This window comes from Xiphophorus hellerii, chromosome 20 (genome assembly GCF_003331165.1).
Source record: "Xiphophorus hellerii strain 12219 chromosome 20, Xiphophorus_hellerii-4.1, whole genome shotgun sequence".
NCBI lineage: Eukaryota > Metazoa > Chordata > Actinopteri > Cyprinodontiformes > Poeciliidae > Xiphophorus > Xiphophorus hellerii.
The window spans coordinates 27061060-27182955 of NC_045691.1; the positions used below are offsets into that span (position 1 = coordinate 27061060).

At 40.8% G+C, this 121896-nt stretch overlaps 4 protein-coding genes and 3 non-coding genes across 10 annotated transcripts; 5 read left to right on the forward strand and 2 right to left on the reverse strand.

Annotated features, from left to right (window-relative positions):
• The first annotated feature begins 14283 nt into the window (after positions 1-14283).
• Positions 14284-20530, forward strand: uba3 (ubiquitin-like modifier activating enzyme 3). 4 transcript variants are annotated; one of them, XM_032548791.1, is made up of 18 exons: positions 14293-14336; positions 14448-14486; positions 15621-15741; positions 15834-15914; positions 15998-16080; positions 16178-16258; positions 16457-16500; positions 17594-17658; positions 17767-17922; positions 18018-18120; positions 18222-18335; positions 18598-18651; positions 19263-19299; positions 19383-19464; positions 19550-19650; positions 19756-19819; positions 19908-19962; positions 20082-20530. In XM_032548791.1, the coding sequence occupies exons 1-18, from the start codon at positions 14317-14319 to the stop codon at positions 20168-20170; spliced, it is 1389 nt and encodes a 462-aa protein (XP_032404682.1). In that variant the 5' UTR covers positions 14293-14316; the 3' UTR covers positions 20171-20530. The 4 variants fall into 4 exon arrangements, with proteins under 4 accessions (XP_032404680.1, XP_032404682.1, XP_032404681.1 ...); XM_032548789.1 differs by lacking the exon at positions 14448-14486 and having other exon boundaries at positions 14284-14336; XM_032548790.1 differs by lacking the exon at positions 14293-14336 and having other exon boundaries at positions 14478-14496.
• Positions 20531-21311: 781 nt separating this feature from the next.
• Positions 21312-32643, forward strand: tmf1 (TATA element modulatory factor 1). Its single transcript, XM_032548763.1, has 17 exons — positions 21312-21892; positions 21976-23330; positions 24698-24801; positions 24928-25054; positions 25149-25254; positions 25484-25626; positions 26666-26832; positions 27532-27688; positions 28854-28946; positions 29058-29214; positions 29317-29509; positions 30767-30836; positions 30914-31006; positions 31092-31214; positions 31322-31474; positions 31719-31844; positions 31960-32643. The coding sequence occupies exons 1-17, from the start codon at positions 21757-21759 to the stop codon at positions 32098-32100; spliced, it is 3444 nt and encodes a 1147-aa protein (XP_032404654.1). The 5' UTR covers positions 21312-21756; the 3' UTR covers positions 32101-32643.
• On the forward strand, positions 30482-30554 carry trnar-acg (transfer RNA arginine (anticodon ACG)). The gene has a single exon. It is a non-coding gene; the product is annotated as a tRNA-Arg (tRNA).
• A 233-nt stretch (positions 32644-32876) lies between the features above and the next one.
• eogt (EGF domain-specific O-linked N-acetylglucosamine (GlcNAc) transferase) lies at positions 32877-51741 on the forward strand. Its single transcript, XM_032548777.1, has 16 exons — positions 32877-32973; positions 34463-34717; positions 35631-35731; positions 35888-35996; positions 36246-36340; positions 36415-36519; positions 40835-40941; positions 41198-41301; positions 41877-41969; positions 42766-42837; positions 43876-43962; positions 46242-46310; positions 46550-46611; positions 47873-47992; positions 48369-48471; positions 49848-51741. The coding sequence occupies exons 2-16, from the start codon at positions 34514-34516 to the stop codon at positions 49992-49994; spliced, it is 1578 nt and encodes a 525-aa protein (XP_032404668.1). The 5' UTR covers positions 32877-32973; positions 34463-34513; the 3' UTR covers positions 49995-51741.
• On the reverse strand, positions 39520-39591 carry trnae-cuc (transfer RNA glutamic acid (anticodon CUC)). Its single transcript has one exon. It is a non-coding gene; the product is annotated as a tRNA-Glu (tRNA).
• trnar-acg (transfer RNA arginine (anticodon ACG)) lies at positions 40097-40169 on the reverse strand. Its single transcript has one exon. It is a non-coding gene; the product is annotated as a tRNA-Arg (tRNA).
• Positions 51742-53007: 1266 nt separating the features above from the next.
• tafa4b (TAFA chemokine like family member 4b) lies at positions 53008-109367 on the forward strand. The gene is made up of 6 exons (XM_032548818.1): positions 53008-56960; positions 72181-72297; positions 73239-73354; positions 85206-85361; positions 100802-100926; positions 105775-109367. The coding sequence occupies exons 3-6, from the start codon at positions 73240-73242 to the stop codon at positions 105784-105786; spliced, it is 408 nt and encodes a 135-aa protein (XP_032404709.1). The 5' UTR covers positions 53008-56960; positions 72181-72297; position 73239; the 3' UTR covers positions 105787-109367.
• The last annotated feature ends 12529 nt before the right edge of the window (positions 109368-121896 follow it).

The window sequence follows — 121896 nt, forward strand, 5'->3', positions numbered from 1 at the left end:
CGGGTTCGTTCCTGCCGTGTGGTGTCCAACAATGGACACAACATAATGGCTACAAGTCCAGTGAACAAATTTTAAAACCAGGCATTAATTAATGCTTTACTACAATCTACCTGCAATGCATGTGGCTAGTGTCAGCGTAAAGTCCTGACTGAATGAAAATCATTAGAACCTATTTACGCCACGTTAACGAAGAACAGCTGAAAAGTTACCGGGTTTATCAACTGCGGTAGCAATTTCGCTCCAACTCCTCCTCTTGTCATTTCTATATTCTTTACATGTTGAATAAACATTAATGTTGTTTCCACATATCATCTCCAATGTCCGCTGGACTTCGGGTTGCGCCGTGTCAGCTGTTTGGGACGTAATTTCCCCTCAGAAAACACGGAGGAGAATCCGCGCTTTCTGATTGGCTGCCTGTCACATTCAACAGGCTGCGTTAAGTTCCCAGTCGGGGAAAATCCCTGATTTAGATCGGAGCGGCAACGAGGATCTACGGTAACACACAACACAATCTTAGAAAGACCAACGTTTTAAGATTGTCGTAAGGGGAAAAATAGGATAAAAAAAACCGTGTAGTGTGAACTATTGCATCAGGTAGTCGATGTGCCCATCTTCTCTATTTAAATCTAATTATTACTGAAGGGCAACATAATATACAGACTTCATAATCTGCACTCTTTTGGTTGAATGCAGTATTTATTTCCACTTTTACTTTATGTTGTTTAGTTTTTTTTTTCCAAGTGAGTTTTTTGTTAATGGAGACTGAGAATCCATTTTATTTTTGTTTTTGGTTGTTTTGTTTATTTTGTTTATCAGTTCAAGTGTTTAGTGTTCTTTTGAAAATAAACTGTATCTATCTTTGGCAGGAAATAGCATGCATTATTACATCATTTTCAGTGTAAAAAGGTCTTCAAACAATATTATCGTTTATCGCAATAATTTTTGAGACAATTAATCGCTCAGCAAAATTTGCTACTGTGACAGGCCTACGCTGAATCTATTTCCAAATGCAGCCTGGACAGCTAATCCTGCATCTTTGGTGATGAAGGCATATGAATCTGTCCATGCAGAATTAAACTCTGTATTTTCTTCTGAGACTTTTCTCTTTTGGGATTTCTTTCATTGTTAGCTTACTGCGGGGGTCAAACCGCATGTAGGTAGGCTAACGGCAAGGGCTATAGACGTAATTATGACGCATATTGTAGTTGACAAATTATAAAAACGTTTTTAAAAGTTCAATGTTAAAGTTTCACCTTGAACTCCCAAGATAACTGTGCAGCATAATAAGAAAACCCAAACAATTTATATAAACAAACAATTAACTGTTATTTATGTTCCTTTTTCTCAAGACCAAAGAGAGCCGGTACAAGAAGGCTGAAGAGCGGCATGTGGCTCCAGAGTTGCGGGTTGCCGACCCCCGAACTAGGAACAACTGAAAACCTTTGCACTCACTTTCGGTTAAGACGATCAAAAACCAGGCAGTGGCCACACGAAGCAGCATTTCCATTCGAAAGGAGACAGAGTTTGATTTAAGTTCTCTTTGCCTGTGTCTCGACCTGCGGAGGACGAAGACTGTCTCACTCTCATCTCAGATGTGCATCTATTACTTTCCACGAAGCAGCAACAAGAGTCGCTGCAAGGGCAGAGCCAAGCACTAACATCATTATGGTAATGATTGCCAGCAGCAGCACCGTGCGCGTGGCTCTGAAAAGGTGATTCCCGACGATTAATCAAAATACACATGCAGGCTTTGTGCCATCGACTTCCACTCCTGGCAGACAAGTGGCTGGTGGATATGGTTGACACCTTTAAAACTATTTAATCACCGTGATTCATGGGTTGGCGTGTCATTAAAATCGGCGCGCCGCAGCTCGCAAACATGCGGTTTACATTGTGTCAGCAGATGTAATTAGTCACAATCACAATTTTTCATGTCTCTTACGCCTTAAATGGCTCACCGCATTCGATTTATTAACGACATCGGAGGCAACCAAACTGTGACGACAAACTGTTGTGATTAAAAGTAAAAGTATTAGAAATGAAGGACTGTATTTGCAGATCAAATTTTCCCTGCAGGCAGATACTGATGACGCATCGGTAGCAACGAAAACTTCCTGTGGAGGGTGGCTCTTTTCAGAACCTGAAAAAGTTGATCGAAAACACACAGCAGTGTCGTGATAAAAAATTGCCTAAATTCAACTTTGAATTAAGGAAGCCATTATTCACGGATAAACTCATTTTGTTTGAAATATTTCATAAACAAGCTCTGTGTTGGAACTGTACAGTGTACATGGGCCTACATGGGATTTTATGGCATTTCTTCTTACTTTGGAGGGTTTGTGAGCTCAGTGGGAAAATGTGGGCTACGTTTTCACTCAAAACATAGGCGAAGCAATAAATATGTTCTGAGGTGTAAGTTACGAAACAAAGAATGCGGTGAATGAAGTTAGAATGCAGAAAAGGAGTCCATGTTGATTTCTGGCCCTGTTTCTGCCTGTGTTTTAATACATGTTTTAAAAATCTTAAATCTGCTCAGCAGCATTTTGGAACCCAGGAGACGACGAGCTGTCAACACCTTAAATAAAGTCAGCAGGAGAACTTCGACACCAGCAAATAAACTTAACGTTGCTGCAAATCCGATCAGTACAGATGCCACCTCTGTTTTTTTTAAAAAAGATATGTGACTTTTATTATTTCTTGTTTTATTAGCAGCTTTCTCTTTTGTTTGTCTTTCCACTACAGTTTTTTTTTTTCCACAGAAAGGGACGTTTGAGCAAAAGATATCTAATAGTGTTGGCGATACACAACGATGTGGAAAAAAAAAAATTGAACACACAATTAAATATTCAATATTTGAATGAAAACAGGTATAACTGCACTCAAACAAGAAAAAAATAACTTAAAACAACAGGGAACAAAAACATGACTTCTAAATCAGGCTACAGGACTGATTTCAGTTGAAAAGTCTGGTTTGTCAACAGAAGTTGGATATTTCTCACATCTAGAAAATGTTCTAAAATGTTTTTTTTGTTGTTGTTGCTGTTGATTATTTATGTTATCTTAAGTTTTTAGTATAGCTAAAATGGATATTAAATACGCATGTTTTCAAATATATTGACATATTTCCTCATTTTTGTACACAACTTTATACATTCGCAATCACCCCGGTGTTGGAAAAACAAACGGCTTGTTTCGTCAAAATGCGTTTCATTTAAAAATGAAATTGCGAACCGGAAGCCTTCCATATAAGACTACATTGTAAGAGTTGGGAAATAAAATTTTAAGTTGAGTATTTGAGCAGGCAGAGCTGCCTTCCCCTTGAAGAATATCTCTTGTTTGTCTCGATGTAAGCATGGAAACTTTCCAGAGATAACTGTGTCAATATAGCTGATTTCTTCTGAATGAGTCTTAAACCCACAGTAGCCTTGCAAACACCCTCAAGTAATGTTTTTATTGCTTTCCCTGATAACACATGGTAGGATTTATGTTTTTTGTCAGGTAACAGTGCTACCATGGGAACAATATATGGCTTTTATGAAACAGTAGGTTGCAGATAACCCTGTCGCCACGGCTCAGATAAAGACCTGCATTATCATGCAGAAATCAAGTTAACCGCGAGACTTGTTCTTCGTTATGCCATCATTTGTGTACAATGAAGCTATTTTCAGTGTTGATGCTGGCTTCAAAGTGATAAAACACAAAATAAATCAAATTTATGGAGATTTCTTTCGTAAGGATGGTTTTCGAGACAAGATGTGTGTGCGTGCTCGCCGAGAACGCAGCATCCGTTTTTTTTTTATTAGCGCAATGAATTTTGGTCAAGTCATGACAAGAATAAAGTGGAAATCTGTTTGCTCTCATTAGGAAGTGAGAGGATTCTTTAGTCCTGATTGACTTGAATTGATTTCCTATCGAAACTAAATCCTCATGTTGACAGCAGTGATTGAACACTTACATATACGGGGCATTTGGCTTATGTTACAGCTTAAAGTGCACACTGATGGCTTTTCTTTCTGTTGGAAGGGGAAAAGATGGAGCTACTCTGTTTCTCCTTGTGGACTTCATTTTTTTTATGATTAATGTTGTATGCTGTACATTTGATACATCAGCTTGTTAAGTTCATGTTCAGTTCCAGTGTACACGCTGTCATCGTGGCCAGGAAGTGATTGAAGATCTTTCAATAAATCATGAGAAACTTTCTCTTCGTGTGGCTGAGCAATAATTTAACATACAACTTCAATGGTCGGAAGATGGATGGGCAAGTTGTTTTTCTAATCCACACAGGGTGTAAAATGTTAATTCAATCAGTTCACAATTCTTCTAATCAAAATGGGCATAGCTCATTTAAGCTGTTTAGGTTTGGTCCTCAAAGATGCGCATTAAGGGAGAAATTTATGTTAAACCAATTGGAACTTCAACTAATCTCAACCGATTAGTTGAGAACACAGTAATGTTACCAAGTCATCGTCAAGGCAACTTTTAAGTTGTCCCCTTGCACTGTGAAGTTGCGAAACATGTATGTACTCTACAACTGAAATATAAATGTGTCCCTATCGAACACAGTTCTTATAATTGCAAAGAAAGAAATTCACAGTCCTGTTCTTTTCTATGTTCGTTCTGAAAGAACTACCCATTACCTGCTTCCAAACACCACTGACTTCATCTGGTGCTCTTCCTGGTTGTTTGATTGCACATCCAATGTCGAATGACAGACACAGACCCAGGCCAGAAAAAGCCCCGTCCGTGTGGATAAAAGAATTTGTGTGAACAATCAACCTGGAAGGATGCTGCTGTGGGTGAACAAACAAATCCGTGTGTCGGAGGAAATGTTGGTATCTGGTGTATAAACATAATATGTTGAATAATGGGACAGATCCAAAACTTCATTTGCGTTGGTGCTTGTTGGATAAGTGAGACCTTGGTAACTGTTGTACCATTTGTGAACGGGACAGTGGCTAAAATCCACTTGTTGCTGTTGTGACGACTACTGAAAAACTAATTATTATTATTATTATTACAGCTTAATAAATAAAGCTACTGTGAAAACTGTAGTATCAGGCTATCGGTATATTTTATTAAATATACATATCGGAGAAGCAGAACAAAAACATGCAAACATTTTTAATTGGGTAAAATTTTAAGCAAAAAATTAGCTAATGTAACCTAACTGAATGTTTTGTAGTTTTTCCTTGCATTAAAAAAAACTACGTGATTAACCGTTAAGCATTCCTGATATAGTAATAATTTTTTAAAAACCTAGTCTAACAATATAATAGACACTTTTTTCTCTGAAAACCATGGCTAAAATGTTTGTCACTAATTGCTTCAGAGTTTCAAATTCTACCTTCCTTAGTGTTAGCACCTGTAGCTAAGCTACACATCCACACAGCTACACATTTTAAGCTGAATACAAGCTTAAAAACAGTGGAGTATTCATGTGGGTCAGGGTCCACAACTGCCTGCAAATTTTATTTTAATAAATTAAACACCAAATATACCTTAATATGCATTAATACAACGGAAACCTTCTTGGCACTACACCAAAAACTAACAGGCCTTCCTTCTCTCTGCTCTTAGTTGCACAGACAAGGAAAATGAATGGTGCTCCTGGATTGGCTGCTTTGCAAACGTCAGCCAATGGGGTGTCATGTAGCGTCACCCAAAGTGTTTCAAATTCCCAAGCTGCGTTTTCTTTTAAAGATGTCAGATATGCCCTACACAAGAAAATAAGTGAATATTCGACAAATAAATTGGAATTTTGTTACACAGAAAAAAACGCAAATAGGTGAATTATTGAATACTGAATGGACCCGATTCCTTAAACAAACAAACTTTCTCAAGCACAAGTATGACGCTTCCTGAACTTTACTAATGTAATGTATTCCGAAATAATATAACTAATGTAAACATATCAGCCTTACGGTTACTCTACACACCATATAACTAACATAATCATTCAGTTAAATTATAATCAAAAGGCTTAGGGGGTATTCGCTACCCAAATTTAGCACCCAGTGTCATTAGATAGAATCTAATCACATTTGAACCTTGAATTTACAAACAAATTAATCCAATTTTTTTTTAAATTATAAAGCTGAAAAGCCCCCTGAAGTCTCTTTGTCACAGTGTAAAAGGGACAGCTAACAGGAACCAGTTCTGCCGTGCCTGCATTTTTGTACAATTGTTAAATGGTTGTTAAAAGCAAAAAAATGTCTTGAACAGAACTTTGGTCTTTAAAATACAGTGTGGCACTAATGGCAGTCGTTTCTCCCCTGCTGGGCCTAAAAATAGCCTAATTCTAGGAGCAGCCATGTTAAGGTCGCCTGTCGGAACGCTGTCATAAAATGCAAATAACATCACCGACTATCCAGCTGAGGCCCCGCCTCAGGCTGTTTGCTAAGTGTCTGCAATGACATTTAACTCAGTATGTATGGGGAAAACGGAATAATTTCATTCTATACACCTGTGTGCACCAGAGCTACGTCTTGAAAGTGGAGTGGGAACTAGCGAGAAGACGTGGATGTTCCAACGAGCTTAAGGGTGTTGGTAGTTTGTTGCCAGCTTCGTTTGCAAGAATTAAACACATATTTACCACCTGAACTCTTTATATGTTTTTAAAAAATATTACTCACGTATTCCTGCGTATTCCTGTCTTGTGTTTACTTGTGATGCTTATTTTTCGTAAGCTCCAAACAAGACGGTAGCTGTTTGAACGAGTGAGCGGTCTCAAGTCCCCGCTGCAGGAATGGTTCCGAAACTTAATTTTAAGTCGAGCATTATGGTAATTTTGTGCCAACATTTATGATCACTAGTAGAACAATTATCCCATTCCACAGAGAGATATGAACTTTATGGCTCAGTGTAATCTAATTTTCTACTTCATTATTAATCAGCTCCTTGGCAGCTGTTACCGCGAAAGGAAATGGATTCAAAATGAACAGCTTTATTTGTTGTGTTCTCACAAATCCTGAGCACAGAAAGGATTTATGACACTTAAAACACTTGCTTTGCGGAAACAATAAAACACCGACGGGCGAAAATGGAGCTATGTGTCTTACAATATCTGCCAGCAGAATGTATCAGGTAGCAGGGAAACTATTTCTTCTTCTTTGTTTGGGTGACTCCGGGTTAAGGGTCACGAACAGAAGTGGACAAAAACTCCCCTCCATCGCTGTTATTTGGAGACGTTTCTTAATGAAGTGACCAATCAATCGACTGACTGCTAACAAGTCACTGCATTGTCACAGCTGACATGTGAGAACTTTGGTCGGGAACGTCTGCATTAAGTTTTGCTATAAAATGAGCGCGCAGTTAGCTTAGACACTAACAAATGCTGCCTTCAGGCGCGTATTGTAACAGGAGGAATTTATCTGGAGAAGATTTAATGGAATCGATGCCGACGAGACAAATAACCAGGCACACTTAACCAGGGGCGAAATGTTTCAGCTTTCAGAAAGAAGAATTCCCCTTTAACTTAACTCCTTAATTTTCATGCCACGACTACAAAATAAATGTATTTTATTTAGATTTTATGGGACAAAGCAATTCAAAGCACAACTGTGAAGAAGAAAATTTCTACAAATAGAAGTCCTAAAAGTGCAACGTTTGTATTTTATCCTCTGATGCAATGCTTTGTACACTCATCTTTCACTGCGATGAGTCTTTTGAAGTAACTTTGCTTAGCCCACTTAAAAAAATCAACATTTTCCCCCCATTTTGCTTTATGAAACAATTGGAAATTTGTCAGGTTGTGTAGAGGAATGTTTTTTTTTTTTTCTTTTCTCCGAAGAGTTTTTGCGGCGCTAGTGGCTCGTATTTTTTTCGACAGTAGGCAGACAGGAAGGAGGGTGAGGAGAGGGGGGAAGACATGCGGCAAAGGTCGTCGGGACCGGGAGTCGAACCCGCGACGTCGAGGACTAAGGCCTCCAAACGTGGGGCATGCTAACCCCCTGCGCCACCACAGCACGCCCCAATGTGTAGAGGAATGTTAATCCCCACAAATTCTCAACTAGATTTAAGCCTCAACTTTGACCGGGCCATTCTAACGTATGGATGCGTTTTTGATCTAGATTATTCCGTTGCAGCTCTGATTGTACAATCAGGGTCGTCGTCCTGCTGGAAGGTGAGACTCCGCCTCGGTCTCAAGTCTTCTGCTGCCTCTAACAAGTTCTTCTGTAATTTCCCAGAATTCAGCTGTGTCCATGTTCCCCTCGCCTCTGACCAGCTCCTGCTGAAGGAAAGCGTCACCATGGCACGATGCTGCCGCCTCCGCTATGTGTAATTACACTTACATTTTCATCCAATATACAGAGTGCCTTCTTCCACATTTTTGCCCCCCACAAAACTTACAGCAAACTGCAGACAGAACATGTTATGGCTTTTTTTCGTGACTGACTTAATAGCTGTCCTGTCGTCACATTGTCATACCTGAGCTGTCGACCTCTACAGCTCCTCCAGGGTTACCGCCAGCCCAGGTTGAAAGCCTTGCCCTTTCAGCTAAACTCCATGCTCAGATGACGGGTTAAACACCTGCTCTAGCGAACATCCAAAGCTTGAGGAACATCATTTGGCTTCAAACCCGTCCACCAGCTTCCTGAGTGACTGGCAGCAGCTGGTGAAACTGGGATCTGGACAATTCCTGAAGAAAATATTTAACAAAAATAAACAGATCAAACAAACAGGCTTAGGAAGAGCACACCACACGGAAATACTCCCGACAAGATTTAAACTGGAAACCGTTTTTCTTTGAGAAAACCTCATTCTCTTCCGTACAGCCTGCAGACGATCTAGCTAATTCTTAGCAATGAGACCTGAAAGCCTTTGGATTTTAAGTATACACTTTATGTTTCCCGCATCTCACAGGCACACAAAGACAAAGAGAGCTGCTGTTGCAAAAGGAAAAAAAAAAACAAAAAACAAAACTGTGAATCCTCACAAGAGGAGGTGTAATGAGAGAGAGCTTGGGTGCAATCTCATCTGCTGGAGCTCGTCGTGGCAACGCTTCCTCCTGCAACAGCATAACAGCGTCCTCAGAGTGCACAACCAGGAGCTGCTCTCTTTGTTTCAGAGTGTTTCATTTCCCGGATCAGAGTCTCAAGCACGTAGATGTTTTAAAGTCGGTTTTAACCCTGTTCTTGGTGCGCTAAAGCATCCGCTAGCCTGAAGTATAGAAATGTAATGCAGCACACATTTCCAACCATTCTTCAGCATGGGTCTGTGCGTTACATTACGCAGTACTTTAAAGTCTGCCACAAGTAAGCTATACTTTTTAACGAGTAGCAGACTATAAGAACTGATCAACATGAAACAATACACTACACTCATAAACAAGTTAGTAGTCAGAAATTTTTATTAGGATTTTATTTTAGTTTTGCTGCTACACAGTATATTATGGCGAGCTGGGGAAAACATTGAGCTCAACAGCAGCTGGCAAGTGCCTTGTATCTCTGAGAAGCTGTCTCATGCAGCTGTCTTAACATACATATACAGTATATATATATATATATATATATATATAAATACTGTACTGCAATGCAAGAACCTTACAAGTACTGTAGTAGCCTGTACCATTTATCAATTGCTTTATCTTCTCCTCACACTTGCACAGGGAAAAGATGTAAGACAAAAAGACAGCAAACCTGCAGGACCTTCTTCTTCCTGGAAGGCAACAGTGCTTATAACTGCCCCACTATGCAGCCCCCCCCCCCCCCCCCCCCCCACTTTATGTGTAATGTAATAAAGAAAAAAAAGTTTTCTAGTACAACTCCAAACCAGCACACGCATACGTTGGTTTGAAGGCCAGAGGAAAAAGGTCATTACCCTGTTTTCCTCTGTGTTCGCCTTACAAACACAAACTGCTGCATGGCTGTGGAGTGAAAGAAAAACAAACAAACAAAATGCATACTTTCCAACCACTTTTTTTTTTTCAAATTTGAAAACTCTGCCATGCATTTGTTTTAATCCCCTCCGAGTCAGTGCTTTTACAGAAGTTTTCGCTGCAGTTACAGGTGCAGATCTTGTTGGGTAAATGCGTCTACAGGCGTTGCACATCTACATCACAAGCTGAAATATTTGTCTTTGCAAAAACTTTTTGGGCTTAGTCAGCCTGGATAAAAACTGTCTGTGAACATCAAATTGTGCTCATCTTTACTTGGTTTTGCACCAAATCGTCAACAATTTTATGATAATTGTGACATGCCTAATGAAAAACAAAACACCAGAACCTGCAGAAAACAAATGCAACAAACAGGCGAGCAGCAGGAGGCACTAACACTTAACCTAAAGTTCTGAAACTTCATTAGTTGAATCTTTTTTTTTTGTCAGAATCTTCGTTCAATGGAAGAAATGATCATCGGCAAACCGACAGTTGACCCTACATGCCTAATGTCGGCTATTTAAACCTCCAGATTTACTCCTCAGTAATGTTCTTGGTGGAGAGGAAGGATATAACCCACTTCCTAAATAAAGCTCCACCACGAACCAGGCTGTGAAGAGGAAATAAGGTGAACATAAAATAAAAAGCTAAGGAGCTGTTAGCTGTTGAACCACAGGATAGGATCTGAACATGGTAGTACTAATAGTAAATCAATCGTTCGTGTAAAATGCATGATATTTGGTTGATAAAAATGCAATTTGCGGGTGAATTTTGTACCTTTTGCCAAGCATTTTGATGTAGATCATTGGATAGTGGTTAAAAAATTTAGCTATATATTTTATTTTTATGTCAAAAAGGATCAGAAATGCTCCTGAAGACACCTTGGACCTGCAGGGTCGGGCTTGGAACCCATTGGCACCTGCTTACAGTTCTTGTGTACAAATTCTAATTACTTTGTGAGCAGTGGCGATAAATCACAAGAGTCTTAATCAAAGCACCACAACAGAGAGAGAGTCATCAATGACTTAGAACAGCACAACACAACATTGGATCCGTAGCTTCTCCTCGTCTTCCGGTCGCCAAGCGCCAAACACAAGTTGCTTCACCGTGACACATTATTATTAGTCCAATCAGCTCCACTTTAAAATCCAGACAAAAAGCCATCAAAAGGCAAATGGATTGGCAAGACACATGAGGCCGTAAAGCTGGCGAAAGCTCCTGATTCTGCATGTCAATGATGTAAAAGACTTTCCATTTCTCTGTTTTCTTGCAAAAAATAGAAAAAAGAAGCAAAAGCAGTTCTTCTTCTCCGAGGTCCCGCTTCCACTGACAAGGTGCCTTTCTTTTGATGGCATACCATGATCCAGTAATGGTCACTTCAAGTCAGGTCTCTTCAATCTCAGCATGCGGGTTAACAGGAATTGGCGGTGATGGATGGGGGAGAGGTGGGTCACCTCAAAGGCACAGTGGTGACATTCACAATGTCTCAGTTTAAGATCGGGAGAATGACAGATGGTATTTAAACTGAATCTATATATATATATATATATATATATATATATATATATATATATATATATATATATATAAAAGAAAACATGTCAACACAGGAAAAATATTGTCCTGCTTTACAAGCAGGGCATCACAACAACTGCTAAAAGGCTCGAAATATGTTTTAAGAAAACAAATTCATATGTTTTGTAAAATCTGACCCTTCCATTCATCCATTATCATACACACTCACTCAGTTTAGAGTGACCTATTAACTTACATATTTGGACTGGAGGAGGAAAGCGGAGTACCTGGAGAAAAGCCACGAATGCACAGGGAACAACGTGGAAATTCGATCCCAGGCAGGAATTGCTGCAGCCACTTCATTATTATTCCTTATTATAATCTGATTGCTTTGATCAAATTCCATCACTTTGTCGCGTTTTAACATGAGAGCGCAGCTGAGGGGGAGATAGAAGAAGAGCGAGGCCCAGTCAGAGAGCTGTTAGACGGGCAGTCATCTATGAAGGACGTGGACACAGCAGTTATTTTTAGTGATCAAGTTTCAGACGCTGTCACTTGGAACGTCTCATTAATAATAAGCAGGGTGGGGGAAAAAAAAAATTCAAATCATAGAATCCATGAAGAAAAAGAAGAAAAAACTCTTTTGGTTCTGCTGCTGTTTTCCAGGGTAAATGACGCCCATCAGCTATCAGCGCATATATTAGCACATTCCCAGTGACCTCTAGTGAAAGGTACCAACTCCACATTTCCGTTAATAATAGAGGAGGTGTGGTACGACGGATTAATTACGTTCGTGCGCTCACAAGCGCCTCCTTTAAACGTGCAGAGCCCCGCGTCTGGGCTTTTTATTAATCATTCCGTAATGAGAGATTAAACACACAGATTCATTAACAAACTGTGGACACATTAAATCAGGCAGCTACTTGAGGGAGACGTCCTCGCCGTTAAGTCTGTAAACATTGGAACGGGTTCCCGACACGAGCAGTGAGTCCAGAGAGAAGGTTGGAATGATAATAATAATAATAATAATAATAATAATAATAATAATAATAATTTAATAACAGGTGGATGATTCGCTCTGAAAGAGTCTAAGCCAATGAGAACTAGGTTAAATAATTCTTGACACTAGTCCTATCAAATTCTAGTTATAAAGTATAATCCACGTGTTAACCCTTTTTTGTTCTCGACTTTAAAATGAACTACAACGAGATTGAAGGATAATATTTTTTACAACTGGACACACAGCGTGTGTAAGAAAAGCTATTCTGAACTAGATGTTTGTGTGAACCGACATCAAGACAAGAGGCAAGGAATGTTCTTTTTCTATAAACAAAAAAAAAACAACAACATCATTTTTTAATGAAATAGACCTAAGCTGTGAGTTATATAACGTGTCTACTATTAGCTCAGTTTGAAGCATGTGAGTGGTGGAATTATGCTGTGGGGAAGTTTTTTTTTCCTTTTTTTTAGAAGAGAAAACGAAACTGATCAGACTTAATTGGAAAATTGATACAGTGCAATCCTGGTTAAAAAAAACCCAAAAAACTGTTAGTGACCCTAAACATGCAGCCAAAACATGTGTGGGTCCATTAAAGTGCTAATAAAATACATTGAATTTTCTTGTTACAAAGTGACAGAAGTGAAAAAGGGGACCAACATTAGGCTGTATCTTGTTTTGTTTTGTTTTGTTTGCTATTCTTCTAATGACCAATATTAATTGCAACCATCATGTGCAAATGAGTGAAAACTCCTAAGAGGCTTCAGTAATTAATTTAACTTTTTTCAGATGTCCTTGGCTAATTGTTTCCCAGCTAGTCGCTTGCTCCAGAATGCTTTGATGTTTTGGATTTCCTTCACATGCTCTTTGATCAGAATTGTATTTTGTCGCCATGGAGCTGCCTGTAAACGTTGTGATACTTATCAACAAGCGCTCAGAGTCTGTGTGGGAGGACACACTGCCAGACACGTGGCTCCAGAAACAGCTGCCATATTAAATCAAGGAATGTCTAATAAAAAGTGCTGCATGTGTTTACAGAACCACACCAAATTGGTTAATAGTATTCCGTAAAATGTTCAGAGCACACTAGATGTGTCTAGAGCCGATGCTCAACTGCTTTCTGTAGAGGTTTAAGGTTATTATTAATTTTGTACAAAAATAATTAAACAGGCGAAGATAAAGGAGCAAGTTTAAAATGCTTGATTACTATTTTGTCCATACTTGCGGATTTGCAAAGCACCCACGGGTCTCTGGAGTTTTTTTTCAGAATCAAATATTTAGTTTGTCACCATTTCACAGTCCAAAATCTAAAACATCTGCATGAATGATAACTAGATTAATAAAGGGTGCAAAGAAATCAAGAAAAAAAAAATTAAGAACTGTGTTCTCCCCTACTTTAAACAAACCCTTCACCTTTACAAAAAATAAATAGATAAAATAAATAAACAAAAAAAACAAAAACATTTTTGGCTCTCTCTTACTGCTATTCTGTCATTTGTTTAGGAAATCTTGACGTAGACATCTACCTACCATGAGATAAGAGCTCTTAATTTCAGGTAAATATGAGATTAATTGAGTTCTGCCAAGAGTGTTGTTTTTTTTTCTTTCAACATTTCTTCATCATCTTATCCACAGCTGCTGCCTTACAGTGAACATTGCCACCTGTCGGACAATATTTGCAATTGCGTTTTTGTATTGGACTTGTGATGCTTTCAAGATATTGGGAATTTTTATATCAACTCACCCAATGCAGATGCAGCCACATTGTCTTTTCTATATCGACATGCTATAATTGCCTAACACTACATCTTAGCTTACAAATAATTTCAAAAGCACTTAAAATATACGTTTATTGTAATATATATTTATTATTCCGTATTTGGATGCGTGTTCACTACTACCGGCTTTTACACCTGAAGTCACCAAAAATATGGCGGAGATGGACGAGCCGTAAGTAGCCGCCGAGGAAGCAAGACAGAAACCCCGAGAAAGATGCTATCTGATCACATTAAGCTATGGAAGAACAGTGTGAATCAACCTTCTTTTATTCTCTCTTTTTAGGGAGAAGAAAAGAAGGAGAGTAGTGGAGCTGACTGAGAAGTTAGTGAAGGTTTGAGGTTTCCAAGGCTCCGGGTTTAGACAGGAAGAAGGCGAACGTTAGCTAGATGAGGAAGCTAACCTGGGCTGTAAACAAAATACACAAGTAGCCTCTTCAGGGACGTTTACCGTGGCTAGTCGGCCGTAAATAACTAGCTTGTCTGAACAGTGATTTTTTTTTTTCTTCTTCCACTTTTTTGACTTATTTTGAGGAAATAATATGTTCACTGTTGACATAATAGCTATTTATGCAAGACTAATCACCGATTTTATCTACCCAGGAGCTGTTGAGGGAGGAAACATGAGTCGAAGTGTCAGAAACGCCTGTCTCAAAAAGTAATAAAATAATAAGAGCTAAGACAGGACAAAGGCAGAAAAAAGGTTATATGCAGTGCCTTGCATAGTTGTCAACCTTTTCACATTTGTCATGTTACAACCACTAATTTCAAAGTATTTTTGTTGGAGTGTTGCAGGCTAACACGAAGCCGTGCATTTATTGAGAAGTGGAACGAATAGTGGTCACCGTGACAGATTATTCTGTCTTATTATTATTTTGATTATTATTATGACTTTTTTGTCCTTGCCCAGCCTTCAGAGTCAGTTCAGAGTCTTACTTTGCAGTAATCTTTTTATTTTTCGCATTATGAGCTGACCAGTGCTCTGTGAGATATCTAAATCTTTTTTTTTAAGTTTCTAACCTAATTCTGCTTTAACGTTTCCACTGTGTCATCCGCTAAAGTCTGTGATGTGTCCTTTGTTCTTTATTTTGGCGTAAGGGGTTGAATAGAGATGCATACCTCACCATTTAGATTTTATTTGTTCATAAATTAGAAAACTTTGCATGCCTTTCCTCTTCAGATGTATGCACTACTTCAGGTTGGTCTATCTCATCAAATACTTAGAAGTATGTGGTTGCTATCTGACAAATTGTAAACAAAAAACTAAGAGTTTGAAAACCTTTTCAAGGTACTACATATACACAGCAGGCCTAATAAGTCTTCTTAGGTACAGCGCCCACTTCACCTAATGTAGATAGTCTGAGTCTTTGTTTTTGTGTGATTTCTTTTACAACATTACATTGTAAGTCTTTTTGATGTACGCCGCAAGGTGATTTATAAATGTGCCTATCCTCTCCAGCATGATTGTTGACGGAGTCTGTGGAGGCAGCTGTGAATGGGAAGGTCGATGGAATCACGTCAAAAAGTTCCTTGAGCGGTCAGGGCCGTTCACGCATCCCGACTTTGAGCCCAGCGCAGAGGTAGCGATCCCAACGCAGCGCTTGTGTTTCTCCCGACCTAACATGTTCCGTCCTTCTTCAGCGGTTTAACCTCTGTGTGTTCTTTACCGCAGTGCTTGCAGTTTCTGATAGACACCTGTAAAATCCTGGTCATCGGTGCTGGTGGGCTGGGATGTGAGCTGCTGAAAGACCTGGTAAACTCACCGCTTTTTGAAAATTTACTCAGCATTACTTTCTGTTTCAGTAAAGTCAATTCTTACCAACTCTTACCATTCAGGCTTTATCAGGTTTCCGAAACATTGATGTAGTTGACATGGACACGATAGATGTTTCCAACCTGAATCGCCAGTTCCTTTTCAGGTCAGTGTAATTATCGCATCGTTGACATTTCAGTGCTTTGAAAAAAAAAGAAAAAGTGCCGAAATGTTACTTTAATCTGTGGACATTTTTTCACCAGATCAAAAGACGTAGGCCGGCCCAAGGCGGATGTTGCAGCAGATTTTATCAACAGCCGAATACCAGGGTGCCGCGTAGTACCGTATCCTTTTCATTGGAACGGGATGCAAGATTTTAGATTGCTAACCCACAATATTTTGGGAAATTTTCTTTGTAGGAAGGAAGAAACGAGTCTAATTTTAGAAAGCACAATTTGAGCTGCCAACCACAACAGTAATTCTAAGGAAGTGAAAGCAAATTAGCGTTTTAAAAATGGTCTTCTCCTTAACGGCTTCTTCAGGCATTTTAAGAAAATTCAAGACTTGGATGAAACGTTCTACAGACGTAAGCATCTTTAACGTACTCCCCGGTCATCTCTTCAGATCCACTCAACTAATAACTTTCCTGATGAGGAGCGCGGTCGATGAGTAGCATAATACAGCACTTTGTAGTGAAGTGAGCTACCATAATAACACTCTCACAATGAGTTGTATAATATCCGCTTTTGTAGAAAGCTGCTCATTAGTGAGAAACAACATTCAAGGTTCAGAACAGAAAAAAAAATTTACGAAATGTATCAGAGCACCAAAAAAAAAAAAAAAACAGGTTCGTGGAAAATCATGAAGTAATCATAATATTGCTATATTTCATTACCTCGTGAAGTAGAGAATTGAGACGAAAAAAAGGTAATTTGCTGAAACAATAAAGTACTGAGGGCAGTAATTAAACCAAAACTGTAAATATGTTCTACCCAGAACTCCTCAAGTGGTATAGTTTAACGTCACCTGGTTCAAATTCTGCAAAAAAACAAACAAAGAAACCCCCAAATATCCTATTCAGCACCGTCTGCTATCCAATTATTAATTAGTTAGTCCAAAAAATAGTAAATGAGCAGTGAAGATCAGAAAGGTCTGAACTTTTAACATGTAGATGATGGTTGTATGTTTTTAGCATGTTTTGCCACAATCACTAAAGAAAGCCTCTGTTTTTGGCAATGAAATTTTTATTTTTTTATGTAAAAAAAGGAATTGAATACTTTGTATCTTTTTAAAAATGCTTAAGTATTTAAATGAAAAATCTGCAGAATGTGCCTCTTTTTTTTTTTTATCCAAATAATCGCCCGAATAATCGATAAGACTAATCAGTCACTAAAATAAACGTTAGTTGCAGCTTTCAGCAGGATAATGAGAAGCAGCCAATAGGAATTTACATTTGACTCCTACAGGAATCAGTCAGCAGTTGAAGGTCAATGAGAAGTAGAAAGACATTTTTCCATTTAGGTTGATCAAAACTAAATGGTAAATAAGCCATGGAATGGATTTATTTACTATTGTGTATGATCCTACTTTTGGATCCTTTATGTTTGTCTCACAGTTGTTATTTTCACCGTTTCCTAATTGAAGTTGTACCTAATTTATTGACACCTGTCTTCTTGTAGAATTCCACATTATCGTCTGTGGGCTTGACTCCATCGTTGCCAGGAGGTGGATGAATGGTATGCTGGTAAGTATGTTTCTTTATGTGCATTTAAATATGAAAACCGTGATTTTTAGTTGACATGAGCGTGTTTTAGCATTTCTGTTTATCGTTTTTTTTTTTTTTTATGCGCAGCTATCTTTGCTCGTGTATGAGGATGGCGAAGTGGATCAAACCTCGGTTGTCCCACTTGTTGATGGCGGGACCGAAGGCTTTAAAGGCAACGCCAGGGTCATTCTCCCAGGCTTGACAGCCTGCGTTGACTGTACACTTGAACTTTATCCTCCCCAGGTAATTAAGCACACCTTTTTGGAAGAGTTATATTGACTGGACCGAGTCGGGCGCCGCACCAAATCTAATAAATGAATGTCCACTTGTTCTTGTAGATCAACTTCCCCATGTGCACAATAGCGACAATGCCTCGTTTGCCGGAACATTGCGTCGAATATGTACGGATACTACAGTGGCCAAAGGAGATGCCTTTTGGAGGTAAACGACCGAGTCGGATTACTTGTACCTTTTTTTGTTTTTTTTAAAATAAATATTGTCTTTGTAACGTTTAGCTCAGTTCCTCGGCTGTTCTGTTTTAGACGGTGTAGCCTTGGACGGAGATGACCCAGAGCACATCCAGTGGGTGTTCCAGAGATCTCTGGAGAGGTCTGCAGAGTTCAACATAACAGGAGTCACTTACAGACTTACACAGGGTGAGCATAAAACCGCACGTCTGCTGCCAGCTGACCGCTGCTCCTCTGGGAAATAAGTCGAGATGTATAAAACTGAAACGTTGCTAACCCACTTTGTAAACGTTTGTTGCCGTCTCTGCCCGGTATATTTAGAGAGTAAAAAAACAAAATGTAACGGAGACATGTTTTTATGATGTTTTATATTTTTGCAGGCTGGTTTTGATTTCTTTTGATTAAGTAATGACGGGGTAAGCAAAGAAGATTTTCCCTTTGAATTTTGCAGGTGTTGTCAAACGAATAATTCCAGCTGTTGCTTCTACAAATGCTGTCATTGCTGGTAAGTAGCTTAGATTATAGACGCATTCATTGGCATTTTCTTGATGGATTCAGACGTGTGATTTGCAAAGACTTTGAGATTTCCAAAGGTCTTCCAACATCTGGAAGACGTTGTTCCATGTCATGTTCCATGACTGTTTCACCCTCAAAAGAGTGAAACAGAGTAACTTTGCTGTACTTCCTGTTATCTGATATTCTCTCTCTCTCTCTCTCAAAACCAGACATTTATTGTTGCTACTTAGGAAACAGTTTCCTTCAAAATAGTCTCTTACACCTCTGTTGTTTATCCGTCTTCAGCTTGGAAAATGGCTAACTGAGTTGGCTTCGCTTCAACATCCACACTGAAAAGTGTTCTTGTCAGGGCGCCCGTTTGTAGGGTGCACTCACTGATCAAAAAAAGATCTAATTTTAAATCTGCTGGTCACTGGTGGTGTGGACAGTCGAGTTGAAAATGTAAAATTTTCTGTCACAACCTGATTAATCGAAGTCTCTAGTTAAGACTTGACAGTTATCCAGTAAAGACTTACCGTGTTATTCTACGTGTTTTATAAAAAAAACTAGTTAAACACATGTGCCTGTACTTATTTGTTACCTTCACTTTTTGTGATGCAGCTGCTTGTGCAACAGAGGTTTTCAAGCTAGCAACAAGGTAAGGCGAAAGTCTTTTTTGCAGACATGTCTACAAATGTGTTCACCAACTCTCATTGTTCCTCATACGTTCCATTTTTGCAGCGCCTACGTACCTCTTAGCAATTACATGGTGTTCAATGATGTGGACGGCTTATACACTTACACTTTTGAGGCAGAACGGAAGGTTTGTCCCCTCTTGTTTCATGTTTATCTCTAGATTTCAGATGGTTTGATTGGTCGAAGTGAATATGTGACTCTTCCTGATGTAGGAAAACTGCTCAGCCTGCAGTCAGATACCTCAATATCTGCGCTTCACTCCTTCTTCCACCCTTCAGGAGGTTCTGAACTACCTCACTGAGAGCGCCTCCCTGTAGGTTTCCTTGACTCTCCATGTTTTCTTATTAATTGTTTTGCTTCTTTTTTTTTCATACCTAATATATATGTTGGATTCTTAACAATTCGGCATTTGTTTAAGGCAAATGAAATCACCTGCTGTAACAGCAACTGTTGAAGGAAAGAGCAAAACTTTATATTTGCAGGTAATTCCGTTAAGTTTTTAGTTCTTTTTTTTGTTTTGTTCAGAAATGATATAAGTTCAAGCTTAACGCAAGGTATTTTCTTTCACAGTCGGTTGCTTCAATCGAACAAAGGACACGGCCAAACCTTTCCAAAAGCTTGAGAGGTGAGGTCCTTTATTGTACGGGACCTTCCTTTGACAAGGAACGTTTTCCTTCCTTGTCAAAGGAAAACGTTTTGAATGTTTACTTCACTTTCGTTACCAACATGATTTTTCTTTTTCAGAGCTGGGCCTGACGGACGGACAAGAACTGGCCGTGGCCGATGTCACCACACCCCAAACCATGTTGTTCCGACTCTGCTTTACCTCATAAAACTTCCTCAAGCACTTTGACTACCACAACTGTTTACTGCATTTCCAATCAGGTTCTACTTAGTTGTGACCAGTTCCACTGGTAAAGTGTGCGTGTTGACAAACGTGAACGTTTTGCACTGAAAAGCCAAATTGTAGTCCGCATCTTGTCATGTTTTAGTGATGATTTACAAATCTTAAGGTTTTTGCGTTAATATTTTACGCTCAGTACCTTTGTAGTTTGTACAAACTGTACTCTTTATAAGAATATTTTCTGCTCATTCTGATTGTACTTATTTATTGAAACAGTTTTTTAGTCGGCGCTGCCACTGAAGCTGTGTGGAGGGTGTTTGAACTGGAATTAAAATGTTTTTCTTATTGACTGTGTTGCTTCATGTGCATACACATTAACATTTATTTTCACAGTGAACACTATAAAAACTATATAGTATAAAAAAAGATCCAGGTGGAGTACTTTAAAAGTCATTTGTCATATACAGATCTTGGAGAAGTTTTTATTTGTCTTTGACTTTTTCATTTTTTTAAAGTCAAAAATTCTCAGAATTGTACTGTATGTGTTGGACCAACACAAAGCAGTACATAATAATGAAGTAAGAATAAACTATTGCAATTTCTTTTTTTAATTTTTTTAAAATAAAAATCTAAAAACTATTGACAATTTTATTTAGGGGCCGAATAGAAATGCACGAATTGCTTGTAAAAGAAAACTACGTATCTTTCTCCTTATATTTCACCATTATGTGCCACTTTGCGTTGTCTATTGCTTAAATTCCTTTAAAATACATTGCAGTTTGTGGGTTTAAAGTCAAAATGTCTCAACGCAGTGAAATGTTTAGATCGAATTGACAACAATGTGCTTTTGTTTTTGGCCGAGTGACAAGGTAAGTGGCTGTCCTGTTGCCTTCGCGTACCTCGGATATTACAAAATGACTCTCCTGGAGCAATAATTGATCGTACTTGATTCATGCTGTAAAATAAGGTGGGTTCGTATTTACAACAGTTCACACGCGACATTTGAAAGAGTGGAAAACACCTTTTGATTTTCCCCTGCCTTTATTCTTTCTCACAATTACGATTTGGACACTTGGAGCGGCTCGCGAATGCAACATGAGAACCATACCGGATCGTGACGTCATTGGGCTACGTGGAAAGGAAGTAGCGAGCATGCTAGCGTTAGCCGAGCTACAAGTCAAGTGCGACCAAAACAAACGATGACGCCCGTGAAAAAGAGCCGAAAAAGGCGTAAATTAACCACCGGGGTTGATTTCGCTTGACAGCTGGCGTTGACTATTGGGTTATTTATCAGCTAAAGATCTTCACTCGTAGGGAACCCCGCATTTTAGGTGCGAATTTAGCAGTTTTTCTAGCTGAAACTACCTGACCATAGTGTACAGCGGCAATGTTATGTTTTTTTCGATAACGTAAACCTCTAATTTCATCAGGTTCCTCGGTGTTATCTGCCTGCGAAGCTTTACAGAACAGAGGTAAACTTGACGTTTGTAACGAGGTTGACGATAAATAAGGAAAATGCTGCGAGTTATTGTCAGTACAAAACGAGTTAACTAACAAGCTAGCTGGGTTATCAGAATGAGTTGGTTCAACGCGTCTCACCTGTCCAGCTTCGCTAAACAAGCGTTGACGACAGCGCAGAAGTCGATTGACCGAGTTCTGGACATCAAAGAAGAGGACCAATGGGGTGACACGGTTGTAATGCCTTATGACGGTAAGCAAGTGATATCAGAAACCGTATGTATTTATCGTGCAAGTCCCTAAAAGCTCAAAGGGTCATTGTAATATCTGTTTTAGACACAACAACCCCTGGGAAGGTTTCAGTGAGTGGAGGATGGGGTATGACTCAGTGGGAAGCCCCCGCTGAAGAAAAGGCCACCACTCCTCCTCTCAACTCCGACGCCATTACTACGCCCGTCACTCGCACAGTTGTGGATGAATCCGAAAACTTTTTCAGTGCCTTCCTGTCACCAGGAGATGTCCCAGTGACCAAAGCGAAAGTTGTGTCTGTACCCCCTGCAAAGTCTCAAAGACGAACTCAAGAGACGGAGAAGAAAAGCCAAGGAGCTTTGCTGCAGATCCAAAACGAGGATGGGATTGCAGAGCCAACAGAACCTACAGAGCAGAGCGTTGAGGGTCAGACAGTGGCCGACGGCCAGCCGGATGAGGCCGAGTCCTCACCAGCAGCGCCTTACACTGATGCCATCCTCCTCCAGCCAGTCTCTCCAGTTACTTCCCCTGGTGACCACCCTTTCAGTCCTGACTGTGTGAAAACGGATGCTGAGTCGGTTCCATCAGAATCCAAAACGGAGCCGGAACCAGAAGATCCACCCGAGCAACAGGTAGAGACGGATGCCCCAAACTCCTCTGAGTCTCCTCCTTCTGAAGCTAAAAGCTCTACCCCGGCGGATCCCTCAACCCCCATGTCCACCAAGGAAGTTCTCCCGGGTCAAAAAGACTCCAAACCAGAGGACCGTCAGACCGACACGCCCTCTCCTCCGGTCAGCGCTTTCTCCTCAGGAACTTCCACCACAAGTGACATTGAAGTGCTCGACCACGAGAGCGTGCAGAGCGAAAGCTCGGCCAGCTCCAGGCAAGAAACCGGCGAGAGCAAAACCGGGCTTCACCTGATGCAGGGCTCCTTTCAGCTCCTCACTGCCTCCACCTGCGGGGATTTCGCTCGACTGGAAGACTATCACAAACTCACGGAGAGCTGCGGCTCCTCCTCGGACGCTTTCGAGCGCATCGATTCGTTCAGCATGCAGTCGCTGGATAGCCGGAGTGTCAGCGAGGTGAACTCGGACGACGAGATCCCCGGCAGCCGGACTCTGGCCTCCGTCACGGCGGGACCCTCTCCCCCGACAGAGACGTGTCCGAAGCAGGAGGACGGAGCGGAGGAGAACGCTGGCGAGGAGAACGATGGCAAGGAGGAGGGATACGCCGAGACGGGGAAGGAGCAGTCGCTGGACGAGATGGAGGAGAGCGGAAGGAGCGCGACTCCTGTAAACAGCGAGCAGCCAGATGAGTTGTGCGCTGGTGTTGATGATGATGCGATGTTTGGTTCTACCTGCAACGAAGAAGAAAAGAGCACTCCACCAATCACAGAAGAGATGAAAAGTGTCTCACCTGCCCAGATACTGGAGCTGCAAAAGGTACCTGAGTTTTAAAGATATGTACAAAGCACGAACATTCAAATGAGACTGAGTTGCCATCCCACAATCAATTATTATCAATCATTATCGCAATAGTAATGTATGCAATAATTCATTAAGCCAAATTCTGCATTTGTTGGGTTAGAATGTTAGCTGTGAATGTTCATAGCTAACATTTATTTGCTATGAACATTCATACATAGCAAAAAAATGTTAGATGTTATGCTCTGCATGACAGTAATTGGTGAATTTGTCTGACTTGTTGCCGTGGGAACGGACATATTCATCCAGCAACTATTTTTGCTGGCCGATAAATTGTCCCAGAAAGCATTGCCATAAATGATATTGTTGTTTTGAGACTGTTTTCAAGTGATATAATGGTAATGGCATAATAGTGCAAGAACACTCTCTCAAAGATCAATAAACTTTAATTTCTAATGAACTATCTACAATATCCAAATCAACAACCGAAACAACAAATAAAATGGCTGCTGAAGCCTCTGTAAATAACACTGCCCTTCAGAAAAGGGTCTAGTTGAGACCAATGTACCAAACTGAAACATTTTGTCATCCACAGAATTAAAGAGACACGAGAGAGACAATATTGCAAATGGAAATAATCGAGCTTGTTCTAATTTATCATGTGATTTATTGACTTATTGCGACAGACTTAACTGTTAAACATCAAGACACGCAAAGTATATATGCAACTTATAGAGGTCTCAAATATGTGATTCTCTACGCCCAAGAAAATAACTCCCTGAGACGATAAAGATGATGTAAATATATGAATAAAAGTCGTCTTTGTACTTTGCAAGGTTAATGTTTACGATTTTTGCCAATTGCACTTGGTAAAACGGCTGTACCCGTCCTACCAAATTCAGGTGTTTTCAGTTACTTTGTCTTTCAGCTTGAGCTATATTTTCTTTTTAATCCGTCATGTGGATTGTTCTTCAAATCCACAGGCTGCATGATATTAGGAAAACATACGATATGCAATAATGTTGGTGGACCAAACAATGGTAACATTCTTTTAGTTTGGATTTATATATTCTAGATAATGACTACTTTATCAATCTTAATATTACTTCGAATCAGAAGAAACCTGTTGGTATAATTAAAATCTAATTCTAAACCTAAATCTGGAAGGGATATGAATAATTTGGGGCTTAATCGTACCATTCGACTCACAGAATGTGTTATTCTTCATTGAGAGTCTCAATATTTTGGGAGCTAAACCATTTCACGGCCCGGTCTTTGTTGCGTTTTATGCTTCAATGGCCTGTACTTGTGTCCAGTCCAGAGGACTCCAAAGTGTCGTTCACACGCTGACGTTTCACAAAATATTTATTATGAATATATTTCAGGTCATTGATGATCTGTCAAGCCGCCTTGAGAAGAGAGAGTCTCAGCTGCTGGCTGTTAGCAAAGACAAGGCCAGGCTGGAGGAGGAGTGCGACAATTTAAAAGAGTGAGTTTGTCTCCCTTATGTACACAACCAAGACGTACATAATCCTTTTTAAGTTCAATGCTATTGTAGAATTACACTTTATATTGATGTTAAAGTAAGCTTATACGCCATCCGTTCGTCTGTCAGTGAAGTGATAAGCCTGAAGGAAGAGAGCTCCACTGTGCAGTCCCTGAAAGACGAGTTCACTCAGCGCATAGCAGACGCAGAAAGAAAGGCTCAGCTGGCCTGCAAGGAGCGAGACATCGCCAAAAAGGTGATTATAATATAAGGGTTTGTTGAGACGGACATCAACGTCACTCTGGCAGAGATTGTAATTATTTTCTTTTTGCTGCTTGTGTGTTTTACAGGAGATCAAAGGCTTGCGAGAAGATCTTAGTACAAGACTGAACTCGAGTGATACGATGGAGCTCATCAGAGAGAAGGAGGAGCAGATCAGAGGTCTGCTGGAAGAGGGTGAGAGTCATTATTGTTCAAGCACGCCGGTCCCAGTTCACCTTCTTGAGCTAACCAAACGCCTGCTTAGCGACCAGCAAAGGAAAGATGTGCGTTTTGGTCACAACCAAAAAAAATACAACAAAATTAAACTAAATTAAACTATCAGGTCAAATATAATCACTATCAGAAATTTTAATTTTCTGGTAGTGATTTCCCTTTTTCAATGGTTTATTTCTCTCGCTGTTAGGTGAAAAACTGTCGAAACAGCAGCTGCAACACAGTAACATCATCAAGAAACTGCGTGTGAAGGAAAAAGAGTGTGACAGCAGGATTACCAAGCAGCAAAAGAAAATCAAGGAGCAAGAGGAGGAGCTTAGGCATCTGCAGCAGGTGAGTGTCAAGTACATATCAGAACGATTTGCTCATTTGCTCTTATGTGATTATGTTGAGGACTCTCCTATTTTTAAAGATGAGCACCATTCTTGTGATGGTACTGATTAGAATCGCCTAATGTCTCAGGTTAAATAATAGATCATAATAATGTTCTGTGGTAAATTATGGCATGGTGAGCTTCAGGTGTTTAAAAGATTGTGAAAGTGATTAATTTCTGGACAAAGTCCTTGAGAGTGCTTGATATTCAAACTGCACAGTTTATTAATAAAGTGCGATTAATAAAATGAGAAGCCTAAATTTGTAATCCATAATTTACAATTGAAACCAGATATTTTCATACACCTAATAAAAATACTTTTTTTTTTCCACTGTCTGAAGTTAAATTGGACTTAACTTTTCTTATTTTAGCTTTGTTAGAATTACCAAAATTATTTCTATTTGCTAAAAGCCAGAAAACTTATTGTGGACAATTTTAGATATTTTTGCTGACTTTCCTTTTATATTGTGTTTTTAGCAGTTAATTTGAGGATGAAGATTATTTACCTTAACATCCAAACAAACTTTGTTTGCATTGTTTCAATGTAATGAATATTTACTATTTCTAACTGCTCAATTACTTATTGATCATCTTATATTGTAGATAACAACATTTTTGAAATTGGTGTTTTGTTCTCAGACCAATCAAGTGAGAGATGTGTCAAAACAGAACATTTTGCTATATTTTAGCTGACTTCATCCCTGCTAAATAAACTAGAATTCCAAAACAAAAAAAATATCAACAGTTGTAAATCATGTAATAATGAATCGAAGCGTTCTGGTTTTCGCTCCATTTGTAATGTTTCCATCTCTTAAGCATGGTGGTGAAAAAGCTTGAAAATTGACCTCAAATGCTCAAAAAGTGCTTAAATTCTACACAGGTTTCGGGAAAAATTTTATAATCCCGGAACCTGTTAGCAGAATCACAGTTTTCCTTTTTAATTTGTTATTCAGTGCTTTGTTCTGAGTGTCAGCACGATTCCTGATTCTCTGGTTGCAGGTTCTAGATGGGAAGGAGGAGGTGGAGAAGCAGCACAGAGAGAACATCAGGAAGCTGAACGGTGTGGTGGAGCAGCAGGAGAAGGAGCTGAGCAGGCTGCAGACGGATGACGAGGAACTGCAGGAGAAAAACAGGAGCCTCCAAGCTGCCCTAGACAGCTCTTATAAGTAAATATTGAACTTTTCATTATTGACACTGAATATTTGGAACGCTAGCTCATAAGACGATTTCATTGTGTCCACATGCAAACTGGTGTGGAGTTTGACCATCATTCAGTTTGATCCTAGAAAATGTTTCTTTTATTTTTTTGTTCTCCATGTACTGTAGTTCAGTTATTATCCTAAATAGTAAAGATCAGTTCATTACTCACATGATGGCAGCCATAAGCCCCAAGTATTGCAATTAATTTTGGTTTTGTATTTTTTAATTCTTGAAAAGTAATTACAGATGACGCTGCTAAGAGCTTAAAAAATTGCAGGAGATCTCTGTGAGTCTTCCTCCTAGCAGTTGCAGGTTTTTATGATTAATTGAATGCATTTGGAAAATCATAGAACCAGTACTCCAGAAATATTAGAATTAGGATGCAGTGAAAGTAAAAAGAATGCATGACAAAAACAGAAACACTTGAAAACTACTTCTATGTACATCATATTTATTCAGTGTCCATAGTTAATCTGATCAGGGGGGTTTTTTTTCTATTTTTTTGTGCAACATGTTGGAAAAAAAATTACTTATTGAGCAACAAGAGCATGGTGAAAGGAATTTTTGAATTAGAAAAAAGAAAGCTAATGTTTACTTTCAAATGCTGCAGTCCACCAGCATGGCAGCAATATGTTGATATGCTTCCTGTTCCTCTCTGTTTCCAGAGAGCTGGCAGAGCTTCACAAGGCTCACGCTAGCAGAGCGAGCGAGGCCGAAGAGGTGGCTCTAAGTAGGGAAATCCAGGCCAAGGAGCAGCTGAGTTTAGCTCTTGAAAAGGCTCAGGAGGAGGCCAGGATCCAGCAGGAGGCGCTTGCCAACCAGGTACCACAACCCAGCACGGCAAATCCTTCTCAGTCGAACATGCAGCTTCAGTTTGCAGTCAGTTTTGGGACGTTTTTGGCTCGTTGTGGTATTTAGCAAGCGTCACGATTAAGCATAAAAACACGTCTTCAATGAGCTTTTAAGAACATTTAACAGACATTTTCTTAGTGAACTTTGCTACCTACAGTGCTGTAAGCTGCAGATTGTGTTAGCATAAATATGCAGTTGTTATTTAATTATACAGCTACAGAGTCATGTAGCAGAAACAGAAAAGCCGATCGGAGAAAATGGGAATATTTGTTGTTGTTCTGCCCCATAAAATCCCAATAACTTTGTAGTTGTCATGTGACAGGATGCGAAAACTTAAGCAGTGTGAATACTTCTGCAAGAAACTATACGTAGCAATTTGTTTTTTTGTCGTTTTTCCACTTTGATTGAAGTCATGTCCAAAGTTGGGGCCCTTGGACTTTTTGTGTCCCCTAACTTGCAGTTCAAGAGTGATACAAATTTGATTATTAAACTTATAATTTTAAATCATGGTAAAATTATTACAACAGAAAATGTTAAGTGCAACACAAAATATTTGTCTTTCACAATAAGTAGAATCATGTCTGTCCAGAGACTTTTGCTGAAAAGCCGACCCATATCAACTTTCATTTAATTTATTAAACTCGGCTAAAAAAAATAGCAAAACGTTTGACAGAAAGTGACCCAAGTCGTGTTTTTATAACTGGGAATAAATTTTGTTGAACCGAGTCTAAAAGAATTTGGACACTAGATGCCTTTCATTTAATACGGCAAATGTGAAAAATCATTTTTAAGTTTTGGATCTACAGTGAATAAGGTTACTTTAGTTGATTAATTTTAATTTTTGTTTTGTTTTTGTCTCGGCACGCAAGTACTGTTAACACAACAAAAAGTTTGCTTTAGTCCATAAGCTATGTTGACTCAAACATGCAGTTTTTGTTGAAACGCACTTAATGGCGTTTGATGTCACGTTCATTCTCACGGATCAGCAGCTTAAAGACAATAATAGTTTCTCCGTCTTTTGCTGCCCTGCTTTTGTAAAAGGTCGAACTACAAAAATTAACAGTCACCCATGCAAATAGTGGCGATCCTGTTCCAGAGCAGAGTGACTGAACTGTTTGTCATCTCCTGTTTTCAGGTGGCTGACCTGAGGATAGCTCTGCAGAGGACGGAGCAACAGCAGGCCAGGAAAGAAGATTATTTGAGGGAGGAGATCAGTGAGCTTCAGCAGGTAAGAAAATGTTGCTAATAATAATATTTTTTTTCCTATAGAGCAAGAAATTCCATCGTGACTGGAACAGGTTTTATCTAATCCACTCCATGTGATCTTAATGTGTTTCAGAGACTGCAGGAGGCAGAGACCAGGAACCAGGAGCTCAGCCAGAGCGTCACCTCAGCAACGCGGCCTCTGCTGCGACAAATCGAGAACCTACAAGCCTCGCTGGGCGGACAAACCGCGTCCTGGGAGAAACTGGAGAAGAACATTTCCGATAGGCTAGGTGAGACTCGAGAGCGCGTCAAGTCGCGGATTTGTAAAACGGTCGGCCAAACGCAGACGTGTCCATGAAGCTTGAGCCGTCTCTTTCTGGCCGTCTGAACAGCGGACGCCCAGACTCAGCTGGCTGTCGCCGTGGAGAAGGAGCGATCGGCAGCAGAGGAACTGTTGTCCATCAAGTCCCAGCTGGCTTCGTTGGAATCCCAGAATTCCTCGGTCCGGCAGGAAAAAGCCAGAGTCTTGGCTCAGCTGGAGGCGGAGAAAAGCAAAAGGGAGAAACTGGAGGATGAGAGCAGCAGGTAATGTCAATTATCAGTGAATAGCAAGGTTTGAACACACAGATTTTCCAGCGTATTGGTCATATAATGTAAAGTTCTTAGATCAGAGATGACAGATTGTTTTTGATTTTCCTAAGTTTTCTCAAGGTGTGTGGAGCTGGCAAACCACAAAAACCAAAGATCGGTCTTCCATTTGTCAAAATCATATGAACAATAAAGAAATGATCATATTTTTGTAAAAGTAGAAGAACTAGCCTCTTTACTGCTTTGAATTAAAGCACCTAGATAATGTTATGTGTTTTAGTTTGAATTTATTCTATAAATACCATTAAGCCGTGGTATTTTTACACAAAGGTTAGTACAACAGAATCCCACACCAGCTCATCCCTACTTTTAATTTAGCAGTAACTTTCCTTCTGGAATCTGCTTTTAGTGATGTTCCAAGTCTATTAAAACAAAATTATTCATGGAAATAACTTTTAGTTTTTAATTCAATTGAGTTTACATATCCAGCATTATTTTTTTTTTTACATTGCAAATACATGTTTCTGTTCTTCTGTGGCCATTGTCTGGCGTACCACTGAGGTCTACTACTCACAGCTTAATGGCTGTTTAAGGACTTGATTATAGTTAAATTATAAAAACATACCTAAATAAAACTACAAACTTGTTCCCTACCAACACATAACAGATTTTCAAACAACTAATGTGTTTTCAAACGTTTTATCCTTAGCCACAGGGAAAGATGAAGACATGCGGTTATGAAAGAAGAATGAATAAAAAATCGTGAACATGCAAACTGCTAGAAGTTTGAAAAATACACAGAGCCTCCTGGATTTCCCATGATGTTTTTGAGGGTCTCAGGAAACTGCAGGTCCTTTGTTATGCGTGCTGTGAGTTGGTCCCGCTGGAAGCTCCTCCCCCTCCGGTAGGAGGACCATGTGCTCGGCCTCGTGGCTTTTATCTTCCGTGTGGAGGTGGGACTGTTCAACCGGGCCAGTGGCGCAATGGATAACGCGTCTGACTACGGATCAGAAGATTCTAGGTTCGACTCCTGGCTGGCTCGTTCCTTTTTTGATTTTGTCCGACATTTTCGACTTTGTTTGGGCCTCCATGAAATAAAATGAACAGAATGTTATGAAGCGGGTAATAAAGACGTGAAAAACTGCGTGTCTTGTGATGAAGGATTGTTGTGTGCCACTGTTTTGTGCTGAAGTAGTTTGTATCTCAAAAGAGCATTTGAAATGGTTTATAATAATTTTAAATATCTTTATCTAGGGAGCATGCGGAACTAACAAACCTGAAAGGAGAACACAGTCGGATGCTAGAAGAGGCCAAGAAAGAAAAGGTAAGGCAGGAAGTTCTCCTACTTGTTCTCCGTTACAAAACAGCTCCTCTCATGTGTCCTTTTGCTTCTTTAACCAGCTACTGCTGACCAACCAGCTAGAGATGGAAAAGATGAAGGTGGAGCAAGAGAAGAAGAAATGCTATCTCGCACAAGAAGCACTAAAGGAAAAGGTCCATAAGAATTATTCTTATTTGATATAAAGCATTTAAATTTTAATTCAGTTCATCCAAATGTACTTATTTCTTCCTCAACCAGGAGCGTAAAGCTGTAACACATTCTGTCGGAGATCCGCCAGCGGCTTCCACGCCGTCCTTGTCCCGCTCCAGCTCCGTTAGCGGGATGGAAAACGCTGGACTGCACACCTCTGTTCTGTCGCAGGTGCGTCCTGTTTTTGATCAAATTTATTTCCAAAAATCGAGCTTTTTTTTAGCATTATTTGAGAATGGATTCTAAATGTTTTTATGCTTTGTTTTAATCGTCCTCAGGATGACTGTTTGGACCACTCAATGGGAACAATCACCATGTCGATGAGTGGAACCAACCTGTACGAGGCAGCCAGGTTGTCTGGAGGCTCCAGCATCATGGAGAACCTCCAGTCCCAGCTTAAACTGAGAGAAGGAGAGATAGCTCAGTTGCAGGTAATACAAAAAATAATTTAAAAAAACAACATAAGTCATTTTTGACCAGGTGTGAAAAAAAAAAGTCTTCAGTAAGAAGTTTCTTGAAATTCGTTGCAATACAGACTGCTACTGGAGATCTTTCCTGCCCACAGCCATCACCGTCTACAATAACTCTTTAGCTAAATGAGTTGCAACAGCACTTAGTTTCCCTTTGGCGTCGATAACGTATTCCTGAATTGAAGCTAGCTTCATTTTGTTGTAGCTCGAGATCGCCAGTTTGGAGAGAAGTCGCTCAGTGATGGCAGAAGAGCTGGTTCGGCTCACGAATCAAAACGATGAGATGGAGGAGAAAGTGAAGGACATCCCAAAGTTGAAAATTCAACTCAAGGTGCGGACAACAAATGATTAGTTCAGTGTCGAGTATGCATTCCCTACCATGGCTTCAAACAGCAAACGATGCACTCTTGAGTATTTGTTCATGCATCTGTGTCTGTGGATTTCAGGATCTGGAGCAGAGGCACAACACCATCCTGCAGATGTATGGAGAAAAGGCTGAGGAAGCAGAGGAACTGAGGCTGGACCTTGAAGATGTCAAAAATATGTATAAAACTCAGATTGATGAATTACTAAAGAATCAGAAATAAAGTAGTTTCACCTGCTTTCCCCTCCTTGTTTGAGCGTAACTCAGTTGTTCTTGTTTGCCACAGATGCATTCAAATAACAGCAAAGAGTAAAATGTCTAACTTAATAACTGATTATTATCATTTTTTTAATCTTATCCACCATTTTCTTTCCGTTGCGAGCTTTATCGAAGTGAGGGCAGATGTGTGGAGTAATGTTGCTGAATAACTATGAAGGATGCTCACGGTAGTTGATTAACTCGTCGGTTTGAAATATTTTGGAACATCGCTCACAATAAAATCTTAGGCGTAGTGTTGTAGAGTTTTTCGCTGTGTGACGGGGTAAAGGATTTATTTGCACTGTACAAATTTTGTCATAATTTGTCCATGCACATTCAGGAAGGTTTAAAAAGTTTATATTATTGTATAGAGAAATGCTGGTATACTTAATGTCATATAAATCACAACGCACGGTGTAGATCCGAAGGTAATCTCAGAGGTGCTGATGGTTTAATTTTAAGTTGTATAATTATGTAAATAAATAAACATTTATTTGGGTGGTGGAAAGAATGTCCCTGTTCATTTTAATATTGACTTCTATGTGAAATCTCAAAATTTCCCTTGAGATTGTAACTAAAAACATGATCACTGTTTAAGACATTTTAAATTATGCTTAAAATGTCTTAATAGAACAAAAGCAATTTGTCTGTATCCATGCTGATGCTTCGCTTGTTATTTAGCCGTTTCCTGTTAAAAGGACTTCCAAACGTAAAAGTGTGGCGCCATCTGGTGGCCACTTGGTCGCAGTACACCCTGCTAACGTGGAAGGTTTCCGGTGTTATGGCGACCACCGGCATCATCGCTGCTTCAGTCAGAGACAGCAGGCTGTGTATTTAGGTAAAGCGGTTCCTAACCAACGCGTTAATAGATTTATTTAGATAACCAATGGTGGTTATTACTTGTGGTTGTAGTTGTGACTGTGTCATAGAAATATATCTTATCTTTTCTGTCTTCTTTGCGTTGCATTCACGGCACGGCAAAACTTCACATTAACGGGGTCTTCTCGCTTTGTTGTGAACCAGAGCTAGATGTTAGCTATTTCGACATTTTTATTTGAGCTTGTTAAACATATCTGCTGCTTCCCGACGAAAAAAAAATCACTTAAGTTATGCCTTATTGTCACTACATCTCTGTGTTGTGACTATTTATTGACATTTACAATGTTTAACTGAATGCTCTATGCGGTTCGCAAAGTTTTAAGTTAATTTTAGTCAGTATTACCAGTCAAAGTAAAGCTAGCTACAAGTAACATGAAAGGTAGGCGTCAAATAAAGTCGTGTTTCTCTCTGCCATTCACTGCAGAAGAAAATTAACAGTAAGACGAAACATTTTTCACTTCTGGAAGATGGGCGCAGTGCCTGGCAATAAATAGACTAATTTCGTCGTGTTATGGACGGATACTTCAATGTGTTTTATTTTAGTGTCATAAAACATATGCAAAACCGCTAGAAAGAAGCAGGTGAGAACTGAACAGAAAATTTGGCGTGGTTTTCAAATGTGCCTCCAGCGCCCTGACGCAGAAGTTTGCCTTTTGCTCCAATTGCAGCATCAAATCCTTTGGGGTTATGTCTTTACCAGTTTACTACAATTACATAGTCAAAATTCACGTTTATTTTGTTTGCAAAATCGGCACAGCCTTATTAGTAAATAAGAAGCATGTAATCTTGGTGTGTAAAGGTGGCACTATTAAAAAAAAGAGGTAATATTTTACAATACTGGAGTAAATGTACTCGATTATCTTTCACTACTGGCTTCCTTAGTGTTACTGAACCATGTAAGCTTTTTCCACCCATTGTTTTAAAATATGCAGCATAAACAGTTTCTTACTTTCCCCTTCCTTCAGATATGAAACAGATTCATAGCTATTGTGGGGAAATACAATGAGCTTGGCTGTTTTATCAAAGGTTGCACTATAATTTCTAAGTCATCAGTCATTGACTTTTTAAGGGAAACACTTCATTGGCTCAAGGCTGTAAAAGCACCAGCAAAGTCTGGACTTTTAACCAACTAGATTGGATTGTAAAAAAATGACTTTTGTGTCACTATGGCTTCTGACTTTCCCCCTTCTGCATATTGTTGCGCGCTTCAGCACCAGGAATCGTAGCTCCTTTCCACTTTTAAGTCTTTGTTATGGTTGCTCAGACAAGAGTCGGAAAAAGGTCAGTGTTATTTCCTGCAACAACAGGACTTGTCCTTGCGCGGAGATCAGATCCGCCTGGAGCCACGTTCCCACACGCTTGCCTGTTCCCACATGCTCCCGTTCTGTGATGTGTTACTCTCCCTAACCGAGATCACAAGTCTGAGTGTGTCTTTCCTATTCTCTCAGAGCGCTGTGAAGACAGGCAGCTGTTTCATATGTCTGCCTGTCCTTCTGACTATGCTGCTCTTGGTAGCGCTGGGCATAGTTTTCCCCCCCGCTGCGGTCAGCGTTGTGACGGCTGAGGTCACCGACCACAACCTGGCTTCACCCCTGCTGAACTACAGCAGGATCTCCTTGCCGCCGGAGCACATACTCTATTTTCTCAGCAACAATAAGAAGGTCGCCAAGTTATGCCGCCAGGACCCACTCTGCCCTTTTAAAGTAAGATATGGTCTTCTATTTTTCAGGCTCTGGCACATCAAGAAGTTTTTTTATTTGTGTTATATGGTATTCTAAGTTTTGCCACTTTAATGTCGGTGCTCGCGGTTTTCTCAGCAACAGTTTTAAATGATGTAATTTACTAATCTACTGCAATGTCCTTGCCAAGGAATGTTTCAATGAACTTTGTGATTTTTTATTTACTTGTCTTTTGCAAAAACGATACAATGCTGCGAGAAAATATGTTCTTCATTAACACATTTCTTCTATTTTTGGCTTGTTTGTCTCACCTAGATGTTTCAGGTTATCAGTCAGGCTTTAATTAATTTAAGTTATATCAGGAGGAAAACTCCTGATATAACTTGCACCATATTTTTTTTAGCTATCTACTTATACAAATTTTATGTTCAGTTAAGTTTACCCACAATTTTATTTGCTGTCAAAATATATATTTTGGCGATTTATTTTACAGAACACAAGAATTTATTTTGTATGATGAATAAATGACATTTTTCCACAGTGTTTCAAATATAACATTTTTCCAGATTTTAAATTGAGTAACGCTGTGCATTTATCCCATTTTTTGTGTATTGTTACAATTAATATGCACTTTGTATATATTATTTATCATCATGGTTAGTTTTATGTTTGCTGCTCGGGGTAACTCGTTTCCTATTCTATTCTATTATGTTTGCACTTTGGGACTGTTTCCTTGGTCTATCATATAGATTAGCTAATTACCAACCTTCATGTTTTCGCCTCATATTTTTCTTGTTACTACATGTTCTGTAGTTTAAAATGAACTCACAGGATGATCTGCTGTATTTCACCAGCAAACTTCCTGTAACGTCTTTTCACTGGAGTGATGTGTAGATATAGCCTCTGTAGAGTAAACGCTTTGTTTCCTTTGTAACAGGATGCTTCGCAGAATCCGTCGCTCTGTTGGGGCTACGAGAAAAACTGCGATGCAGAGAAACGCTTCAGCTATCCTGTCTGCACCAAGGCTAACTCCGGATGGTAACTGTTCCCAAGACCTCATTCACTGCACCATTCACACATTTGGCCAAATCGCATTTGATTCCTCAATACAATTGTTATTTTAAGCGCAACATGTTCCTCACGCACATCGCTGGCTGCGCTTCCCCTGATCTGCCTAAATCTTGAATGTGTCAGGGCCCGTTCGCTGGACGCAGCCCAGGAGCTTTTCTGGAAGCAGGCTGATTTTGGTTACGTCAAGGAGCGACTCTCTGAACTCAAAACACTCTGCAAGGCCGGCGAGCCGGTACGTCCGCTCATTTCCTTAGTTCTCACGAGCTTTCTGAGTCAACAGGAAAAAAACAGCGAGTCCAAAAAAAACAGACTCACTGTTCAACAAAAATATAAAGACAATCGGCCAGGAGTATTTTTTTGCTGTCGCTAAATAAGTCAGATGGAACGGGTTACCTTGAGAGACGATCCTCCCAAACTCTGAAAGATGCTTCGTGAAAGTCAATTAAACGTGATTTATTTTCATCGTGCTTTATTTCCCCAGGGAGACTCATCATTAAAATGCAGCAGCTACGCAAGATTCTGCAGGGCAACAAATCTTTACCTGGACTTGCGAAATCCACGCAGAAGTCACGAGAGGTCGGTGGCGTTTAGAAGCCGCTTCCCTTCCCCTAATAAAAGTGACCCGAATCTTGACCGGCTTCACTGTCCAGGTATGACGAGGACTTTATCCGTACGGGGGAGATTGGCGGACGCTGCAAACTGAACAAGCAAGCGCTGGCAGCTGAAGGAGATCACAAGAGTCCTCTGCAGTCCTGGTGAGCGCCAGTCCGTTCACACACGCAAAGCAAACACTTTCTGTCGCGCTTTGGTCTGTAGAAATGAGCTTGCAGTGATTTTTTTTAAAGTGATAAATGTGCAGATCCCGAATAAGTCTTGGAATTAAAACTTTTAGACATTATTCTTTAATTAAAGAAAAATGTGCACTTAGCAAATTAATATAGAAGGAATCATAATGGAAAATACAACAATTTCTTTAACAGCACAGAGATAACATACCCGCTTTTTTCAGTCAAGCATACGTCCATCACAAATAAATGGTCTTTACGAGAACGGAGTCGATTTCACTACGTCTTAAAAAGTTAGAATCATATTTTATTGGTGCAAAACTTCAAAGTTTTATACAAATGAAAACCTGAAAAATGCAATTTACCTTTTTATTAATTTCCTTTTACTTTGGTGCCCTTAATAAAATCGATGGCTTTCATTAAACACCTAATTATTCAACGGAGACCACCGGTGTGTAAAATAATCCCAGTTTAAATCCAGATGTTCCATAAATACATGATGGAACAGTTTGACACTACTGCAGACATACCAAGACGGGCCGACCAGTGAGGGCTTTAATCAGAGAAGCGGCTAAGAGGCTCACGCCGAGATCAACGGCTCAGGTAGCAATTGGACCAATAGGAGGTCAGTCGGGCACTACACAAATCGTGTCTTCATCCGGTCTGACCAAGCTTGGTCAGATCAAAAGGTTCTGTCTGTAGACATGCAGAGCTGCTAGAGACGTACAAAAACATCTGCAGCAAAAGGGGGCTGAATACAGATTAAACCCCCATGTATTGAATTTTTCATTCACATTACAACAATGTATTTCTTTTTCCTTCCAGCTTCTAATTATGTTGCTAGTTCACATAAAAACCCAATAAAAAACACTGACGTTTGTGGTTGTCATGTGAGAAAATGTGAAGAAAATCAAGTGATATTAATACTTTTTTCAGCAGACAGGGTGTCGAGGGAAAAAATGGATGTTGAGTCACAACTGCAAAGTGCACAAAGACCTTTTAGTGCAATCTCTGTGCAACCTATAAGATCGATTTTTGACAACTGCTTGCCTCTTTTGATGCCAAATGAGGTCCTGAGGGCTCAACACAGTTCCTCTGTCAGCATGCTCAGACTGCAGGGACATTATGCAAATGATCATCATTTCACTATTTTATAATCAATTGCACTTCAATGCATTTCAGTGCATCACAGAAATGTTCCTTTTTCATTGTTGTGTGTCAGGTGTCTTCTTTTAACCCAGTGCTTCTCAAATCCAGTCCTCAGGCCCTCCTGCTCTGCATGTTTTAGATGTGCCTCTATTCCAGAACAGCCGATTCAAATGATTGCATGACCATCAAGTACTGCAGAAGCCTGTTGATCACCAAAATACTCAATCCAGGTGTGTGGCAGTAGGGAAACACCTAAAACATGCAAGGCAGGGGGGCGTGAGGACCGGAATTGAGAAACACTGTTTTAACCTCACATTTGCATCGTCCGCATCATAACATACTGACTTGATACGTTTTCTTCCGAGTTATGATTCTTTCTCTTCTCCTTTAAACTACTGCCATACCTTATTCACCAGTGTACACAAAGCTTCCCTTGCAGTTCATGTCGATTCCATGTTCGTGGCGTCCGTTCACAACATCAACATTTATTAGTTATTTTCCCACAAAAGACTGATGACTGAAAGCCATCCAGAATTTCAGACTCCGTGCTTTTAGATGCCCGTTTTTACGTCCTACGTCTTGTGATTTTCCACGTACAGCTCTTTGCGACTTTGTCCGCGAAAACCGCTTTGTAAATAAATTACATTAATTAATTCGGTTAGACAAACACAATCCAGATGGTTGCAGTAATGTTGACTTGCACCCAGCTGTCCACTGAGGGAAATGGAGAATCCCCCCGAACTAGAATAGATAGATGTCAAAATTTACGACCTGCAGGCTTCAAGGTTGAGCATTTGGTCCAACAGATGTGGAACCATGACTAGTCTGGTTCTGTGGTTTAACAGTGTGCATGTAGGAAGTTCATGTACATTTTAACCCTCCTGTTTTGTTAGTTTCTGAGGTACAGCAATAATGTTTGTGGGTCAATTTGACCCGGGGAGTGTTTAATCATGCAATAGTGTCAGAAACCAAAGAATTCCTCCAAAACATTTTTGTATCTGATCATTAACTCCAATACTAACCATTTCAATCAATATTTGTGCAATGACGTTTTTTTTAATTTCTCACAAATAAAGGATCAATGACAATAGCCTACTCATTTACTCATTTGGACATAAAAAGTGGAATTTGATCTTTGGTAAACAATATTATATTACACTTTATTTGATTTTTTTTCAATGGGTGATCTTTATAATTGAATTTGAGACACACATACTGTTCTGGATCAAATTGACCCGCTGATTACAATCAAGATAAATGAGTCATGCAGAGAGTATTTATGTTTTTCTCCACTTCTGCTGAGTGTACACTCAGTGTGGATGGAGTTTGTCCACGGGAACAGAAAAGATTCCCGTCAAAAGTTGTGTGAACACCTGCTTTCTCGCAGTTTCCTAGTGAAGTAAAGAGAGTAGTGAGAAAGTGGGCTTGTGGGGGTGCACGTGTATGTGTGTGGTGTGTTGTGTTTGTGTGTGTGTGGTGAAATATGGTTCACAGCTGCAAGGAAACATATAGAAATGGACATTTTTAAATCTTTTTTGCACTTCAACTTGACTGCCGGGTCAAATTGACCTGAACAGTATCTATGTAAAAAGTAGACCTAGGGGTTGGTACAGATGTGTAAAATGAATAAATTTTCAGTTTATTTGTAGAGTGCACCTATTAAGACAAATAGAAAAAGTTTCATGCAAAAAAAAAATACTTCCAACTATTTTCAACAGTTTCGCTATGTTGATCTATTGTAATGATCGCTGTGGCCTAAGGAAAGTCTCGTAATGTAACTCCTTTTTTAATGTTGTAACACACCCACACAAAAAATAACTGTTCCCTGACCGGGAATCGAACCCGGGCCGCGGCGGTGAGAGCGCCGAATCCTAACCACTAGACCACCAGGGACCTGAGAGGTTTTGTGTGGTGACCCCTCACATGCTCAGTGCTACTCTAAGGCTTTCATTGATTTTTATTGGTAAAGTGCCCTGAGACATTTGTGGTTGAAACTATGTATAAATAAACTGAATTGAAGTAAACATAGTGGGAATTCTCAGTGTAATAGAGGCAGTTCTGGATTAAAATAGTTTAGACAGAACTTACGACTACAGTCACTACATCCATTATCATGAATTATGAAATAAATTTTCAGAATTTCCACAGCATGTAGTTTTCAAATTGTATTTTCTTTTTCATTTAAAGCTGAAAGGAAAATTCTGTAAAAACAGTCTCTAAAAAGTGTAAGTAAAATGAAGGGGAGCAATCCTCTTTCCCAACATTGACTCTGAATAGACACACAGTTTCACATATCCTATTTATTAGTGTATCCGTAATAAAACTCTTTATTCATTTATGATGTAAGAAACAGGAAGCCAGTAGGAAATCTACACACAAATTAAATGAAGAAAAGAGACGAGCCAGCCAGGAGTCGAACCTAGAATCTTCTGATCCGTAGTCAGACGCGTTATCCATTGCGCCACTGGCCCTCATGGTAAAGTGCTGCCTCCACAGAGAATTTAAAGGCCGCGTGGCCGAGCACGTGATTCTCACAAGAGGGGGAGGGGATTTCAGGCGGACTGACTCACAGCTCACATAACAAAGGACCTGTGGTTTCCTGAAACCCTTAACACGTGTTAGTTTCTATAAGACTGACTTTAGCTCGTGAAATGCCATGTAAAAGTCATTTTATTCTATCTTTTTTGCTTCCAGCCTGCAAGTCTGTCCTCATATTTTAGATGGTATAGATATGATCACTATGAAATTATTTTTCAAGGCGTTAAATTAGGAAGTAAAATTTCTTTTATGTCATATCCGATATATATAGCGTTTTTAAAACAACTGGAGTTAACATATTATTATGCTATAAAATGGTACTATGTGTCTGGAAAATACATATACATGATTCTTCCCCTTTAAATTAAACCATTTCATTGTAGCTCTGGCTCTGGATGGCAAGCCTCTGCTCAGTCTCAAGTTTTTTTGCGGCAGGTTTTCTTTTCTGTTTAACTTCCGTTTAGCTTTACATCATATGTGGCCAATATTCCCACAGTGTAATTCTTTTACATATTTGCCTTTTTTCCTTTTCACAAATACAATATGATACCTTTTTGAAAGAGCAGAATGATGATCAAAGTTCATCGTATTTTTGTAGGTACGCTGAACTACAGACCTACTCTGAACTGAACTTCCGTCCCGTGGAAGATGGCCACTGTGACATCATTATAGAAAAACCAACAGTTTTCATGAAACTTGACGCAGGTGAGTCACTAACTGATTCACGTTCAGCTCTAGTTATTTAAACAAGCCAAGTAAAGATGTTTCAGACGTCCGTTTACATTGTGTTGGCAATAATTTGAACTAAATTGACATGCTTGTTGCCTTCCTTTTTGGAGAGTTCAGAGCATTGTTTATTCGTCGTTTTCTTGCCCAAAAGAATTTTTTTTTTTTTTTTCATCTTGTCAGTCATAATAAAAACCCTAATAGTGTTTTTTTGTTGTTGTTGTCGTCCTAACAGGGGTGAACATGTACCACCATTTCTGTGACTTTGTGAACCTCTACATCTCTCAGCACATTAACAACTCCTTTAGCTCAGATATCAACATTGTCATGTGGGACACGGTGAGTACCAGTGGCCTCTCATTACCATTTCATGAGGAATGAAAGTTTGATGGTTTACTTTATTTTTTTTTAATGTACACCATTATTTTTAGGGTTAAAAAGTAATTAGTGACTTTAGTTGGCATAAATGAAGACAATTAAGTCCAGGAATATTTAGTTGGCCATTTGTTCTAAGAAAATCTAAATGGTTTTCATCGTCCATAGCATGTTAAAGTTAAGAAAAGTGTTTTTTCTCTGGTGAATGCCTGTCTCATTTAAGGGAAGAATAAAAAGAAAAATAACAGTTTTTAAAAATACAAGGTATACAAGAGTTATCAAAAATCTGAAAATATTTGGAAAAAGTAGGGAAGACTGAACCTGGAGAGTGAGTTAATCCCAGCTCTGTACAGGTATGTAAAAATGTGGATTATGGTAAAAATCTTTGTAATTTAAGAACTGAAAACTCACTTTGGAAAATAATTAGATTTTGACCTGTGAAATATGTTTGAATCTTGTAGCTTATAATTTTTTCCCGTTTGTTTTAATCATTTATGCTTCTGTTTCTCCTTTTGTATGTTTTTTTTTTTTTATTCCAGAGTTATTATGGTTATGGTGATCTGTTCAGGGAAACATGGCAGGCCTTCACAGACTATGACATCATCCACCTGAAGACTTATGACTCTAAAAGAGTGAGTCTAGCCTCAAGTTTTGGTGCAAAATTTGTTATTCTATTTCAAAAGAAAATATTAAATATTTACTAATTGTGACTGAAAGCTTGCTGTAATAGAGTAGAATTAAAATTTGCATTTGAATACATACAATATTCTTTGTATTCCAAAATGTAATCACGCACCATAAAGTAAATGTGTAATAACTACAGATTTTATGCAAAAACATACTCCACATTAATCTAAATACAGCAAAACTCTCCAGAATTTTGTAATTATTTTTATGATTTTTTTTTTGCAATCAAAATCACAGATTTTCTGGCGGTGCTTGATAAATATTTGCATGGAAGTTTGCAATATATTTTCCTCATTAAACCTCTTCCAAAGTCTACTTATTGAAGAAAAAGACCCGATTGGACACACAAACATTTTTATTCTTTAAATAATTTAAATAGCTCAGTTTTTGTTGCTCACCATATCAGTCATGGACCAAATTTTTTTATTTTTACTATTTACGCAGAAAATTTTTCAATAATGTCAAAGTTACGCGTTGGCGTGAAAAATGCAGATATTTGTTAATTTTGTTTGAATTTCCACGATTTCAGAATCACAACAAACTGGAGGGACTAAAAACTGTTTTTTCTTAGCAAATCAGTAATCTCCAAAAGTACAACTAGGAATCGGTAATTAACATTTGCATAAATAAATCACCCAAAAAGAAAGCATTAAAAAACTCAAGTTTGCATTATATGTTTTCTAATAATAGTATTAATATTTATCTGCCATGCCTTATTGATGGATTTCCATACCCGTATAGGTGTGCTTTAAAGATTCCTTCTTCTCCCTTCTTCCAAGAATGAGATACGGTCTCTTCTACAACACGCCTCTAGTAAGTTACCCTTCATGGACATGCAGCTGAAAACAGATATTGACATACACTACGAAAAGGCATTGGTTTTTCCTCTCACTCTCTCTCTCTCTCACATTCATTTTTTTAGGATCACCAGAATTTTCTTTACTTTATTCACAGAGTTGCATCCCTGACTGAACTGAGGCCTACGTTTGTTTTATTTCTATTTTTGTTTGATATTCTGAAAATTCAGGGGTTTTTTTTACTTGCAAATACATCAATAAAAATAATGATTTTTGATATTTGCTGTGATTGCAGTAGAACTTCACATTTTAAATCTAAGGCTTCCAATAATTAACATTGCTGGCCAGTTGGCGATGTTGTTTGAACAGCCTAGTGCCATTTTACCTCACATTTCCTTTAAATGTGCCTTACACAGTTTGATCTCATGCTGACTATTCTGTGCATTGGCTAGGATCCCCCCCCCACCCCACTTTTATGATGATCATCATTACTAATATTATTATTCATTGGTCTGTCTCCAGCACAAGCACGACAATATTAGGTTCAGTCAGAAACTTGCGATTTGTGTCAAATATTTATGTAATATATTCAAACCATCAGCAGGTTCCATGTGCTCGGGTTATTTAAATGATAATTCCAAGGAGATCACTATAAAGATGATAGCATATAAATATGTGTTGTCCTGCGGTTCCAGCCTTGAGGTGTGAAATATTGCTAGGTCAGCCTCAAGCTGAAGCTGATTGCCCCTGCAGCATATGTCATGTTTTTATTCATGTGTTCACATTTAGAAATACTCTGCAGGAGCATGTTCATAAAATTCTAAGACTTGTGTCAAGTGGATGGTGTCATGTGAAATTCATTTCACAGAGACAGGAATATACGTTGCCAAAAGCATTTGTGTGGTTAGATGTAAAAGAGCCTTATTTCTAAAGCAGAAGAACTTTTTTTTTTTTTTTTTTTTACAATCTGCTCGTGCGATTCAAATGATTGATTTTGAGGATATCAAAAGTGAATTTTATGCGAGTGAACAGATTTGTCTTCTGCCGATTGCAGGTCACTGATTGCCACACTGAAGGGATGTTTAGGGCGTTTTCTCAGCACGTCCTGCATCGGCTTAACATCCCGCAAAACGGACCAAAGGTAGGCGGGGGCTTTCTGTGAAAAAACGCATTTCTTTTTGAGATACGCGTAGGCCCTTTTTCATTAGAGCCTACAATTAAAACAAGCAAAATCTAAAGCAAAGCATGTAATCTCACCAGTGAGCAGGAACTCCTGTATTGGTGCCCTGGGTTAGGTTGCTCTATCATTCTTTCTATACCTTCTAATCACCTAATTCTTAATCATTTTGTGAGAGCCAGTTGTTGCAGGGAACCTAAATGGATGCTTTTTAAAATATTTGCATACCTTCATAGAGGATAAAAAAAGGTAGACAACTTACTGAAATATTTTAATCCCTCTGCCCAACTCAGTATGTGGCAAAACAATCTCTGGCTTTATGGGGTATAAAGTCTGTCCATTGAGTTTGGGATCCTTGCTACAAAAGGAGGCATCCAAATCAGATACCCGAACCACCTCAACTGACCTTTTTGGATGCGGAGGACAAGAAGCTCGACTAAGTGATTTAACTCCTTTAAATTAAGGCTTATTCTAGCTGCCTTACAGATGAAGCTCACTTGAATTCTCCAGAGTCGTAGACTTCGTCCTTTTGGTCCTGCGATCCCAGCCGCACGCTCTGAAAGCACACACTTTGTGTCGAATCCTTGGTTCAGCTTGTTCGATGTGACTGACAGATCATCATTCTGCACTTTATGGACCATAAAGTGGAATTTCTTTTCTTGTTGCAGGACGACGATCTGAAAGGGACTAATGACGAGTTCACTGACTCTAATCAGCCGTACTGCCAGGAAGGATTAGTACATATGTATCTATGGCCCTATTCGCTTCTAAAACCCAGCATGCATATTGAACAGCTCTGAGTTCCCAAGTTTTAAGAAATGATTTCATGAGGATTTCTAATGGAAAATATCTCTATCGCTTGCAGTTGAAACCTGACATGTCTTTTGTAATCATGTGGGGTCCTGGATTCTGTTGACCTTGTCATTGCTGTGATTAACACATCACTTCTGCAGTGTTAAAAGAGCAAAGGGTACACAGCTATAGTTACACAGTTGGGGCACAATCCTCTCTTCATCCTCTAATCTGTAACTCTGCAGAACTCAAAAGATCTTTATGGTGTCCAATTTAAAGCGATCATATCTTTGTGACCAGAAAATCGTGTTAACCTCCTCCGTTCTTTGTAGCAGCTCATGGGTTATTCATAGCCGTCACCGAAAATATGATAAAAGTCTGTTAAGGGAGACATCGGTCTGTTGCTGATACCAGACCAGGAACTGAAATAAATGACCTCTCTGGTCCAAACCCTTTCTGGACTTTTCTTCTTTCATCGCCAGATTAACGGTGTCAAGAAGTTACTCAAACTGTTGGTCGTCTCTTTTACGCTGTCTTCGTTCTCCTCAACCATCCTCTCTTCTTATCTCCCCTTATCGTAATTGCTGTACTCTGTTTTCACTTTCCCCTCAGTCAAAGGTGAGGTTAAGAATTTCTGAAAAAGTCCATCCATCCATAGGCTGGTGCCTGTCAGTCATTGGGCGAGAGGCCACCTCAACTGACTTCTTTGGATGCGGAGGAAAAGAAACTCAACTAAGTGATGTAACTCCCTGCTCTAACTAAGGCAGAGTCTGTCCACCTTAGAGATGAAACTCACTTGAGTCGTAGACTTCGTCCTTTTGCTCCTGTGATCCCAGCCGCACGCTGTGAAAGCTCCCACATTGTGTCGAATCCTTTGATCAGCTTGTACAATGTGACTGACAGATCATCATTCTGCTCTTGAATAAAGTGGGATTTTTTTTTTCTTGTTGCAGGACCCTGAAACAAGAACACTGAAATTAAATCAAAGTGTTCTTTCACAAAGTGGTAGATCAAAGGTGTCCACATTTTGCAACCAGATTTTTTTAAAATGTCTTTTCTTCCTTTTTTACCTTAAACAGAGTTTTGATTTTAGCTGTACATAAAATCATATTATATGTGGAAAAGTTATGAAATTATTTTTCCTGAGCTCAGAAAAACTTGGAATTTCACCACCTTTGAGATTCACATAATGTCAGTGTAGAAGGTCTACCTATTCATCATGAACAAAAGGTGGCAGTATAGACTAAAGAAACAAAAGGACTCACTGTTTTTCCCGTTAAGGAGATTGCTTTCAGCATTTAGAAAAAACTCCTAGAGCGCTTCCAGAAAACAGACCCTGCTCACTCTGTTGAAAATCAGACATGAGAACTTTGAATTAGCAGCTGTTTTCCCATCAGCCCATTTTTTCTGGCCTTAGCTGATGGGTTATTGGTTTTTGTCTCTGCTTTCAGGAGGGGCGAGTTCGTGTCACCCTGCTGGCGCGCAGCACAGAATACAGACGGATCCGAAATCAAGTGGAAGTGAGTTCACCACCACCTTCCGTCTTTCTTTCTTTTTATCTTTGTCGCTCCTATTTTTCTTCATTGTCTTTCTGCTTCTTTCTCTGCCCTTTACTTAAACAACTCTTCCACTCTGTCATTGATTTGCTGCCCACCTCCATTAAATGGCTGTTTAAAATCTTATTTGTGATAAAACAGTACAAGAAGGCTCGTGATTTATGTTGCGGCCATTTGCTCACATCCTTCTGTTGCTCTCACAGCTGGTCAATGCCCTCAAGACTGTGCCTCTGCTGGAGGTCAGTGTGGTGGACTACAAGTACAAGTGAGTTTCTGAGCGCTGCTTGGCATCGCTTTGTTTGACCATAGCTCAGGGGTCTCAAACTCCAGTCCTCAAGGGCCGCTGTCCTGCAGTTTTTAGATGTGCCACAGGTACAAAACACTGGAATGAAATGGCTTAATTACCTCCTCCTTGTGTAGATCAGTTCTCCAGAGCTTTGCTAATGACCTACTTATTCTATTCAGGCGTGGTGCAGCAGAGGCACATCTAGACGTTGCAGGACACCGGCCCTCCAGGACTGGAGTTGTACTCCTGTGCTGTAGCTGAAAGTTTCCTGCTCTAGATCAGCGGCCCTCAAACAGCGGCTCGCGGTCAACATCCAGAATCCGAAATTCAGTTTTGGTGACAGACACAACATGCCATGTTTGTCATTTGAGAGTATTTACAAACATTATTATATGGAGGGGCTGAGTTTTTCTTAAAATAAGATATACATTTAGTTTTGTTCTAGTAAGCATTTTAATGATTAAATCCCTGAGTTTTTCGAGTCACCTTAAAATTGCACTTTTCCCCCCTTTTTATGCTTTTATATTCATATTTAAAACATTTTTTAAACCCCTGCCTCATATTTGTTGTCAATTTTTGCAGACGTTTCTTGTCTAAGTATGTAAATTTGCATATTTAACGTCTTGACATTGGGGCTCTGTCTCTTTAAGAAACTCTTGATCTTTCTGAAACTCCGCCTTCATGAAGTCATTAAAAACGGCACTTCTCTATTAACCCCGAGAATGAGCTCAGCTGATGTGCAGTTCCACCAAGTGCTTGCTAATTGTTGCTGGCTAGTCTGAAGGAGCTGAGTGGGCGAGTTATAGGGGAGGGGTGCTCTGTAATGCAGAAGCTTTGAAGCTTGGAAACTGCAGCTCTGAAGTGGAGCTGCGTCTCGAAGGCGGAGCTAGGTCCACCCAGACGTTTTGCACGGCTGAATGGTCTCTGTGGGAGATGAAAAGATTCCTCAAATATGCATGGAAAGTATGTTTCTGATGAGGAAATTACATTCTAACATAATGTCAAGTTCAAAAAACTAAATTTCACATAATACCACCCTTTTAAAATGACATTTTGTTTCCATATGTTTATTGTTTTGAGTGAAAAGAAACTCATGAATATGAGAGTGTGGGTTGATCGTTTACAATAAATGAACCTTGAGCTATTTGAAAAGTGTCTTTGTGGACCCTCAAGATGGGAGTAGACGTTGTTTCTGAAGTTGAGGTGGACAGATGTGGAAATTACCCTGTGCGTCTTTCAGGGACGTTCCCTTCCTGGAGCAGCTGAGACTCACCCACAGCTCAGACATCTTCATAGGGGTGCACGGCGCCGGACTCACACACCTCCTCTTCCTCCCTGACTGGGCTGTCATCTTCGAGCTGTGAGCGACATTTCTGTTTCGTTTTTACCGTCTGTGTGAGTGAATGTCAGTCAGGCTTCCGGTTCGGCAGCGTCCTCTTAATAAAGCACCTTTCAACCGCTCGGTGTTTGACTGTGAAATAGCGCCTAATTAATCAGCCGCTCATCACACCTGGCAAGCCTTGGCAGGCAAAACGCCCATAGGCTGTGTGTGTTTTAATGTGTGTGGTAGCGTAAGTGGCCTTTTTTGTTTATGTGTGTGTGTGTGTATATTTATGCATGGCACGAGGGAGTGAAGCATGGTGGGCACACGTGCGATGAAGAATAGATGACTGAGGGAAAGAGAGAGGCGTGGCGGAGAGAACAAGAGCTGAGTGTCGGCGTCTGTCCTTTTTTAGATATAACTGTCAGGATGAGAGCTGCTATCGAGATTTGGCTCGCCTGCGGGGGATTCGATATGTGACTTGGCAGAAAATGGACAAAGTTCTCCCCCAGGACAAGGTAGGGAAACTCCGGCACGAGCTGCTGCACTTCGACTTCATTTCCCCCTACATCACACGTCGATGCGAGTTTACAGTGTCTCTTAAAAGTATGCCTCTTGGAACAACTGCAAACTTCAATCTGTTTTATTGGGATTCTGTGAAGAAGACCAACACAAAGTAGTGCATAATTGGTGAAGTTGTGAATGATGCATTGTTTTTTAAGTCATCTGAAAAAAGAGGTGTGTGTATTTGATTGAACTGCTGAGTCAAAGTTTTTTCCAACCAAATTTAGCTGTAATTAAAGCTGCGGATGTTTTTTGGTAGAAAGTGGAACTTTATGCACCTAAACACTGTGTTTGGTAGTCTCTAGCAGTTTTCTTTAGGGTTACCCCCTACTCAGCTCCATCCATCTTTCCATCAGTTTCCGCCTGAAAAAATTTCCCTATTGCATGATGCTGCCACCACCATGTTTTGGCATGGGGATGAATTGTTCAGAGTAGTAATGTGCAGTGTTAGTTTTGTCAAAAGGTTCAACTTTAGAGCCCCTATTTCTACATTATTGCCGTGTCCCCTTCGTGGCTAGTGGAAAACTGAAAACTAGACAACTGAACATTTCTTGTAACTCTTTCACTAAGACTAGATTTTGTAGGTAAGCCCAACCTTATTCATGCCAATGGCAAGTTTAGATTTAAGGTTGTATTAGTTGAACATGTAGGTTTCTAACAGGAAATAAAAAAGGCTCTCTTAAAAGATGGTAAAACTATTTTAACAGAGTATATATTTAAAGAAATGCTGTTTCAATTTATATTTCAATAAAAAAATTTGAAAATAACTTATATTCTTCTCAATAACCAGTGGAACAATCGAGCCTTTATTGTAAGTGATGAGCAGCTTTTTCTTGTTTCCACTGGTATTTTGACATTTTTTTAAAGTCAGAAAACCTCTATGCTAGGACCCTAATCCTTAGCTCCCTCTAAGATTTAAGTTGGGTTTCTGGCTGGGCCTTTGAAATAAGTTAATGTTAAAATTCAAAGATTATTTTAAAATTAAATCTTACGATGAATATGAATTCATGCCACACTTTTCAGATTTTTCCTAGTCAAAGATCTTGAGAAAGGTGACCTATTCCTCCCGACTCACAGTTATTCACTACAGTTCTTTGTGTCGGTAAAATCCCAGGAATTGAATTGAATTTTGTGGTTGTAGCATTAAAAAAGAAATGTAAAAAAATAACATAAAATCTAAGAACACGTTTGCAAATGATTATAGTTGCAATGTGAATTTACAGTTCCAGCACACGAAACTTTTTTGGCAGATTGAAAACACAGACCCGCCCTGCTGCACTCTTCTATTAAACTTTTCTTTCGCTACACGTCTTCTCTCATGCTCTTTTAGGGCCATCATCCGACACTTGGGGACCATCCTAAGTTTACCAACTACTCCTTTGATGTGGGGGAGTTTATGCGCATCGTGCTGGAGGCAGCTGATTATGTCACTCGGCATCCCAAATGGCGGCGCGGCATCCGTCACGATGAACTCTGAAGCGTCTGACGCCTGCAGCGGAGGTCTATGCTTGAATTTTAAACAGAGCGTGTTTTAAGGGCGTTGCTAAAAGTTACCTCACCGACCGGCAAAATCTCAGTCGTGCTACGTTCGCCACCTCCGGTCTGCCGCTCCGACAGATCCGGATGAAAGACAGAAGGACGACAGCAGCTCCCGTTTGAGTAGCTTTCACTAGCCTTTTTAGTGTCGGATCAGTTAAAGGCTGCGCGGAGCTGAAGCAGCTGGAGAGCGATCAGACGTCCCCCCATGTTTCTTCATTACCTCTGCAGCAGCCACTTCATTCCACGTCGTCAAAGTTGGTAAATGAGCAGCTGTTTCGGCATGCCTTCACGTGCGACATCCTGTCCGCTTCGATCAGCGTCACGTTGACGGGAGGCTCGCGAGGGCCGCTGACAATCACGGTACAGTTTTTGCGAGCGCAGCCGGCAGAAACCAGCCGAATGCCAAGGATAGTCTCGCACCTGGAGTAAAACACGTCCCCGTGGTGTTACTTTAAGTTTTCACTGCGCTACTAAGGCGTAAAAATACATCCATTGAAATCTCAGATCAATGTTGCATAACTCTATAGGTGTGTTTTTACACGCTGACCCTTGTGAAAGTGTTCAACACCCCGAAATATTTCCACATTTTGTCACATTACAGCCACTTTTCACTGTATTTGATTTGCTTTTGTACTTGATAGAACTCAAAGTAGCGTAGAGTTGTGAAGTTGAATAAACTGATTCTAAATGTTGTCTAAATTTTGTTAGAGATGAAAATCTGATGCCCCTAAATACAACCCAGTGCACCCAATTTTCCTGCAGAGGTCCACGGCTCATGTGGAAGAATTTGTTGAATGGTGCATCCCGCACTTCTGGTTCTACAAAGTATGAATTTGGGGGCCGATATACAAATGCAGACCACACTTCTCAGATTTTATTTGTAACAAAAAACCCCCAAAAAACCATAAAGGCAGTTCTTCATTTTTGTTCCACTTTATAGTAATGAGCTACTTTATGCCAGTTTGTGACATAAACTCCCAGAAACGTGAATGTGTAAATATTTAAAAGGTTTGTTTTCATTTGAAAAGAGCAACATGTGTATGTCATATTTTACTCTCGTTTGGGTCCGGTTTCATGCAGCAACTGCGTCTTACTAAGTACACGTGATTCAAATATTCTCATCGCTATGGCAACCCTAAGAGCTGAAGACAGACCAGGCAGTCGGGAGGGTATTTCTTTTTGAGCATCAGTGTTAATGTTTGAGTTTTGTAGTTAATATTGTTAAAGCAAATTCAATTATGTGTCACTAAAGTATAACACTCCAGACAGATTTGTGAGATTTTGTTTGTTTAACTTTGATTGTTACACATTTGTTTACATTTTTGTTTTAACTTTTGTCACAATCATGGTTGAAACTTTAGCCGTAGTTTAATGATGATGATGGTTGTTTTATGTTTTTAAACGCCTCTGAGTCTCCAGATAGTGACATTATGAAGAGGCTGCTATGATCTGTAATTGTTTCAAAGCCCCTAGGACGCTAATTGACATCATATATGATGATAATTAAGTTGAAGAAGGAAAAAAAAAAGAAGTACAACACATGTGCAGTCTAATGCAAGACAGAGTACTTTCATCCGTGGGCACAGTTTTGTTTTTTATTTATCAATGGTTTTCCTGAACTTGTAGACATTTTCGAATTCAAAAGCAGTGTGCTATTTTTTAAATAAATAATTCTTTTAAATATGCTGATGCGTGTGTGTGTGTGTGTGTTTTTTTGTTTGTTTTTGCGCACATTATGTGCAACATCAGAGATTTAATTAATCTCAATTTAATCAATCATCTTCTGAAGCCTGACCTTGCTGGGGAGGAACTGGAGCTTCCGTCTGTTCGGTTCCTGCTGATGCCATGCGGCTCTTCGCTGCTGATTCCTTTAGTTTAGAGAGTCGGGTTGTAAAAAGATTGAAAGCTCTTCCTTTGTTTTGATTGTCACCATAATATATATATTCGAATAACCTCAAAAATCTGCTTGATTTAGAAGTGACATGTCAACGCCACATGGGGGCAGTCTAACACCACGCATGAGGTAAGATGTAAAGCCCCGCGCTCTGGATTCGCTCCTGGCTGCTTGCTACAACCGAGGCGCCGGGGAAAAAAATAATTTGCAGATACAACTGAGCAGGTAATGTTTGTTGAGTTGCATTTGCTTACTGTATCACAACTTGTAACTTTTTTTTTGTTTTGCAGCGGACAGTGGAGCGCCTGTGGACCTTTTTTTTTCCTTCTGAATATTGACAAGACACCGAGCCCGTCTGGTTTGGACACTATTTCTGGCTCTGCTCGGGTTGCGGCCGTTGACCTGGCATAGCAGAAATACAGGTTTTTGAAGAAAAACACAAGAACCCAAGTATGTGCACGCTCAGTAAGCCTCTGAGTGGATGATGTAACGCAAAAACCAACTACGGTCATATCTACTCACAAAGGTGTGAGGGGGGCAGACGCAAAACACAGTTAGTGATGTCGCTCCAACACTTTTTCATCGGAGCAAACAGGAGTCACATTCTCTGCCTGAAGCCTCGGCTCGACGTTCTATAGATATTTACTTTTAATGATTGTTATATTTAGTCGTGTTGTAGATAAGGTCTTAAGCAGATAAGCAGTGCGTTTTCCTGCACCTCAAAACCAGTTTGGTTTTCAAAACTCGTGCCTTATTTTCCCACTGACATGGTTTCGGTAGCCCAAAAGTGACCTTAGAGTTGTTTGTTTTTGCAGTTTTCCAACATGACGGTATAACGTCTCGTTGTTAAACTCTGTGGTTGAACATTTGCTCCGGCATCTCTTAACTTTTGTAGGCGTCAGGCTGTTCTTTTCATTTCAGTGAAGTAAAGAGAATGGCTTCCTTAAAAAATGGTCTTAAAAATGAGACCTTTCATTGACACATTGCAGTGCACTTTAATGTAAATATTTTCTCACTAAAAACATGTTTAACGGCTAAAAAAAAGGCATTATAATAATGCCACAACTACTTTTCAGTTTAAAATATTCCAAAAATATTAGAATCGGTTTGACTTAAAGCACAAAACTACCAACACAAGACTCGAAGATGTGTAGACTGATGTATATTGATGCGTTTTGTTTGAAACGTTTTTCAGTTCTCTAAAGGAAAACTCTCAGTTTAACAAACTTCCAAGTATGTTAAACTGAGCTTTACGAGGGCACATTAGGTGTCATGTTTTTGTTTTTCCCTTGAGTAGCACAAAACTAATATCTGATCAAGTGCTGATAAACGTTTACAGAACACAAACAGGCATGATAAGTCATATGTTTATTTACAGGGAATTAGCGGCGACACCAGATCCTTAAAGTGGTGCGGGACGTTTTAACTTGATTTAAGAGCGAAGGGATAAAGGCTCTGCTTATGGGTAACCCTAGGAAATGGGATTCAGCCTAAATCTATTACAATCCACTCATCTTACTGTGCCCAGTTTCCCATTCATCCACGGAGCAGATCAACAGGGAGGTTAATGCGGGAATATTGATCTTAGAGGGGAAGGTACTCTTGAAGTTAAAAGCCGATTTTTATTTATTTATTTATTTCTTTGTCCGATGATTTCCTCCCACGGGGTGAGAGAGGATTATTCAAGAAGAGGTACCATAACTCCATATTACTCGACGAGAAAAACGTCTGCATACCAGCTTTTATGACAACACCTAAGCACAGCTCCGTCCAGAGCTTGAAGCGCATGAAAGGACTGATCTTCATTTCGGTGAAACCGGTAAAAAAAAATGAAAAGAAAAAGAACTACATATCTAAACAGGGAAGTGTAAAAAGAGTGGGCTAAATTTTGCATCGCTCATCTGCGTCCAGAAAAAAGTGTTTGATGCGGTTTTTCACTGATGCTATCTGGGCCATTTGATGAAGAGGAGATGAGATAAGTGCTGTGGGCTGTTGCCTCCATTAGCTGCACGGCTTTAAGATAAAAGCAACCCCTGATCCCCACTGGGACGTACATGCTCTGTTCTGCAGATTCAGATTCAGCAGGAACTTTATTTCCTTCCTCCTTCTTTTCTTCTACAGTTGTTTGCTTGTTTGGGAATCTTTGCGAAAGAGAGAAAGAAAGGGGGAAATAAAACGCGCAGAAAAGCCCCGGGACAGTCTGCAGCCGTCCGTAGTGTTGAAACTGGGCCACCCTTTCGGTTAAAAGCTCGCTACCTGAATTTCGCAACTAGGTCTTACAAAGTACCTCACTTCTAGCAAACCTACATCAGTGCCTCATCTACTCTCAGTTCAAAGCCAGACGGATCGATTCGCTATAGATCGGAGCAAAGATTAATCTGCTGAAAACAACACTGCTGCACTTTTTCTTTCTGTTCACAGGTGGCACACTTGGTTCAAAAGGCGTTCTTAGGAGCTAAAACAGCGTCGTTACACCCTACGTCTCATCCGGGCGCATGTTGCATCCCTCTGATTGCGTTGATTAGCTGCGGACGCTTTCGTTTGCTCCCCTCCCCCCCCCAAAAAAAAAATCCCCCAAAAGTACCTTTGACAGAAGCAGTACTGGCAGCAGGAGCGCAAGGGAGACATCCGAACGTATCGGATACCCCTCACCTCGGGTCGTTAGTGGACATCGATCTCTTCTAAGCCTTAATGACTGCAAATACAGCGCAGAACAATCAATCGCCATCAACACGCAGGAATATTCTGGGATGGGAGAATTGATAGGCTGTCTCCCGGCGCGCAATGGAGAGGCTGCGGTGATTAAATTCTGTTTAACGTCTCGGTGGTGGTCCGTGTGCGCGCCTCTTTGTTTATGCGTGTGCGGTTCAGGCTCAGAGATGGGGGTCTGTGGTGGAAGGGAGTAGGCTTACATCATCGCGCATCTCCAAGTGTTGAAACCGGTGTGCGGTCTGGAACATGACCGCGGCGAAGACTCTGGGCCGGCTATTGTTGGACGAGCGATGAGGCACCTGAGCGGCTCAGCTGTCCATCTGTCAGGAACGCACTCCCCCTTCCTCGGCTCATACACACGCACCTTCACACACATATAATGAGGTGCTGACGAGTGAAGGGTCACACACACATGGTCTCCTTGTGTTTGTGTAACAAATAAATAAAAAGAAATTGCCTTAAGGTGGAATGGTTAATTTATGCCATTTCCAGTTGGTACTATGTCACCTTTTTTAGGTATAAATAGAGAGCAAAGAATGTAATAAATGTATACATGCTTGTCTTCATTAAGTTAAAAGTGAGTAGAAATTATTCGTAGCAATATAAGTAGGTCAATTATTTATCAATAAACACTTAATTTATTAAACTGGAAGTGATTAGATGTTCCCGGTGCACCATGACGTAATCTGTGATTCAACAAGTATAGACTCTGATTAGTTAGCCTTCTCTGTCACACTGAACTCAGTTTGGGTCAAAAGTCAGAACTTGGATCTAGGAATGATGTCACACTCAAATAAAGCGTGTTGTGGTTGGAGTTTGGTAAACCATAAGGATTTACCGAAGCGGTGGCTGCTAGGCAACCTTCCCAGTCTGCTCTCCCACAGTTCAGAGGGCTTCCTTGTTGAATTTCAGTCTGGAAACTCTTCCGACTACAAATAGAATGTATCGAAAGCTTTTCCCCTCCTACCATCACAGACGTAACCATGTGAAATCACTGGGATTTAAACTGAAACTTTGTGCTTTAGTCATGTAGGACTGATATTGAGTTTTTCAGCAACAAATGCTCCTGCGTGGTTTGGTGTGAAACACTGGATGAACGTGTGGAAAAGGCCCTCATGCCTCCATGCTAAGTACGGTTGAGGATCTGTCATGCTGTGGGCTTGTTGCTCTTCCATATACATTGGGACATGGCAAAATGGACTACTGGAAATACAAGGAAATTTTAAATTAAAAACTTGTGCTCTATACCAGAAAACTAACAGTGGGTCATCAATAGATGTTTTTCATACACATTTTCTATCCACAGAAATGAAAAACAAATGAATCTCAAGCCACTTATCTTGACTGCAGTAGTGCCAGCTGGCTTTGACTTTCATGGGTAAGGCTTTGTGATTTATGAATTTTATTTATATTTAATTTATTTTACAACAGTTCACTTATTCGCATACGTATTTACCAATGTTGTTGTGGCTTGTAATTTTGTAGTTGTTCGAAACTTTACTGAGACGTTTCATTAAATGAATTTCGGCACATCTGGACTTCCATAGCTTTTTAGGAACCCCTGGATAAAACAAACATTATTTGGCAAAGATTGGCTCTTTAACATCTAAAACGCCTTGATCTGCTCCGTCTCTACTCGGACCTGCTGGAGTCCAGGCTGCTGTGTGAACTACGTGACATCAGTGAGGGAGCAGAAGAAGAAGCGGGGTGCGGAGCGGAGCCCGGTGAACTGGGCGGGCGCTGTTGCACGTGTTCTGAATCGAGGAGGTCGGGCTCGCATCGCGTTCCTCATGTCCAATCGATCCCCGCTCGGGAGGAGCGACGAGAGAGCATCAGGAGTATCACTCCTGCATCCCTGAATCCCTTCACTCTCATCAGCGTCTCTCTCGGGCGACCCGCGGCGCATCTCCGTGTCAGACTCGGGCAGCGGCTTGGAGTGGGTAAGAGGAACTTGTTTGGAGCCGGAGCTCGCCTTCCGGAGGGACGGAATTAACGCACTTCTTGGAGACTTTTCCCTCCACACCCCCTCGGCTCCAGTCTGATCTTGAGATGGGACTCGGCGAGATCATGGCAGCCCGGAGCCGGTCGCTGTTGCTCACCTGTGCCGTTTCTCCGGCGCAGCAGTAAAGCGCTCCCTTCGCACTATTTTGTGTGGGACCTGGACAAAGAGGCTCGGAAGGATTGACAGTTTGAAGTCTGGAAGTTGAAGCAGAAAAGTGACAAAAGTGCTCCAGTTCTCTCGCTTACTTGGATCCTGTACAGTTGGCACTGATCATGTCTTCGAGATTGTAGATCCGGGTAAGATGGCATTCCTCCCCCCCCCCCAAGTACTCTCACCCCCTAACCACCCATCTCTTTTCACAGCGCCCTGTCAGTAGGACCATGACACAAGGATGGAGTCACTAAGCCTCCAAGCGATGATAAGAAATGACTATGATGTCACTTTAGAGTTATTCGCTCTTGAATCGTGATCTTACACGCGTGGATCATGAGTTGAGTGAAGCACCGACCCGGCGTCTGTGGCGCAAACTACGGCAGATGGGAGGTGAGATTGATGCAGCGTTTCATGACTGGTTGCGGGTTAAAGGAGCGGCCGCAGAGCGATCTCAGCTGACCGGGCGATTTTCTTTTTTTTTTTTTTTTTTTTTAAAAGAGAGATAAAGAGAGAGGGGGGGGGGGGGGGGGGATTTGCTGGTTAGTACTGTTGGTTAGTGGGGGCGGGAAATCCATAGAGCTCAGACAAATTTTAAGATATGAAAATGACACTTATGAACAAAATAAAAATAAATCAGGAGTTGCCGGTTTCTCCGAGCAGATCGTGCGCACTGAGGCGGTGTGAGATGAGAGGTGTGGTGCAGAAACTATTGGGCGCAAACAGAAGCAACTCTCTCTCTCTCTCCCTCTCTCGTACCCTCCCCCTCTCTCTCTTTCCCTGTCTCTCATCCTCTGTCGCTCCCCCTTCACTCACACACTCCTACACGCTTAAGCGAGAAGCGAAAATTACTTGCTGCATGTTAATGGACGCAGTAATGAGACCCAACCCCTATCGTGCTGTAATTGTTAGTCGTCCCCCCCTCTCCCCCCCCTCATATCTCTTTGGCTCTGCAATTTGTACTGTATTCGAGACGCCGTAATTATTTGCCCATTGTTTTGTTTTGAACGCGGCTCTGGCTCTCCACCGAAAGCGCTGTTATTAGGGCGGACAGGACAGGAGAGGAGAGGAGAGGAGAGGGCGGCTGAAGAGGATCCGTCCTGGGACTTAATTCTCATTGACAGTCACATTAACACGGGAGCAGCGCTCTTAATCCTGGGGAGATTACTCTCTCCAACCTGTCACCCAGTCTCTCTCTCACACACACCCATACACACGCAGAGTAACAAACACCTGCGTAAAGGTGCAGTGGCGTCCTTTGTGTGACTGTTGACCTGGGCTGCCATCTCTTTCTGCCCCCTCTAACAAAAACACCCACCCACTGCGCTGAGGGACACATTAAGCAAAGACAAAACAGTAGGAAAACATAAAGCTTTTAAGTATGTAACATAACTGAAAAATAAATTTAAAATATTGATCTAATATTAGAGCTAAAGGGATGGATACTGAGATTTATTTTAGCTTTTTTTTTTTATATTGCTAAAACTTGTTTTGCTTTTTCTTTTCCTTTTTTGTTTGTTTCCTCTACCAGGATTTCACATTTGCATTATATTTATAAAGCTGAGACAACTTAGAGTATGGTGGGTCTGGTTTCAAAACAATGTGAGGATAGTTCTGCTCTACAAAATAGAGATGAATGTTATGTTACCTGGGTGCCACAGTTGATTTCCTGACAAGGTAAAATAAATGGAAAACTGTGTTTTAAAGACTTCTATAATCGCCGTAGAACAATTTGTCCCAAGAACGACTTGTCAAAAAAAACGTCACCTCTCTCAATTATTGTGGTCATAAAATACCGAGAAAGCTTTACGTAATTGTCTCTTTTTTATGTGTTTTTACAAAAAGCATAAAGGGTTAGTAAATATCAAATCGGCATGTTGTGATGTCGTTGTGGCCGCCCCCCAGGTGTTTCCACCCCGGAGTGAGAGCCGCATCACCCGTATAAATGTGGCTAATCTTCTCACAGAGGGTTCAGGGTGATTGGCTGTGAACGAGGAAGGAGAATGGATTGTGCGCGCGTTTGTGAGCAGTTGAGAATGGACAGCGGCGTGGAGGGGGAAAAAAACCAAGAAAAAACGACGTAAAGTTCAGGGGGGAGAAGATGAGCCTGAGAGCGAGGGAGAGATCGGACGGTGGGAGGGAAAAGAGGTAAAGATGACATGTGCAATATTGTGAAACGACGAGGCTTCGCCTGCATAATAACACAAGCGGTAGATAACGTGGGAAAATCAAGCACGTGTGATTGACGAAGTGACATCAGGGCGGCGCAGATTGGGTATCACCTACTCACCTACTGGCGCTAACAGATTGACTGTAATCAGCGCAAGGAGGAAGAGGAGGGGAGCAATAAAACCCCCCAAACCTCCCTCTGCCTGTGATGTCGTGGAAACGGATGCGGAACAAAAGCCACGATGCAGAAGAATGACTGTGTCAGGCCATCTTCTGTGTGCATTGATTCAGAGAGCGTGAACGTGATGTCACCGAAATGCAAAAGAAACAGAAGACAAACAGCACTGGCTTGTCTTCTTAAAACAGGAGATCCATTACTCTAATGGAGGCAGGAGGGGAGAGTAGATCAATGAGTGCGTGTGTGTGCGTTTGTTTGTAATACCTTGTGGGGACCATTTTCCAGACACATACTGTGTTGTGGGGACCCACTGCTCCTTGTGGGGACCGAAGCCTGGTACCCACAAGGGGAAACACTGTTTTTGGGTCCGGGGTCAGATTTTCTTTTTCATTTTTTTCTCCGAAGAGTTTTTGCGGCGCTAGTAGCTCCTATTTTTTGTACAGTAGGCAGACAGGAAGGAGGGTGAGGAGAGGGGGGAAGACATGCGGTAAAGGTCGTCGGGACCGGGAGTAGAACCCGCGACGTCCACGCCGAGGACTAAGGCCTCCAAACGTGGGGCGTGCTAACCCCCTGCGCCACCACAGCACGCCCCCGGGGTCAGATTTAAGACTAAGGTGTGAATTGAGTTTTGTTTAGGGTTAGGATAGGGGTAAGGGTAAGGTTTAGGCTGTAGAAATGAATGGAAGTCAATGGAAAGTCCCCACAAAGATAGCCACACAAACGTGTGTGTGTGTGTGTGTGTGTGTGGATTCGTTTCATGTCACGGGGGCAAAACCACAACTTGGACAGAGGTTGTGACCGGTGGTGGAGAAAGACTGTGTGGGTGTGTGCGTGTGTGTGTGTGTGTGTGTGTGTGTGTGTGTGGTGGTTTGGAGTGGATCCACTGTTCTGTAAAGCCTCTGTGATCAGAATGGATCCTTCTGAACGGATCAGCACGGCCCGGGATCAGGACGCAAGAACAAGCAGTGCGATGATGTTCACACACATCACTACACATATCCATAATTTTAAAAAAAGAAGCTAAAATTGCTATTGATCACACTGTGAAACAAAGTAAAAGTTCCCGTCAGCAGATTTGTGTGCGATCTGGTAAAGTTTCCCCCCTCTCCGCGTCAGTCCGCCTGTCACTGCGGGCTCCGGCGGGTCCAGACAGAGCAGTTTTCATCACTCCTCTTCACAGCGTTAACTTCTCCTCCATCCATTCACAGTCTGTGAGTCAGCCACTGCAAGGCCTTGTCTTCCTCCCCCCCACCTCATTCCCTCGCCTCCATGTAGCAGCGGACAGACTCACTCATACACACTTCCACATGGCCTCTGCTTGAGAAGACAGTGACAGGCATCTAGAGGTTTTTGTAGAGTGAAGAGAGGTGAATCGTATGCTAGGGAGGGATTTTCTTTCACCAAACATCTGGAAACGTTCTGCCCAAAGCGGGTTTCGAGGATCTAATGCTCCTTTGGGAAAGGTGACGCCACCTCGCGTGCCTCAAGGTGATTTTCCCCCGCAGCTTTACCTCACTTTGACCATGACAAATCTCCCTAAGTGATAGTAATGATTGTACTAACAGGCACAGTTCCTTCCCACCATGATCCATCTATCACCTTGGATGCAATCTGCTGCCTCCCAATTTGTGATTTTGCGCGCACGTGTGCTTGCGTGTCGGTCTCTGTCCTCCCCCCTTCTCCCCCCCATTTCGGCAGCTGTAGGTAGGTGTGTGCTGGGTTATGAGACGCTCCCATCACGTTGCGTAGCCGGCGTGGATCCGTTGTAAAGATGGGAGAAAAAATCAGAGCCCGGGGCGTCCGAAAACAAACTAACAAAAAAAAACGAGGACGAAAAATAGCTGGAACACCGTGGGATGCGGGGATGTAAAAGTGGGGAAACGAATAAGAAAGGCAGAGATTATGTAAACAGAAAAAAAAACGACAAGAAAGATAGCCAGGGTATGTTCTGAATGGAGAGCAGGAGTAAATGAGTGTGGGAGAGTGATGCCTCGACAAGGAGGAGAGTGGTTAGTCAGGGCTGAACTGAAATCTGTCAGGTTGTGTAAATGTGTGTGTTTGTGGGGTGTGTGTTTGCGCTGGAGGTGATGGCTTTGTAATGAAAACACCGGCTGAGGGTCCCTCTTCATGGCTGACTGATGTCAGTCACGTCTCAAAGGATGGCCGCTCTGATGGATGCTTGTGGTCTGTGGAATCAAATACCGAAAACCATAAAAAGAAAAGTAGCCTAAATACAGTGTAACTTTTTAATTAAGCAACTAGTTTTAGTTGACTATATAAAGGGCAGGTTGCGTTGCTTAAAATGTGAATTCATCATCGTGGAGGAAAGCATTTTTGATGTGTCTGAGGCACTTGATTTGCAAGGCTTCTCCATGTTGTTGTGCATATACATTGTAAAAAAAAAATCAGTGAATGTGAAGCGCTCCCTTACGTTTACTGTTTTGTTTCTTCCCCGGGTTCGACATTTTCCCCTCATTGGTAGGATGCTCACTGCTGTCACTCAGGAAGATCAAGCCTGGTTGGCTATTGATGCAATTTGTTTTACATTTCCCTGTGACTACATGAGATCTGATTTCAGCTCCAATCCCAAACATGTTTTTTTATTAGCTGACATTAAGAATATTCTGCATCTTTTTTTAACATTTTTTTTAATTAAAGTTATTTCATTTTCAACAAAATTAAAAATGCACCGATCAGGCTTTTGCTGGCTGATACCGATTTCTGTTTTTCTTTTAGGTCTGAGATGCTGATACTGACTTTGGAGTGACTGAGAAATGTTTTATTCTAAAAACTATAATACACAAAAAAGAATTTTAAAAAATTGCTGCAGATTCTTTGACAGATTTTTTGGCAGTAGGTAGCAGTCGTCATATTGAGCGGTAATCGTACTGTATCAGCGTCACACACACACTTAGGATACAATAACTAAGCCTGTTACAATAAACAATAAATCAATTAATCGCTTGATAAATTAAAGCAAGCTCAATCATTTCTATTTGCATAATTTATTGTTTTTCTCTTTCTTCTAAAAACTGTAGGATAAAAGTCTTTAGTCTGGTGTTTTGGTCTCAACTTGACCTTTTTTTGAAGGACAATATTATTTGTACAGAGATTTCACAATTCATTCTATTTGTTGCTCCTGTTTTGTTTATACTGTATATTTTAAATATCCAAATATCCAGTTTTAAATGTTGGTTAAAATTTAGCATTTATTGACATTTAAAAATGCGTTCTTGCATTTTTATGCCATTACCACTGTATTAATTGAAAATGGTCTCGTATCGTTTATCGCGATAACTTCTGGGACAATTTATCATTGTCATCCTGACAGGCCTTTCAATAAACTCAAAGTAAAACGCACCAACTTAAACGTCATTAGCTTAATTGTTTATTGACTGAAATCGGCTGAATTCTTAACTTTTCAGTATTTGGATCGGAGCCGACAAAAGAAAAATCGTCTGCTTCTGTTCTCCGGTCGGTAGATTGGTGCAATTTGACAAAGGTTGCAAACGCTTTTTAACAAAATGCTAAAAAAAATTAAAAAATAAAATCTGTGACGTTTTCTACACATACTGTACAAGACCACATTTCAGTCATTATTATTCAACATAAATAATCTATTTCCATCTACCCACTTTACATCCACTTTCATATTATAACATTTGAACCCCCCTCTACCTCGCCAAATAAAGAAAATCATGACATTTTGGATTAGAACCTGCACAGCCGGTATAATTGTGTGAAACCCATTAAGTGTCAACAGATCTGTTTGGGATATTTGTGCATAATCCCTGTTTGGAATTGCTTTTGTGAGCGCGTGACAGAGGGTTAGAGGCCCTGCTTGTCTGAGGGGAGCAGAGTGATGGTGTCATGCTCCGCAGACTCACAGACAAATTAATTCACTTATTGACACTGCTGACACGTCTCAGTGACTTTGTAAAATGAACAATTGATCAAGCTTCCTCTCTCTTCTCGGCTCTCTCTCTCTCTGTATTCTCCTGACTTCTGTCTTTTTTTTCTTCTAGTCTACCTCCTGGTTCTCGCTGCCCTGCTTGCTGTCGCCATCACTTTTATTTATGAGTTTTTGGTTTTCGCTTTAATTTTCGCCTTTTGATTTACCCAAACTCGGTTTTATTTGACTCATCATGTACAGTAATTGCCCCGTTGGAAAGATAAGCGGAATAAATCTAGCTGGTTTACTAAGGAAGAAAATTTGCCAAAAAAAAAAGAAAAGCACCTCTGATTGGACAGACACTGAAATGGGCCCATTTTCTCTTTTGTTTCACTCTAATCAGAGTTTGGCGACTCATTAAATGCTTAAAAATTTTTTAAAGCTACCACTGTTTCTATTAAAAAAAAAGCAACAAACAAATAAAGGCAAATAAAGGTTGGAGGATTCACATTTTGATGTCTAAATGATTAGACATAATAATAATAATAATAATTTTGTCAATTTGTTTCAGGTAGATCTTCTTGGTCAAAGCACCTGAAACGTTTTCATCTCTTCGTTATGATTTAATCCTTTATAAAAAAAAGGGGGGAAATATATATATATACATCGTCTAGGAAAAACCTGATTGGTGCAAAAACACAAAATTTTACAAAGGATTTCTGGTCTAGTTTCTAGTTTTAAACATCTTAGTGCACTTGAATTTTTCAGCAAGCTATAGGAGCTTGTAATAAGTCAATAATTCATTAGTATTGATGATAAAGTGCTAGTTTAACTGGCAGATTATTTAAATTAGAACAAGACATTTTTCCCATGTTAAAAGTGAAATAATCTGCCAGTGGAAATAGAACTTAAAGGAATTGGTGACTTAAAACAAGCTCCTATATCATGCTGTAAAGACACTTGTTAGATTTTGTTTTGTATTTCAAGTGTGTTTGCTTTAGAAACTAGACCGGACTACTTGGTAAGATTGGGTGTTTTTGTGGCGCGCATGTCTACAAATGAACATAAACTTGCATCGTAAGAGAGGAGAAGCAGCTGTTGTATTTTATCTGCACTTAGATATAATCGAATGCAAAGCTAGCGCTTCACCTGCTGGACCGACTCTCAGCCTCAGAGTTCAGGTCTGAACTTTTTTTTCATGTGGGTCAAAGGAACTGCTCTGCACACAGTGTTTGCAGGCTTCACGTCAAGGTGCCTCACTTTTCATTCATCTTGATTTGAGAACAGAATGAAATGAATGGCCGATGCTCTCCGCCGTCTCTCTGTCTGTCAAGCACCCGGCCCGTTACATTGACTTCACAGCAGAGGAGCTTTGCACAAAGTGCTGCTCACACATCCTCGTTCACACTTTCACCAATAATCATTAAAAGAGAGCCACAAATGACCTGGACGTTCTTCGACGGAGGCTTTGAATCCTCCAGAAAGTGAAGAAATTGCAAGAGTAGCCCAGTTTGTGCGCCAAAACATTCAGTTATTTGATATTTAGTCATTTAAAGATGTGTGCCATGCTGCTGTTTGAGTCATTTATAAGCTGATATAAGTTTTTACCGCATTAAAGGAGATTTTAATGCAGATTCTCAGTGCTCGACCAGCTCATCCTAAATCTGGGGGGAAAAAATTGGTCGATTGATCGGTGCGTTTCTGTGGGGAAACATTTGCTGGCTCCGCTGAAGCATCCTTCATTACCGTGCCAGGTTATTCCATCTCCCCTTGTGCTCATACATTCATCTCTACTAGCGCTTGTTTTCATCCTCATCACAGTCCGGATGGTAATTTGAAAATTGCAGATATCGTAGGAAACGGTCACAGGAACAGGTTCGCAGAGGGAAAAGGCTGAGAAGGAGAAGATAATTACCTAAAATATTCCTCTTTTTTAAAAATAACTTCTCATCCAAGAAAGAACCAAGTGAATCTGCGAGTTTTACTCACTCCGGGTCAAAATGTTTTGCCTTTTCTTTTTTAAGACGTAAAAAGTGAGTTCCAGCCTGCAAAGACTAGCAGCAAATGAAAGAAAGACAGAAAGGAATAAACACGGCAGATTGTTTTGGAGGAGAAGGAATGGGGAACGCCAGTGAATTGTGAGCAGGTGTGCGCTGTCATCTAAAAGTGTCTCGTTTCCATTTCACCTTTCCATCCATCTTCCGGCGCTCGGGGACACTGACTTTTAATGGCCTTTTAATGCTTTATTAGAATGCAGCAGATTTACGGGCTTGGACTGCGCCGGTGTCTGTCAGCGGCGCCGAGGAGGGCTTCGCTGTTAAATGTCGACCCGATCTGGACGAGGGGTTTCAGATGACAGAAAGCAGAAACCGGGCCTTCTAATGCATATTTCTAGATAATCTTTATTAGCCTAATAAATTTCCTCACTTGTTTTTGGTTTTGCAAAAGAAGAAATTTCCTCCCCACCTTTTAACCCTAACAGTAGAAGAAACTAAAAACAATACGGCGTGCTTATTTGCAAAATGATGATGTTGTAAATAGTCATAAAGCGAAATTGGGGGGATTTGGTTCTATTCCCAGGGCGGCATGACCTGGCCGAGAGAACGGGGAGGGGGGCACAAAGCAGAAAATGAAACAGCATTTGTTTTTATGGCTTACTGACACCCGTCCCCACCCAGTGGTGTGGTGCTCATCACAAATGGCTGATGAAGGGTGGTGCTGGTGTCTGATTAGCACCAAATTTAAAGGCTGCCAGTCAGACTTTAGTCAGATAATTCTGTACTGAACAGAAAGTCTTTGAGATTCATGACGGTTTTATCATATTTAAAAGCTTTCTTGGCAAAGCTTAGAATGACACAAGCATGAAAAGCACATTAGACTGATTCTGTAGTGATTAGAGATGTTATAGTACACAGTCTCTTTGGTTCCTGTCACCTTTTTCTTTTTGCTTTTCTTGTGTCATCCTTATCAGATCAGTGTTTGCAGTTCTTGAATTATTTCTGTTTGAGTTGCATGATACATATCATCTCCCCCAACAGTTTCTTTGCAGAATTTGTTTTTTTCTGAGTGTGGGGTAACAAAACGAGGAACCTGCCCCGGGCGCTGTGTTGCTGCTTGTTTAAAAAGTGAGTCCAGCTCCCAGAAGTGGCGTTCACCTGCTTTAAATCATAAAACATGCATCAAACGTCGTGGTCTTTCACCTCGACAAACCGTAATAAGCTGAAGGAAAATGAAGAGGAAAAGATGCAGCGCTGAGAAAAGAAGAAGGATGGGAGTTAGTTTATGAAAATAAGTTGAGAATTGGATAGAAACTTGGAAAAAACTCCAAAGAATTTATGATTTACCCCCGACCCCTGTTATTTAAAGTGTTTCTCTCTGTCTAAACACACACAGCATGTCTTGCTATCTTCACAAGGACTTTACATTGTCTACCATTCATTTCCAATTCATTTTTACAGCCTAACACTAAACCAGTAAGTGGCTAGCCATAAAACCTAGCATAAAGTCAATGAGCACCTTGGCCCTCAACCTAACTCCTAACCCCAAAACGTCACTGCTTCTTACGGAGCCCAGACTTTGGGCTCCATCATAACATAGATTTTGTTGAAAAAATGGGACTTACAAGGTGAGAAATGCTAAAACACACACATGCGCACCTACCCCCAGCCCCACCCCCACCATACACACACATGCACATATGTTTTGGTCACTGGATCCTGAAATGATGGCTTGTGCAACAAGGTGGGATTTAGACTTAAGTGCAGGCAGATCAATTGAGCTGTAATGGTACCTTAGAGCCAAGGCCATTCTCTGAACTCTGCAGTCGATACCACGGTCAGGTAATGGTCCCGCATTCAAACATTCACTGACAACTCTCTCCTTCCAAGCTTTTTTTTTTTTCCCCCTGCCAGGCCATTTCAGCAAACCCTTATTCGCTTATTAGCTGGTGATTTTATTGGAATATACACAGCAGCAGAGAGAGAGGCCCAGTGGCATTGTGGGATTTCACACCTTTGCCTCTGTAATCAAAGGAATTAACTGATGTAAAATATCCTGCTTTCAATCTTCCAACTTGCTCTCTCAGAGAAAACTGCTACTTGTCTTCGCATCCGTAAAGCGCAGAGGAAGGTCTGGAGGAACGGAAAGCGTGAACACCAACGAGAAGTTGAGTTGAGAGAGGCTGGGTGAACGCGAGGAGCCGTGCCTCGTGAACACCGTGGAGTCCAAGTTTGTAAGATTGCGTCTGTGCAATTTAGCGCGTCTATATTTGCACGCAGCGACCCAAAAGAAACAGCAGAGGAGCAACATGGCTGCCTCATTCGCTTGGGAGGGAGGGAGAGAGGGAGTGAGCGGGCATTACACCCCCCGACTGAATGTTAATACCGCGCATATCGGTGGAAATCTGCAACGCTTCACATGAGATCCCACTGAGCGTTGTGCTTCTTGCCCGTTTCATTTTCAATGTCTTTCCGCCTTAGGGAGACGCACTTTGTTTTACACTGATAGGATTTCTTTCTTTTTTTTTTTACCCTCTTCTTTGTCTGCTTGGTTTATGTTTGGGCAAAGAAAAATCAGTACGGGGGAAGATACTGTTGTGAAGCGCGTGTGTGGCCTTCAGACATATACATTTTCACTTCTATTTTGCGCCGTAATTGAACCGGAGATTCTTTTTTTATATCTGGAGTTTGTCCTCATGCTTTATTTCGCCGAGACAGATTTAAATTCTATTTTAATACGCAGAACACATTTGTTGTACAATGGCTCTACCATAAGGAGGACTACATGTGAAAAAACAAAAACAACATAGTTCTGAGACAGCGATACAGGAGATTTACACTTGATGACTTGCAGCAGCGTTTATGTTGCACACTTTTTCCTCTTCTCACCATCGATTTTGTTATTTTCTTTGGCTTTCTTCACTTTTTTTCTATTTTTCTTTAATAATCAAACTCAAAAGCCATGAAACATTTTTAGGTGTTTTACTTAAAGCATGTAAATACAGTAGAACTCATACTTTAGGTCTAGCTTAAAAATCTCTTGAACGTCCTCAGGACTCTTAAGTTCTTGTCTGCAGTTTCACTTTTTTAGGTGAAAATGATCAGCTAAAGTTGATCCATGATTTTAAAATGTTGTGTGTTTCCCAATTTTGTGTCATTTTGAAGACTAAGAAAGAATATGAAATAAAGAAATCAATCAGCAACATGGGTCAGGACTATGAAAAACTTCATCTGACTAACTAGAGGCTTACCTCACACACACTAGCAGGCTGGAGTGTGTGCACCAGTGTTACCAATGAGTTGGAAATAAGTGACTGAGAAAGGTGAAATGTTTTGTCCACCTGCAATTAAAGATTAGAAAAGAGCGCTTTAAAGTGAAAAATTTCAGCATTTCTTTCTCACACACAAATATTCTGCGTCTCAGTCTGTCAGGTCAGGAGGTCGATCAGCTTTACAGTGTTGTGTGGGCAAAAAAACCCAAACTTTAGATCCAAAGCTAAATGAAAACATTAGCAACAGCCATGTGCCACATAGGTCATCCAGTAACGATGCGCTTCCTGTCTCCAACAGCTCTGCTGATATGAAACTTCCTGTCCTGTCCTAACAGATGATATCATCTCTCTGACTGACAAACAGGGCAGGACCCGGGCGACAGCCGCATCAGACAAAAAAACTGTTTAGCAAACCTGTTTCTTGATGCGCCAGATGAGGTCAGAGTCTGCATCCGCAGGAGTAATTTAGCAAATTCGTGAGCGGGTGCTTGCGTGCGTATGTTTTGCGACGGTGCGGCGGGAGACGCGCGGCGCACGCGGATGTGTATTTGTGGAGGAGGTAGATCTGCCTGGTTGCATGCCAATGAGCCGGCGTGTCAGTCCTGCGTGATTACCGGGAGAAATGACACGGCTCAACCTCTCGGCCCTCTGAGACGCGCGGCGAGAAGAGATGGAGAGGGTGATGTAGCAGGAGGGATAATTTTAGATGGGGTGAGACTTGATGTGTTCAGATAATCTTGAGCATGTTTGTGCTCCGCTTGCTGTAGTGTGTGAGGGTTTGTGTGTGTCTGTGTGTTTTTGTCCTACTAGAATAAGTGAGAACCTCCCCACCCTTTAACATAAAGACATTCCAACTTGTGTTTTAGGTTCAAAGCTTTACAACTACCATCAGATACCACAGCTCAGTTAACCCTACATTTTCTGGTTGATTAGAGGATCCAATAAAACTCACCTTGATGTCCTTTTAACGGTAAATTCAGATTATTTCAGAGAAAGTGAACACATTTTCATGACGTTTATATACGGCGGTGCAGAAGCATCTATAAGCAAAGCCGATTGCTCATGCAGCAGCACAGCTGCACAATAAAAAATCAGAACGTTGGGACACTTTTCCAATCTGATGCGAACGCAGCATAAACTACTGTCTGTCCATTGATTTCTGATTACAAACCTGGAGAAAAGTGACATGATTGCTGCCAGAGTGTTTCTATAGACAGTGATGTATGGGATGCCAGTGATGTCGAATTTTGCGGGCATAGCGTTGTGTTGAGGTCCAATTGCAAAAATGTCCTGATATGGAGAGCGGTCCATTAGTTGGGGGGGGCAGCGTTTAATAACTTTGGTTAAAGAATATGTAGAATTAAGCAGCCTGTAGTTTTTGTCTGTTTTCTGTGTTAAGAGGTCAATTTACGAAGGATATAAATGATACAAGGCGTGCTGGTTATGGTTCCAACAACATGGTTTTCTTTGTCACATCAAATGATATCAGTTTATTTTCAGACTACTAATAGCATACAATGAAAGAAATGATGCTGGGTTGAAAAGTGATGGGTTTGCTTGTTGTAAAGATTTTTTATGGTTCTAAAACACCCAAAGTACTTTTAACAAAACATATGAAGTTCCAACTGTAGGTATTTATTAGACTTGATAAGTTAGCTTTTTAGAGCGTTCCTTTAAGTTTTAAAGCTCTAGGTAGCATTTATTTACTAGCAGTGGCAGGATAATGGCTCTTTGCACTGAAAAAAAAATGCTAAGTGATGAGATACATTTTTTCCTTTAAAAAAAGTTTATGTTTGTGTTTATGTCTGACAGGTATTTGGCCCAGAGAAACTATAGTCACAGTCTTAATTTTTTCATTAATATTTCGCCTCACAAAGCTACTAGCAATGTCACTACAAGGAATAAATTTCTCCATAATGCTGAAAATTATTTCACTGGGGAGTCTCTACTGGATTGTGGGTAAGAGATGTGAGTAAATTATATGTTCAAATGTGTTAAATTAATACGTTAGTTACACCTTTCAGCAGCTTATTTGTCCTTCTGCATATAGAGTGAGTGCACTATGTATAATCATTCAACTACTTCTAAAGCGTTGCCCTCCACAGACATCACTAATTTACGTTTTATATTTTAACTATCAAGCATCGAAAGTTTTTTTTTTTAATGTAATATGTCTCTGTTATATTTGCATATCTAACCAATCCCTGCAGGTTTGGAGGTCCAAACCGACAGCTTTACTCCACTTATTTTTATTTTGGTGTATTATCTCCGTGACTACAAGCCCTGATTGTTCTCTACGTTTACTTTTTACAAAATAATAATAATAATAATAAAAAAAAAGTCTAAAACCATTCCCTGAGTTTTGTTGAAGACTTTGCAAAGGTTACAATTTTGTTTCCGATGACGGGACATTTTCTCTCTCCTGTTCCCAACGAGCAGCGCACACACTCCCACACATGCACACACACCCCCACACACATGCATGGCTGTGCTCCTTTAATGAGTGTATCACAGAACAAAGCTGATAAAAATGCATGCCCTGACTCAGCCTTTCAAAAGGGAATAAGAAATAGGCCTCTGTGCAGCCATGCAGCATGCCTAATCACTTCTCAGAGCGCATGCACCTTGCATACTTTCACATACTGTACCGGATTCAAACTGCTACACACAAATACACAAGTTTAAACTCTGATCGCAAACGTCAGACGCTGCGAATGTGTGGATGTTGTGTGCTCTATAAGAATATTTTTTAATTATACCTAAATAATGAACATTTTCTCCTTTTTGATCCAACTTCACTGAAGCTCTTTCAGATTATTATTTCATTGCCCTTGTTAGTTTGCATCTTTATTTCTGGTTCCTTTGCAGACCGGTGCTTCTCGCTGTTGCACTCTCCCCTCACTAGGGGGCAGTGGCACTACACCGATGTTTGAAAACGAATCCTGGTCCTTTCGGAAAAGTCTCCCAGCATATTAGTGGACTGAGTTGCATATCAATGAAATATGATGAATAATGAAGGTTTGAGGAGTGGAGAAGACTTTGCTATTAATGTGACTGTTGTCTTTTCTTGAAGCCTGCAGAGTCTTTCCCCTTTGCAAAGAGAGGCGTGTTGACACACTACTATTGTAGGATGGCAATTTACCTTGTGTGTGCAGGCGTGTGCGTGCGTGTGTCTGTGTGTGTGTAATAGCACACTTGCATCACAGGCTGTCACTCAGTTGTAATTAGGAAGAGTCTCTCCTGCTGTCCTCTGACAGGCTTTGAATTTACCTTGCAAATACTGTGCAAATTTAGCATGTGTGGGTGCGCGCGTGTGTGTGTGTGTGTGTGTGTCATCACTGGTTTCTATGGCATATTTGATCAGCTGTTAAATGTTTCAGCTAATAGGCCCCTCTGCTGCTTTCCTTTTATGTACACATATTTTGGAAATCAGTTGGACTTTTAGTTTATTATGCATGTTGTTTTATGTGTCCATCTGCGTATGTATGTGTGCGTGTATCTTTGGGAGTAGGTGTGTGTATTTCTCCAGGCGTGTGCGTGGGTGTGTGCGTGTGCGTGCGCGCATGACAGACAGTGAGTGTTTGAACGGGATAAGGGTGGTGGGGGGAAGCTGTGTGTGATGTTTAGAGTGGGGATCACATTTAGCCCGGGGGTAGGTGAACCCATTGTAAACAATGGATCTGACACAATGTAGGCCTTCACATCTTCAGCCCCGTGTGTGTGGTGTGTCTGTGTGTGTGTGTGTGAATATATATTTGCGGGGTGTACGTGTGGGTAGACCTCCGTGCAAGGCCATGGACCAACCCCAGGGCAGACTGTGCTCTCTGACAGGGTGTCTTTGTGCTTTCCTTCCTCCAGAGGCGTCTTGTGTTTAAGGTGAGGAAGAGGAGGAGGACGAGGAGGAGATCCGAGGTGCGAGTGAACGCCGCCATGAGCTTCACGCCGTGAGGACCTGGCCAGACAGACGACAGACAGGTGAGGCGACATCATGCGAAGCTCCGACCCGTGTTCATGTTGATCAGGTTTGTCTCTGCTTAGTGACTCGTCTGCAAAAAAGATATTAAAAATAAACTTGAGCTGAGTTAAATAAAATTATAAAAATTCATGTTTGACAGGTTGGTTTAATCCAAACTTCAACACCTATGCTTTTGGAATGACATTTGATTTGTACATGCGGCGAACTTCAATCATTTTAACATCCCTCACAATTTGTTGCATCATGTCTACAAACGTAACTTTTACTTAAAAAAAAGAAATGTGTTTTTTCTTTTTTACCTATTTGTTAAACTGTCACAATGTCGTGACAATTTAATGAGAAATACAAAGTTTGGTCATAAACAACCAAACAGAGTCAGGAGGACGGTCTTACCGCTGTCAATCATCTTTGCGAAAGCGCTGCTCACACCCTCCCGCATGTGTTTTATTAGGATTTATGTGATAAACAAAATTTATCATCCTAAACAAAATTTAGGATGACCTTAAATGCAAACCTAGCTCTTTGAATTTGTGTTTGTTCAAGTCAAGTCAAAGTTTATTTATGAAGCACATTTCCAACAACCTCAGGTAGATAAATGATGAAATAGAAAATAAAATTAAGTTTAGTAAAAATAATAAAACTAATAATTTTTCACAAAGATACCAAAAGCTAGTAGCATGAATAATAAAAAAAATGCTGCCACTGATGCTTCAGGTGTACACAGAACTACGACTGTACTTATGTGAGCTAGAGAAACCAGTTTCCTCGGGTCACGTCTGTTTTTTGAGGTTGTGTTTTTCTTCCTTTGACCTTTAGCAGCTCACCTCTTCCACTGTTTGTTCAGAAAGCTGCAGTTGTTGGTTGTTTTCAAGCCTCTCCCTGAATGTCTCCTCCTCTGCTTTCTCCCTCTTTGCCCCCCTGTCCCTCCTCTCTCTCTCAGGATGAAGCTGAGGGGAAGGTCAGCTTGGCCTTGGCAGGTGGCCTTCCTTGTTGCCTTGGTGATGCTCTGGGTTGACCCCGTGTCCGCCGGCAGCCGTAATCATCGGGGACCAACAGGTACACGGGGTCTTGCTCTGAATCCCGCCTTGCCACCACCGTGAGAGGTTAATTACACTGTCATTTCAGAGGTGTAGCACATGTTCGCTCTGCCTGACGCGGACCAGGCCGCCGGCGTCATGGCGGAGGCCGTGTGTGTGTGTGTGTGTGTGGGTGGTGGGGGGTGGGGGTCTGAGATGTTTTTGCTTTTTATTTTGCTCTGACAACAACAACATAACCCAGACAAGGACTTGTGCTTGGCGTGGTTGCAAAGAAAATACTTCTGTTTGAGTGATACAGCCTTCACAGATACTACATAGCACTTAAGCTGTCAGAAACTGTCAACACAAACACGTCCGTTTGGGTGCGATCTCATCTATTTACAGTGCAGACGTGCAGCATTTCAGAGGCGACGCTGTTCTCGAGGACTCGCTGCTGCAGTGCTGCCGTAAACTTTAATGTCTCTCACAAGTAGCTGAGGCCCTGCGGTGTTTATTATGCAATTATCATAAGTTATAAATATTAACGTTTACGTTAGCCTGCTTATGTGGCGCCTTTGAAAGAGTATGAATGTTGAACGTTTTTCACGTTGCGTCTCAGTGGAACAACAAACTTCAATATGTTTTACTAGGATTTGTTGTGACTGAGCCACACACAGGAGTAGAGAAAAAGGAAAGTGGGAAAAGCTTAAAGGGAAAGAAGGAGATAAGCGGAGAGAAAGAAGCATGGAGAGGAAGTGAACCGCAATAAAGTCTGCTTCTACACCTGCAGAAAGAGAGAAAATAAAACTGAGAAACCACAATAACAAACAACATCGATATGTAACAACAACACTGGCACACTGTTTTCCACATCTAAAAAGAATTACATACATGTGGATTTAACCCTTTTTCTGATAGCCTTAATAGATCAAATAATCAAATAATCTTTCGAAGTCATTTCAAATGTTTTCCCAAAGGGAAATTCAATGTTTACCTCATATTAATTTGAAATTATTCAAATAGTTATTGTAGATTGTGACGGCTGTTGGCAGGAAAGACCTCCTGTAGCAGTCTGTATTACAGTGAATTTGAAGAAGCCTCTGACCAAAGACACTTTGTTTTCCCAAGACAGTCTCTTGAAAATGTCGGTCAGGGTTTTCCACTAATAATGAAGATAAAAGAAGATTTAACATCATGATAAATGCAGATAATCAGTCAGAGAAACGATAAACACAGCAGACAGGTCGGAGAGAACGCTGAGGAAGTTTAAAGCAGGATTAGGTTATAAAACAATACCCCAAGTTTCCAACATTTCATTGGGGCCTGTTCTATGTGCCGTCTGGAAATGAAGAGTTTTTGGCACATCTGCAGACCTACGGCGACATGGCAGCCCAGCACGTACACTGACAGTGACTCTGGAGGAGATGCAGAGATTCAGGTGGGAGAATCTGTCGGCAGAGCAACTCCTGGACTCCACATTGCTGCTCTTTAAAGAGTAGAAAGTGGCGTAGAAGTTCATCGTGTGACAAATGTGAAAAGGTTACGCATTTGTTTGAGACTCTTCAGTCTAAAGCAATCAGAACTTGACTGAATTAATAATACAGGTCATAAAGGCCAAACCTAATTTTCCCCCCATTCTTTCTGCGAGGATGACTACGGGGACGGTTTCTCGCTGAGTCACACCAACCAAGTTTGCTGAAACCCCCCCAAGTCTCCTCTTCCTGGCTCTTAATTACGACAGTTTCCTTAATTATCCCTCGATTTCTCCGCTCTCGCTGTTTGTGTTGTGCAGGGTGACCTTTATGCGCACTAGAAATGCTACCAGAATCCAGTCTTTTCGGCGAGTGATTGTATTAGTTTCCTTTTAAGTGAAGAGAGAAGGCAGCCTGCTTACGGCAGGGACACGACTAATTACAGGCTCTGTGGATTGTGAAGGTCAGCATCATCGCCTGGCCCCCTTCTCATTTCACACTCGCCGAGAAACAAGATATCTTGCACACAAACGGACTGCTGCTTTTCTATTATTATTATTATTTGACGGTTAACTCTAATTGGTGGCGGCTTGAGGCCTGTCGGCTGTGAATATCAATAATCCACACATAATGCAGTTTGAGGTCGAAAAGTAATTGGGTGAAAGTTATTGCTGCCAGGATACATTTTCAGGGGATTTAACCACTTTTGTCGGTGTTTTGTCGGCTGATCAGTCGGACATGCGTGATCAATGTGGGTGTCATACCTTTGTCTGCCACATGGTGGCTCTGTAGGTCAAAAAATGCTCCAAATGATGCATGCACGTCACATTTCTTTCATCTGAACTTCATCTACTTATTGTAGTGCTAGTCTATTTGATAAATAAATTCAACCAATAAAACAAATCAACACTGAGAATATAATTATTATACATATATAAATATATATATATACTGTATATACGTATATATATATATACAGTATATATATATATATAATTTTTAACATTTTTTCATTGTAAAGTGTTCCTGCTTCTCATTAACATTGAAGAACGTGGCAGGTGGTGAACAAAGTGAGTGCAACCTGCCTTCTTTCTCTTTCTTTTCTCTTTTGCTTCAAATTAAAGTGAAATGTTTTGCACACACACACACACACAAAATAAGTTACGTTCATTAGCGTTAGCGTGGCTTTAAAGGCACCGAAACACAAAGTGCTTCAGTTCAGGAAATGAACTGAAGCACTTTGTGTTGCCTCCGCTGTGTATGAAAACTCCTCCATAAATAAAGACTGATGAATGAAATATGAAGCAACAACCATCTTAGAGACGCAAGGGAGAAATCCAGAGCAAACAGCGACCTTGACACTTTTTGGCACTGCTACAGGGTCGATTTTAATAAACAGGGTCTATATTTATTAGCGTAAGCTAACCCCATACAACTTCCTATACAATAAATGTTTCTGAAGCATTTCTTTTTACTGTTTATACTTTAAATGTTTGATTTATGAAGATATTTTATTAGTAATAAATGTATTTCTGTGTCTCTGGGTAGACGGGGGATGAAACTGTTGCCTTGCAGTAAAACCATCCTGGATTTGTTCTCTAAACTACATGTGTTGGCACTTCACTGCACAGTTCAAAAACATGACAGTGAGCTTAATCGATTTCTCTAAATTATCAGTATTCATGATAGTTTGTGCGCATGCGTGGTGGTGTGAACTTTTAGATCGGCTCTACGTGAGAAATGAAAGGAGAAAAAAATTGCCTTCGCTGTCAACCCGTTGGTGAAGTTTTATAAACTCTACTGGTACTTTGACTAGTACTTTGAAAAGATTTGAGTTTTTCTTCAATAAACACTCCAGGTGGATCCGATGCGAGTCAAAGTAGGAACATTTAAAGAAGCACTGTTACGTACGGTAGGGGCTCTGTGAAGCTGTGGGCTTGTTTCTCATCCAAACTCATTGAGGACCTGTCAAAGCTCATGACTTGATGCGTTCTTCACAATTTGATTTTTAAAAAAAACCTGGTTCCTTTACCAGAAAAGTGAAAGTGGGTCATCTGCAGGATGTCAGCCCAGAAATGACTCACTTGATGAATACTCAACCGTCTTTTATGGTCCTTTATCCAACTTGGTTTCCTGGAAAAGTTGCTCCTTCAGCTTCTAGACGAGTTATGATTTCACATCATATTCTAGCTAGCTTTGGAGTAAAGCTTTCATTTATTTGTCGCATTTCGAGTGCGAGTTCGGAAAGCCACAAGACTTTTTGTGAAGAATAAAAACACAAATAGCCCGGTCAAGTGATCCCGTTTCACCAGCACGTTTCTCTTGTATACAGCAACTCTTGATGCTACCTGCAGCCTGTAATGATAATGAACGGAAACGAGAGGGAGGCCTAACGCAGGCCTGTAAAACACCGATAGCGTCAGGAGGATTGATGGGCCGTGCCGGCTCAGGTGAGGAGTAAACGGAGCAGGCAAGTGAAAGGCCTGAGGGCTCAAAGACGCTGAGTGAAAACAAAAAGGATGACAAGTCGAGGAAAGCTGATTTGTAGCAACAGCGGGTTGACTTAGCAGCGAGTTTGACGTGTTTTCACGCCGTTCGGCACAAGCGATTCCTGAAATCTCGCTCTTTTGAAACCGCTCCGAGTGTTCCGGCTGAGACGTAGACCGCATCGCCTCCCAGATCCTGATTTCATGACCTCAAACGGCGTTGCTTGATACCTGCCCTTTCTCAGCCACAGACATGCCTGTCAGGTACTGACAGAGGGAGAGACATAGCCTTTTTGATAAATTGTACAATTCTCCTGCCTGTCTGTGTCTGTCAGAATACATCAGTCGCCTGACTAACCCATCAGTTCGAGGCAGTCTGAACGCCCGGCTATTGTTACACCCCCACTGCCTCCGCAGGAATAGAAACATTTAGCCATGCTTGAGAAGTCTTTTCATCTCACCGTGTAGGGCTCTATTACACCGATATGGCCATAACAGAATGCTTTAAAGGCAACACCGAGGCATTCGACACACTGTTAGTTTGTGTACAGAGCTGGGAGCTGAATGTTTAACACATAAATCTTTTTGTAGATGAGGGGTGAGAATCAGCAGGACGTTGATATGGAAGGTGAAGCTGTGGAGGCTCATCATGAAGCCTGAGCATTTTGTTTCTTGGTTCTTCTTGGTTCCTAAACCACCAACATCGGTTTTTCCTGGCTGGAAGATTTCTCCCGTTCCCCGAGGGATTACCTTCAACACACACACGGCCAAATGTAATGCAAAAACGATAACGGTAACCTGAATAAATCCAAAATGTACTTTTCAAATTGTTTTTCAGAAGAAAAACTCAAGGCTTTCAAGGAAAAATTAAATGGTACTTTGTAAAAAAACAGAAAAGAAACACCTGCTGCTTGCGCCATCCATGGTGGCAACAAGTCCCCAATGGATTAAGGTATTTACAAATGAACAGGAACACAAATATATATATGTTCACTTTTCTTTTGAGAAAGAAGAGTGAAAAAACAAGTTGTGTGAGTGCAAATATGCTCATTTTGTTTCCCAGTAGAGTAGCTAACTTTAAGGTTTTCATTGTGTTTAGCCTGGAGGGGAAGACGCTGTCTCTCTCTCTGCCGATTGTTTTTATTACAAATTGCAGTCTGCATTGTTGACCTGGAGGTAAAAGTCTAAACAGTGTGTGTCCAGGACACGTGGGACATCCTGAGATGCTAGCTGCCCCTTTTCCTGACCCTAGACCTGCCCGCACAAGTCCTGGGTGGAGGGAAGGTCAGCGCTGATGACCCTTGCTCCAAACCTGATTGATTGTTGAAGTATGGACCTGTCCGTTTTTTGGGGGGTTTTTTGTAGATGGGCCAAACCTCACAGTGATGGATGAGCGCAGGACAGAGTCTGAGCTCTGTGTGTGCGACTTAGATCCTGAGAAAGGATGGTTTCTAGGAACTGGAAATGATCCACAGTATATTGAAAATGGTGAGGCGGGAGAGCGTGGAGGGAGTTGTTCGGTGGCACACCGCCATCTCCACTGTCTTGAGTGAGTTAAGCTCCAGATGGTGCCGATTCGCTTCCTGTCCGTATTCAGACTCCTTATCATCCTGGTTCAGACCAATGACAATGACTTCTTCAAATTTCAGTTGTTTCACAGGTGGGTCTCCTGAGGTGCAGGCGTTTATTTTACAGAGAGAAGAGGTGTGGGGAGAGAACACGGCCCTGGGGGACGCCACTGCTGACAGTTCTTGTGTGGGAGAAGATGCTGCCCAGTTTAGGCAGAAGGGGGGGGGAATACCACCAGGTCTTGGAGCTTTTCTGGCATTGTGGAGCTGAAGGAGCATATTTACATGTTCATCAGTCATCTTTAGTGGATTCAGAGGGTCAAAGGCCAGACTAGTTGGAGGAGGAAGAGATGCAGGTAATCCTTTTTATTGCAAACAAGATAGTTGTGCTCATTCTCTTTCTCATGAGCACAGAAGTGAAAAGTTGTAGCTGTATTTGTTCAGCTTACTGTAAATCACCCCAAGCAATACATTTGCAATGTTCTCAGAGTATAAGAAAACACCAGGAGGAAGACAATTATTATCATTATCATTTTACTGTAGGTGTTATTAATATCCTCATCAAATAGATTTTAAATTTCTTTCTGGCTCCTGACATTTGCTTATTGATTAAACATCCTGGATGTTTAGAAGTATAAATCACGGCAATAGGCAAAAGCTACAGGCTGCAAATACATCTGCACAAAACTCCTTGGATATGTTGGCCAATTCGCCTGATATTATTTAATATTTCCAAAACTGACTCTGTGTGTCGACCTTTTCCTGGCCTTTTCTTTTCTTTCTTTCTTTTTTTTTGTGCAATGAAGCCTTTAAATTTTATTCTGACAAAACACCAGCTGCCAAATATTGTAATGAGGATTCTTCAGTAAGTATTGTATAACATATTGAAGAGAAAGCAACATGCTTTCATCTACATGAGTTTATCTCAAGTTAAGATCGCTCTAGCTGTTGAGCTTTCTCACCTATGTACAGATCTTTTTCTGATCATGAATGTTGATCAGTACTTTCATATAAAGCTCAAAATAATTTTGACCACTGCTAACCTAAACACACTGCGTCTTTGCTGCAGTTCTGCCTTCTGCACGAGTTAGAGGTTAAATTCTTGCAACAGTTTTTTCACTGGAGGGAGCAAAAAAAAAAACAGCAGCGCTTTCTTTTATAAATACATATATTTCAAGCTTCATTTTATCACTAGTTATTTTACAAAGCAGTAAATTTGCTTCAATAGATAAATAAATAGGATAAGCATTCTTCATGATTGCTGCTGCTCCACGATGTTGGCAACATGTGAAACAAAGCGTTCTTGTTTTTTAAAAACTGGCCAGGAAACACAGCTTTGTTAATTATTTGCTTGAAGAGCGCCTTGGAGTGTTTTTTAAAATTTTATTTTCATTAAACTGCATCTGTACACACACACACCCCCCCACACACTTTCTCTCCTCTCGCTGTTGTCCTCTAAGTAACGGAAATCCTTTTTTCTATAAAGAGGTATGTGGATAGTTTTTACATCTTACACCTGTCTGCATTTACCTCATTTGCATTGATGCATACTTTGTTGTGATTTTAATTAGGGTGCAGGCTGTGGGCAGACTTTATATATACAAAAAAGATGCATGAATAGAAAAAAGGTCACGGTTTTATCCATCTGCTCTCAAGTTTGAAAGAAGCAGCTTGTTTTAGCAGGAAACTGGGTTCTGCTTAAAGGTTGTGAGCAGTAAATATCTTACCCAATCGACAACCCTGTTAAGTGACTTCATGTAGTATTAATCTTCATTAGTTCGTCCTGCAGGATGAGACTGATGTTTAGTCGAGGAATGGCCAAGACCAAAGTGACTTTAGCCATTTTTAAATTCCTCCAAAGAAAATGATTGCGTTTTGTAAAAAATTACTGACAGCACACCACTTCTCAACTCTACTTCAAGTGGAAATAATCATCAGCTCTTATCCTCTCTGAGTATTTATTGACGCGTCCAACTGTCCCACAGCAGTTCTCGATGTTTTTCTTCATCGGTGGAGACATGCGCAGTAAGTGCACGTAGAGACCAGCGGGTTTTTAGCGAGTTGCTGATTTCTTTTATGGAAGAATTGTACTTGCTGATTCTCTGTGAGTGGTCACAAATTAGGTTTTAGCTTCATAAGTGACACAACCAGCGGGTCTTGGTCATATCGCCTGAGTTTGTTAAGGACATATAGATTTTAAAAGTTCTCAAGTGTTTGCTTGACCATCCTAAGAGCGAGAACCAAGATGGTGAAGTATAATAATAAGCAGCCAGTACAGGTGGATGAGTGGCGATTTGATGTGGGAAACAAACTGTGAAGATTTGGTAAGAGGTCTGGCAGCAGCGTTCTACACAACATGTAGAATATAAATAACGGTTTGCTTAGGCAGGTGAATGATGAGGTGCAGTGGTCAATACATTTTGAAGAAATGAATGCATGAATGACAACTTCCTGTTCTGTTTTTAAGATAATATTACTGAATGCTAAAGTCTGCTTACATACAGTTGCACTGACAGGGGGCAGGGTGAGTTTCCAAATACTGACCGCTTTCTACCATTTCTATTTTAGGAACTAAGACTTATTCCTTGTAGCATACAATTTTTATCACATATAACTTCATTTAAGGACATTTTTGTCTCAGATTCCATATTAACAGCACCATTGTACATACAGCTCTGGAAACGATTGAGAGAGCATTTAAAACGGCCCGTTTCTCTGATTTGACCTTTTCTAGGTTCGTGTTTGATTAAAACGACCGTTGTTCTTTTATTCTACATTTCTCCCAAATTCCAAGCAGAAATTTTGTATTTGTTTGCACAAAATGAGAAATGGTCAAAAATAACGACAAAGATGCAGCACTTCCAGACCTCAACTAATGCAAAGAAAACAAGTTCATATTGATTTAGAAACAACAAAACTAATGTTTTAACTCAGGAAGAGTTTGGAAATCAATATTTGCTGGAATAACCAGGAGGCTTTCAGTGGGGTTCAGTGCAGTGGGCTCTTCATATTTTACAGAGCTGTACATTGATGTATTTAACACTTATTTATCCTGCTGCATTAGCTCAATAAACCTTTAAACAGAGCCTAACTTTAAAGATTACTATCCCTTCCAAAAACAGCTCCATCCCAGGTCTGACGCAGGCAGTCATTAGAGGAGACCAGAGCGCCTTCTGACCTCATTATTGGAGCCAAAGATGAGCTTCTCTTTGTTCCCTCTGCTGGCCGTGGCACCTCCTTCCTCCACCTGCTTGCCTCTGTCTCTGCTCTTCTTTGTTCCTCACTAACAGGCTGCGTTTCTCTCTCAGATGTGGGGGCACCGTCAGACTGAGCAGCTTTAGCCGGCTGAAGTTCTGCGAAAGCAAGGAAATGAAATTCTAATTCTGGGAGTAATTACGACGATAGATTAAACAAGGGGAGCTGATTGTGCTGGTTTAGGCTCGAACTTTTACATTGTTACTCTGAGCTTTTTTTTGACTGCGCCTACTACTAATGCAATTAGAGCTGCAGTCATAGTTGTTGTCTTCTGAAGTCGTGTTCATTGTTTTTGATTTTCTTTTTCTTTTTTAATCAGCGGACGGAGGTTTTATGTTTGCACGAGTGTGTGTGGGGCAATCTGGCAGCTGCTCCAGCCTCAGGAGAGTCTGAGACAGAGAAGTGAGGGAAATGAAAGTGGAGAGATGATGGTGGAGTGGGGTTGGGGGGGCGCCCTCGGTGAGCCAGGGATCATTGATGGAGCTCTCTGGAGAGAAGAACAAACAAACTTTAAATCAGAAAGGATGAGAGGGGCCACGGCCTGCAGAAATAGAACCCTCGACGGTGTGTGTATGTGGGTGTGTGTGTGTTCGGACGCACTTTTTGTGCACAGCGCACTCAGCCGGGCGTGAAAAGTTTCAGAGTCTGTGTAAAGTCACGTACATAAATGGAATCTGGGCTTACGGTACAGTATAAGCAAGGCTTTTCCAGCGGTGTAAAGAGGCTTATAGGTAGCTGGTAATGTCACCAGAAGGGTTTGCTGTTCTCGCGGAAAGGTGCCCGAAACTCTTAGGAGAGCACGACAAGCTTTGCGAGGGAAGATAAGGCGGCCGCGAACCATTCTGGAGCCTTAAGCAAAGATTAGATACTAAATATTTTACCCAACAGTAACCGCAAACATCTGGCATAAAAGTCTTTCCCCTCGGGGAAGTCGACTGCTTAATTCGCTGAATAAGACATAACTTTAACACCTACACTATCTAGTTCCAAACATTAACTTTGAACAAAAGTCTATATGCACACCCTTTTTGAAGGATTTTCAGGTTCACGCTGCTGCTGCCTTTCCCGTTCCCGTTTCGTTTGCTTAAAGACTTCTCAATAATAGATGGAAACAATATTTGTTGACCAACCTTTTTCAGCGTTTTTGGCAGTTTCTCTGTCAGGTTCAAGTCGGGATTTTTGATTGAACGCTTGTGTGAACTTTAGAGTAGGGTGAGTTTGGTCATATCTGTTGTGATTATGATTTTTCGTTTTACTTTTTTGTTTTTACTTTTATTTAATATCAACGTAGAAAATACATGGTCTGATATGTTACATTAGTGAAAGGAAGACAAAATCACAAAACTAACAAAGAAAAGAAAACAGATGATATTGTGCTGCAAAGAATGAGTATTATTAACCGTGTGTGTGTGTGTATGAGTGTGTGAGCAAAAATGGTGATATGAACGATATTATCAGTATGTAGAGCAGTTAAAAAAACAAAAAAAAAAATTAACACTGGCAATAATAATAATACATCAATAAATTATGAAAGACAGATAGATATAGACATGTGACGGAACAATTAATGGAATTGATAAATTAATTCTACTGAGTGGAATTTGTTATATTGCTTACACGAACTACATGAAATTAGAAGGGAAAAATTATGCAGAAAAAAGGAAAAAGAAGAGCAAAGCAGGGCAGAAACAATGATCAAAATACATAAATTATGTTATTCATAGTATAAAAGAGACTCATATAAAATCTGTATTATTTTCCGTTGAAATTTGTTCAATGAGTAAATTTTTCCAATGTGTCACACTGATGGCGGTCCTTGTTTTCCAGTTCACAAGAATTGTTTTCTTAGCAATGATTAAAGCTATAAGTAGCTGTTTAGTATTTGGAGCATCACTAATAATGTTGGTGTCTCCCAGTGGACAAAGAGAAGGTGATAATGGGATGAGACACCCAAACCTACTGGAGAGGGATGTAGTTACTTTTGTCCAGAATTGTTGAACAGGTTTTCATAACCATAAAGCATGAAAGAATGCATCAGGGGTATTCATTTCTGCACAATTCAGACTGAGCCAAAACACATCTTATGCAGTCCTTGAGTTATATTGAATGAGCTGAAGATTTGAGTTTTTTGCCACATATGAGATATTATTGCAAATGTTAATCCAGAAGTCACAATCTGGGTTTATATTCAGATCTCTTTGCCATTTTGAAATAGATATGGATATTGTTGAATCAATCCTGTTTAACATTCTGAATATCGACTGAGTTTTCTTTCTAGATGCGATTTTAATTTGTGCATTAGGTTCTATAATGAGGGTCATATTTACTTTCTTTTAATTGAAGATATTCTAAGAATTGAGTATCATCACGTTTATGTTGTTTAGTTGTCATTATGATTTAAAAAAGAGCAAACACAACTATCTGAAAGCAAGTGGCTCTGCCAAACCACTGACAATTGTCAGACAAATCATTTAGTTCTATACATTTCATATGTTTTAAATGATTGTCGTGGTATGTAAACTTATGAGCCCAACTGCAACCGATCACAAAAACTACAACAATATTTGTGTTGCGTCTTGTGAAAAACGCAATAATCGCAGCATAAAATATTCAGAAATCATACTCACACACTTTGAATTGGAACAAAACAAACACAAAAGCATAAAAACTAAAAAAAAGTTGTGGTTCTTTTATCATGTGTGGGCCTTTCTGTTGCAGTGCTCCCTTTGCTTCCATTAGTTGGTTCACTTTGTCTAAAAAGGACTCAAAAGAAAACGAGTGTTTTTTTTTTTCATCATCTACTGCTGTTGTGTTTTCTTTCTGCACGCAATGACAAAACCAGAGGTGCCTTTGTGGCGAAGTTAACGAGGCCACGCTGCGGCGGATAAGAGCATCGCTAAAGAGTGTTTATTTATTAATCAAAGACAGCCTGGAATAAACCAAGGAGTTTAAACGTTTGTAAATACTTCAGCAGATTTATTTCATCCTCAGAAGAACTGCTCAGCATCTCACAATTCGAATTTGAACCTGGCAATCTGCTGCAGCAGTCCACCGACGTGCCTCTGAAAGTTGACTTATCTGTGTCTCCTCCTCGTGTCTGTCGTTCGCAGTGTCCTATCAGGTGAAGCAGGGCACCTGTGAGGTGGTGGCCATCCATCGCTGCTGCAACAAGAACAAGATTGAGGAGCGATCGCAAACCGTCAAGTGCTCCTGCTTCCCGGGGCAGGTTGCTGGGACGACCAGAGCCAGACCCTCCTGCGTGGAAGGTAAAAAGTGTGCGACGATAGCTCATGAGAACGGTTCCAATCACTGGTTTTATCTTCCTTAAACTCCCAAAGGCCTTCAACTCTTACCCACACAACCGTTTGTTGTAATTGAAACCAAAGGCAACATTCTTGATGGCTTTTCTGTTGCTTATTTGCATGTTTGGTCAAAGGGAATTGAGTCATATGAGAAACACGGCTGTCATCTGTCAGTTGGAGTCGACAACAAAATTTGGTGTTAAACTTAAAGGCCACTTCAGTGTTTGTCAGGAAATCTGGAATATTTCTAAATATCCTGCACTCGTCGACCAGTTCATTACATACTTGACGGTATATTTTACTGTCATGATGGTTTATGAGGTGCATGGTAGACTAATAACATTAAGTAATAACTCCAGAGCTGCAAACTTTACATGGGTTTCATATTTTCTCATGTAGTGTCGTTAATGGAGACGCGTGAATACAATACAGGAGGGAGGGAATCATACTTGAATCTACCATGTGTATGCAACTGGTCCCCATCATCACATTTTATTTCTCCTTTACCGTTGCTTTATGTCACTTTGTGAACCTTAAAAACTTTGTCTGAATTCTAAATTGTAGTTTGTTTGTTTGTTTGTTGAACTCTGGTTTTTGCAATAATTGAGGCACTGATTAATCTCACTGAGGTCCTAAATGTGTCTAATCAACCAGCTTGACTGAAGTTGCTGTAATGATGTTTGGGTTTCACGTTCTGTTGTTTGCTTCAGTATTTTTGCCTTAGTATCTACTTAGTTTCTTCTCCAGTTTTTTTTTAAACAGGTTTTGATGGTTTCTTATCGTCCTGTACACCAGGTTGTAGTTTGTAATCACCACACAGTGACTCAGTCACACACTTGCTATTGCTTAAGCTAAAGTTGCATCTTGTCTTTTATTCTGTGCATCATATTTCACACTTTCTTTTCCACGTTCACTTTTTTGTTCTTTCTCACGTTTTGGGGTTAAGCTTGGGATGTGCTTACATTTCAATTTTAATTTGTTATTTTTGCTTTATTTGCATTTATGCAAGACTTCTGTCCTCCCGGACCGCTTGCCTGACATCTGGACAATAAATCTGTTGATGAAAACAATATTTATCAATTATAATGACAATAAATAAGTTCTGCTTTAAGCACGTCAAAAATACTCAAGACTCACCTTTTAATCATGTTTAAGAACATCGGAAGCCGACTGAAGACAGCTTTTACTAACTCCAGGATTCCTTCAAAGGACGTTTGAGGTTTTGTTTATCAGTTTACGGTTAGGATTTTAAAAAATGTTGTTTTTTTAACATGCGGTACAGATTAATTGTGCCCCTGGGAGACTTTGATGGGGGACCAACATGAAATAGAAAGTAATTCTAAGGCAGGTAATGGGAGCGCTGTGTTTTAGGTTCTCTACCTTTTGATGAGACAGATGTTGGATGTTTAAGCCGCAGTTAAAAGAAGTTATATTACCCAGGATACCAGAGTATGTAACAGATACGTTTTCCCTTTATTTTTACAACTTTTTTTATGATATAAGAGAACAGTTTTATCCTAAATGAGGCAATATAATACAATCAAATTCCTGTCTGACTGGATTTTGACACTATAGTTGCTGACTTCCTATTACAGTCTTAGAAACATAAAGGTTGAGATGCAAAATCAACCTTGGCTGTGTGAATGGCTCTGTTTTTCTGTGATGGACTGGTGAGCTCTCTAGGTCACTTCCTGCCCTTTTCTCATCGGTCATTACAACTGGTCACCAGCAACCCCCCCTAGCATTGAATGAACGTAGAAAATTAGAGAGAAATACGTTGTGAACAGCTTACAATGCCAAGAGTAGTTAGTCTGAATACTGATCGGAACAATTAGCGAACCCTGATGTTTGTGCAACACGCTCCGCTCAGCTGTGACTTCATTCCCAGACCAAAGCTCTGACGTCCGTGACGAACTGAATCCAGCATGCAGTACTAAAGATGGACCGAAACCAAGCAGCGCGCGTGTTTGTGGAGTATGGTTTATGTTTTGCTTCTTATCTCTGCGTCTTTATTCTATTTATGGCCTTTTTTTATTTTTATTCCTGAATATTGTGCTCTGCTGGCTGCATGCTATCGAATAAGAGCGCCAATACCCATCTGCAGTGCGGCCAGAACGACCACTAATGCATTCAGAGAACTATTGTGGACAGATGAGACCAAAGCTGCATAAATCACTAAAGTTTAAATGTAACTAACATATTCAGTTTGCAAGAAAGAAATTCACTGTGTTTGTACTTAGCTGGCTTTTCTATTGAACTTCGGTTGTTTTACTGAAATTTCCATGCTTTGGATTGCATTTAGGCTAATCTACTAATACACTACTAAGTTCACGCAAAACACATACTTGTGTAAACCCGTTTTTGTCTCCTGGTGTGAGGTCTTAAAGCTTGGCTGTGGAAATGACAGACAGACAGATGGAGGGTCTTGGTGGCGTCCATAGACTGCTGTTAAACCTGTTTGTCCACTCCATGAGCTTTTCCCCGGCAGGAAACAAGCAGTGTTACTGACCTCTATCATCCGCAGACGCTCCACAGAGATCAAACACACACACACACAGACACACACACGCACAGAGTCAGCCATCCTGATCGAATCACGCTGCGTTAGCCGCTCTGCCAGAGGAAGATACATGGCTGCCTCGGACTGGAGTGGAGCCGGTGACCCTCCAAAGCGCAGGGGGTTATTCAAACTGTTAAGGTCAGCTGGAGAGAATTGAAACTATTCAGAGCTCCCACTAGAGTGACTCTATCAGATTGTCAGCTGCCTGCTGTTGTGATTTCTTGTGAGAACGGAGAATCAGCACATTTGTTGACCTATGTAAACAAAACCTGGTTAAAGTGAGCCACACAGTTTTAATGGAATAAAACAAACAAACGGATATTTGAAAGTCTTTGTTCATTTTTATGATAAGTGACACGTTCATTATTTCATAAAGTTTTTATTTCTATTTGATAAAATGGGTTGACCTAATTATATGTAAGTTTGAGTAGCATCTTGTCTTTTTACATGCAAATTAACAAACAGATCTATCTATCTATCTATCTATCTATCTATCTATCTATCTATCTATCTATCTATCTATCTATCTATCTATCTATCTATCTATCTATCTATCTATCTATCTATCTATCTATCTATCTATCTATCTACTTGTTCAGTCACTATGTTGCTGTTGCGCCATGTGGCCAGTAGGAGGAGCTTTCCCCTCTGAAATGGCTTCTCCACAGTCATACCTGCTGCTTCATTCCAGCACTGTTTTCAGGCTGTAAAAAAGTAGATTTGTTTTTTAACCTCTTTGATGAGTTCCTAGATGGGAACTGTTGCTTGATAATGATAAAATCAGGCAACCATGGCAAAGATGATTGGCTGGGTAATGAAAGTCAGGAGGAATAAGGAATTGCGTGAAACTCCGCTAACCTCTCGGAATAGTCATTGCCCCGGTGCCTTGCTTTTGTTTGTTCAAACCCAGGGCTTTGCTAAAAGGAAGAAGTGCCACTGATGAAAGGCTAATAGGTTTACCATTTGACTGAGCCTCAGTCAGAGATAAATTTGTTTTGATGGTTTTAATGACTTTTTTCCCTCTGACTCACAAGTCTTTTGCACAGAATCAGCACACTTCCTCCTGTTCTCTCATTGGCATCTCATCTCTGGCACTCACTGCCTCTCACTTGCAGATCTAGGGCTCAGCGGGACTTATGCTGTGAGTCACGCTTGACCTCTGAGTCTGGGGTAACAAGATCTCACCTCATCCTTTTATTCCAAAGCACACAAAGGCATGTTGATGCACACTCTTCCATGCTTGTTAGTCTCGTTTCCTTGTGTTTTATTTTAAAGTCTCGATCACTGATAGAACAAGGCAGTCCGCTCTCAGTAGGAACCCTTTGTAGAAAAAGCCACAGTGTAAATGGAGCTACATTATTGATGATGTCTGAAAAATGAGTAATCCCTTCTAATGGCCGCTGTCTTCTATGGTGCGTCTTTCATCGTAAAACTCTTAAAACCAGCTTCCTGAAACTTTTTTCCCAGCTCAAATTAAAGGGGTGCTGAAGTCTGAGAACAATAACATTCTGCTGGAAGTACAACACCAAATTTACATGAAGTTACCTACAGTAAGTGTTGATGTCAAGACATTGAGAAAAGTCCTCCCTTACCACACCTCCATTCAGCTCCTTCAGACTAGCCAGCAGCAATTAGCAAGCACCTGGTGGAGCTGCACATCTGCTGAGCTCATTATACAAGATACTTCTCAGTATAAAAACATTGTTAAAGGGTTAATAGAGGAGCCATGTTGTGATGACTTCCTGAAGGAGGCTTTTTAGAAAGAGTAGGAGTTTTTAAAAGTCAAATTTCTTTTAAGTCGCATTACATTTTTTCCTGAAGCTAACAGCATGTGATTGTGCTATAAATGACACTATGTGCCTGGAAATGCCCCTTTAAAAAAACAGAACATCATAAAAAAGTGGAAATATGAAATATTTCACTATACGATTGTGTAATATTTGAGTTTCTCTTTCTGGAATGAGTGAGAAAAAAGACGTTTTGGGATCACCAAAGCTCCATGGCAACCATTTGATGCCAAAGTCTTTTTAACCTCTTTGATGAGTTCCTAGATGGGAACTGTTGCTTGATAATGATAAAATCAGGCAACCATGGGCTGACCATGGTCAAAGTCTACATACCAACTGGTTGTTTAGCAAAAAGCAAAATCTATGTCCTGAGTGGAGTTTGCTAGAATTTACTGGGAACATAATAGTTTGGTCAGATGAGGTTACGAGGTTTTTACAACAGAATAGTAACCTGTTTCGGTTGGTTGGGGAAAATGTCATTCTTTCATTTGGTTTGGTTTATTTTCACTTCACATTTGAAAGTTGACAAAGCTGCCTGTCAAACAGCCACAGCAGCTACTTGTTTGTGGTGCCGTCACAAGACACTGCCCAATATGAAAAGCAGTCAGGGGAGAAAACTTTCCAACATTTTTCTTTGGAAGAGTTGAACGGAGCGCTACATAAAAAGACAGCAGTGAGGGAAAAACTTTCGAAATGCTGCTGTGGCTACACCGACGGCAATGAGCTTTCACACCTGTCCGAACAGTAAACCTTTTAAAGTGGACCAAACAGCTCCAATGTGAAAGTGCCCAAAGGTTAAACTTCTCTACAACAAAGGGTGAACTTGCGGAAATACATCTAAGGCGCAGTATTATTGGTTACAGTGGAAGATGTTTGGCCTGGACAGTTTCCACCGAGCAGAGCAGTATGGGTCGGTGATGTTTGGTACCCTATTTTAGCTTGTCTTCACCAACAGTTGGACTCTCACTGGACAGGCGCGGTCATGCTGTGTCCAACAACAAACGTTATGCACCATTGTGTCTCTTGCTTGTCGCCAGCAGTGACGGTGTTTGGTCTCCCAGTCAATAAACTGTGTTGAGAAATGTCAATAGCTTCACCGTAACCGTAGAACTGTCCGGTGGAAGTGTTACGGTATGAAGGGGGCCAAGGACATGTGGAAACAAGACATTTGCCACCCTGTTGCAAAGACCTTTTTTAAAGTGAGTGAAATCACAATGTATTTAAAATGCCAGGTGATTTTAAATAAAAATTCAGGAGGCTCTACCAGTACGCTGAAATCGGGTCATCGTTGGGCCTTTCAGCATAATCGTCCAAACCGTTTGGCCAAATGAACACAAAAGGGGGTTTCCCAGACATGAAATCCCCAATCTCAGTCCCCAGACCTAAGTCCTGTTGAAAACCTGTGGGGTGAACTGAAGTGGAAAGAGCATAAGAGGGGCAGGTCCCCCCTCTCTGCCTGCACCAGCCTTGTGTAATATGACAGGATGAGACTCCTATCTCCCCTAAAAGCTGTGGTACAACTTAGTTACAGTGGAGATACTGGCCGGCACTGTATCAGAAGGATTTTATTTTGTAACTCTGAACTTTCCCAACACAACCCAATAAACAACAATTGGTCGCATTATTTTCCCACGATAGCTATGAGCTGAAGTCATACAGGCGTAGCCGTATGTCAGTCTTCCACAGACAACATCATTACGGAGGACGGAGACCCGATAAAACTGGAAACTAGTGGGCTTTGTTCCGTCCGTGACAGGCGTCGTATTTCATCGCTTGTTGCACAAAATTTTGTTGAACATTTCATCAGGTATCAACCAGCTGTTGTTTATCACCTTTCCCTTATTGTGGAGCTTTTGTCATTTTTCTTTCTTTCTCCTGTCCGTTCCCGCGAAGGTGTGCCGCTGTCCAATCTATTCCTGACAGTTTTCACAATGCTCTTCCCACCTGGGTTTTCTCGTCATGCGTACCTGGGCTGGCACGAATATGTGAGCTCGGGCTACGGCGATGCAGTGCGTTATTAAATCACCGCCGGGAAAAAGATGGATGCCACTCTCCACCTGCTTCTGTACTATAGAATCACTCAGTGGAACAGTTGCAAAGCCGTGGGGTGTTCATACCTCTGGGTCCATCCTCAGCCCAGATAGTGTGTGTGTTTGAAATAAACCATTTGCCTTTAAATAATAACGACCTCAGAGTAAAGGCACGGGGTTATTTATTATGCCTTCTATTCGATGCACAGCCTTTGCGGTATTTACCTACACGTATAAACCACAAAGCAGCCACACAAAGGTGCAGAGGTGAACTGCCTGTTGCAGTTTATGGTCCATGTTGGAGCGGCGAACGACTTTAGCGAGGGACTTTGTTAAGTATTAATGGGAAAACACTCCAGAAGATGCGTACCAGACTGTAGAGATTGTACGCTGCTTCAAGTCGAGGCAGTTGATCAAGCATTCGCATTTCATTGGTTCATCTTTTGACTTTAGATGAAAGGGTTAGAGGTTGATGAGAGATTTTCTTCATAGTCTTTTTTAGTTTGGAAAGTAACTTTTTGATGGCTTAGAAACAAGCTTCAGTGATATTAACTTTGCCACATTTTGCCACACTACTGTACAACAGCAAAGTTCATGTTTCAAGCAGATTTCCACATTTAGAGGATGACATGTTTGCTTGTTTTGTAAAGTATCGTAGGGTGGGATGCATCTCTGAGAATCAGTTTTCATATCTTGCCAAACTCTCAAATGGTTGTGGGCTTTGATTAGGCACTGAATTTGCAGCGACGTAACCCGATCCATCGACTCCATGTATCAGTGGCTGAGACGGATACTTTTGGCTTGCTAAGCATAAATTTAGCGACATTTGGAATGTATTAGTCAGAAAATATTGAATTCTAGAAAGTTGTTTATGAAATAACCTTTGCATTGACAAATCTATTTGTGACATAATTGTGCAGTCCCAGTGCCCGATTCTTTCCATTTTTAGATGATCGACTGTAAACTGAGCGGTCAGATGCTCAAAGCTTGTAACGTTTTCTGACTGCTTTAATTTTGTTCAAAACTTAATCCCTGACATATTTACTGTGTCCCTTGATCTTCATGATGCTGTTGGTTCACTAATGATCTCTAATAAAACTCAGAGGCCTTCACCACACTGTTGATTCTGTACTCAGGAGGGATTATGTAAACATGCTCTCCATTTAGTGGTGGCAAATTGTCTTTTTTTAGGGGTATCAGAGTAAAGGTGGCAGGATTCCAAAAACACATTACACATTTCAGAAAAAAAAAAGTTTTGAAAACTGTTCATCCTTTTACACTTTAAAGTTGTTAATCCCTCTTTGTTTTGTTTTCCACATAAAACCATAATAAAGCGCAACAACATTTGTGAGGTGTTAAAATGTGAATCGGTTCAGGTGTCATAAATGGCTTTGATATCTCATAACTAGCTAGAAGTTATGTAGCTCAGATGATACATTTTCATACGTTTTTGCTCCTTGTGTGTGTGTGGGGGTGTGTGTGTGTGTGTGTGCACTTTACATTTTTGTAACCGCCAATATCCAATTAACAAACACAAACAGCACCTGTGAGGCAGACTTGTGGCACTTCCAATGTGTTGATTGGCATTGTATTCAAAGCTGTAGATCTGTTGTTTCCCGAGCTGCGGCTGCAGTTTCTACTTTCTCCACTTGATGTCACAAACATTACAACGACAGCGGACGCCGAGACGGCGAGGAGTGATCAGCATCTTTCAAGGCTGAACGCTCTCTCAGAACAGAAGCTCGTTCTCCAAGAAGCCGCATTCAAAGACGGGAGCGGTGAGTGACAGCGTGCCACCTCGTACCAGATTGACGTCCTGTCATCAGCTGGAGACGAGGCAGAGCTGCGGGCGGCCTCGTGGCGTTCCCTGTCGCTGACCTTATTTAGGGAAAACCCCAGAGACTAGGCAGGGACCTGGGGAATAGCATAGCCCCAGTCCCTTGTCTCGCCTAATCACCTGCACCCTGAGCAAGGCGCCGTCTAGACGTTTACACCCGGAGCTGATCCCGCGCTGAAAAGTTTGTGGGAGTACTAAAAAAAGAGTGCCAATTCGAGAGCGGCCTCTGTTGTAATGAGCTGAAAGTAGGTGTGATGCCAGAGCTGTAAATTTCTTTCATTTGCATTAGGCAACTTTGGTGAATATCAATGCAGGCTCTTAATGAGAATGATGCAATTATTGTCAAAAGGAGTGAGAGGTGCTCCGTGTGCTGTCCTCATTTTTCTTCTATTTTAGGAATGTTGCTCATTTTCACTTTGACTTGTTTACTGACGTGGTGCGAATCCACCAGGAGAGATTAATCAAACCAAGTGTGACGCTGCATGTCGCATTAGATCAAAGTTATTATCGGTAGATGAGCTAATAAGACTTTTTATGAATGTTATTATTTACTTAGTTACCTTTGAAAGGTTATGTTAGCCAGTGATGAACTACACTGCCCCACTAAAATTGTATTTAACAAACCTTTATCAAAAGTCTTATTTAGACTGCTTTTCCCCAATAGAAATAAATAAAATACAGTCAAGCCAATTGTTTATGTTTTGCAGAAGCCACATAATTAGTAAGTATAATCCATCTGAGAGTCATTTGAATTTGAATGCAGCTGTACTTTGAAGAATCATTAAGGCCAAATAAAGCACCAGACATGTTAGAGAAAATGTTTCGGAGACGTTTGCAGTTCAGTCAAAGCACGCAGCAATATTCGACGTTTTGAACAACTCCCAAGGGAATCTGTTGACCCGACAACTAGTCACGCACTCCGCAAATCTTACCATTATGGTAGATTTGCATGACTGCAGCCACTGGTGGGAGAAAACCAGTGTGGTACTCTGGCCCGATTCTGACCAACATGGAAAACATGCAGAGGGAAAAAGATCTCCATAAAAACACATCCCCCCTGTGCAGCATGGTGGCGGCAGCGTCGAGCTGTGAGAACGCTGCCCTGGTGCAGGCGGAGAGAGGGAAGCTGGTCAGAGTTGATAGGAAGATGAAAGGAGCTGAAAACAGGACAATCCTGGAGGAAAACCTGTTTGAGCCCAAATGCAGAAAGCTTTTTTTTATTATTATTTTTGTTTCGTGTAACGTTATGAAAACCATGCATCCTTTTCCTTCTACTCCACACTTATTTGTTGTGATTTACAACATAAAATCTCTGCAAAATTACACTCATTTTGGTTTTATTTTTGACAAAATTAGACAAAGGCTTAAGAGGTGTGAACGTGTGAACCACCTGTCATGTGACTTGCAGAACATGTTTTAAAACAGAAACTCCTCTCCTGCGTTTTAGGTAATCAAAGGCAGAGCCAGAATGTGCACTTCTTAGCTTACAGACGTAAGAGTGAAAACAACAGCAAACAACTTCCACTGCTACATATTGTAGCCGCGTTGGCTTTTGCAAAAGTGCCTTGATTAAGGCTAAAGCTTGATACTTGTTTGACTTGTTTTTTAAAGGAAAAAGAAAAAGAAAAACAAATACTTTCTGGTTCTGAATGGGGCTATGTGCTGGCTCTGTTGTCAAACAGCCTCAAGAGAGGATTGTGAAGCTGGCAGTCAAACAGACTCCGCTTTGCTTGGCAAAGAATAAGTCTGGTACTGTCTTTCAGAAGATCATTCTGTGTTGTTTGTGGGCATTGGCTTTCATACAGATGAAACAAAACTTTAAGTAAATACACCAAGAGCTGATTAGAGAGTTTCGTTTTGGAAGGAGTCTGCTGGCGTTTTCTGCCTTTGCGTTCGCCGAGGCTTGTTGGGGAGGATGAGTTGCATGTGAACAATCCTAACTCAACACTTGGGGAATATTTTAAAGACATCCAATGGTGTGTTTTTCTTTTCTTTTTTTTAATGAACTGATGTGTATGCCAATACAAACACAGCTGTGGAGTGAAGGAGGAATTTTGTCTGCATGCAATACACAGATTTGAAAGCTCCACCGATTGAAAAAGATCCAAAAGTTCTGCTTTTTTTTAAATATTTGGGGTGATGACATCACAAGAGGCACAAAAAAAAGCCCAACCTGATCAGCTGGCATTAGTAAGTATTATAGTGAACTGCCAAAATATTACATATTTCGACAGAAATAGATGCAAGATGGAAGGACGTATGCCTTTTGTGATGTCATCAGAGACATTTCTGATTAAATAAGGATTTACAATAAAATAGCAAAATATGGAAAACTTTGTAGACAAACTATATTTAATGTGAGTTAGACAGATTTTGCAAGTCTAGCAAGTCGCTTTATAAAAACAACAACGTTTTATAAAACCGTAAGCTGCTCCTTCAACGTGGTGATGAAGAAGAAAAAATACACATAAAAAGAGATTGCCTTGACAGCCTTTCAGTTCTGCTGTGACCCAAATCACTAATAATTATCCAGCAATAATTAGACAAATGGGGCCGTAGCTGATTATACCTGCACTGTTTTTATATGCCTGACCTGCTGGTGCATGTCTCTGAATGGCGTAGCAGCTGTTTTATCTGTGAGACGGCGCATCATGCAGCCATTCTCCATTCTCAGGCAATAGGTTGCAGGAAATTAACTTAACCAACCTCTTCGCCGCTCTCATATCTGAGAGCAGGCGAAGAAAAACTACCACTGCTGCTGCTGAGCAGCGCTATCATCACCTGCGTAATTGCGTTACCATTGACCTGTTTGTACCTGCCCCCGAATGCTGTCCGACATCTGAATTATGGGTGACATCACAGGTCCGTTACCCAGCCCGGTCTTTGTCAGCCTGCTTTGTGTGTGTGTGTGTGTCACTTTCCCATTCTCACTGTCTGTCCCATTCTCTTGGTAACACAATGAGATAAGGTACAGCGAACACCAACTCTGTAGTAACTCTCAAAGGCCATGCCTGTTAGCGCCGCACACCGAGGCTACTGTTTTTGATACTGCCACATTAACAAGCATTACACAGTCATTGGGTTTCAGAAGCTCTTACCACCCCTGAGCCCACACATCATAACAGTGGGATTAACATTATGCCCTAAGAAAGCTGTGGGAGTTTTCTTCTCTTTTTTAGTTGTTTTTGTTGAAATTGACCAACTTCAGGCTAGCTTTCTTTTTCTTGTTTTTTTTTTCCTTCAATCTGCTTACATTTGCTTCTCTCCTCTTCTTTTTTTTTAAAGAAGAAAATTGCCTCCTTCTGTTCCTGAACTCCCTGGTAGTCATCCTCAACGGGCCTTTTTCCTTCCCACCCTCCTCTCTGCCTCTCGCAGCTCATTTCCACACTACAAAGATGCTTTACTGGTGAAAACCTATTATTTTGCCTTGCCTTCCTCCGTCCCAACTTTTTATTTTAGTCACAGTGTTTCTTCTTCTTCTTCTTCTTACATGGTGCTTGAGAGGATTTCAGCGTGTTCCTATGCATGAAAGCCATTTTGTTCTTCCTAACAATGTCAGCTTTTCTGCCTCCTTAGCCGCAAACAATAGACACGGGGGCATCAAACATTTCTATCTAAACAGTATCAAAGTGGCATCCCAGTGTAGGAACAGGTACGTCGTTTTAACCGACTCTAAAGTTGCCTTTGAGACGGGAGAATGGATGGAGGATGAGTTTGGTGAGAATAAATGGAGTTTTCCTCAGTTGTCAAGCTGAAGATTTTAACGTCGGTTTGTAAGACGGTGAAAATGTTTGGGTTTTACGTCCAGATTAAATATGGATCTAAGAAGGTTTTAATTTTCTGTGCGCTCTTGGAGCTTCATTCGACATGTTGATAGGAGCTGAAAGGTTTCATCTAGGAAACAAAGGCAATCTGGCAACACATGACTCATTTATACAAAGACAAGACTTAAGGAATAGAGATAAGGGGTAGGATTAGATAATTGTTCACTTTTTACTACTCTTTTCTTTTCAAACATTAATGTAGTGGTAAAGTTATTATTTTGTTCCTAGTTATATATGGACATGTTTTCTCTGTTCAAGTGATTGCTTGCTTTCTTGATTTTTAAAAAAAGAAAAAATTGAAATAAATAGAAAAGATTTAATAAAAATCAACGTACTCAATTTAGTAAATGTACCTTCAGTGCAGGCAGATCTCACAGGATGAAACGTAAACAAATTTGGGGGATGAAAGAAAGTTACAATTCTTATGAAAGGGTTCGTATGTTTGAACGTTTTCAAATTTTGCTTATGTCGCAACCACAAACTTTACCGCATTTTATTAGGACTTTTTGTGGAATAACTAAAGGAATACTTGAAATGTGATGGTTTTCTACAGTTTTTCCTAAAAATATCTAAAAACTGCGGTGTCCATTTATCTTTCAGCCCTCCTGAGTTTTACCGACACACTTGTGCCACAAAAAAAACAATTTTTTTAACAAGACACCTTTGAGATAAACATGCCCCGCCCTCATGTTTACATTTTAGATAAAGATGGAGGCAAGAAACAGCAAGGAGTGACTTTTTCCACTTTGAACTGACTGAATGACAACGAACGCTCTGCAGATTTGTTTGCACTGCCTGATCGATTTAGGGTAAGACGGCTCGTCGGGTTTGGCACAAACCAGTTGAGCTCAGCAGCTTTCAGGCAATCGACCAAAAATGAAGCATTCTTTTTTTTTTTTCATTTTCAAATAGTCAATACAAAGCACAAAAATAAAACAGATACGTTTGACTCTTGTAAATTTTAATAAAAGTTTGCTCTCATTAACGAACCGCCCCCCTCCCCTTTTTTTAATTTAGTCCATCACTACACGGCACGCAAAAGAATCGTTCCAGAGAGTTATTTTTTGCCGTCGATGACACAGATTAGATCCTAATCATCATTAGCGGTTATTTTCTTTTAATTTGGAGGAAGCGCCGCGCTCTGATAGCGTATCTTTATGATAATCTAGTTTCTTTGCTCTCTGTTTTACACAATGGGAATAACAATCACTGTTTTCTCTTTTTGCGCCCTGCGATTTTTTAAATTTTCCACCCAACAGAATCGAAGGCCGAGCAGAGAGACAAACTTTCATTACCGCACACTGAAAAAAATAACTCTTTGGATGAACATAAAAAAAATCATGGGAAGGATTTCCACCTGATTACTTTGCTTTATTTCAGCACCATGTGATTCTGTTACTCCTATTTAAAGCAAATGTGTTAGGTCAACTTAATTTATTAAGGTTATTCCAATGTAAAGCAATTGTGTTGGCTCAATTTAATTTATTAAGGTTGATTCTGAAGGTTGACTCATTTACTATAGTTGGACCCAATGTAATTTAAAAGAGCCAGCCCAACTAATTTGCAATGTTTTGGACCAAATAATTTACTTTACTTGATTAAGATTAATGCAAATTTAGAAACTTGCATTAGTTGAAACCACCTTTTTTTTTTCTCCGAAGAGTTTTTGCAGCGCTAGTGGCTCGTATTTTTTTGCGACAGCAGGCAGACAGGAAAGAGGGCGGAGGAGGACATGAAGCAAAGGTCGCCGGGACCGGGAGTCGAACCAGCCTTAGTCCTCGACGGCGTCGGCTAACCCCCTGCGCCACCACAGCACGCCCGAGAAACCAACTTATGTTACAGTGGTACCTTCACACTACTTAATTAAGTCGATCCAACTCATGAAAGTTAAGTTAGCTCAACAAACATGCTTCATGCTGAAAGAAAGATATTTAATCGTGTGAAAATCCTTTCCATTATTTAATTACGTTAATTCAAAGACATGTTTTTAAGTTACATTACATTAAGTGTTTTAAGACAGGACTGGGTGAAAGGGTAGAAAGAACACTCAACAATTAGAAAAGGCACAACTGAACTGTATTTTCAAAACCCAGCCACCTCACTGTATTTTCATGCTGTAGTTTTTACAGCCATTTGTTACAGTGCAGTTCTTAAATGCCAATAGTGCCCTGCAGAGAAAAACAAATATCTATAGTTTAATGTGTAACTAAAACCGCTTTGAAGTTTTCCCAGGCGCAAAACAGTTATGTCGCGTGATCTTCCATATTTTCTCGTGATCCCCTGATCTCGCTAGACCCTCTTCGCTGGGAGATCAAGCTGACTATAATGAATCAAGTTATCTCAACATGATTCAATTTCATAAACGTTACGTTGTTGAATTTCTTGTTTATCCAACATGATTTTATCACGTTTTCGTTTCAAACATAAAATTATTGTGTTAAAAGTACATGATATTCTGTTGTTAATGTAATAACCCCCGGAGTTAATTTTTTTCGGCGGGAGATCAATCTGACTAAATTGAATCACGTTGTCTCAACTTGAATACATTTTATTCAAGTTGAGACAAAAAACGACTGTCTCCCGTGATCTCGCGTGAATTTGCGTGATATCCCGTGATCTCGCGTGAATTTGCGTGATATCCCGTGATCTCGCGTGAACTTGCGTGATATCCCGTGATCTCGCTCGTCGTCTTCAGCACAATATCAGACTGACTGTAATGAATCGTGTTGTCTCAACATGATTAAATTTCATAAACGTTAAGTTGTTGAATTTCTTGTTTATCCAACATGATTTTATCACGTTTTCGTTTGAAACATGAAATTATTTAGTTAAAAGTACACGATATTCTTTTGTTAATGTGATAACCCCCTAAGGTAATTTTTTTCAGTGTAGGGCGCAGAAACATATTCATGCAAAAAGTCATTCACTCTGTTGAGGTTTAGCAGTTAAATATTTTGTCAGATCTTTGCAAATCTTGGCGCTCACATTAACGCTGTTTTACATGCTGGGCCGGATGATTCCAGACAAGATGTCCTGCTGATCTTCTGGACAGAAAAAGAGAAAAGAATATGACTCTCCCCAACCTGACAGAAATAATAAGGTTTGCACACAACTGCTGTTGACCACAAATGCTGTCTCTGTTGCAGGAGGATCTTGACAGCAAACTCTGCGTTGTGCATTGCTGGTATCTGCACTAAAAATATCCCCATGCCATCACTCCTGATACTACTAATTGAACCATTTTTAGCGTATTTCTTTCCTCCTCTGTTAAATATGCTAAATATTCAGTTTTTCCCCCCTCTGTGTATGATCTGTTCAATTTCTTCCTCTCTTCACTTGCCTTGAAATGTCATCTCTGTGCTCCAGCCTCTATTGTCGCCCAGAAGTGGTGGTGTCACATGCAGCCCTGCATGGACGGAGAGGAGTGCAAAGTCCTGCCCGACCTGACAGGATGGTCATGCAGCACCGGCAACAAAGTCAAAACCACCAAGGTAGGAAGAAAACCTGAAAACCTACAGGCAATATGATGACTGTCTCAGTTTATATGATCCTAGGTTGCTGTAACGAGGGATGATATTAAATGCATGCAGTTGCAGAATGATAAAATGAAACCCCATCTGGTCAAATTAGAAGGTTGTTTTAAAAAGGGGGGATTTAAATCATTCTTCAATCGTTGGTCATTTCAAACCATCATCATCATCATCAAGCTGCAACGCAGCTTCCCAGAAAAATGGCCGCTGCTTGCATCACTTCACCCAAATCAGCCATTTATTAAATAATCTTTAACGGCAGAAGTTCAACTGCTGCGTTGAAATCTTTGCATCCAGTTCAGCAAGTTCAACTGCTGTCTATTAAAATTTAACTAAGAGGACGTACGGCAGATCAAGCCTTTTTAGTACCTGGGTGTTAGTCAGACCAGCCTTCGCTCCCTAGGAACCAGTACGAGATTCTCACCCTTGAGTAAACAAACCACATTTGATTAAATACAGAAAAGTATTTAGTAACTGGTTGATTAGTCGTGCTATCTGCTCAAGGATCCAGCTTGTAGTCAGGTACTTCACAGACATGTAACTCATAGTTTCTTTTCTCTAACTGGGTAAAAAAGGTTGGAGATGCCATTTTTAAGCAGAAGAGGAAGGTATGATGAAATATTTGAGTTGTTTGGAAATCCAAACTTTTAAAAGGGAAGGTATTATGGATTTTCTATCAAGCAGGATCAAATCAAGTCACCTATGTTACCTTCAGTTGTTATAAAAATGCTTTATATACAGCACAGACCAAAAGTTTGGACACACAGCTGTGTCCAAACATTTGGTCTGTACTGTACATCAAACATGACATAAATGAAATTTGACTCAGCAATTTAACGCTTTGAAATTGGGCCTCTGTCTCTTTAAGTAGCTCCTACTGTTTCCGACACTCCGCCTTCAGCATCACAGTTCTCCTCCATGTTGCCATTTGCAACCATTCCTATGAGCACTGGACTGAGAAGCAATTTGTGTGATGAGCTCAGCAGTTCCACCAGTTGTTTGCGAATTGCTGCTGCCGCTAGTCTGAAGGGGCTGTGCTTGGGAGGCGGAAACTCGGCTGGAGGCCGCAGCTCCAAGGAGGAACGTTGGGTAGTGAGGCGTATTGTGTGAGCAAGCGTTTAGGCACCCTGAATGGTTGCCATGGGAGATTCAAGGATTTTTCAAACATGCATGAAATAATGAAAACAACACTCCAGGTGTGTTTTTGCTGAAACAAAAACATAATAACATGATGTAAATCTCAACAAAAAGTCACTCTTACATAATGCCCCTCCTTTATACCTTGGTGTGTTTTGATTCCCCTGATGATACAAAAATTGTCTATTTAGCATTCAGGCTAAACGTAAAAGAAAATCCAATCAGTTTTGCTTTTTCTTCTCTTTCCTGTTTGATTGTTGTTAGACAAATTGTCTTGGCAACAGCAACTGTAGCAGTGCAACGGAGTGTCTTTTCATATGTGGCAGCAACTAAGGATGCAACTTCATCAGTGTCCAGTGGGGAATGGATGGCGTGTCCGCTCCTGCCTTGACCAAGATTTAAAGCAGATCAACCCGACCTTGAGCTTTAATTCGGTGCATTTCTTTTCTTTAAGTTTTCTGTTCTTATCGGCTGCAGGTGAAGAAGTTTCCAGCTTTATGTCTCCTTCACTTTTCTCCGTTAAGACGGCCGCCAACGAAACGGGTCTCACAGGGCGAGCAACGGCATTAGGGACAATGCAAACAAATGTTTGGCTTGTCACAAGCATAAATAAATAAGCCTCGAAAAAGTTGGCAAAAATCGCAGAGAAAATACGCGCTACCTCAACAACAAGCGGGCCCCTTAGTGCGCATCATGTTTTATTACAACTCTAAGTGTAATTCATACAGCCGCTATATGATGCAGAGTAAATGAATGTCATTCAGATGGGATAAATTGATTTAAATGAGGGTCCTTCATGGCCCTTTGTAAGTAGTTGAAGTGTGAAAGTTAATTTGAAGCTGTAGACTGCTCTGTAGCTGTGTATGTGTACGCGAAAGCCGGGGTGTGTGTGTGTGTGTGTGTCGTGGGACTGACTGAGCAGGTGCTTTTTATTTACAGGTGAAATATAAAAAGAGAAACAGTTGGAAGGGGTAGGGGGAAGCGGCGCAGGCGCCTTGAGAGTAATTGCTCGAGAGATGGCACAGCAGCCCAACATCTGTCGTATTCATTAGAATGCATTATGGCGGGAGCCTTCCACAGAGGCTGTACAATTAAGAGTCATAATTAAATTGGTGAGCGGAGTAGACTGAGGAGCCGAGGCTCTTCTGAGCTCCATCACAGGCAGCACAATTAATGACCCCGAGTCTAACACCAACTCTGGGAGTGAGAGGTGCAATTATCTTCGTCCTGTTGCCTTTTCATTTCATCCCTCTTTTTTTTTCTGATTTGTCCCACGTAGCCTGACTAGCTGGTCAGCTGACTGCTTTAATTGTGCATTTGCAAGCAGGGAAGCAGTTACTCGGAGACGTGGTGGCAGATGTCACGGCAAGCAGCCGCAAAGAGACACCGATCCCCCCGGCAACCGCTCACGCGGCCGCGCTCTGCGGCTTTCGTCTTCATCCGGCTTCTCATTTTCCATCCGTGACCTCCTTCCATCACCTCGGCATCTTATTTGCCACGATGATCTGTATCTGTCCGTCTCCCCTTTTCCCCTCTCCCACACAACGTTGGCGTGCTGCAGAAACACGCAGGGCAATACCGCAACGGTTCAACAAGAAAGAGCAGAGACGGGCTTCACATATAATGTTTCCTACGTCTAATATTACGGTCCAACTTTCACAGCGTTGTCGGGATTGGACCAAGAGAACCGGAGTTTTCTAATTTATCAGCATGTCGGTTCATTTAAAATGCACACAGGATTAGGTTTGGAGACGGAAAGGTCTTTACATCTACAATTATATTCGCTCAGCCCACTGCCAGACTGTAAACAAGCTACTGCAGCTGCAAAACATGCAGAATTTAGCCTGAGCTACCGAGTCGCTACTGTTTCTCTCTGCTGTCACTCGACAAAACGAGCTGTTTTCTTACCGAGCAGAAGGACGGCGAGGCAGAAACAGAAAGGAAGGAGATTGATTTAAAAATTCCTTCTGCGATCTCTGATTCCGGCTTTCAAAGGCAACATTTATCCAGTGTTTGTGAAGTGAGTGGAGACATGTCTCCACTCAGTGGCTAACAAAAGCGTTCATACCTCTTGAACCTTTTTGATTTATTTTTTTTGTCAAATTACAAACGCTTTCAATTGCATTTTATGTAAGGTAGTAGAGCAAGACATAATGGTGCATAATTGGGAAGTGGAAGAATAAAACGATATATGGTTTATATATAAAGGTTTTTTTTTTACATTTAAAAAAAGATGACAGTCAGGCATTTATGTATTCAGCCTCATTTGAGTTCAATCCAGTTCAGTTGAAAAATACTTTATTTATCCCAAAGGGAAATTAAACGTCGTAACTCATAACGTCCAAGTATCTTCAAAAGAGTTGCTGTGTTGGAGGAAAGAATATCCGGTAGCAGTCAGTTTTGCAGCTAATCTGAAGAGGCCTCTGACTGAAGTTGGTCTTATGTGAGTCAGGACAAGCTAAAAACTCGATTTACAGACAGCAGAGACGATATTCCAGAGTAATATGTCCTGGATGACACCAGCAGTTGAATACAAACACTGCTAATCTGCTGACTAAATGGGTAGAAATCCAGGAAGAGAAACGTTGGAGTGATATCCTTAAATTAACTTTAATCGATTATCTTTATAAGTTGCAGAATTGATAAAAACAACCTGATTTTGTGTGAGTTAACATCAATATAAGGTAACCGCAGCTGTTTTGCGAAGGAAATTAGTGAACAAATTAGTGGACATTAGTGGTGAAGGAACACAGCAGATGTGTGAGAGATAAAATGGTGGGAAAATTTCACAGTAGGCTTGGATTATTGAAACAACATCCCAGCTTCGGATATTTCAGAAACCAAGTATCGAGCAACTGAAAATGTACTTAACAAATTTAGCCTTCATGAAAAGAGGCTGGCTTGGAGGAAGGTTAAAAGAAAACCATGAAAAGTCCAGTTTGCAACGAGCCAGAGAGAATATTAGAGACACAACTAATGTGTGATGATACTGTAGCAAGATGGAGACCAAAACTCAACATGCAAAAGCCACGTTGCATGTTGTGCGGTGATAATAACACCTCAAACGCATCGCTCACACTACGAAGCACGGTGGAAGCAGCATCATGACATGGGAATACTTTTCTTCTGTTGGGACAGGAAGCTGGAAGGAGCTAAATACAACGAAGACAACCTCTTGGTTTGACTCTTGGGACTGGTGCTGGAGGTTTACCTTCCAGGACCATGAAAGCAAAGCGGACTCGTGTGTTGCAATGGTTCAGTCAAAGTCCTGAACTAAACAAACTACAAAGAAAATAGATTTTCATAGAAGATCCCTGTGCAGCCCAACTGAGCTTGATTGTTCAGCAAAAAGGAATGGGGAACTCTTGCGTCTCTATGTGCAAACTTGCCACAAGACTTGAAGCTGTACTTGCAGCTCCACACGACTTTACACAAAATGTTGACTTGAAGGGGTGAATAGAAATGGATGTCCCACTTTTGAGACATCTACTGAGAAATCACGGAGCCGTCGGCCATCCGCTTCAGACAAAAAAACCCAACATCCCATCAAATTCTCCGACATATTTTGAACGGCCTGTGAAAAAGGGGTTCAAGGAGCGTTCATGTTTTGCGCCGTTTGTTCATGACACACTAATTCTAACTCTCTCTCTCTCTCTCTGCTTCTCTTTGCAGGTTACACGATAGCGAGAGAGCCGCCGAGGCAAAAGGAAACCCGAAGCGCTCCATGTGGAGACGGCGGATGACTCACACGCATTCACAGCCCGACGGGGGGGATATGGAGGTGAAGGGACTGTTGTCTGTCACAAAAAAACAAAATGGATAAAATGTTCTCATCAAAACCACATGGAGACCCACATGCAGCAAAAACTGGTCAAAGAAGCTATGAGACTGCAGTCGGGGTCACACACGGACAACGACGTCATTCCTACTCTCCACGGTGGATCTCAAAACACAAAAATGCTGTATTTTTGAAACCTTGCTTGAGCCGAGCGTTTTTGGTGCGAGAGCGTAGCGTGAACTCAAGGATGCGCTGACGGTGTCGTCAAACTCTGGAAGCCTCTGCCGGAGACAGGAGTGAAGAAGGTCTGGGAGCAACGAAAGAGATAAAAGCTCATAACTGGAGAGGTAGCAAATTAGCATCAGAATGCTCTGGTGGGTCATGCCACCGACGCTCACGCTGTTTTTGCAGGAGTCATTTTGCAGCTCTAATTAGGGGGGGGGATTGCAGTAGAATCATAACAGCATTATTAAAAATTCATGTAGGATATTTGCACCCGTCGGAACCGTTTGGGTGACATTTTATTGTTCGGTACACGGCACATCCTTTGTGGCGCATCTGAAATGAAACTGGAGGTGAAGTGTTTTCTAAACTGTCTGACGTTCGAAGTACTGTAGATAAATATGCATATCGTAAACCATTAATTCTGAGTAGTTATTTGGTAAAAAAAAAAAAAAAAAAAAGTATTCATGGAGCTTTACTTTCTTGCAGCTTGGAACAATATGAACTAGCAAACTACGTCTCATTTATTTCTCTTTTTATTTTCGCCCGGAGACATTTATGAGCTCATCGTTCAGAGTTATGTCTCCTTGATCTGCTGGGTTCAGTCTGTGGCTACAGTTTTTAAGGAAGCCCATAAAGGCTTAACCAAAAAGAATCATTTGTCTTTCTGCTACTCATACAACTGACTGAAACTGATTTTTCTAGCTACAGTGACTTGCAAAAGTATTAATACTCCTTGGCCATTTTAGCATTTTTGTTTCTGAAAGAACTGAAACTGATGTATTTCAGTTTGATTATATAAAATAGTCCAACACAAAATAGTGAAGAAGTGTTTGGTGGAAGATATTTATTCAAAGAATTTTGCCAATAAATGTCAGAACATTTGTGCAGCTTTGTACCTGACTTCTCCGTTGTGTTTGGTCTTCATGACATTATTTGTTTTGTTATTTTTCTCTAACAAACCTCCGAGGCCTTCACAAAACCGTTAGATTTACATCTGTGTTAAATCTCACACAGGTACACTGGCTTCCACTAGAAATGTACGCAAAAAAATATTCCGCTATGTTTTTGAAATCGTCGATAAAACACAACTCCAAGGGTTTCCATTAAATAAGAAACGCAATTAAAATAACACGCAAATATGTTTGTTTACACGGTAAGTCATTACAAAACACGCCGCGTCATCGCCATCCTACCACTTCCTGTCGTCTTCTTTGTCTTTTCCGGCAGCAGTAACAACAGGTTGTTTATCGCGTGACTCGCGTGGTGCGACGAAAGCGTTTCGAAATAAACCAATTTCGATACAGCTGAAAACCCACCTCATCCACCAACCACTTTATTTATCAAAAAACAGGAGATTTTTCAAAATTGGCATCGTTTCCATTCAGCAAATTTGTTTTGTAGTTTCAATTTGTACAATCAAACAGTCAATGGAAACACAGCTACTGATATTGTTTGCCAGATGATCATCCACTAACAAATGCAAATCCTATATATCAGCAACTTAACAATCTTACACTACTTTGTGTTTTTCTAATCATAAAGGTCTCGTGTAATAAAAGAAAAAATGCTCCAGGGGTATGAATACTTTTGCAAGGCGCTGTATTTTTTATTTTTAATCCACTGTGGATACTCTGTGGCATTTCTTAGGCTCATACAAGCGTAAATAGCGAGACTGATTTGTCTTTACATTTTGTATGTCAAGAATGCAAACCGGTTCAATTAGCGGAGGTTTTTATCTCTACCTTTATCGGTGGATGGATCTTTTTGTGTTCAACATTTTCCATTGATTGCATCTGATCAATGCTTCTGTGTGGTTTACAGAAATAATTGCTGCAGATAATGTCAGCGTTAGAAACCTCCTTTCTTTCCGCGCCTCATCCTCTACAGAGCCTGATCATTACTGCAGTACAGCAGTGTTGCACAGCAAGCAGCCGTCACACTTTTCTATCTTCTCTGTCAGACTCTTTTCCCCTCTCTCATGCCCCTCTCCTCTAACACACTGACAAAGTGATGATAGCGCTGTTAAAAGAAAGTTTTGTTCCACACACTGCATCACAGTTTTCTTGCTTGAACTAGAATGGAGCTTTTCTTTTTTTTTTTTTTTTTTTTGCTGTCACGCTTTTCGAAATGAAATTTTCTCTCCTGGACATGCATCCAAATCTTTCTCACACGGCATCAAGTCTGCCTCTCTGATACGTGAATGTGTTGGGTCAGCATGCCTGGGGGTTAGCCTTCTGGGGCCAGCTCCTTCTCCTCCTCCTCCTCTGCGGCTGAGAGCCTCTGCTTCTCAGACACGCCGCCTTGTGAGCTATGATAAATCTTTGGGAGCTGAGCCGCTGACTCTCCGGCTGCAGCGCTGCGCTCTGAGCCAGAGGGAGCTCGGGGGACGGCAGGGCTACCAGTGGCAGGCGCCTCCACTCTCTCATTACTGAGAGGCCTGGATAGAGCCGGTCTCCTCCTGGGAACACTGACATGGAATATTTTTAGGCTTACGGTGCAGCGTTGCTGCTAGGCCAGTCACACCACACTGCCCTCTTTCTTTGAGCACCGTCTCAGCAACAATAGTCTATTTTGAGAAGAAGAAAAAAAAAACATGACGTTCTGCAGCAGCATTCATGCACATTTGATATATACATATATACAAAAAAACAAAACAAAAAAAAACCCATGCACACGCATGTTAGGGTAAACTTACAGGTGCTTCTCGGTATGTTAGAACATCATCGTATATGTTCACTTATTCACTTCAGAAGGTGAAACCCGTTTCATTACGTACAAAGTCATATATTTCAAGCATTGTTAATTTTGATAGTTGATGAAAATGTACAATTCAGATTAACAGAAAATGTGAATATTATAGAAGACAGATTTAAAATAAAGTGTATTTACAACAGAAATGTCCTCAGTTGGGCCACCTTTTGTACGAGTTACTCCATCAATATAGCATGATAAGGAGGCCGTCCGCCTGCAGCTCTGCTGGGTGTTGAAGAAGCTCGGGTTGCTCCGTCAGTAGCCCTGACCTCGTCTGCATCGTTGGATTTAGTGTCAAAATCCTCTAAAGGCAGCAGTTATTCCTGTGTAACTTCCTCAGCCCCACTTTTTCCTTCCACTAAGCTTCCCATAAACGCGCTCGGATAAAGCCCTCTGTGAGTATCCTGCTTCTTTAGCGATCTTTGTGTGGCTGACACTCCTTATCGAGGGTCAGGGTTGAATAACTGTCTGCTGCTTTTATTGGTCTAATAAAATATTCAAATTTTCTGCACAACTGAGTTTTGAGGTTTTGTTGTTTATATCGTCATAAGCATTGTCGTTAAAATTTTTTACAGAAATAAACCACGGGAATATATCACTGTGTGTAATCTCTAAAGCTGAATTATTGAAATATGTCGTCTTTTAGATTTTTATTTTTTTTTGCCTTGGTGAGTTGAGGAAGGAAGTAACGAACAGACTGTTTCCTGTTGTAGGTTTGAACAATCAGCCCAAATGAGAACTGCAACATTTAACCACCCTCTTTCCTGACAAACATTTTATGCTATGTAGATGAACCAGGCGCCTCACTTTCACTGTTCCACGTCGGTTTCTGCAACAGAGTCAATATTTGAGGGCTGTTTTTGCACAGCGCTGCTCCCTGGTGGCCGGAGTCTGAGCTGCAGCTCGATCCTTGGTTTCAGTTGCGTTTAAGAGGACGTAACGCCAGCCAGCTGGGGATTCACATCTTCTCAAAGGTGTCAAAGTTGAAGCAGAAAATCTGCAGAGCACACAGTGCATTTGTCTTCTCTGCCTGTGCTGGCCGGCAGACACGCGCTCCTCTGCTGACGCCAGTTTATAGAAAAAAGGAAGCCAGCTGAGCTCCCAGGGCCTCAAGGTGTTCGTGTTATGTCCACCTCTAATGAGGATGGTACGAAGCATGCAAATTTAGTTGACACCCGTGAATATCCAGTCATTTGTACATGACCGTTGCCTTTTATAAAAACGAATTTCTCAAGCACAAACTGCGCACATTTACAGATTTATCATTTTATATTTAGGTTGCTGATAAAGAGCATTAGAAAGAAACACAGACTTTCACATATTTTGCATTGCTGCTCCTTGTCACTCTTGAAAAACTATTTGAATGAACAAGAAATACTCATTTTTGGTGACATTTCTTTAATTCGGGGAAATAAAGTCAGAGATTCCGATAGAACGTCATCATCACTGTGCTAAACAATAATTGTGATTATCATCTAAACCCCATATCGACAAGGTAAGCAACATTTTCAATTCAAAAACCCCTTTTTGCTGCTAAATTATTGACTAAATAAACACATTACCTCAATAATAAAGATATTTATTGTTTTTAAAGCTGTTATTTAGGTTATTCAACCATCAGATTGGTGCAAAAATACTATTATATCCATTCAGCTTTCAAGTGTCAACGTCAACGTTGGGGACATTTGGGCTGCTACAACATGTATAGCATTGAGATGCTACTTTAGGCTCGAATGGCTTCACTTACAGGCTAACTCCTTTAATCTTTTTCAGCCTGCCATTATATGTTTTTTTAAGCAAAAATGAACCTCAAGTGGGCCAAAGAAAGCAGCTTTGTCAACCATCGCTGTTATTTGCGGATATTGCCTGTGCGTCGGACCTAAGGGCGTGCCAGAAACTCATGAATACAGTGGTTCCGGCTGGAACCTTTGTCTGCTACAAAAAAAGAACAAAAAGTAATCACTTCGGTTAAAAAATGAATAAAAATTAAAATTGTGCTAAAGTCTGTAATTAATTAATGAAAATTAACACTTTAAAGTCCCGCCTGTACATTTATAATTTTCATTACACGTAAGAATTAAGACGTTAAGTCACTAAAAAGCTTAACAAAACACTTTGAACTTTGTGGCTGTAACACGACAAGTTATAAAGAAGTTTGAAGGAGCTGGAATAGTTTTCTGAGGCACTTGCAGAGAAGATCTTGTGTTTACTTGTGTCTGCAGTGTCTCTGTAGGGGATCGACTTCAAACACAGCTTGGAGACTGCATACTTTTACCTCCACTTGTTAGCAGCTGGTGGGATTTAGAGGCTAGGAGTCATAGAGGCAAACAAACAGCATGGACAAACCTAATGAGAGAGCAGCCAGTCAGAGACAGAGAGAGCGCCTGGGAAACAAAGAGCTACCGAGGTGAGCTAAGGGGTTACAGTGTAACGCAGTGCATTATGAAGCAATAATGTTTGAGAGGGCAGGAATGGTGCAGAGTATTTCTAAGCATGTCTCTGTCTATGCCTGTTTGGTTCCCAAGAGGAAATCTCCCTCCCAAAGTCCCATTTAACACAACAACTGTGTGAAATTTGCCCAATCAGCAAAGATCAGCGGGAGGAAGAGGTAAAAATAAAGGGATGAAACTCACTCAGCTTATGCGTAATCTTTTTGTCTTGTCCAATTTGTTTAAGCCCCGCAGTCAAACCCAGCAAATGCAAGTCCTGGATTCGTGTTCTGTGAGAAAAGCAATCTTGAGATGAAGTGAGTATATCAGAGGAAGAAAGGTGTGTGGCAACTGGAGTCAGCTTCAGGGGGGGAGGAAAAAAAGAGCTCTGTCATGGTAGAAGAAACACTTTCCAGCTCAGGCTGTCAGAAACTGACACTGATTTAATAATAGTCAGGACGAGATTAGCTGATGAAGAAAATCTGATTGGAGATATCGGAGCTGGGTGGCAGCTACTCGACATAATGCTGTCGCTCATTTCAGTAGGAAGAGATCAACTTCAGCCGAGTCTTTTATTTTTTCTTCTTTCAATTCAGTTACCGTGTGTGGCGTGTCCTGCTAACGTATTCATGCACCCTAAATGCTATAACCCCAAAATTTAATACGTTTTATTGGGATGACTCAACAAAACAAAGTATGGCATAACTGGGGCGTGGAAGGAAAAGAATACATATACTCCAGATTTCAGAACTGTAGTTGTCAAAATCTAAGTTGGACTTTGGACTTCAAGATGCTTCTTTGTCATTGATGTTAGCTAGCAAATCTCTAAAGTGCTAACCACATCGGACGACGCTCCCTCTACATTCACTTCCTATGGAACATGCGCGACGAGGCGACATTTTCTTTCCCTTTTCTCTTCGCCTTTCGCCGTCGTTCTAAATGTCTCGGGCCCATCAGACATTCGGAGAGCAGCTGGATTTATCCTGAGGTGAATTTGCGCTCAAGCAAATTGTGTTCATAAATTAGATGAGGTTTAAATGCAGCTGGTTGACCCGGGTTTTACGTAACAGCATCGGAGTGAAAAGAGAAATACGAATGGATGCCACACTTATCTGCAAAACCAACTTTAAAACCATGTGTCATTTTGCTTTATGTCAAAATTCTTCACTATTTTGATTTGCTCCGTCACACAATGAAACCCATGTTATGTCATTAATACGGAATGACACAACATGAAAAGGTTAAAGGTTAAAGGCAAGACTGTGTTTAGTCAAATGAACGTATTTACAGAAGCCTGTTGAACCAATTTTTCTACCATTGCCACTTCTAACAACATTCAGGACTTTTATTGCTCTCGTCGGACCACATGTTCACTTTGAATACAGTGCAGCACTTTACAACAGAACAACATGGCCATACAGTTTCACAAACCGCAGCTGGTTTGCTTTATAAAACGATGGTGTGGAAATGAAGTGCAAAAAGCGCCTGCCTATTAACTGTGTCAAAAACAGCCCTACACAGCCCATTAAAATTCAATGAAGCCAAGAAACAACAAACACTGAAGAGGGAAAAAACAGACAAACAATCAAAAGTATCTTTAATATTCATTTGGTGGCAGGCCTGCAACGGGCTGATATTGACGGTGGAGTGAACGAAGGGTTCATTAACATTTTCTCTGTTGCTGCTTCCTCTCGCCGAGCCGCTCCTTGCTGTGTCGTCAGATTCACTTATCTCTCTAAAGCAATTAGCCACTGGAGGCTCCACTGACCTGAGCCTTTGTCAGACTAACGGTTACATTAGCATGGCAATAGCCTGGCAGAACTTGGCAATGTGTGCAGCTTGTGTGAGTTTGGGACGATTCGGTAGCAACATTATTGGCATATCAACTGGCATTCATCATTCTCAGAGTATTCCCAACCTCTTTCACGTTTTCCATGTCATATGCCACAGAATTGTTGTATGTCTCAAAGGTCATCACGAGGTATCCCATGATGAAAATGCTTGTTAGTGTATAGATACTGATGGCTCATGGTTTTGTTTGTTTTTGCAGCACCTTTGGCAGCAGTCAGAGTCTCAAATGTTTTTGGGTAAGTCTCTACAGCATTGTCACACCTATTTCCTCTCTGGAGATCGTCTCAAACTCAGTCTGGTTGGATGGGCGGTGTCCGTATACATCCAACTTCAGCTCTTTGCTGTGATGTTCAAGTGGATTAAAGTTGTGTCTTTGGATGAACCAGTCAAGGACTTTCAAAAGCCTCTTCACCGACACATCAAGCTGGGTTTAAGACACCTTTTGGCATCTCTTCTGCAAAAGGGACTGATGCAGCAAGAGTGATTGAGGTTAGCTTACCTCTGTTATTCCCCATTCTCGCCAAGTGAGGAAATCACAGGAGATCACGGAGATCACCGTGCAGGTGATCTCCGTAGTGACCAGCGGGTTTTCCAGTAAAACTGAGTGAAATAAGTGGTGACGTATGGTTTGTGTGAACAGTTACCCACGGGATTTAGAAGTCTAAGCATGTTTCAGAAAACATTCCTAACAGGAAGAGCAGAAAGGTGAGCTCCATCACTGAAATTTGAAGTCAACAACAGGTTCCCCTGCTCGACTTCATCCTGCATTATCATTTCCAAAACAATAGTCTGAGGAGATCTCAGAGATGGTTTTTATCCAAAGTGTTGAAGTCAATGCACAACATCCTCCTCTCATCCCACGTCATCACTTGTGCAGGATATTGCTGTTTCCACCGGTGGTTGGTGGATGGCCAGGAGGTACTGAGAGGCAGCTTGTTTTTAACGGTTATGAAAAACGTGTTTTATAAAGAGGCTGGAGACTGCTCTCAGTTGTCGTGGCTTTAGGTCATTTTCATTTCATTTTCTAGTCGGAGTTCCAGAGCACACTGGCGCAGGTTTACTTGAAAAACGCTTATATCATTTCACTCTCTATGGGGACTAGTTGCCCAAAAAAAGCCCCTGCAGCATTTCGCTGCCTCCGCCGTGCTTCACAGAAAGGCCGCTGTTAGCCAGGTGACCAGTGGTGAGTGTTTTTTATTTTCTTCCTCCAGACAACAGAAGCTTAGAGTTACGGCCAGATTTTCATCGGATCTGAAAATGTAGTTTCTCCTGGTTTGACAATCTTCAATGCGCTTTCTTGGGCCATATTCAGTAAGACTACCGAGGCTTTTTAGAGACGAGCGGTTCGAGTCTGATTGCTTCGCCATAAACGCCTAAGTGGTGGAGATCATTAGCAAATGCTTCCCTTCTAGAGACATCTCCAATTGCCAAGTTTAACAAGAGCCTTGCCCACGTGACCATTTGGGTTTTTGGTCACCTCTCTGATTAAATCCTTCCTGATCACTTACTTTGATCAGGTAGCCAAATTAAGGCTACATGATCTAAACTTCTTCTGTTTTCAAACAACTGAGACAATTGTTATGATTATTTTTTTGTGTCCTGCAATAGATTGGTGAATAATATGATGAAGGACAATATCTTGGACTTCCTTGTTTGGTTTCTGCTTTGTCGGTTGTGGGAGTTTTTATCTAAACAAGTGTGTTCAAGTCCAAGTTCTGTTCATAAGGTGTAGATGAACTCCAGTCAAGTTGGGGAAGCATTCAAAGTAATCAGTAGTGATGCTTGTACATTTGAGCTCAATTTTGAGTCTCTTAGCGAAATTCAGTGAATTCCAAAATCTGTTATGTTTAAATGTTAACACTTTCATAAAATCGCAAAAATAACAGGAAACATCTTTAAAAATATTGTCATACTTTAGACCATCTGTGTAATTTTCCATTTTCAAAGAAAAGTACTCAAAAATAATTTCTGTAAAAGCATATTTTCTGATGGCAATATACAGTAGGTGTGTATTTTGTGTCTAACAATCCTGTTTGCTTAAAGACGGCGTAGAAGACTCAATATTAACGTTTTCTACAAACAATCACAGTCACAACCAAATGCAAAGTTGTGCTTCTCCTGTAGTTGGGCTGATAACGGGCACAGCACCACGGCAATATATATCCTCACACCCAATAACTCCGTAGTGCCGTGTGGAATGATATGCAAACATGCTACCAAAGTGACACGTTTAATTTAGGCAAGTGACGCCTCAGGATTACACACACATATTCTGCATGACAGCATGATGAGTCGCAGTGGCAACAGGGGAAAAGCAGACTGTAAAAAGCAGAGCGCTTTGTTCGACCTGTGAGTGCGAGACACTGAGGTGGTAAATATCTGGTATTTCAAATACAATTCAAACTTGTGAAAATACTATTATTCTTACTGTCACAATATTTGACTCACAAGCCCAGCTCTCTAACAAGTTGGAGCCCAACTTTCAGCCACTATTTGTCCCCGACAGATAAATAAGCTGCGAGCAAGTGCTGCGGTGTTGAAACCAATGACTGCACAGGCTACATTTATTTGCGTGGTTCATAATTAGTTGTCCAAATGCACTATAGTCTCCCTCCATCCTAAGCCATATTAATGGTTTGTTTTCCTGAGAAATGGGTGTTGTCTGGAACGTTGGGTGGAGAAACGGCATCCTCATAAATTTCCCTGGCAGGTGAGGTGGAAACGGAGGGAGACTGATGCGACTGAGGATGAAACACACAAACCATTTCTTTTGTTGTTTTCTGTGCCTGCTGCTGCTGGGCCTCACAACTTCATATGTGGAGAACATTTCTCTGTCACAAAATCAAGCTAAACTAGCTTATTTCTTTCCCTTTTTTTCTCCTTTTGCTGTTACATCTGCTTTACTAGGAGTCCTTCCACTCATTCTTTCTGCTAAATGGACCTTGTAGTTTGGTTTTGGATACCAATATGTGAGCAAAATGGGTATTTTATGTTTGTTTTTCGGTGACACGTTATTTGAAGGGGTGTGCATAAGCCTGACATTACACTGTCATGAAAGAGTCTTCATGAATGTTTACAGCTGTTGTCATGCAGTGTCATTTGGTAAATAATGACACTTGCAAAGTTGCACTAAAAGATGCATTACAGTCCCATTAAAAGTGTCATTATTGGCCCAATGACACTCCATGACAACAGTTGTAAACATTCATGAAGACTCCTGCACGTTCGTGACTGTTGTTATGTCACGTTTATGTCATGTCAGTCTTAGCTCACCCCTTCAAATAAAGTGTTACCTTTTGTTTACTTTAATTTGAAGCCAGCACTTTGGTGCCTGCTGCAAGTTTAATCCCAGCTTTTGCATTTCAAAGCTCTGTTTGAGAATTGTTAAAGAGTCAGTGTAATATTCATTGACTGCTGCCCAGCAGAGCAAGAAATATACGAAACACTGAAGCAAAAGCATCAGTTTTCAGTGTGGCTTGTGACATGGGGCAAACTCAAACAACAGGAATAGCACAATTAAAACAAAATTGAGTATTTTTGTTCTGGTTTCTAGTACATACTCTCTTAGTACACTTGAAATAAGACAAAACTAACTTACAAGTAGTTTTTCAGTCTAAAATAGGAGCTTGTTTTTAGTCAATAATTCCTTAATATTGATGTAAAAATACGAGCAATAAGTGAAATAATCTACCAGTGGAAGAACACATTTTGTTTTGTAAAATCTTGTTCCACTGGCAGATTATTTCACTCACAGCGAGAACTTTTTCAGCAATATTATGGAATTATTGACTTAAAACTATCTTCTATTTCTTGCTGAAAAGCCACTTGTTAGTTTTGTGCTCTAAGATAGCATGCATTAGAAACTAGACCTAAAATACTTGGTGAGATTTTGTGTTTTTGCAGCGAGGACGCGAGTGCAGCGCCTGAATTCAATCATTTGGACCCAATACTTGGGCAGGATGAAGGAGTGCAACTTTGACTTCTTGCATTACAAATGTGCAAATTTGCAAATGCCAACCAGTCACTCCTGCGCTGCGCTGAGCCGACTTTTATTCACGCCGATATTTGCAGCGACTCACAAGCGTGTGTGCACATCTGCTGGGCCTGGCAGCCAGATGCCGTGCCCTCAACCAGACCCCCGGTCCAGACGACCAGCTCCACAGGCGGCGAGGCCGGCGTCTCTCTGCGCTGGGGGAGTTTTCTGCCTCCCAGCCAGGTGGACAGATGTACCGTCAGCACAGATGCGAGTGGCGGGGGATAATCGAGGTAAATCGCTGTGTGATCAACGCGTGCGGTCGTGGGGGTGGCTGGGTGGGGGAGGGGTCTCAGCGGGCACACAAACATTTACAATTGGCTAGGCAGTCCTTGTAAACAAGACTGCTTGTACAAAACAGTCAGGTTGAATAATTGATGGGATGTAAGAGGATCTGGCGTTAGAGGATTTTTTTTTTTGTGAGCATTGTTTCAAATTGAGGCTGAGCGAAGTGAAAAGCTTTTCCTGGTGCCAGCCTATAAGACCCTATACTTCCCAGGTATGGTTTTCTATTTCTGCCTTTGCTTTTTTCCCCTTTTTTAAAAAAAAAATAAAACGGCTTTATGCGAAATGATGGACAAGCTTCATACGTACGCCTGACAACAGCAGTGCCATAAAGAAACTAAAGCAGATGACTGCCGAGAGCAAGAAACAGACTGCAAGAGAGAGAGAGAGAGAGAAATGACAGAGTTAGATAAATTACGAAAGAAAATTGGAAGTGAAATAAAACAGGAAGATAGAGAGACGAGAGGGGAACAAAAGAACGGTAAAAGGGTAGAGAGAACAGCGGAGTTATTACAAAACATTTCATTCTCTTTGCCTGTGGCGCAAAAATCTCACAAAACAACTGATATAAGGATTACGTTACCCGTTTTACCTGGATGAAAGTCATCACAAGCTCTCATTCCCACACGCAGAATACATACATTCATGCCTTGCGTGCCGGGGCAACCCTTTCATCTTAATCAGCTGCAGGGCTCATAGAAATAAGCCGATATAAATAAACTCTGCAGCTCAGATTCAAGCCATGTTCTTACGCTGCCGACACACACACACACACACACCCCGAGATACACACTGTTTCACAGCATCTTCTGACTTTCCCCACTTTGCATTCGCATAATGCCTTACCAGAAGAACAACCCTAACAGAGCTGGCACTATACATTTTCCAAAGTCAGAAAAACTCTTCTTTAAGTCGCAGTCCGAAACAGGGCAAGTATTAAACTGACTTTTCACTTCTCTGGTTTTTGGGCAAAAGCTGGTTTGCCCAGTTACTGCGAAAAAGATTGAAACAATTCCTTCTTGTTTTCACTCTTGCAATGTTTCTTGCAAAGTACTCAAAGGAACGGGCCTATAGAAATGTTGCCTTGGCTTGTTTTTAACAGAACCTCCTTCAGAATGTTGAGCAACGATGTTGTCCTCACGTACACCTGTTGTCGTATTGCTCTCTGCGATTGGAGAATGAAATAGGCAGTGCTAGCCTATATCATTTTACAAAAGTTTTGAAAGCTATTTTTACCCCAAGTTTCTGTCATTGCTTTACTTTCTCCGTATTGGTAAAAGTGATATTAAATATCCGTGGATTCCTGTGGCATTTCCACCAGTTCATATTGGTCTATCACATAAAATCCCAATGAAATGCATTCAATTTTGTGGTTGTAGCATAAAAAAGACGCTGTAAACACATCGCTACTTCATTTTTATATTACCCACCTTTAGCAGAACATGTCAAAAATAATTTTCAGACATCAAGAAGACAAATTTTGGCAACACCCAGCAGACTGCGACTGTTGTGTGTTGCGTCAACACACAACTCTCATAATGAACTCTGGTACTGGTTCTGATGCAACGCCTCCTCTTTTCTGATCTTTTTTTGTCACCCAAGGAGCTCCGCGGCCTGAAGAAACACGGATAAACCCTTCTCTGAAAATTGCTTCGCTCCAGGTTGGGATTTCTCCTTTTACCTCGGATCCATCCCGTTCACGGCGTGGAATAGTGTGAGGCTTCTCCCGGACAAGAGACTTGTGTTTGTTTGGCAATGGGTGGGTGGGTTGCATCATCCAGCTGTCCGCCTCATGGCCATGCGCTCTCTTTTGTGTCGGCACAAAGGCAGCGCGCTAAGACCATCATCAGTGAAAATTAGCTCAGTAGCGGGGAAAGCGCTCGCTTCTCATAATAGCCAGTGGCCATGCTAAATCATTAGCCTGTCACTTCGTCTGGGTTGAGTCAAATTATGCTCTCAATCCGCCTCCAAACCAAATTGCATTATTGCAATTATATCCATTGCATGACATATTGTCACAGCGAGGGTGTGTGAGATGGGCAAAGGGGGGAGGAAAGGGATGGAAAAAAGAACGAGGGAGATGGAGGGGGAAATTATTTGGTGGCATTATCAAGCGCTGCTGAATGTCTCCTTGTTTGCCAGCTGATTCTTTAGAAAGGGCACATTGATTATGCTTCCTGTCAAAATGGATGTTTGTATTTTCTACAAGGCATCTCTTTTCAGTCGGCCTGATTCCCACTTCCCCCACATTGATTAAGATCCATACTGTAGGACCCATCCCTGTCACTTCTCACACTTTTCCCCACTTCTGCCTGTCCCCGTCCTCTCACTCCCAGTGAATGTCTTCACACTTGCTCCCCGTCTTCCCCTCCGCACGTCTCAACGCAGCTTTTGCTGCCGCAGCGCCCGCGTTGGCAGGCTGTCAGCCCTAATCAAGGCGAGGTGCCGCTGATCATTTTGCATCAGAACGTTATCAAGACCTCCTACGCCCCCGTGCCGTCTGCGGTGTGATTTAGTGCGGCCCTGTCAAAGCCACCGGCGGTTCTGATGGCATCACCTGCTTGATCTGTAAATCATAGCTACCTCTAAGAGAGACAGTGCTGCCACTGCCACCTTGATCTATCAGCAACACGCTGCGCTGTTCAGTCGCTACACTATATGTGGCTCCACTCCACTCTGGAAAACAGGATTTAAACTTTTTTTTTTTGTTCCCAATGGAAGATTAGACTATTCTAATTAAAAACATGCTGAGACACCAATGCTGCAGTGTGTTGTAAAAAGTATGTTTCATATTTTACGTCACAACCACAAACTTAAAGTGTTTTGTTGGGATTTTATGCCGGAAACCAACTCAAAGTAAAACACAATTTTGAAGTAGAATGAAAACAATGTTTGTTTGTTTTTTCTAGGAAAAAATTAAAAACCAGAGTCTGAAATAGTCATCCACTCAAGAGCAACCAGTTGTCTTCAGAACTGACCTAATGTGTAAATGGGGTTGACCTGCGTGACGTTTCAGTCTCAGTAGTTCATGAAGGATTCAGAAATCTGTCAGGAATATTATTGGATACGTGGCATCGTGAAGGAGCAAAGCAGGAGGGTCAGTGAGGAAACCGTGGAGAAGTTTGAACCAGAATCAGGTTTTAAAACGATATTCTGACTACACTGGGTTACAAAAAAATATTTATTGGAAGCTGTTTAAGTTTAAAAAAAACAAAACTGAATTAGGACTATTTTTGCACCGTGAATGCAAAAATGAAATCCATTTTCTCAATCAGGTCAGGTTTTTATTCCAACTAGATTTAGAGAAATCTGATCTTCTGACAAAATGTATGACATTTTTGTGACATTATCGGTTCATTTCATTTAATATTTCTCATCCAAAAAAAAGGTTTTGGGAGAGAAAAAAAAGTTTTTAACAGCGTGTATTAATTAAATGTTACAAACTTGGATTTCTGTAAACTGAATAATAAACACTGATAAGGGTAAGTACGTATAAATTCAACATTATGTCTTGTTTGTGCTAAATTCTCCGTCTCTTTTCTGTCCTGATGGAGTCTCTCCTCCTGCTCTTCACTCACTGATCCCAGATTATCAGGAAACCGATCCAGATGTGAAAACAAGTTGTGCATTTTGATGCTCCTATTGCATCCATATTTCAGAAAGTTGACTTGATTGAGCAAAACCAATAAGAGTTTTGGATTCAGCTCATCAAAATGACCCTAAAACAGTTGAAAAACCCCAGACAGTTTCTTGGCTGTTAGCCAGTGTAACTGAACAGCCCATGATGACGGACGCTCATCAGTAAATGATCCAAAAACGAAACATTTCTCTGCTAGAAATCGACCAAAAATGGTTTTCCTCCTGAACTGATGATCCAAGTAAGGCAGTGAAGTCAAAGTCATTTTTATTTTGGGCCATAACAAGACCACGAACATCATCAAAGAGCCGATTGTGAATAAATGAATTAAACTGTTAAAATATGAATAAATAGCTGTCTCTACATTTGATAGTACTTTTAAAAATTAAATAATATTGAACACCTTTTGACACCGATATATTTTACTAGCGTACAGATAAAAACAGGTTTGAGCTGATTGATAAAATAATATTTGCGTACACAATTGTTTTTTCAAGGTTCTGTTTATGCTTTGCAAACGCTATTTGCCCCAGAGGCCTTGAACTTGACACATGTGAGGTAAGGGAAGGATTATTCTAGGAGCAGACAGGAGGCCCACAGTAACTTTGGAGGCGCTGCAGAGATTCATAGATTGTTTTAACTTTTAGTCGTAAACTCCACAAATCTGGGCTTCGTCAAAAAGTGGCAGGGAAATTTGCAATGTGTAAAACAGTTGCATATTGCCACAACATTATGCAACGTTATGCTGTGGTCACATGGCATAAAACCTGGCTGGTTAGAGTTGATGAGAATAAGGATGGAGGTA

Coding starts and splice junctions, on each gene's coding strand:
- uba3 (XM_032548787.1), top strand. CDS start 14,704: ATGTTCACTGTTGACATAATAGCTATTTATGCAAGACTAATCACCGAT. Junction 14,820..15,620: donor AGAAACGCCTGTCTCAAAAA/GTAATAAAATAA, acceptor TATCCTCTCCAG/CATGATTGTTGACGGAGTCT. Junction 18,121..18,221: donor AAAGGAGATGCCTTTTGGAG/GTAAACGACCGA, acceptor GTTCTGTTTTAG/ACGGTGTAGCCTTGGACGGA.
- eogt (XM_032548777.1), top strand. CDS start 34,514: ATGCTGCTCTTGGTAGCGCTGGGCATAGTTTTCCCCCCCGCTGCGGTC. Junction 36,520..40,834: donor AAGAGTCCTCTGCAGTCCTG/GTGAGCGCCAGT, acceptor GTATTTTTGTAG/GTACGCTGAACTACAGACCT. Junction 46,612..47,872: donor GTGGTGGACTACAAGTACAA/GTGAGTTTCTGA, acceptor TGCGTCTTTCAG/GGACGTTCCCTTCCTGGAGC.
- tmf1 (XM_032548763.1), top strand. CDS start 21,757: ATGAGTTGGTTCAACGCGTCTCACCTGTCCAGCTTCGCTAAACAAGCG. Junction 25,627..26,665: donor AGCTTAGGCATCTGCAGCAG/GTGAGTGTCAAG, acceptor CTCTGGTTGCAG/GTTCTAGATGGGAAGGAGGA. Junction 31,215..31,321: donor ACACCTCTGTTCTGTCGCAG/GTGCGTCCTGTT, acceptor AATCGTCCTCAG/GATGACTGTTTGGACCACTC.
- tafa4b (XM_032548818.1), top strand. CDS start 73,240: ATGAAGCTGAGGGGAAGGTCAGCTTGGCCTTGGCAGGTGGCCTTCCTT. Junction 73,355..85,205: donor TAATCATCGGGGACCAACAG/GTACACGGGGTC, acceptor TGTCGTTCGCAG/TGTCCTATCAGGTGAAGCAG. Junction 85,362..100,801: donor CAGACCCTCCTGCGTGGAAG/GTAAAAAGTGTG, acceptor TCTGTGCTCCAG/CCTCTATTGTCGCCCAGAAG.